At 32.6% G+C, this 136,754-nt stretch overlaps 9 protein-coding genes, 1 long non-coding RNA gene and 5 pseudogenes across 29 annotated transcripts; 5 read left to right on the forward strand and 10 right to left on the reverse strand.

Annotated features, from left to right (window-relative positions):
• The first annotated feature begins 13,763 nt into the window (after positions 1-13,763).
• On the forward strand, positions 13,764-16,797 carry LOC111277779 (uncharacterized). 3 transcript variants are annotated; one of them, XM_089763810.1, is made up of 4 exons: positions 13,764-15,024; positions 15,758-15,861; positions 15,958-16,100; positions 16,505-16,797. In XM_089763810.1, the coding sequence occupies exons 1-2, from the start codon at positions 14,653-14,655 to the stop codon at positions 15,824-15,826; spliced, it is 441 nt and encodes a 146-aa protein (XP_089619936.1). In that variant the 5' UTR covers positions 13,764-14,652; the 3' UTR covers positions 15,827-15,861; positions 15,958-16,100; positions 16,505-16,797. The 3 variants fall into 3 exon arrangements, with proteins under 3 accessions (XP_089619936.1, XP_089619935.1, XP_089619937.1); XM_089763811.1 differs by having other exon boundaries at positions 13,781-15,024; positions 15,752-15,861; positions 16,505-16,781; XM_089763809.1 differs by having other exon boundaries at positions 13,769-15,024; positions 15,758-16,100; positions 16,505-16,792.
• Positions 16,798-17,020: 223 nt separating this feature from the next.
• LOC111277469 (putative pentatricopeptide repeat-containing protein At3g23330 pseudogene) lies at positions 17,021-18,644 on the reverse strand (annotated as a pseudogene).
• LOC111277780 (protein PHLOEM PROTEIN 2-LIKE A1-like) lies at positions 18,592-23,598 on the reverse strand. 3 transcript variants are annotated; one of them, XM_089763808.1, is made up of 4 exons: positions 23,410-23,598; positions 23,150-23,265; positions 22,775-23,055; positions 18,592-21,000 (listed from the first exon to the last, which is right to left on the reverse strand). In XM_089763808.1, exons 1-4 carry the CDS (start codon positions 23,473-23,475, stop codon positions 20,975-20,977), a joined length of 489 nt encoding a protein of 162 aa, XP_089619934.1. In that variant the 5' UTR covers positions 23,476-23,598; the 3' UTR covers positions 18,592-20,974. The 3 variants fall into 3 exon arrangements, with proteins under 3 accessions (XP_089619934.1, XP_089619933.1, XP_022719932.2); XM_089763807.1 differs by having other exon boundaries at positions 18,592-21,016; XM_022864197.2 differs by lacking the exon at positions 18,592-21,000 and having other exon boundaries at positions 22,604-23,055.
• A 351-nt stretch (positions 23,599-23,949) lies between these two features.
• LOC111277473 (disease resistance protein RGA2-like) lies at positions 23,950-29,651 on the forward strand. Of its 2 annotated transcripts, XR_016343604.1 has the most exons (4): positions 23,950-24,428; positions 24,510-27,990; positions 28,765-29,110; positions 29,515-29,651. XR_016343604.1 is itself a non-coding variant. In XM_089763803.1 (3 exons), exons 1-3 carry the CDS (start codon positions 24,370-24,372, stop codon positions 29,572-29,574), a joined length of 3,600 nt encoding a protein of 1,199 aa, XP_089619929.1. In that variant the 5' UTR covers positions 23,950-24,369; the 3' UTR covers positions 29,575-29,643. The 2 variants fall into 2 exon arrangements, 1 of the variants encoding a protein (XP_089619929.1); XM_089763803.1 differs by lacking the exon at positions 28,765-29,110 and having other exon boundaries at positions 29,515-29,643.
• LOC111276973 (putative pentatricopeptide repeat-containing protein At3g23330) lies at positions 27,988-32,437 on the reverse strand. Of its 2 annotated transcripts, none has more exons than XR_016343611.1 (2): positions 29,913-32,437; positions 27,988-28,135 (listed from the first exon to the last, which is right to left on the reverse strand). XR_016343611.1 is itself a non-coding variant. In XM_089763806.1 (2 exons), exons 1-2 carry the CDS (start codon positions 32,195-32,197, stop codon positions 30,035-30,037), a joined length of 2,052 nt encoding a protein of 683 aa, XP_089619932.1. In that variant the 5' UTR covers positions 32,198-32,437; the 3' UTR covers positions 29,554-30,034. The 2 variants fall into 2 exon arrangements, 1 of the variants encoding a protein (XP_089619932.1); XM_089763806.1 differs by lacking the exon at positions 27,988-28,135 and having other exon boundaries at positions 29,554-31,233; positions 31,345-32,437.
• A 1,048-nt stretch (positions 32,438-33,485) lies between these two features.
• Positions 33,486-46,193, forward strand: LOC111276975 (protein PHLOEM PROTEIN 2-LIKE A1-like; annotated as a pseudogene). Its single transcript, XR_016343612.1, has 4 exons — positions 33,486-33,712; positions 42,599-42,709; positions 43,797-45,584; positions 45,679-46,193. The product of XR_016343612.1 is annotated as a protein PHLOEM PROTEIN 2-LIKE A1-like (transcript).
• On the reverse strand, positions 39,169-40,582 carry LOC149518140 (uncharacterized). The gene is made up of 2 exons (XR_016343613.1): positions 40,037-40,582; positions 39,169-39,597 (listed from the first exon to the last, which is right to left on the reverse strand). It is a non-coding gene; the product is annotated as an uncharacterized LOC149518140 (long non-coding RNA).
• LOC111277470 (putative disease resistance protein RGA3) lies at positions 42,595-44,182 on the reverse strand. Its single transcript, XM_089763428.1, has 5 exons — positions 44,079-44,182; positions 43,413-43,951; positions 43,041-43,363; positions 42,731-42,916; positions 42,595-42,684 (listed from the first exon to the last, which is right to left on the reverse strand). Exons 1-5 carry the CDS (start codon positions 44,180-44,182, stop codon positions 42,595-42,597), a joined length of 1,242 nt encoding a protein of 413 aa, XP_089619554.1.
• Positions 46,194-48,180: 1,987 nt separating the features above from the next.
• Positions 48,181-49,884, forward strand: LOC149518141 (putative pentatricopeptide repeat-containing protein At3g23330 pseudogene; annotated as a pseudogene).
• A 140-nt stretch (positions 49,885-50,024) lies between these two features.
• On the reverse strand, positions 50,025-57,887 carry LOC111276974 (putative disease resistance protein RGA3). 7 transcript variants are annotated; one of them, XR_016343606.1, is made up of 5 exons: positions 57,732-57,887; positions 53,988-57,487; positions 51,859-51,906; positions 50,706-50,867; positions 50,025-50,302 (listed from the first exon to the last, which is right to left on the reverse strand). XR_016343606.1 is itself a non-coding variant. In XM_089763804.1 (5 exons), the coding sequence occupies exons 2-4, from the start codon at positions 56,868-56,870 to the stop codon at positions 50,793-50,795; spliced, it is 3,006 nt and encodes a 1,001-aa protein (XP_089619930.1). In that variant the 5' UTR covers positions 56,871-57,487; positions 57,569-57,887; the 3' UTR covers positions 50,025-50,302; positions 50,786-50,792. The 7 variants fall into 7 exon arrangements, 1 of the variants encoding a protein (XP_089619930.1); XR_016343605.1 differs by having other exon boundaries at positions 57,569-57,887; XR_016343609.1 differs by lacking the exon at positions 57,732-57,887 and having other exon boundaries at positions 53,988-56,773; positions 57,165-57,296.
• A 1,224-nt stretch (positions 57,888-59,111) lies between these two features.
• Positions 59,112-60,127, forward strand: LOC111277781 (lectin-like). Its single transcript, XM_022864198.2, has 3 exons — positions 59,112-59,328; positions 59,477-59,592; positions 59,687-60,127. The coding sequence occupies exons 1-3, from the start codon at positions 59,263-59,265 to the stop codon at positions 60,054-60,056; spliced, it is 552 nt and encodes a 183-aa protein (XP_022719933.2). The 5' UTR covers positions 59,112-59,262; the 3' UTR covers positions 60,057-60,127.
• Positions 60,128-66,171: 6,044 nt separating this feature from the next.
• On the reverse strand, positions 66,172-68,518 carry LOC111276812 (large ribosomal subunit protein uL3c-like; annotated as a pseudogene). Its single transcript, XR_016343614.1, has 2 exons — positions 67,466-68,518; positions 66,172-66,862 (listed from the first exon to the last, which is right to left on the reverse strand). The product of XR_016343614.1 is annotated as a large ribosomal subunit protein uL3c-like (transcript).
• A 173-nt stretch (positions 68,519-68,691) lies between these two features.
• On the reverse strand, positions 68,692-78,494 carry LOC111277474 (uncharacterized; annotated as a pseudogene). Its single transcript, XR_016343430.1, has 18 exons — positions 78,488-78,494; positions 78,224-78,289; positions 78,105-78,134; positions 77,729-77,742; positions 77,505-77,558; positions 77,389-77,409; positions 76,779-76,859; positions 76,580-76,630; positions 76,431-76,500; positions 74,344-74,954; positions 72,638-72,720; positions 72,400-72,490; positions 71,737-71,797; positions 71,575-71,652; positions 70,382-70,454; positions 70,249-70,295; positions 68,975-69,046; positions 68,692-68,878 (listed from the first exon to the last, which is right to left on the reverse strand). The product of XR_016343430.1 is annotated as an uncharacterized LOC111277474 (transcript).
• A 1,075-nt stretch (positions 78,495-79,569) lies between these two features.
• Positions 79,570-86,381, reverse strand: LOC111277785 (MLO-like protein 1). Of its 2 annotated transcripts, XM_022864200.2 has the most exons (13): positions 85,940-86,381; positions 85,233-85,492; positions 84,824-84,940; positions 84,652-84,712; positions 84,162-84,256; positions 83,240-83,314; positions 83,048-83,136; positions 82,857-82,906; positions 82,612-82,652; positions 81,921-82,130; positions 81,766-81,833; positions 80,092-80,152; positions 79,570-80,010 (listed from the first exon to the last, which is right to left on the reverse strand). In XM_022864200.2, the coding sequence occupies exons 1-13, from the start codon at positions 86,121-86,123 to the stop codon at positions 79,813-79,815; spliced, it is 1,509 nt and encodes a 502-aa protein (XP_022719935.2). In that variant the 5' UTR covers positions 86,124-86,381; the 3' UTR covers positions 79,570-79,812. The 2 variants fall into 2 exon arrangements, with proteins under 2 accessions (XP_022719935.2, XP_089619938.1); XM_089763812.1 differs by lacking the exons at positions 79,570-80,010; positions 80,092-80,152 and having other exon boundaries at positions 81,762-81,833; positions 85,940-86,379.
• Positions 86,382-92,816: 6,435 nt separating this feature from the next.
• LOC111276976 (TATA-binding protein-associated factor BTAF1-like) lies at positions 92,817-114,151 on the reverse strand. 4 transcript variants are annotated; one of them, XM_022862988.2, is made up of 27 exons: positions 113,819-114,151; positions 113,605-113,699; positions 112,240-112,457; positions 112,008-112,062; positions 110,873-110,954; positions 109,105-109,448; positions 107,948-108,050; positions 107,248-107,857; positions 106,940-107,072; positions 106,757-106,825; positions 105,998-106,209; positions 104,637-104,877; positions 104,202-104,375; positions 102,801-103,226; positions 102,277-102,717; positions 102,069-102,188; positions 101,519-101,986; positions 99,924-100,462; positions 98,590-99,082; positions 98,436-98,504; positions 97,556-97,891; positions 97,192-97,455; positions 97,047-97,096; positions 94,628-94,737; positions 94,478-94,560; positions 93,718-93,930; positions 92,817-93,459 (listed from the first exon to the last, which is right to left on the reverse strand). In XM_022862988.2, the coding sequence occupies exons 1-27, from the start codon at positions 113,868-113,870 to the stop codon at positions 93,289-93,291; spliced, it is 6,171 nt and encodes a 2,056-aa protein (XP_022718723.2). In that variant the 5' UTR covers positions 113,871-114,151; the 3' UTR covers positions 92,817-93,288. The 4 variants fall into 4 exon arrangements, with proteins under 4 accessions (XP_022718723.2, XP_089619939.1, XP_022718725.2 ...); XM_089763813.1 differs by lacking the exon at positions 109,105-109,448; XM_022862990.2 differs by lacking the exon at positions 97,192-97,455.
• Positions 114,152-136,754: the final 22,603 nt, after the last annotated feature.

Consider the following 136,754-nt stretch of genomic DNA (forward strand, 5'->3'; position numbering starts at 1 on the left):
ACAGAAAAAATTTGGTTTCCAATTGAAAACTTAGTTTAATTGATTCATATAATTATTTTTAAAAAATGATATTGAGCAAGTTATGAGTTCAATTCTCGTTACCGACTCCCCTTTCAAAAAAAATAAAAAAATTTAGTTTCTATGCTTCCATTAAAAGTGGATGAGCAAGAGAAATGTAAAGAAAAACATGTATAAATTAATGTCAACTACGAAGAAGGAAGAAAAAGTTTCTATATATATATATTTATCCTTCTTTTTAACCGATGAACATAGTTTGCATGGACAAAGTTTGGAGCTTGATTTGCCCTTGATCTAAGCATTTATGGAGTCGGAGGATTCAAAACCAAGTTAAACTACATACAAAGCATTGATGTCCATCCAACTCAGCTAATTTATCCTGTTGATGTATGTTAAGAGAAGCATTTGAATTGGCAAACAAAGAATGCCTGTCGGTATCATGGCTTTGGCATTGATACAAGTCAAACAACTGAAGAATAAAATGGAAGAAATTAAGAACCTTGTTAGGAAAATGAGGTCTAGCCCCATGTAATTGATTTTGGACTAATTAAAAACCATGGGCCTTGGTCTTTCTTTTTTCATAGAGCCCTAGCTGCTTAATAAAAAGAGACAGGGTTGTTTTAGAGTGGTGTTGCAAACCAAGAAGGGAAAGAAAAAAGGCCAGGAAAAATAGAGAGAAAAAAGAGAAGGAAGAGTTAATTGAACAAAAATCGATCTGTGGTCCGATTAAGCTAAAACTTTATCAGTAGGTTTATGATTCAGAGTTCTACATTCTAACGGTGAAGATCGGGTTTGAAACTTTCTAGGAACAAATCCATCGTATATTTGTTAAGTTACCTATTTGATGAGATTTCTTCAATTATCTCTGTAGTTGTTGATTAGCTCTAGTTTTAGCTAGAGAAGGAACTTTGTATATCCATTATTTGATATTAAAGATTTTTCTAGTGGTCCGTAGTTTTTTTCTTCTACATTGGAGGGTTTTTCACGTAAATCTTGGTATGCTTTATTTTTTCTACGTTTTTTATTATTGATTGTTGTTTATTGCTGTGGGTTTATTGTGATATATTGCTTCTGCATTATTGTGATTATTGCTTCAGGCCCAATAAGTAGTATCAGAGTAATGATTATTTTTGAGATATCAATACAGAAGTAGCCCAAGACAGAAGTAAATTCTGTTTGAGATCATGGAGGGTTATACATGTTTCATGATAAAATTGACAACATCAAATTATTCAATTTGAAAGCCTATGATGAAAGATCATTTATACTGTAAAGATTTGAATGAACCGGTGTTGGATGATTTGACTAAACCAGCAAATATGAAAGATGAAAACTAAAAGAAGCTAGGCAAAAAGACGTTGGCTATAATAAAAAAATGGATTGATATCAGCATGTTTCATCATGTAGCGTAAGAGGCAAATGCCCACATTGTTTGAAAAAAATTGATAGAATTGTATGAGAAAAAAATATGTATGAATAAAGTTATGCTTGTTAAAAGGCTTGTAACTTTATAGTATATGGATGAACGATCTATTACAGAGCACTTGAGTGATTTTCAAGATATATTTAATCGGATGACTATTATGGAGCTTAAGATAGATGATGAAATAAAGGCGTTGTTTCTTTTGGGTTCATTATCAGACAGCTGAAATACTCTAGTTGTGACTGTTCTTAATTCAGCTTCTGATTACAAGGTGATATTAGAAATGGTAAATGACAGTATGCTTAATGAAGAAGCAAGGCGAAAAGATATAGACCTTGAGAATCAAGCTTTGGTCACAAAGAATAGGGGTAGAAACATCGACAGAAGTCAGAACTCAAAAGATCGTAGTAAGTCTAAACATAGATCCAAGTCTAGAGATAAGTGAAGTATTTCTATTGTGGTAAAGCAGGTCATATAAAATGACACTGTAAAATCTTGAAGCAAGAGCGAAAAGATAAAAAAAGGTAAGAGTTCAGATGATGGTAATATTATAGCAGTGAATTCAGATAATGATTTAATTACTTTGATTTGTATATATGGTGATTGTAATCATGTTGATGATCCCAACATTAAGTGGATAATTGATACAAGAGTGGCATATCATTGTGTTCCTAAGAGAGAGTTGTTTATAACTTACAAAGTATGAGACTTTGGTTGCACCAAGATGAAAAATAAAAGTGTGTCACAGATTGTTGGAAGTAATGATATTGTTGTATAAACTAGTACAGGCTATATGTTGACTTTGAAGGATGTCAGATACATTTCGGATATGAGAATGAACTTGCTTGCTATTAATATCTTTAATAAGGAGGGATATTAAAGTTGATAAAATAATGGGCAGTGAAAGCTTTTTAAAAGATCTATGATAGTTGTAAGGGAAAAACTATACTACACAATGTATAAGACATGGATGTAATTAAATGATAACCAGATAAATGCTATTGAGAATGATGCTTCAGTAAACTTGTGGCACAATAAGCTGGCACACATAAGTGAGAAAAGGTTATAGGTTTTGGCAAGATAGTCTCTTATTTTCTTGACCAAAGATATGCCTCTTGATTCATGTGATCATCGTTTATTTGGTAAGCATCATAGAGTTTCTTTTCGTAAGAGTTTTTTTAAAAAAAGAGTAAAATTGATTTATTTATTCTGACATATGTGATCCTATTGAGGTTTAGTCATTAGGTGGTAGCAGGTATTTTATTACTTTTATTGATGATGCTTCATGTAAGACTTGGGTGTATATATTGAAAAAAAAAAGCCAGGTATTGTAATATTTTCATAAATTTCATGCTATGGTGGAAAGGATGATAGGGTTACCCTTGAAGTGTATTCAGATTGATAATGGTGAGGAATACACATCCAAAAACTTTGAAGAGTACTATTTAAAGCATTAGATTAGGCATGAGATGACCGAACCTGAAACACCATAGCATAATGGTGTAGTTGAAAGGATAAACCGCACCATTATAGAAAAAATCAGATGCATGTTAAGAATGGCAAAATTACTAAAGCCATTTTAGGGTGAAACAATTAGCACGACTTGTTATTTGCTTAACAAATCACCATCAGTTCTTTTGAGCTTTGACATTCTAGAAATAGTGTAGACAGGGAAAGATGCTTCATACTCTCACTTGAAAGTTTTTGGATGTAAAGTATTTATGCAATGCCGAAAAAGCAGAGGTCAAAGCTTGATAGCAAAGCCACACAATGTGTGTTTGTAAGATATGGTGATGAAAAATTTTACTAAAGGATATGAGATCCAGTGAAGAGAAAGACAGTAAAAAATAGATATATGGTCTTTCATGAAAAAAAATATAACAGACCTTGAAAAAAATGAGATGATTACACGAGTTACTATTGAGTGTAATGTTTCAACACCTACAGGGGTTCCACAGGAAAAAGTCACAGATGATGAAAATAAGCAAGAAACAGAACTTTAGGATATAAGTGTATAAACCACAGTTAGTGATGAGCCAGATGCAATCAATTTTGAGCAGGAAGAGTAATATTTTCCATCAGATAAGTAAAAAGAGTTATCTTTGACATCAGATGATGTAGAGTCTCAGCCTAGAAGATCTATTAGAGAGCGTATACCATCTACCAAGTATCGAAGTTCAGATTTTATTTTAGTTATTAGCGAGAGAGAGCTAGAAAGCTTTAAGATGTGCAGACTATCTTGGATAGAGAGCACTGGTTAAAAGAAATGAAAGAAGAGATAGAGTCATTGTGAAAAAATGATACATATGATCTTATTAAACTTCTAAAAGGGAAAAGACCATTGAAGAATAAATGTGTGTTCAAGTTGAAAAAAGATGGTGACAAACTAGTGAGATACAAAACTCGATTTATGGTAAAAAGTTTTTTTTTCAGAAATCATGCATCGATTTTGATGAGATCTTTGCTCCAGTTATGAAGATAAGTTCTATTCAAGTGGTACTAGGATTAACAGCTAGTTTGAATCTTGAGCTTGAGCAACTGATGTTAAAACTGCACTCTTACATGCTAACTTGCAGAAGAACATTTATATGAATCAACATGAGGGTTTTGAAGTGAAAGAGAAAGAACACTTAGTTTGTAAACTGAAAAAAAGCTTGTATGGCTTGAAACAGGCTCCACGATAGTGATATAAGAAGTTTGATTCTTTTATGGTGAACCACAGCTATAAAAGAATGGCAATGGATCCTTGTGTATATATCAAAAAATTCTCTGATAATAATTTCATTATTCTTTTATTATATGTTGATGATATGTTGATTGTAGGATAAGATACTAATATGGTTCGTAGGTTGAAAAAATAATTATCTAAGTCCTTTGATATGAAGGATTTAGGTCCAGTAAAGCAAATTCTTGATATAAACATTATCCATGATAGGAGAGCTAAAAAGTTATGGTTGTCACAGGAAAAGTATGTTGAACGGGTGCTTAGTAGACTCAACATGAACATGCTAAATCAATTAGCAGTCCACTTGCCAACTAATTTTTTCTAAGTCTAAGGAAGAGCAACTAGCTATGTCTAGTATTCCTTATTTTTTTTACAGTCGATTCTTTAATGTATCTTATGATTTATAAGTGGCCTGATATTGCTCATGCAGTTGGTATAGTAAATAAATTTCTTTCTAATCCGAAAATGGTTCACTGAGAAGTAGTGAAATAAATTTTCAGATATTTGAAGGGCACCTTAAAAATGTGCTTGAGTTATAAAGTTTCACAATCAGTTCTAGAAGGCTTTACTGATGCTAACATGACAAGTGATCTTGATGGTAGAAAATCTACTTCAGGGTATTTATTCACTTTTGTAAGAGTAGTTATGTCTTGGTAATCTAAATTGTAGAAGTGTGTTGTTTTGTCAACTACAGAGGTTGAGTATATTACAGCAACTGAAGCAGGTAAAGAAATGCTTTAGATGAAACGTTTTCTTCTTGAATTTGGATTGAATCAAAAAAAGTATGTGATATTTTATGATAGCCAGAGTACTTTAGATTTGAGTAAGAATGTCATGTACTATGCTAAAATAAAGCATATTGATGTTAGATATCACTAGTTATGTTCAGTGATTGAGAAACAACAGATATTGCTGAAGAAAATTCATACTGATGAGAATGTAGCAGATATGTTGACTAAGATAGCTTGAGCTCTGCAATAACTTGGCTTGAATGAGTTCTTTGGCCAATGTAAGTTCCAAATGAAACTGCTATGGTGATGAATCTTTTTCTAATGGAACTGAAGGTGGAGATTGTTAGGAAAATGGGGTCTAGTCCCATGTAATTAGTTTTAGACCAATCAAAGGCCATGGGTCTTGGTTTTTCTTTTTACATAGAGCCCTAGTTGTTTAATAAAAAGATGTGGGACTGTTTTAAGGTGGTATCGCAAACCAAGAAGAGAAATAAGAATAGCTAAGAAAAATAGAGAGAAAAAAGAGAAGAGAGAGTTGGTAGAACAAAAGTCGATCCGTTGTTTGATTGAGCTGAAACTTTGTCAGTAAGTTTATGATTCAGAGTTCTATATTTTGAATGATGAAGGGTTTGAAGTTCTCTAGGAACAAATTTATGGTATATTTGTTGAGTTACCTATTTGGTGAGATTTCTCCAATTGTCTCTCTAATTGTTGATTAGCTTTAGTTTAGCTAGAGAAGAACTTTATATATTCATTATTTGATAGCGAAGATTTTTCTAGTGGTCCATGATTTTTTTCTTCTACACTGGAAGATTTTTTACGTAAAACTTGGTGTGCTTTATTTTTTTTGCATTTCTTATTATTGATTGTTATCTATTACTGCGGATTTATTGTGATATATTGCTTCTGTATTGTTGTGATTATTGCTTCAGGCCTAACAAACCTAACGAAAGATAGATTTCAAAACAGAAAGAAAAAGGTAACATCTGTCAAGGAAAAAATATATATATACAAGTAACTAAAAAGATAAAAAAGTAATGACTATACGAATTGTTTAGTAGTATCATAATCGATTTTAAAATTGATTGTTTTGATTTCAACTCTAATCGTAATTTTAAAAAACAAAGAATAGGGTGCCGTGGCTCAAGTGAGGGCAAATGTAACACCATGCATGAAAATAACACTCCATATACAAGTCCTTGAGTAAAAGGAGGCTCTTTGGCACCTAGAGACTTTAGAAGGGGGCATGAGCCAATCATCAGACACTCAAGTGCTGTTGGTAAACCTTCATCTGGCAATGATTCAAGCATTGGACAGCCTTGAATTGAGAGTAGTCGGAGAGAGGACAGGCTTTGCGACGATTCTTTTGCTTCAGACAGAGAAGTGAGGGATTTGCAATCATTGATGTACAAAGCCTTAAGACCCAGAAGATGGGGCAGTTTTGGGAAAAGATTAGGTCTGTGATGTTTGAAATGACAAGGGAGTGGAGAGAATTGGTATTGGGTAGTGCCCTCACTAGTGTTACACTAGAACATGTGTCTAGAGCTAAATACTGAAGACGCTGGGCGAACTATGGGACAGGAAAAACACTTAGGAGTTTACATCCACTTATCTCCAGTTTTTGTGGAGCACATTGTTGAGGCAGTAAATGGATCTTGGAGCAGTTTACCAGTTTCAATTGCAAAGGACCAACAAAAACAGGACTGGATTGGTCAACAAGGTTGCCTTGATCATATTGGGCGATGCACCTTCCTTCTTGCCAATCCTCCAGAACAAGGTTGTTAATAATTATTAAAAACAACAGAGAGGGAGCCATTGGAGGAGCCTTCAATGAGTCGCACTTCTTTCCCTTGAGAAATCTTAAATGGGACATGAAGTTCGGTACCTTCCTCAGCTTGGGGCAGTTTATAATATGTAGCGTACACAATGAAGTGTATAGATCTTCTGGCCATTCCTCAAGCTTCTGCATCCCTTTGATGTAGAGCACTTTAAGGCAAGGTAACTGACCAAGAGACAATATTTTGCACTTAGTACAATGATATAAGGAAAGTGTAACTAAATTTTGGAGCAGACCATCTGTCATCCAAGAAGGAGATTTCGTGCCTACAAAGTGATGAATTGCCAGATCTTCGAGATTTGAGTGACCTTTGAGGTCCTTAAGCTCCCTTTCTGCTTTGACTTCATCTTGTTCATTGAAATCTCTACCACTCCAGTCTAACACCTGCCTCTGAAGGCTCTCCTTCTCCTCTACCTTTCTGTTTGCTTCATTCACTGCATTTCCTAGCTTTAACGTGTGCAGAGCGGCAAGGTATGCAATGTCCTGCGGTTTTGCAATTCCATGTCCACTCGTGTCACTGACAACAAATGCATTCAATTTCTTTAGAGTGGTTAAGTTTCCCATTTTTGATGGCAGCATCCTGCAGCTGAACCAAAATATCTCATCTAGCTCAAGATAATGCAGGTTAACCAAAAAAAAAAAAAATGCAGGTTAACCAAGTCACCACGGTCCTTGGGCAATTCACAAAGCCAAAGGCACCCTAGAAGTTTAAGGGTCTGCAGATTGTAAAGGTTACAAATGGAGTTGGGAAGCGATTTGATTTGTGTTCTAGAGAGGTCCAGGTATCGTAGTAGCTTCAACACTTCAATAGAATTTGGCAATTCTACCACATTGCTGAAACTTAGGTCCAAGACACGAATGTATGGTAGAGAATGAAACATCTTTTCAAGAGTCTGCTCCAAGCCTTTCAAATATTGACCATGCAGCAGGAATGTGCGCATCTTTTTAGAATTTTCAACAAGCTGTAAGATAGAATTCTCTAAATCTGCAGAGTGAAGTGAAACATGTAATACCCGTAAAAAAAAAAAAATATATTTTACATATTTTTATAAGTGGAGGGATTCCTTAATAAAGAATGAAAAATGCATAGGATTTATTAATAAATAATTCAATTTTTAATAGGGTTAATATCTATCACTTGTTTGACCGATAATTAATCGAGAAAAAACAAAGGACTTATTTCTCCTCTCTTTCTTATAAAGAACATAAAACTTGAAGAATTTCAAGTAAATGATAAGAACAAAATTTATAAGGAAAGTTGTCTTTTAAAGGTGAGTAAATACTTTTCTTCAATTTTGGAGAAATAATATTGATTGTTAAGTCTTGAGGTTTAACTTGTAATCGAGAAACTCTAAAATTTTAGGAAATCCAATATTTCTCTTTAAAGATTGGTTTGATCTAATCATTTAGACTTTAATCAGTGTCTAATAAAGCGTTGAGAAAGTTTAGTAATGTGATTTTGTTGTTATAAAAATAGGAAACAAAAATTTGATAGTGCTAGAAAGAAAATTTTCGATTTCGTAGGAATCTTGGAGTTTGCAATAGTGGATTAAGATAATATTTTGTATTAAGAGATAAAATATTGCTATGATTATTATATACCGTTGGAAAGCTTGTTGAATTTAGTATCCAATAAAATAAATGGAATTCAATTATGAGTTTTCTATAAAGAGTAGTTTAATTTTTACTTAAGGATGTACATGTTACCTAATAATAGCAGTAGGGAGGAATTTCAAAATTTCTTTTAATTTTTATACAAGGAATTACATATTAAGCCATCTGTGTTTGGAAAGCTTATTGAGTTTACTTTGCAACAAAAAAGTAGAAGTGAATTTGGAGCTTCCTATGAATAAATGTGTAATTTTTATTAGAAGGTATACATGTTATCTGATAGTAGCATACGATGTGGATTTAAAAAATTATTATAATTAATCTACAAGGAATCATTAGATGGGCCATAGATAGTTAGAAAGCTTATCGAGTTTAGTTTCTAATCATTAAAAAGATCTTAATTCTGATTTGGATATTTTGAGATATAGTCATTTTAATGAAAAGTGGTTAGGCTGCCAAGATTAGTTAATTGAGTTAACTTTTGTATAACTCAGTTGTTTTAGTATATATGGTCTAAAAAAAAGTTGATTAATTTTTAATATGTTGAAATGATCTTGTATAAGCCATTCATTATTTTGGAAAAAAAATAACTAAATGATGGAATCGAAAATAGGTAAGTAGAATATCACACACTTTGTTTGTTTTGAACATATGTATATATGTATGTTTTTAAATAAGTAAATGTTTTATTTCATTATTTTCGATATATGAAAATATGATCAAGCATATGATTATTTTGTGTTTTTGCTATGTAAATGATGGATCATGCTTATGAATGAAATGAGAAAATAATTTATGTTTAAGGAACGATTTTATGATAGCTACGTTTTTACATACCTAAAAAGTAAGATCATCGACGCTAGAACTAATTCTACGACCCTGACTAATGAGTTATAACAGTTAGCATGTATATGATCATATAGCTCTGGCTAACGGGTTATAATAGTTAGCATTAGGCCTTGGCTAGTGGGTTATAATAGATAGCGATGATCATGATGATAAAATTATCGATACGGTCAATGTTACGAGTTATAATAGTAATCGTAGCTAACGATGAATTAATGATTTGTAATTATTTAAAGATTGATCCATGATTTGGTTTGATTACGATAATTGAATTTAGCATATTTTATAATGATTTATGAATTAATATGTTTTGACATTGATTTATGAATTTGTAAAATACTTGATAGAACGATAATTTTTGAAATGTTTTGACATTATGATTTAACGAATGTTTTGAATGATATATATGATATGTATGAAAAAGATGCTTGATCCGATAAGATATGTGAGCCTATACTTGCTGAGCTATGATTTGCTCGTTCTCTTTTTACTTTTTCTTTATAGATGAATAGGTAATAAGTTTGTTTAGTTATGTGAGAAGTTAGAAGATCAGATAGGAAATATTACTCGGACATTAGAGACATTGTTGGCTAATAAGCTCTTATGAAGTGGCTTAGTATTTTTATTAGTTTGCATTTAGGAATACAAAGATTTCTCATTGATTGAATTAAAGTTACGGTTTTTCTTAAATAGATTATTTTATTGAAGAATTTTAGAATGAAAAAGAAAGATAACTTCAAATTATTTTAGGGTTTTACTTCAAGGTAATATAGTTGTGTTATGTCTCAGTCTTGTGTCTCGGTCTCGGGATATGACATAAAATGGTATCAGAGCCAGGTTTGTGATTTTTGAAAATTTTCTAAAAGTTAAATTATAATCTTTAGATTATGATGAGATTTTTAAAAAGCCTAGGTTATTTTTCTTGGAGATTTTTTAAGAATTTCAGTTATGATCTTTCAACTATATGAGATGTTAAAGAGTTTATATTATGATTTTGAGGATTTTTTAAGAACTACGATTATGATTTTTTAGAGATTTTCTAAGAGGCTAAATTATGATAATTAAATTAATGGTGATTTTATAAGAATGAAAGTTATAATTCTTAGAATAAAAGAGACTTTCTAAGATCATAACTTATGATCCATATACTATGTGGAGATATTTAAAGACTTAGATGATAATCTTTGGATTATGTGATGATTTTTTAAGAGCTTAAGTTTGATCTATAGACTATATTCGTGAGTATGAGTGAATGATTCGATAAATTTTTGAAGTAATTAAAGTTTCAATGAATATTGAAGAATCAATGATTCAATGAATTCATGGAGTAATTATTTTGGCTAATAATTACATATTGCTTTTGAGATTTTTTAGTAGAGAAAGTTTAATTATTTTGATAAAGTGCGATTTTATAAGTTAAAAAATTTTTTGATACAACTTATGATGAGACATATCTTACGAGCTAAAAGATTATTTAAGAGAACGATTTGATCATTGGAGACCCTATGGGTTAGAGAAAAAGACATTTGATTTAACTAGATTTTGAAGTTATTTGTTGAGTGTTAAGTGAATCCTTTAATCATGGACTAAGATTGAACTAAGGCTGTGTATCATTGGAATTAAAAATATAAAATATTGGAGTTAGAATGAAATGATATTTTGAAATTTTGAAGTAATTATTTATGAATTATAATGTTTGAGAATTTATTTTGATGGGTTTAGTCTGAAATATTATAATTGTGGTAAATAGTTTTATATACATAAAGAAAGATATACACTTGATTTGGTTCTACATTTTTATTGAAAAAGTATTTAAGATTTGATCACACGAGTTAGATGTTTGTATAGTTAATTTGAAGTTCCTATTTGGAGTTTAAAGAATTTGCTCAATTGTCAAAGTGATTATTTGTGGTTATAGTTTATAATTGAAGTATAATATTAGATTTTTTTGAATTTTATATTTACGGTAAACATTGCCTATTATGGTACAAGGCTGTGTACTTAGCAAGGAATTAAATTCGAGGATAAAAATTAAAGTTGTGGTTATCTAGATGATTTAGTAAAGAAGTCGATTTTGAATGAGTAATCAATTTACAGAAAAATATATATGTTTTGGTTAATGATTGTTTGAAATCTTACAAGTGCAAATGATTGTTCATTTTATGATCAAGTCTTAATAATTGTGATGATTTTGTGTACTTAATTATGCTGAGCATGTATTTGATTTTAGAGAAATTTGAAAAAATTTCTTAAATAACATGATGCATTTAGTTATTGTTTATAACTATGCTTTCGGCATGAATTCAAGTATTTGGTGGTTTTATTATTTGAATTTTATAAGAGAATTTTATTTATGTGTTATGATACATAGGTTTTAACTTGGACTCAAACTTGATAGCAATATATTTGGTAAAATTTTTTTTTTTAAGACATTATGATATTGGTGAAGATTGTGAAGAATCAGTTGTTATATGATAATTGGTCTATTAAATTAGAAAGAATAATATTCAAAATTGGAGATAACTTGGGTAACCAAATATTTATGTTTAAATTTGTATAGTATAAATTTATGAATATGATTTATTATATCGATTTCATATGTTTTATAACGGTTAATTGATAGAAAATTTCATATTGTCAGTGAAGAAGAAAAAAAATTGAAGTACTATATGGTATCTTTTTGGTGACTAAAAGATTTGTTAATATTATTATTCAACTGTTAAAGTTATATATAGTTATGAATACCTGGCGTAAAGCAAATTACGTGAAATTTTGTAGACATACATTTTTCTTGTCATGAAACAATATTATGAAAGTTAATTTGTTATTTCAGAGTTTTATTGGAAGGAAATATCAAAGTATGCAACGAAAGCTTGATTTGGTTTAAGTTATAAATTTTTAGGCCATTATTGGTTGAGAAAGTGATGAATATTTTGGGTATCAATATTTTGGGTAAGAATATTTTGTGCTCCTTTTAGTTTTGGAGGTTTTATTGATGGTAGACATTGTTCTAAACAATACCTAAGTCATGACTTAAAGTGAAACTTTTTATTACAATAGTCATAAAACAAACATTCGATGATTCATTTTGAAGTTTTGCATGGAAGTAGATTTAAATCTCAAATTTATTGGGATAAGAACAAGTAAGAAGAAACTTTTATTTCTTAAATTTATGGATCAAATGGCTGATAAATTTTATTTCATTAAGGAATGGTTTGTGGCTAGAGTTTAAGCTTCACGAGGATGACACATTACACTTTGGGAACATGTTGTGTGCACCAAATGATTTTAAGCTGAAACTAGAGATCTTGGACGAAGTACATAGGTTTTGATTCATTATACATCCTGGAGACACTAAGTTGTATAAGGATTTAAAAGAAAATTTTTGGTGAAATAACATGGAACAAGAAATTGCTCAGTTTGTGTCCTAATATCTAATGTGTCAGCAAGTTAAGGCTAAACACCAAAAACCGTCACGGTTGTTGCAACCTTTGGAGATACTAGAATAGAAGTGGGAGCATATTTCTATGGATTTTATAATGAGTTTACCTAGGTCATCGAAAGGAAATAATGCAATGTGGGTAGTTGTTGATAGACTCATTAAATCAATTTTCTACCTATCAAGTCGACTACTCTACTTGATAAACTAGCACAATTGTATATGGACGAAATTGTCCAATTGCATGGAGTTTCAGCAAATATTGTGTCAAATAGAGATTCTAGATTTGCTTTTAAATTTTGGGCAAGCTTACAATGAACTATGGGGACAAATTTGAAATTAAGTGCGGCATTTCACCTTTAGACAGTTGGGCAAACAAAAGAAACGAATTAGATTTTGGAAGATATGCTTTGAGCATGTGTGATTGATCTAAAAGGTAGTTAGGATGATTACTTACTTTTAGCAGAGTTTGCTTATAATAACATTATCAATCCAGCATTGGGATGGCTCCTTTTGAAGCCTTATATGGTAAGAAATGTAGATCCCCTCTATGTTGGGATGATATTAGAGAGAGAAAACTTCTAGGACCAGAAATAGTGCAACTGACTATGGAAAAGATCAAGATGATTAGGGAAAGACTTAAAGTAGCATAAGATTGTCAAAAGAGTTGGGTAGACAATAAAAAAAAAGAGTTGGAATTTCAACAATGAGATTATGTCTTTTAAAGGTGTCACCCACCGAAGGTGTTATGTGGTCTGGGAAGTGAGGAAAGTTAAGCCCATGTTATATAGGACCATTTGAAATTCTTGATAAGGTGAGAAAAGTTGCATATAGAATAGTCTTGCTACCTCAGATATCTGGTATGCACAATGTGTTTCATGTGTCAATGTTAAGAAAATATATTTCTGACCCAAGCCATGTGGTAGAGTATAAATCTTTAGAGGTTCACGAGGATTTAACTTACTTGAAATATCTTATTTGAATAGTTAATCGAAAAGAATAGGTCTTGAGGCACATAACTATTTTTTTTATTAAAGTTCAATGCAATAATTATACACCAAGAGAAGTATCTTGGGAAATGGAAAATTATATGAAGAAATGACATCCTTCCAATGCTATTTTAGAAGACAATCCAAGCTATTTAGTTCATAGAAGTTACTAAGGAAAATAATAAGCCATTCCAAGCAAGTATACTGTCAAATTGAGAAGAAACTTTCTAGGAAACAAAGTCACAGGTGTAGTTGCATGCATTCAAAACTAAGTATGCAAAATAGGTTTATCTATGAGGAGAAAAATGACGGACAAATAGTGTTAACTCATTACCCAAGTAAGCTCCACCACACTATAAGATTAAACTAACTCACGTCAATGGTATGTGGACGATCATCTAATCATGCAGAGAGAGAGAGAGAGAGAGAGAGAGAAAGAAAGCTGTTGCTACAAAGGATGCCTGTATACATTGCTCTTGTGTTGTGGGAAACTGGAATCATCATGAATACTTGTTGAGAGATTAGGCTTACAATGTTATATTGAGCTATGTTTAGGGGTTCATATCAGTGACTGCAAAGGCCTCACTTCTTTGTCTGTAGAGCTTGTCCTCTCTCAAAATACTCTCTATCCGAGGCTGTTCAATGCTTGAATCATTGACAGATGAAGGACTGCCAACAGCAATTGGGGGTCTGGTGATTGCCTCAACAATGTGCTCCACAAAAACTGGAGATAAGTGGATGTGAACTCTTAAGTATCTTTCCTGTCCCACAGTTCGCCCAGCGTCTTCAGTATTTAGCTCTAGACACATGTTCTAGTCTAACTCTAGTGAAGGCAATACCAAATACCAATTCTCTCCACTCCCTTGTCATTTCAAACATCTCTGACCTAATCTTTTTCCCAAAACTGCCCCATCTTCTGGGTCTTAAGGCTTTATACATCAGTGATTGCAAATCCCTCACATCTCTGTCAGAAGCAAAAGAATCCTTGCAAAGCCTGTCCTCTCTCCAACTGCTCTCAATTCAAGGCTGTCCAATGCTTGAATCATTGCCAGATGAAGGTTTACCAACAGCACTTCAGTGTCTGATGATTGGCTCATGCCCCCTTCTAAAGTCTCTAGGTGCCAAAGAGACCTTAAAGAGCCTCCTTTTACTCAAGTACCTGTATATGGAGGATTGTCCCTTGATCCAGTGCTTTCCAGAGGAGGGGCTTCCTCCCTCTCTGCAACATTTGAAGATTCATGGGTGTCCCCTACTGATAGAAGCATGCCAAAAAGAGGGTGCAGGAGCTACAGAATGGTCAAAGATCATTCATATCCCAGACCTGGAAATTGATTCCACCAAGCTATCTTCCACCCAGATGCGCCAAAGAAAAAAGCAAGGATTCGTTGATTTGTTTGCTGTAAAGGTGAGTACGAAATTCCTTTCTAATATTTTTATGCCAAAAAATATTTAAAAATAATTGATTTCTTCTGTTCCTTGCAAACAAGACTTCGTTTATTTTCTCCTTCGTTCCATAATCGCATAAAAGTTTGAATTTCATTTGGTCAACACCTAAAGCAGTTAGTCAAAGTTGGCCATTAATCCAAGCAAAGATTCCTTTTATATGTATACATATATATAGTAGCTTAGAATGAAAAGATTCCTTCCAATGCTATTTTAGAAGACAATCCAAGCTATTTAGTTCATAGAAGCTACCAAGGAAAATAGTAAGCCATTCCAAGCAAGCATACTGGCAAATTGAGCAGAAACTTTATAGGAAACAAAGTCACAGGTGTGGTTGCATGCAATCAAAACTAAGTATGCAAAATAGGACGGACAAATAGTGTTAACTCATTACCCAAGTAAGCTCCACCACACTATAAGACAAAAGTTCAATATAAACTTTATATACTTCTAACCTTGCTAACATTAAATTAACACACATCAATGGCATGTGGATGATTATCTAATCATGCAGAGAGAGAGAGAGAGAGCTATTTCTACAAAGGATGCCTGTATACATTGTTCTTCTTGTTGTGGGAAATTGGAATCATCATGAATGCTTGTTGATAGATTAGGCTTACAATGTTATGTTGAGCTATGTTTAGGGGTTCATATCAGTGACTGCAAAGACCTCACTTCTTTGTCTGTAGAAATAGGGTCATCGAAGAACTTGTCCTCTCTCAAAATGCTCTCTATCCGAGGCTGTTCAAAGCTTGGGTCACTGACAGATGAAGGACTGCCAACAGCTATTGACGGTCTGGTGATTTCCTCATGCCCCATTCTAAAATTTTCAGATGCCAAAGAGACCTTAAAGAGCCTCTTTACTCAAGGTCTTATATTTCGATGATTGTCCCAGTCCTTTACTGAGGATGGGCTACCTACCTCTCTCGGCCAAAGATCATGCATGTTAGAGACCAGGTATTTGATTCAATCAAGTTACCTTCAGCTGCTGATTTGCAAAAGAAGAAGTCATAGATTCCTCTATTATTTTGAGTAAAGGTGAGTACTTTTTTAGTCCTTGCTCATATTTTGAACTTAAACAAATAAACAGTAAAAAACCATTTACAAACTTATTCTTCCTTTGCTAATTATTCTTGTTTATTTTGTTATAAATATAAGTTCTTTTAAGAGAAAAGAAAGGTAAGGATCTGAGAATATAAAAGTTCATATTCTTTGTTAGCTTAAAGCATTACTTCTTAATGTAGCTTAAATAAGAAAAGCAGATTCTCTAGTCTAAAGGATAAAAGCTTGTTAGTATTTTAATTTTTAAGCCAATAGTAATTGCCTCTAACATAAAGCTTTAACTTCTTTCCAAGGTTAGATGTTAAGTGAAGTCTGAAGAAAAAAAATTAATTGCTTTAAGCATAAAAATGGACCAACCGATGCATGTATGTGTTTTGCAGGGCTGTAAAGTTAATGGCAATTCAAGGAATTGCTTTCAAGATTCAAGGATGCAACAATAAACCATACTTGTCCAGAGGCAACAGAAGGATAGATAGGATTTCAAATCAAGGTCATGAATCATGATCAACAACTGCCATTCTGCCAATGATGAGAACAAATTTCTTTATCAGCTAGCATTTCACATGGAGGAAAAACATTATTGGTAAAACTCTTCCAAAGTGAGTTTCAATGTAATATGTACATAAATGTTTTAAATAAAATAATCATACAAAGTTAGCATGCAATTATTCCTACAACAGTCTGATGGAGATAAGGAGGAGAGAGGCTCCAGAAAAATGCACTTCAAAAGAACTTAGCTTTCATGAAGTTCTCTGGGGTGAAGCTCATGAATTCTTACCACATAGATTCTCATGGCAATTTTCTCCCACGCTCAAAGAGTGAAAACAGCATATCATATTGATCCCTCAGCCTGTAGATGATCAATGGTTTGGATCTCAACATCATTTCATATTCGGCCTGTTACCAATAATCTCTGCATGAACACTCTCCGTCTTTGAAATGGTGAAATCTGCTATTATCCCTCACGATTATCTCTCTTTGAGTAATCTTTGACAGGAACTTTATAGCTGTGTGGCAGTCCACACAAACACGAATGTTCTTGGTTATCCGAATTGTTGTCCCAGCAGGAGTGCTAATGATGCCAAAAGCTAAAGCTAATCTCTCAGTAAGGCTAAATAGCAAGTATTTCTTCTGCTCCTCCTCAGCATCATGGAAAACCTCATTTGTGTCAGGAATATACCCTTCTCGTTCAATCCTCTCCATAAGATCTTTCAATGCCTTAAATATTCTGTCATAAAGAGGATGTGATTTATCTCCTGAAATGAAAGTATGAACCCTGTTTTTAACTTCTATCCAACTGCAAGCTGGTTCCTTTCTTATGCCTCTTTTCTTCATAAAGATTCTCATCTTTGCTGCATCTTTCCATCTACGAGCAGCTGCATACATATTTGACATCAGAATATGAGCTCCCACATTCTCTGGATCAACTTTAAATATTTCATTGGCAACCTTTTCAGCCAGCTCAAGGTTATTCTGGACTCTACAAGCAGATAGCAGCGTTGACCAAATACTGCCTATAGGTGCAATATGCATGCTAGAGATGAATTCATAAGCTACCTTCAACTTTCCTGCACGACCAAGGTCTGCCATAGCAGCATAGTGTTCCAAGCCAGGTGTAATACCATGATTCTGGCTTATACTTTTGAAATGCATCCAAGCTTCATCTGTCAATCCAGCATGATTACAAGCAGTAAAGACAGCTACAAAAGATACATGGTTAGGTTTCACCGCATCCTTTTCCATCTGCTCGAATAATGAAAGGGCATCATAGGCATGTCCATGAAAAGCATGTCCCATGATTATCGCTTTCCATGAAACCATGTCATGGTGTTCCATTTGATCAAAAATCCACCTAGCTGGCGTTGATGTTTCCACATTTGGCATGCATATCAACAAGTGAGCTGGCTATAAACACATTACCATCAAATCTACCCCGAATTATGTAACCATGAAGTTGCTTTCCTAAATGCAGTGTTGTCAAGTAAGCACAAGCCGGCATAATACTAGAAAATGAAACTTCTCTTGGTGTTACTTTAGCCATTAACATTCGACGAAATAACTTCAGACCTTCATCAAACATACCATTCTGTACACACCCTGCAATAATCGAATTCCAAGAAATATCATCTCTTTGAGGCAACAGATTAAATACATGGCATGAATCTTCAATCTGAGCACATTTGGCATACATATCAATCAAACTACTACCTATATACAAATCAGAATCAAACCTATGTCTAATAGCATATCCATGAATCTCCTTTCCTTTCATGATATCCACAACTCCGCAAATATAGGAAGTACGCTCGATAAAGTAAATGAATCAGGTTTCACGTTGGCATTCCCCATCTCCCTAACCATCCTCAAAGCTTCTTCATACGTTCCATTTTGTGCATTCCCTGCAATTACCTTATTCCATGAAACGACATCCCTTTGTGGCATCATCTTAAAAACCTTTGTCACACTATCCAATTGAGAACATATTATGGTTATATGCAATTTGAAGTGATTTTTTTTTTTTGTTAATCATAGCTTCATCATGAATATCTGCTGGTTTCATAAACTTACAATTTCATGTTGATCAAATGGAAAAGTTCTGAATGGGTGTATCTTTTGTTCTCTTTTCTTGATGATATATAAATATATATAAGCTCCTTGTATATGTTGGTCGGTATCTTCTGTTCTAATTATATTATTTGGCTCATTTTATATTGTTTCTAGCATTTTAGTACGAAATGCTGGCTTTCTTTAAAGGTTTTGAACGTCCTTTTCCGAATGTGGGTCTTGTTGTTATGGCAATTCAAATTCCCCAGTGGTGGAATTTAATACGTAACATAATTTTTTCCCCCAATTTTTACGCAGGTGGAATAAAGTGCCATTATTTTAAAAGAGGTCAAATGACCCATGGTTCCAAGAGTCATAGAGCGTTGGGGTCTATTGGTGCTGGAACAACACCTGGCCGTGTACACTAGGGGAAGAATGCCTGGCAGCATGGGAGGAAGCAAAAGAAAGATCGAAAAGCTCAAGATTGTGAAAATTGACAATGTGCTTCGAGTTGTGATGATCAAAGGTGCCGTCCCCGGTAAGCCGGGAAATCTGCTACGTATAACTCCGGCTAAGATTGTTGGGAAGAACTTACCAAAGAACTAGTTTCACGTATTGTACTTTATTTGATTTTGGTTAGTCTTGCATCATTAAAAATGCCAAGTCCTGTAAAATTTTTTTGCTTTCTGCACTAGAAGTTTAGTATCTCAGTTGTGGAATCTTTTAATGCATTCTTTGGTGTACGGGCTTAAGTAGAAATCTACCATTTTTTGAGTTGATTCCTGAATTTGGGAGTGGCTTCTCAATTTGTGAAGTTCTTAAATTGATCAGTCAATTCTACTTCTCAATATTCTCAGCGCATGTGTCCCTGTGTTGAATTGTAGAACACATATCCTTATTTGCATCACCTGAAGTGCCTCAACTCCTACTAGAAGGGGCTGACAATAGATATGGTGTTCCTTCTTTTATTTCTTTCTATGTCGAATGCAACCATGTACTTCAACACTTAGTTAATTACATTTTGTTTTTATGTTAGCATTTCTACTTTTTTTTATGTTCACTCTATGCTAGCAAGGGAGTCAAAATTCATTAGAGCCACATATTTGTATTACTCCTTGCCCGTACTGTAAAAAACAAACTCAAAGTTGACTTCAGGGTAATGCATACTGGGTTAGTGAAATGAACTAGTAAGTGTAGCAGGATGGGGTGGAGCTGAAGTGATCAAATCCTACTAGAGAGAGAGAGAGAGAGAGAGAGAGAGCGCAGGTGCTTTGTCATCCTTTCATCAGAGTCACAGAGTAGCCTTTCATGTGAATTCTGGGGCCTGACCAGGTGGACGATAGTTTTGATACAAACTTTACTGGGATTTCTTGACAGATTTTAATCTGAAATTGGGTGTTCTTGGTGTCTTTGGGATCTCCTACTCTTGGGAAATTTTTTTAATTTCTGGGTTAAATCTCGTAATGAAATTCTATTGCCTTTCCAAAAAAAATCTGAAACTGGGTGTTGTTAATGACTGGTTTGTGTTTTGGGTAGTATTGCATGTATTTTGTCTTTCAAAAGTGTATTAGTCGCCTACCAGTGCAACCGTGAAAGTGCTTGCCGTACAGGAGGGATTGCCTGGATTTTCTTTGGCAGGATTTTCATATTTTTTGAAATCATATATGTCCTGCTATTGTAATGGCTTATATTTATTTGGTTTAATGACTATGAGATTGATTAACAGTAGATCAGTTGGTTGAATCGAATATTGCTGTCTTTGTGTGTGTCACACATACAGCTTGTTACCTATAATGGAGATTGTGTAATACTTCATCAGTGGTAGAGTGAGCTTACATAATTCAGTGACACTCCTGGTTTTGAACATGTGAAGGGGACTGCTGACTTTGTGCACATAAAGTGCATGTGAAGGCAGATGGTGTTTAGCTTATTCTGTCTCATAAGTGTTGTTAGTGTTATACTTGAGCGGTTCGTTGTTGTTTACTTACATGAGTTCTCTGTGGGTGGATTGTTGAACTAGGGCCATGGGTCAGGCAGGAAAAGGTAGAATACTACTTTCATCTATTTAAAAGTACTTATAATGTCTAATTAAAAAAAAAAAAAAAGGTACTTGTAATGTTGAGAAGGAATTGTAACTTGAATTGAACCAATTTGATTTTGCATACTAATATTTTCTCCTATTATACTTTGTGTATGATGCATTTTAACATCAAGTTAAAAGATTTTGGTCTAGAATAATATATATGAATGACACCTCAGGTCTTTACACAGAGAAAGTGCCTTTTAGGTAATCCAGTTGAAAGAAATCATCCAAAAGAAAAAACACGAACAGCTGCAACAAGCATGAACTGAAAGTATGAAAAGTAGTTAAAAGCTGCAACATGCTGAATAGAACAGGAATTTTCTTTTTCCTTTTATTAAGCAGCAAGGTTCCTGCATATTTTCTTTCCCTTGTATTCCTTTATACCATGTTTGAATTGAGGGGAGGAGAAGGAAAGAAAAGAAAAATAAAGGAAAATAATGAAACAAAATTTTTTTATTTAGATAAATTTTTAATTTAAAAGAAAAGAAAAAAAATAGAAATTTAATAATTTTTGGTTTTTTTTTTTTATAATCATCATTTTTTTAATACTCTATTTTAGGAAAAAAACTAAAGAAAGAAAAGTTGAAAAAAATTTTATTTTTATAAAAAATTATTATATTCATATTTTTATTATAACATTAGATTTGATTATATAACTAACAATTCTTATAAAAATAATTTTTTATTAGTATTTTATATAACATCATATTTTATAAATGTTTTATGATTTTTTAAGTTTTAACTACAAAACAAATCAAATTATTAATTATTTTCAGAATAAATTAAAATGTTAAATTAAACACAAAATTAAGAGTAAATTAAAAATAATCTAATACTTCTTACTGTATTAAACATACTTAATTTTGTTTAAAAAAATTATTTATACAAGCTAAGTAGTATAAAGATATATTTATATATTATATGTTATTTTATAAAAAAAAATTATAATTAAAAAAAATATTGTAACGAATTATTTCTTTTTTTTTTCATTATTTATCTAAACAATAGTTATTAGAATTCATTTCCTTTCCTTTATTTTATTAATTTTAAATATTCAAATAAAAGATACATGTATCTTTTCTTTTTAAAATTTTTTTTATTTCATTTCCTTTCCTTTCTTTTATTTATATGTATCTAAATATAACGTTAGATACAATTTAGTATTTTTTTGAAAGATCATCGTAATAAAGTAATTATCGAGATGATTTAATTATCAAAGTGATCTTAATACTCGTAATTTAAAATCACTTTATTTAATTGATAATGATTAATTCTTAGAAATTAAAGATTACAATGTTTGATATTATTAAAAATTAAATATTATTTTATTTAAAAATAAGAAAATATTCATACATATTATAATAGTTATATAAATTAATAATTTTAAGGTTGTTTAAGATAATAATTTGTAAAATATTAATAATATTTATTTATTTTATAATAAAATATAAATAAATTATTAAATTAATAAATACATTTATTGGTAGGTAAATTTATTTTTATAATATAAATTATGAAAAAAATATTTAAATTAGAAAATGAAACCAATCTATTAAATTTATAATAAAAGAAAAATAAAAAATTATATTAGATATAAAATATTAAAGAAGTAAAAAAATTATATATAAATTATTTTGAATTTGTTATAATGAATATGAGTTTGAAAATATAAAAATTTAGAATATAAAATAATTATAATTTTAAGATACAATAAAATTTTAATTCACATATTACATGAATAAAATTAATTATTATTAATTATTATATCACTCGATGATAAAAATTTTTTATCTTATAATTAAATTATTTTCTAAGATAATAATTTTATCACTCGATAATCCAAAATTATCACGACATAAAATCATTAAGTACTTATCAAATGATATAATGACCGCAATTTTTAAAATGATGACCCTATCCAAACACCAAGCGATTCAGTTGATCGGCCTTAGAACGGCACCCTTCAATATAAGTCCACTTTTCCAGTGGCCCCCAATTTCGTAGAGATCAAAGCAAACTTCACCTGTTTCACCATTCTCCCCTGTGCAGAAATGGCCAAGACCGAGCTCCATCCATTGCCCTCTAGGCTTCTGCAAGAGACTAACTTGACGCTCCTGAACTTTTCCATCAGGGAGAGATAATTTAAGCTTCACAGGAAGTTCCCAACCGGATGCCTCTTTCGTTAACATGACTACGTACACAACTTCATATACAGTTCCTGGCGAAAGGTCTGATATTTTGAATTTTCCTTTCACTTCCAGCCAACAAACAGTTCTTAGTCTTGCTACTTCAATTTTCTCATCACTGCATATCACGAAACAAATAACAAGCATGACCACATGGCAATTGACAAATAACAAAAACAATGATTCCCCTGAAAATATTCTCTGAATCTCACCTTGTTTCTTTAAAACTTTCCCACATCCAGTATTCATGGTGACTCCAAATGATGTGAAGTGACCTGGCAAACAGCAGGAAGCATTTGTGACCAGACTTTGCATCCTCCCACGCTTTCTGCATGATGAGTTGGAACAGAAAATAAAATAAAAAAAAAACTTTCTTCTCAGTTTGACATATTAAATTATCCACAGACTTTGTTCAATTAAACTTTTTGGCAAGTATTAATTTAGGAAACAAGAGAGGGAGAAGGAAACACACCTTCATGTTGTGCTGAGGGAAGGCCTCATTGGTGTCAGTTGCTACTGCCTCTCTCTTCAAATCCATGGTTAGGTTCACAACAAAAGCAAAGTTGTCCACACGCTTGAATATAAAAAACAATGTCAAAGGGACTTAAAACGTGGGAAGAAACACAGAGGAGAAACTGCAACATATAAGAAGTTACCAAGAAAGATACTTGGTCTTTTTGTCTTGTCAGCCTCTATTGTAGTCAATTCGTAGAAAAATTTACAGTTTAGGACGCGTGAAGACTGGACTTTAATGAAGTCATCAGTTTTGTCTGAAAGATTGCATTGAATGATCTTGACTTTTCATTCAAAGGTGAAAAGTTCTCAGAAGTAATCCTTTACTGAGTATTTTTCATTCACTATTCAAAGTTAGACTTGTGAGGGAAAAAAGGGTGGAAACATCCATCACAAAAGCACAATACTTACCGAAGAAAACAAATGAATCCTCTGCAAAGAGGCATGGATAAAACTCTGGAAGCCATCATTATCATCAGATTTTGTCTGATCCTAAGAACTTGTGGCAAAACTTTGAAATTACTTTCTTTTTGCAGCACTTTGTCCAGATATTTTCTGGGAAATTCACAGAAGCATTCAACTCATTTAGAATTGTGGAAGGTGATATAGTTTCTTGAACCGCAAGAAAAATATTAACAAATGGAGGCAATCGCCAATCAGTCAGGATGGCTTGCAATATTGCACCATCTGCCTACCAATAGAAGAAAAGACTAGTTTAGAGTCAATAGGATATAATAGTACCTTTGATGTCAAATTTAGCATATGTAAATAATTTATTTTACTTGGTCCATGCATCATCAGTACCGTGTGAGGTACTCAACTTTTGCAAGGAGGTGGAAATTTCGTAGTAAACCACCTACCATTCTAGGGTCTTTGCAGTGCCTGAATTTTTCTATATACAGCCAGAACAAGAAACTGAATGATATATCATCCTGTTCAACTGAGTTCCTATGCTGTCTTAAACATATTTTCTTGCTCGTGAGTTCTTGTGTTGTCTTTCCATACAGAGGATAATGAATGAAGCAAACCATATTGATCAATACTTTTTCTGTTTTGAAGGGTTCTGATTAATAAGCTATCAAGAGTTATGGGTGATCCAGCTTCAATTTTTGTGCAGCCTCTAGTTAGTAATATCATTGACGCTGCTGGATCCTTGATCAAGGAAGGGTTTCTTGCAATCCTGGGTGTCAAGAAGGAGGTAGAAAAGCTGTCAAGCAATCTAATCACTATCCAAGCTGTGCTTAAAGACGCAGAGGAGAGGCAACTGAATGAACCACCTGTCAAACAGTGGCTTTCAAAGCTAAAAAATGCAGCTTGTGACATAGAGGACATACTGGACACCTATGCAACAGAAACTTTTCTTTGGAAGAGAAAACAGCAGGTACGCAATTTCCGACCTCCATTCAGTCTAAGCGAGGTCCGCTTTAAATCCAAGATTGCGCATAAGATCATCGAAATTTCAGCAGAACTTGCTGCAATTGCTGAAGAGAAAAACAAATTCCATCTCAACATAATTAGTGATTATGGAAGGTTTCAAAACCTTCCGGACACAACTTTCTTTTTGAACACAATGAATGTCATTGGCAGAGAATCTGATAAACAAACATTAATAAATCTGATGCTATCAAATGAATTTGAAATGGAAGGTAATGTTTCTGTCATTCCTATTGTGGGGATGGGAGGCTTGGGCAAAACAACTCTAGCCCAACTTATCTTCCATGATGAGAGAGTAAACAATCATTTTGATTTTAGGATGTGGGTCTGTGTCACAGTTAAGTTCAATTATAGAAGGATTCTCAAGGAAATGATAAAATTTCTCACAGAAGTGGAGTATTCTAACGAGTTAGACACAAGCCGACTAGAGGCACACTTTCTAAAATTCTTGGCCCGGAAAAACTTTCTGCTTGTTTTAGATGATGTTTGGACTGAAGATTACCGAGAATGGGAGCCACTTCAAAACCTTTTAAAACAAGGTGGTAAGGGCAGTAGAGTTTTGGTCACCACTCGAATCACCAAAGTGTCAGACATTATGGGAACACAACCTCCCTACAGATTGGATTATTTCCCCGAGGATGAATGTTGGTCATTGTTTAAAAATATTGCTTTCAAAGACTATGGTTCATTGGGTGGCACACATGCAGAATTGGAAAACATTGGTAGGAAAATTGTATGGAAGTGTAACGGCTTGCCATTGGCAGTAAAGGCAATGGGAGGTCTCCTGCGTGGTAATGTTGATGTAAACAAATGGAAGAAAATCTTAAGACACAACATATTTGAGCTAGAGGAGGGGAATTTTGACAGGCCGAAAATTCTGCCTGCCTTGAAATTGAGTTATGACCACCTACCTTCTAATCTAAAGGAGTGTTTTGCATATTGCTCCTTATTTCCAAAGGCCTATGTTTTTGATAGAAAGGAGTTGGTCAAGCTTTGGCTGGCTGAAGCATTCATTCAATCAAATGCACAACAAAGTTTAGAGGAGGCTGGAATTGAATGTTTTGATGAATTGTTAACAAGGTCTTTCTTTCAAATTTTAAACATAAACAACAAGGTGGGATATACTATGCATGACCTTATTCATGACTTGGCTCTATCAGTTTCAACCCCCCAATGCTGCCAAGTTGAGTATGGCAAATCAGGCATTTTCTGTGAAGAAACTCGTCATGTCTCACTTCACTCTGCAGATTTAGAGAATTCCATCTTACAGATTGTTGAAAATTCTAAAAAGCTGCGCACATTCCTACTGCATGGTCAGTACTTGAAAGGCCTGGGGCAGACTCTTGAAAAGATGTTTCATTCTCTACCATATATTCGTGTCTTGGACCTAAGTTTCAGCAGTGTTGTAGAATTGCCAAATTCTATTGAAGAGTTGAAGCTACTACGATACCTGGACCTCTCTAGAACACAGATCAAATTGCTTCCCAACTCCATTTGTAACCTTTACAATCTGCAGACCCTTAAACTTCTAGGGTGCCTTTGGCTTTGTGAATTGCCCAAGGACCTTGGTGACTTGGTTAACCTGCATTATCTCGAGCTAGATGAGATATTTTGGTTCAACTGCAGGTTGCTGCCATCAAAAATGGTAAACTTAACAACTGTAAAGAGGTTGAATGCATTTCTTGTCAGTGACACAAGTGGACATGGAATTGCAAAACCGAAGGACATTGCATACCTTACCGCACTGCATACGTTAAAGCTAGGAAATGCAGTGAATGAAGCAGACACAAAGTTAAAGGCGAAGGAGAGCCTTCAGAAGCAGGTGTTAGACTGGAGAGGTAGAGATTTCAATGAACAAGATGAAGTCAAAGCAGAGAGGGAGCTTAAGGACCTCCAAGGTCACTCAAATCTCGAAGATCTTGCAATTCATCACTTTGTAGGCTCAAAATTTCCTTCTTGGATGACAGATGGTCTGCTCCAAAATTTGGTTACACTTTCCTTATATGATTGTACTAAGTGCAAAATATTGTCCCTTGGTCAGTTACCTTGCCTTAGAGAGCTCTACATCAAAGGGATGCAAAAGCTTGGGGAGTGGCCAGAAGATCAATACACTTCATTGTGTACGCTGCATATTATAAACTGCCCCAAGCTGAGGAAGGTACCGAACTTCATGTCCCATTTAAGATTTCTCAAGGTAAAGAAGTGCGACTCATTGAAGGCTCTTCCAATGGCTCCTTCTCTGTTGTTTTTAATACTTATTAACAACCTTGTTCTGGAGGATTGGCAAGAAGGAAGGTGCATCGCCCAATATGATCAAGGCAACCTTGTTGACCAATCCAGTTCTGTTTTTGCTGGTCCTTTGGAATTGAAGTTGGTAAACTGCCCCAAGATCCATTTACTGCCTCAGCAATGTGCTCCACAAAAACTGGAGATAAGTGGATGTGAACTCGTAAGTGTCTTTCCTGTCCCACAGTTCGCCCAGCGTCTTCAGTATTTAGCTCTAGACACATGTTCTAGTCTAACACTAGTGAGGGCAATACCAAATACCAATTCTCTCCACTCCCTTGTCATTTCAAACATCTCTGACCTAATCTTTTTCCCAAAACTGCCCCATCTTCTGGGTCTTAAGGCTTTATACATCAGTGATTGCAAATCCCTCACATCTCTGTCAGAAGCAAAAGAATCCTTGCAAAGCCTGTCCTCTCTCCAACTGCTCTCAATTCAAGGCTGTCCAATGCTCGAATCATTGCCAGATGAAGGTTTACCAACAGCACTTGAGTGTCTGATGATTGGCTCATGCCCCCTTCTAAAGTCTCTAGGTGCCAAAGAGACCTTAAAGAACCTCCTTTTACTCAAGGACCTGTATATGGAGGATTGTCCCTTGATCCAGTGCTTTCCAGAGGAGGGGCTTCCTCCCTCTCTGCAACATTTGAAGATTCATGGGTGTCCCCTACTGATAGAAGCATGCCAAAAAGAGGGTGCAGGAGCTACAGAATGGTCAAAGATCATTCATATCCCAGACCTGGAAATTGATTCCATCAAGCTATCTTCCACCCAGATGCACCAAAGAACAAAGCAAGGATTCGTTGATTTGTTTGCTGTAAAGGTGAGTACGACATTCCTTTCTAATATTTTATGCCAAAAAATATTTAAAAATAATCGATTTCTTCTGTTCCTTGCAAACAAGACTTCGTTTATTTTCTCCTTCGTTCCATAATCGCATAAAAATTTGAATTTCATTTGGTCAATACCTAAAGCAGTTAGTCAAAGTTGGTCATTAATCCAAGCAAAGATTCCTTTTATATGTATACATATATATAGTAGCTTAGAATGAAAAGATTCCTTCCGATGCTATTTTAGAAGACAATCCAAGCTATTTAGTTCATAGAAGCTACCAAGGAAAATAGTAAGCCATTCCAAGCAAGCATATTGGCAAATTGAGCAGAAACTTTCTAGGAAACAAAGTCACAGGTGTAGTTGCATGCATTCAAAGCTAAGTATGCAAAATAGGACGGACAAATAGTGTAAACTCATTACCCAAGTAAGCTCCACCACACCATAAGACAAAAGTTCAATATGAACTTTATATAATTCTAACCTTGCTAACATTAAATTAACACACATCAATGGCATGTGGATGATTATCTAATCATGCACAGAGAGAGAGAGAGAGAGAGAGAGAGAGAGAGAGAGAGAGAGAGAGAGAGACAGAGAGAGAGAGCTATTTCTACAAAGGATGCCTGTATACATTGTTCTTATTGTTGTGGGAAATTGGAATCATCATGAATGCTTGTTGATAGATTAGGCTTACAATGTTATGTTGAGCTATGTTTAGGGGTTCATATCAGTGACTGCAAAGACCTCACTTCTTTGTCTGTAGAAATAGGGTCATCGAAGAGCTTGTCCTCTCTCAAAATGCTCTCTATCTGAGGCTGTTCAAAGCTTGAGTCACTGACAGATGGACTGCCAACAGCTATTGACGGTCTGGTGATTACCTCATGCCCCATTCTAAAATTTTCAGATGCCAAAGAGACCTTAAAGAGCCTCTTTACTCAAGGTCTTATATTTCGATGATTGTCCCAGTCCTTTCCTGAGGATGGGCTACCTACCTCTCTCAGCCAAAGATCATGCATGTTAGAGACCAGGTATTTGATTCAATCAACTTACCTTCAGCTGCTGATTTGCAAAAGAAGAAGTCATAGATTCCTCTATTATTTTGAGTAAAGGTGAGTACTTTTTTAGTCCTTGCTCATATTTTGAACTTAAACAAATAAACAGTAAAAAACCATTTACAAACTTATTCTTCCTTTGCTAATTATTCTTGTTTATTTTGTTATAAATATAAGTTCTTTTAAGAGAAAAGAAAGATAAGGATCTGAGAATATAAAAGTTCATATTCTTTGTTAGCTTAAAGCATTACTCCTTTATGTAGCTTAAATAAGAAAAGCAGATTCTCTAGTCTACAGGATAAAAGCTTGTTAGTATTTTAATTTTTAAGCCAATAGTAATTGCCTCTAACATAAAGCTTTAACTTCTTTCCAAGGTTAGATGTTAAGTGAAGTCTGAAGAAAAAAAATTAATTGCTTTAAGCATAAAGATGGACCAACCGATGCATGTATGTGTTTTGCAGGGCTGTAAAGTTAATGGCAATTCAAGGAATTGCTTTCAAGATTCAAGGATGCAACAATAAACCATACTTGTCCGGAGGCAACAGGAGGATAGATAGGATTTCAAATCAAGGTCATGAATCATGATCAACAACTACCATTCTGCCAATGATGAGAACAAATTTCTTTATCAGCTAGAATTTCACATGGAGGAAAAACATTATTGGTAAAACTCTTCCAAAGTGAGTTTCAATGTAATATGTACATAAATGTTTTAAACAAAATAATCATACAAAGTTAGCATGCAATTATTCCAACAACAGTCTGATGGAGATAAGGAGGAGAGAGGCTCCAGAAAAATGCACTTCAAAAGAACTTAGCTTTCATGAAGTTTTCTGGGGGGAAGCTTATGAATTCTTACCACATAGATTCTCATGGCAATTTTCTCCCATGCTCAAAGAGTGAAAACAGCATATCATATTGATCCCTCAACCTGTAGATGATCAATGATTTGGATCTCAACATCATTTCATATTCGGCCTGTTACCAATAATCTCTGCATGAACACTCTCCGTCTTTGAAATGGTGAAATCTGCTATTATCCCTCACGATTATCTCTCTTTGAATAATCTTTGACATGAACTTTATAGCTGTGTGGCAGTCCACACAAACACGAATGTTCTTGGTTATTCGAATTGTTGTCCCAGCAGGAGTGCTAATGATGCCAAAAGCTAAAGCTAATCTCTCACTATGGCTAAACAGCAAGTATTTCTTCTGCTCCTCCTCAACATCATGGAAAACCTCATTTGTGTCAGGAATATACCCTTCTCGTTCAATCCTCTCCATAAGGTCTTTCAATGCCTTAAGTATTCTGTCATCAAGAGGATGTGATTTATCTCCTGATATGAAAGTATGAACCCTGTTTTTAACTTCTATCCAACTGCAAGCTGGTTCCTTTCTTACGCCTTTTCTCTTCATAATGATTCTCATCTTTGCTGCATCTTTCCATCTACGAGCAGCTGCATACATATTTGACATCAGAATATAAGCTCCCACATTCCCTGTATCAATTTTAAATATTTCTTTGGCAACCTTTTCAGCCAACTCAAGGTTCTTATGGACTCTACAAGCAGATAATAGCGTTGACCAAATACTGCCTGTAGGTGCAATATGCATGCTAGAGATGAATTCATAAGCTTCCTCCAACTTTCCTGCACGACCAAGAAGGTCTGCCATAGCAGCATAGTGTTCCAAGCCAGGTGTAATACCATGATTCTGGCTCATTCTTTTGAAATGCTTCCAAGCTTCATCTGTCAATCCAGCATGACTACAAGCAGTAAAAACAGCTATAAAAGATACATAGTTGGGTTTCACCCCATCCTTTTCCATCTGCTCGAATAATGAAAGGGCATCATAGGCATGTCCATGCAAAGCATGTCCCATGATTATCGCTGTCCATGAAACCATGTCATGGTGTTCCATTTGATCAAAAATCCACCTAGCTACCTTGATGTTTCCACATTTGGCATACATATCAACAAGTGAGCTGGCTATAAACACATTATCATCAAATCTACCCCGAATTATGTAACCGTGAAGTTGCTTTCCTAAATGCAGTGTTGTCAAGTAAGCACAAGCCGGCATAATACTAGAAAATGAAACTTCTCTTGGTGTTACTTTAGCCATTAACATTCGACGAAATAACTTCAGACCTTCATCAAACATACCATTCTGTACACACCCTGCAATAATTGAATTCCAAGAAATATCATCTCTTTGAGGCAACAGATTAAATACATGGCATGAATCTTCAATCTTAGCACAATTGGCATACATATCAATTAGACTACTACCTATATACAAATCAGAATCAAACCTATGTCTAATAGCATATCCATGAATCTCCTTTCCTTTCATGATATCCACATACTCCGCAAATATAGGAAGCACGCTGGACAAAGTAAATGAATCAGGTTTCACGTTAGCATTCCCCATCTCCCTAACCATCCTCAAAGCTTCTTCATACATTCCATTTTGAGCATTCCCTGCAATTACCGTATTCCATGAAACGACATCCCTTTGTGGCATCATCTTAAAAACCTTTGTCACACTATCCAATTGAATAACAGTTTTGCCCTTCTCTGGAGCCAATCTCTCACAATGTTCATCACTTTTTGGCATTCCATCAAGCATATTAAAGGTGAAAACTTTAAATCCTCCATTCACTTCTAAGCTTTGAAATTTTGCATACATATTCAAAAGGGCATTTCCTGTAAACAAATCAAAGTCCAAACCAAGCCTAATAATACAACCATGAATAGACTCACCCAGCCTCAAGTTCTTTAAAAAGGCACAAGCTTTAAGAACAAAAGGGAACATTTTATGATCTGGGTATATACCAAAACCACGCATTTGGATAAAACAAGTTAAGCAGTTTAGGAAAAGGCCAGAGTTTGCATAGCATTTGATGATGGATTTCCAAGCAAGAAGTGGAGGGGGGCTAATGGAGTTGAAGAGAAAGAGGGAGTCTTGTAGAAGGTTGAAATTTGTGTAGATGGAAACGAGGATGGAAGTTGAAGAGGGAGAGTGGGGTTGGGTTTTGAGGAATTGGGCATGGAGTTGCTTGGCTTGGAATTTGGTTTTCAGAGTTTGTGGGGTTTTCAGGAAGGTTTTGACCAGGGTTTTTGCGCTGGAACTTGACGTCATTGGGTTGTTTAGAGGGTTTCTGTAATGGGTTTTTGTTAAAATGTAGAATGGTGATATTGGTTTTCAGATAGTTGAAAGACGTTATAAGTTATGGAATTGGATCTGTTCTGGATTTCAAGCCCCGTCAAAGCAGAGACTCTGGGTTTTCTCGACACAAACCCTCCGCAAAGTGCCCACCCTGGTTCTTTGGACGTCGTGGGTTTGATAGCGTTTAGGCGCGTAATGATTCCTCCGATTAAGTATCTAGTAAGGTAGGAAGGATTTAAGGGTATACTAAAAATTAAAAAAAAAAAAAACAAAAAAGCCACCCGATTTTACTTGTTCTTTTGAAAAAAAAAAAAAAAAAAAAAAAAAAAAAAAAAAAAAAAACAAATGAAACGGACGGGGTGATTCGAACAAAATCATTATGCTTTTAGAAAGGCTAAACGGTTAAAATATCTCGTCTATCATTAAAAAATCATCTAAACTCTAGTTTTTGTTATAATTAGTCAATTCTTTTAACATCACTTACATCTAATTACGTTTTTTAATAAAAAATAAACATCATTAATTTTTTTATTAATTAAAATAAAATTTTCTATGATATTAATAGAATAAATTAAAATTTATCAATTAATATATTAAATAAAATAAAATTTTTTCTTCTCTATTCTCTGTTTAAGATCATTTAAGAATTTAATTTATTATAATTTAAAAATTGATTAATTCAATTTTGTAATGTGATTAGATTTTGTACATTTAATAAAAAAATTAAAAACTTAATTGATGGTAATAAAACATTAAAAATTTAAATTATTATTAAATTATAATTAAGAAAATCTTTTACCTGTTAGTTCTTTTTAAAAAAAAAAATCATATAAAAGCTACGTTAAAATACAGGTACGGTCATTCAGGTTTTGTGCATATGTATCAGCTCAAACAGGTTCGGTTCGGGTTTTATCATTTTAGATATAGTTAAGGCTAAGCCAAATTCAGGTATAATTGAAATATCCAACCAAAATCGAAAATTTTCAGCTCAAATAGGTCCAGTTCGGGTTTTGTCATTTTAGATATAGTTAGGGCTAAGCCAAGTTCAAGTATAATTGAAATACCTAACCAAAATCGAAAGTTTTAGTTAAATCGGTTGGTTAATTCGAGTTATATTGGTAAGTCAGTTTTTAGTGCAGTTTAAACGGTCAGTTCTCAGTTTTAGATTCTAACAACTGAATCGACCAAAAACTAATTTAAATAATTAAATAATTTTAAAATATTAGTAATATTTCCTTTATATTTTACCTACTTACACTTTCTCTCTCTCGACATTGCTAGTCGCTTCTCTCGACTCTTTATATCAGACTTCACTTAGCTTTTTCACTCCTCCCAAGTTGAGATCTCTTAAGCTTTCCTTTCAATCTCCCGCTCTATCACTCACTTAGGCTCTCACTCTTTAAAAATGTTTCAAGTCATAGTCACCACAAATGACTTGCTAGGCTTTTTGGGGCTCAATCTTGTGTGATCTGGTCCATTAACTCTAAGGTAAGGGTTTTGATATCTTGTCTTTCTATTTTGTTTCTGATTCCTTCAAATTTTGGTGTAATTCTGCTGGTTCATTCTTTTGTACTTAGTGTTTATTTTTCTTAGTTTTCTTGTCAAATCTCTCTGCTTCTCGTTTTTGTCATGCTAATATTCTTTCATTCTTCCTTTCATTAGCCCTGTACTTGCTTCGGTAATTCTCTCTTTTTTTTTTTTTTTTGCTTTTATGTCTTCCATTGCCTCAAAAGATTTGACTTTTTTTTTTTAATTGGTGAGGCTTGTTTTCTATATCTATTTTCTATTTTTAGCTAGTCACTTCGTAAAGACTTAGTTTTTAGCTGACCCGTATTGAAAAAAAATATGAAATTGTGATTCTTCACTCTTCCACCTTTACTAGCATTCTCTAAATTACTATTTTTAGATATGTATCAATTCTAATTCAAATCCGTAGTTAAAAAAATCTTTTTTTTTCTATTCTTGTTTTCTGGGTGTTTTTAATTTCTCGATGCTACAAATTTTGGATGAAAAGATTTCTTACTTTGAAGATTATGCACAATGGCATTGGAATTGTGTGCTTTTTCTTAATTGATTAATTGTTGTTCATGAGGTCAATGTATCTATTGATAATTCTGGTGAGAAAAAAAAATTGATTGGCCTACACTGACAATGAAATCTTTCAACTTTTTCTTTTATGTGAAGGAAATGATTATAAAACTACATGATATGTTTGTTTATTTATTTTACTTTTAATATTATTTCCTTTTTTCCTTTCCATGCTAGGTATGAAATCCATAACTTCTCTGTTGTCTTTTTTACTCAGTGAGAAATATTATAGCAATAGAAAATGAATGGGACCATGATAGGGCAATTAAGTTCAATATAAGCTAGGTGTGTGAAAGATATAAAGGCAAAGTTGGCTGCAATTTCTCCATATTCAGCCTTTTATTTATTCAATGACTTTACAACAATTTCTTCCTTTTCTAGCCTTTTATCAACTCAAAGCCTGCCATAATCTCTTCTAAATATTTCATCACCATGTATACCAGTAGTTTTTACTATTAAAATTTTAGAATTTGTGTAGTTTTCATTTATCAGAATATACATGTAAGATGCTATAGGTGAAAAAAATAAGCCTTTGGCATTTGTGTACGATTTATAGCATGCATCTTTCTCCTCCATTTATTACATTATAGAATGAGTTTCACATGCAATAATTGTATTTATTAGTAGTTAATTAGGATTCATATTATTCATTTCCTTGTGTTTATATATAACTTAAAATTTTTTTTCGTTAAAGATGTTGAACAAAATGAATGATAGAGATACTACACAAGTGGATACTCATTCAATCTGTCAAGGTGAATGAGACACAGATGTAATAAAAAGTGAAGTTGTAAGTACTCAACTGAAAAGGAAATGACCTAACACATTGTCGGCAGTATGGGACCACTTCACTAAATTTGTTAATGACAAAGGTGATCTTAAAGCTAGATGCAATTATTGTGATAGAAAATTTTATGCTCACTTAAAAAAAATGGAACCTTTGCATTAAAGAATCATAGGTGTTTATACTAAATATCTTCATGCTAGTGGTGATCATTCCCAAATGGAATTAGTTTTAAGCTTAAGAGGAGATGGGTCTTTAGGTACTTGAAAATTTATTCAAGATGCCATTAAGGAAAACTTGGCTGAGATGATTCTTATAGATGAATTGCCTTTTAGATTTGTGGAAGCTAAAGCATTTAGGCATTGCATGTCTATTACATGCCCTAGTTATCGATGATACAGTCTTAGTTACTAAAACAAATGATGATTTTAATGCGAAGTTAGAATTATGGAGGCATACACTAGAGTCTAGAGGCTTTAAATTGAATAGATCTAAAACTAAATATATGGAATGCAAGTTTAGTAGTCATAAAAAAGTGAGACTAGTGTGATTAAGTTAGATCGTGAGGTAGTACCAAATAGTAGTCATTTTCGATATTTGAGATCAATTGTTCAAAACAATGTTGAGATCGAAAGGGATGTAAATCATGGGATTCAAGTAGGATGGGTGAGGTGGTGAAATGCATCAATTGTGTTGTGTGATCGCAACATACCTTTAAAGTTAAATGTGAAATTGTATAAAATAACTGTAAGGCCTCTATTGTTATATGAGACTGAGTGTTAGGCCGCTAAGAAACAACATGAGGAAAAAATGAATGTAGCTGAGATGAGGGTGATTAGATGAATATGTGATAGGACTAAAAGAGACAAATCAAAAATGAAGAAATTTGAAAAAAAAAATTAAGGATAATCCAAATTTAAGAAAAGATAAGAGAGAATTATTTAAGATGTTTTGGATGTGTGAAATGTAAACTTATCTGTACATCAATTAGGAGAAATGAGTTTTTAAATTTAGAAGAGATCAAAACTTCTAGAGATAGACCACGAAATACGTGGATGTAAGTAATAAGATATGATACGAGAGTTAAGGAAGTAGATGAAAAGATTGTTTTTTATAGAAATAAATTACGCAAGAAGATTTAAAATTACGACCTAACATAATATTTTTTTTTAGCCTGTCACACAATTGACTCAAGAGTTATTGAATATAAAGCTTAGTTTATTGTTATTGTTATGTCTTTTGCATGTCCTAGATTTCGTATGCCATCATGATAGACAATTGCTGAAGATTGTTATCAAATTTAGATAGATGGAAAAAAATTCTACTAAAATAATTCTTAAAATTGTCTATATAAAAGTATCTTTTACTACTGACAGATGGACTTAATTGCAAAGAGTCAATTATATGTGTCTTACAACTTTTTTTGTAGACAATGATTGACAACTTAACAAAAGGATATTAAACTTTTGTCCTATTTTTAGTCATAAAAGTGAGGCTATTGGTAGAGCAATTGAGAAATGTTTGAATGATTAAGGGATTGATAAGATTTTCACTATCACAATTATTAATGCTAGTTCTAATGATGTTATAATCTCATACTTGAAGAAAAATTTAATAATGCAAAAACTTATATTCTAAAATTCATTGCTCATATTGTTAACCTTATTGTGAATCATGGGTTAAAAGAAATGATAGATTTAGTTGCTCGTGTTAGAGGAATGATTAGATATGTGAAACAATCGCCCTCTAGGTTAGCCAAGTTTAAATAATGTTGTCAATAATCTTATTCAAAGTAAGAACTTGTTGTGTTTGAATATTATTAGTAGGTGGAACTCTACTTACTTGATGTTGAAAAAACCTCAAAAGTTTAAAAAAGCTTTTGAGGCATTTGATGATATTGATACTTATTATAGAAGTGAGCTCTTATTGAAAAATGGGGTGCCTGATCAAAACAATTAGAAAAATGTTAGGAAATTATGTCTTTTCTTGTAGAAATTTTACAATATCAAAATTAAAGTTTCGGTTCTACATGTCACCACTAATAATTTTCTTGTAGATATTTTTGGTGTTTATATTATTTTATAAAATTGGCAATTAAATGTTGATGTTGAGTGTAATGGTTAAGAGAATAAAGGATAAGTATGACAAGTATTACGAGAATGTGGAGAAAATGAATATGTTACTTTATATTGCTTCTCTTTTTTATCCTAGGAAAAAACTTACATTTGTAGAGTTTTGCTTCATGAAAATGTATTCTCATGATCAAACTTCAATGATGATTAAGAAAGTGCAAGAAGTAACAGATGAGTTATTTTATAAATACAAAAGCATGTTGTAATCTCAATCTAAACAAGTTGGTAATAATAGCCATACAAGTCAAGCACCACCATCCACCAATAAACTTGGAATTGAGAATCTATATAACTCATAAGCTATTATGATTGAGTTTAGGAGGTTTAGGAAACAACAAAGTAGAGAAGAGAATAAATCAGAGTTTGATAAATATTTAAATAAAGAGTTTGATAATATTAAAGAGGGGTGAGTTTTGATGTCTTTCTTTAGTGGAAACTCAATAATCATAGGTTTCCTATCTTTTTTTATCTAGCTCATGATGTGTTAACAATTCTTATATTCACAGTTTCTTCTGAATCTATTTTTGGCACTGGTGATATTGTGCTTAATACATATAATAGTTCTTTAACTCCTAAACTTGTGCAAGCTATTATTTGTGTTCAATATTAGTTACATGAATCTTTATATTTCAATCCAAATGTCTTAGAGGATGAAATGGAACAACTTGACAAAACTAATTTGGATAATTATTTTATTAATACCAATATATTTTTCTCAATTCTCATTTCTTTAAATCTTTTAGTTAAAGCTGACTTTTTGTTATTTTTATGTATTTTTAGATTTATCCAAGATTAGATTGAACCCAATAATTGATTAATTAATAAAATGTATTGATCAATTGAGATAATATGAATAAAGTTTTTATTATTTTTTTATTTATATAATTTTTTAGTTTTCATGATCTTTTTTTGGAGCTAGTTATTTCATGTGTCAACTATTTTAATGTAATTTAATTATTCAAATGCATTTCCAATTACTATATTTGAACCTAAACTTGTGCTCTTTTTAGGTTTTAATTTTCCCTTATGTAAGTCTTTTTACCTTAAGTACTCTAATAAGTGGATTTTAAGGAGTTTGTTTAGTATTGCTGCATCATAATTTTAAGTTACATTAAACCACTTTTAATTATGCTATGTTGCATGGTCATTACCATAAAACAAATAAATCATGTATTTTTTATTTCACCCTTTTTTCCCCTTTCAGTATTTAAATCTAAAGTTTTTAGGACATGATTCAATCTTTTTCTTTGAAGGGTTCAATTTGCACCCCAAAAGCTATTCAATACACCCCAAAATTTTTATTACGAATTTAACCTTTAATGAAATAACTTAAATACCCATAAGTCAATTACCTTTTTATCCTGCACACATTTAGCTCTCTTCTCACCCTAAACTAAGTAAAAGGTCAATTTCTTTTCCTAATAGGTTTTACTGAAAATGAATTTTTGGAAGAATGCGAATGTAGGCAAACATACATATCCGAAATGTCAGTAAGTTTTGGGAATTAATTTTCAAAAAAGTAAGTTATATACCGGAAATTGATTTTCGGAAGTGAACAAAGATTATTGAAAATTCATTTCCTATAACTTTTTCAATGTATTGGAAATGCAGTTCCAAAAAACAATGCAATGATCTAGAAATGCATTTTCAAAATTAATTTTTTTTACAGAATTCTAATTTTGTTTGCTTTTCGAGAGTAAAATAGTTCTTGATTCAATTGCCAGTAGCGATTCTTCTTGGGAACTTATGAAGGTACTATTTGTTAGTCCATTTGGGTTTGTGTAGAATGAAATGGTTAGGTAGTGCTTAAGCATGTCATTTCTGTATAGCACTTTACCATTATTGATAGTGATTTTTTGTCACAGATTGGCTGTGATTTAAGAAGAATGAAAGAAGACTAGGAGAAAAAATAGAATTAAGAGAAGGAAGAGAGAGTAATAGAAGAGAGAAAATGTCTGTATTTTATTCATAATGATGACTTTTACATAGCATTTCCTAAATATATAGTACACTTGCTTCAATTGAGTAAAACTATAATTGTAAAATACGAATAAAACTTATTAACAACTGTTATAACAGAATACTTGACAGCATAGCATAGACTCAAATGGCTTAATAATTAGCTTCCAAGCCAACTTTAACCTTTGCACCCAATTCTTATTTGCATATTCATAGCCAACTTCCTTATCAGCTACTTTATCAGCTTTTTTTCGTAATTCAAGCTCAGCTTCCAATTCTATTTGCTACCTCCTTAGTGTCCTGGTTTCTTACTCTACCAAAACTCCCATTACTAGGTTAACATCACTTCCAGCAGTTACATCAACTTTCGTTATTCCAACCAGGTGTCAATTGCACTAACTTTTCTTTATCTGCATCGTATAGGGTTGCGATAAAAAAGCTACTCAGGAAATGCTAGTTCAGTCAACATCTGGTTGGGTTTCTTCAACTGTTATAGGTTGGACTAAGGATAAATCGCTTATAATAAATAGTTCTTGGGAACAACAAAAGTACTATTCATTGTAGGTGACTTTTGTTGGTCCTAAGAACATTTATTATATGTGACTTTTATTGGTACTCAGGAAAAGCTAGTTCATTAGGTTTTATTTCATGTTAAAATGTTTGGATGCAATTCAAAACTCTATTTTAGGAAGCTTTTAAAGGCTTCCAGACATCAATTTTTAGAAACTTTTAAAAACTTTCAAAAATCCATTTTCGTAAGTTTCAAATCACTTCCAAACCTTTCAACATGAAATCTTACAAAAGTAAACATGAAATTAAACATAAAAGCATAAAGAACAAACAATTTACCTTTGATTTTATGCTTTCTAACTTCAAATGGCTTGATTTAGGGATTCAAATCCTAGGGTTTACAGTTTAGGTTTGGGGTGTGAAGGAAAAGAGGTGGGGTGTTTGGATTTTAGGCAAATTTATGTTTTGAGTGTGGGGTATGATGAGTAAAAAATGGAGTGCTAAAAATAGAGGATATGTTGAATAAATGTTGAGGTGCAAATAGCAACCACCTTTTCTTTTAGACAGGCATAAATGGAATATTTTTCAGTGAATAGTGCGTTGCTGTTTTTTATTTATTGCAAAAAGTATAAAGAGTATTATTGTTACCTATTGCCTACTGCTTATTATCCTGATAGATAAATTAATATTGTTTGAAACTTGGATTTTATGGATTGTAACCTATTGGATAAATTAATATTTTAGACTTGAACTTTATGTATTGTAATTGGCTAATAGTATTTTTACTGCTTGCATGATAAATTAATGTTGTTTGAGACTTGGATTTTATGGACTGTAATTGGCTAATTGCATACAATTATTTAAGTTTGTATTATGTTGTATTGTATTTTTATTGTTTTATTTGAGTATTGCTCACTATTTTAAAATTGTTGTAAGAACTACCTCTATATGAATTATATTGAATCTCTAACACAAGAAACAATATACCAGAATTGATTAAATCAAGAAAATAAACCAAGATCAAATGGCTTAAGTCGATTCAGTTTTCTTGATCTTATCTTATACTTCGATCGGTTCCATTTTACCCTAAGACTAAATCAATTTTGCGATTTTTTCAATCAAATTAACCGAACTGACCATTGCTCAACCTTAAATATAGTCAATTCATTGGGCAAATCAGTTAAACTTTAATTAGGGTCTAATAAAATATTGAGAAAGTTTGGTAATTTGATTTTATTACTGTAAAAATAGAAAACAGAAATTTGATAAGGTTAAAAAGGAAAATTTCGATTTCGTATGAACCTTGGTGTTTGTAATGATGGATTAAGATAATATTCTATACTAAGAGATAAAATATTGCTATGATTATTATATACCATTGAAAAACTTGTTGAATTTACCATTCAATGAAATAAATGAAAGTCAATTCTGAGTTTTCTATAATGAGTAGTTTAATTTTTACTTAAGAATGTGCAGGCTGCCTAGTAGTAGCAGCAGCAGGGAATAATTTCGAAATTCCTCTTAATTTCTATACAAGGAATTACAGATTAAGCCATATATGTTGGAAAACTTATTGAGTCTACTTTCCAATGAAACAAACGGAAGTGAATTTGGACTTTCCTATGAATAAATGTGTAATTTTTATTGAAATGTATACATGCTATCTGACAACAGCATATGATGTGGATTGCAAAAATTATTATAATTAATCTATAAAGAATCACGATATGGATATATATGGTTAGAAATCTTATCAAGTCAAGTTTCTAACGCATTAAAAAAATCTTAATTTTGATTTGGATATATTGAGATAGGGTTATTTTAATAAAAGGAGGTCAAGCTACTAGTATTAGTTAATTGAGTTAACTTTTGTAGGTAAGCAAAATCTCATACACTTTGTTTGTTTTCGAACCTACGTATATATGTATGTTTCTAAATGAGTAAATATTTTATTTCATTATTTTCGATATATGAAAATAAGATCAAGTATATGATTATTTTATGTTTTTGCTATATAAATGATGGATCATGCTTATAAATGAAATGATAAAATTATTTATATTTAAAGAATGATTTTATGATAGTTACATTTTTACATCTCTAGAAAGTGGGATCATCGACACCAGAACTAATTCTATGGCTTTAGCTAACAAGTTATAGTAGTTAGCATGTATATGATCATACGGCCCTAGATAACGGGTTATTGTAGTGGGCATTAGGCTTTAGCTAACGGGTTATAATAGTTAACAATGATCATAATGATGAAATTGTCGATACAACCAACGTCATGGGTTATAGCAGTGATCGTAACTAACAATGAACTAATGATTTGTGATTATTTAAAGATTGATACATGATTTGGTTTGATTACAATAATTAATAATAGCATATTTTGCAATGATTTATGAATTGAGATGTTTTGACATTAATTTGTGAATTTGCAAAATATTTGACAGAACAATAATCTTTGAAATGTTTTGACATTATGATTTGAAGAATGTTTTGAATGATATATATACTATGTATGAAAACAATGCTTGATCCGATAAAATGTATGAGTCTATACTTGCTGACCTATAGTTTGCTAATTCTCTTTTTATTTTTTTTTTACAAATGAATAAGTGATAAGTTTGCTTAGTTATGTGAGAAGCTAGAAGATCATATGGGAAAGATTATTCAGACATTAGAGGCATTGTTGGCTGATCAAGTCTTATGAAACAGTTTAATATTTTTATTAGTTTGCATTTGAGAATATGAAGATTTTTCATTAGTTGAATTAAAGTTACAGATTTTCTTGAATAAATTATTTTATTAAAAAATTTTAGAATGAAAAAAAGAAAAAAAAATTTTATATTACTTTGGAGTTTTATTTTAATGTAATATGGTTATGTTATATCTCAGGCTTGGGCGTCACAAAACATGACGAGTTTCTTCACAGAAAATACATGATTTGCCATACTCGACTTGGCAGCATTGGGGGGTTGAAACTGATAGAGCCAAGTCATGAATAAGGTCATGCATAGTATATCCCACCTTGTTGTTTATGTTTAAAATTTGAAAGAAAGACCTTGTTAACAATTCATCCAAGCGTTCAATTCCAGCCCCCTCTAAACTTTGTTGTTCTTTTGATTGAATGAATGCTTCAGCCATCCAAAGCTTGATCAACTCCTTCCTATCAAAAACATAGGCCTTTGGAAATAACGAGCAATATGCAAAACACTGCTTTAGATTAGAAGGAAGGGTCATAATTCAATTTCAAGGCAGGCAGAATTTTAGGCCTGTCAAAATTCCCCTCCTCTAGCTCAAATATATTGTGTCTTAAGATTTTCTTCCATTTGCTTACATCAACATTACCACGCAGGAGACCTCCCACTGCCTTTACTGCCAATGGCAAGCCGTTACACTTCCATACAATTTTCCTACCAATGTTTTCCAATTCTGCATGTGTGCCAACCAATGAATTATAGTCTTTGAAAGCAATTTTTTTAAACAATGACCAACATTCATCCTCGGGCAAATATTCCAATCTGTAAGGAGGTTGTGTTCCCATAATGTCTGACACTTTGGTGATTCGAGTGGTGACCAAAACACTGCTGCCCTTACCTCCTTGTTTCAAAAGGTTTTGAAGTGGCTCCCATTCTCGGTAATCTTCAGTCCAAACATCATCTAAAACAAGCAGAAAGTTTTTCCCAGCCAAGAATTTTAGAAACTGCGCCTCTAGTCGGCTTGTGTCTTAACTCGTTAGAATACTCCACTTCTGTGAGAAATTTTATCATTTCCTTGAGTATCCTTCTATAATTGAACTCAACTGTGACACAGATCCACATCCTAAAATCAAAATGATTCTTTACTCTCTCATCATGGAAGATAAGTTGAGCTAGAATTGTTTTGCCTAAGCCTCCCATCCCCACAATAGGAATCACTGAAACATCACCTTCCATATCAAATTCATTTGATAGCATCAGATTTATTAATGTTTGTTTGTCAGATTCTCTGCGAATGACATTCATTGTGTTCAAAAAGAAAGTGGTGTCTGGAAGGTTTTGGGACCTTCCATAATCACTAATTATGTAGAGATGGAATTTGTTTTTCTCTTCAGGAATTGCAGCAAGTTCCGCTGAAATTTTGATGATCTTATGCGCAATCTTGGATTTAAAGTGGACCTCGCTTAGACTGAATGGAGGTCGGAAATTGCGTACCTGCTGCTTTCTCTTCCAAAGGAAAGTTTCTGTGCATAGGTGTCCGGTATGTCCTCTATGTCACAAGCTCCATTTTTTAGCTTTGAAAGCCAGTGTTTCACAGGTGGTTCATCCAGTTGCCTCTCCTCTGCGTCTTTAAGCACAGCTTGGATGGTGATTAGATTCCTTGACAGCTTTTCTACCTCCTTGACACCCCAGCAGGGTCAATGATATTACTCACTAGAGGCTGCACAAAAATTGACGCTGGATCACCCATAACTCTTGATAGCTTATTAATCAGAACCATTGATCAATATGGTTTGCTCCATTCATTATCTTCTGTATGGAAAGATGACACAAGAACTCACCAGCAAGAAAATATGTTTAACACAATATAGGAACTCAGTTGAACAGGATGATATATCATTCTGTTTCTTGTTCTGTCTGTATATAGACAAATTTAGACACTGCAGAGACCCTGGAAAAGTTGGCGGTTTACTACGAAATTTCCACCTCCTTGCACAAGTAGAGTACCTGACACGGTACTGCTGATGCATGGACCAAGTAAAATAAATTATTTGCATATGCTAAATTTGACATCAAAGGTAGTATTATATCCTATTGACTCTAGACTAGTCTTTTCTTCTATTGGTAGGCGGATGGTGCAATATTGCAAGCCATCCTGACTGATAGGCGATTGCCTCCATTTGTTAATATTTTTCTTGCAGTTCAAGAGACTAGATCACCTTCCACAATTCTAAATGAGTTGAATGCATCAGTGAATTTCCCAGAAAATATCTAGACAAAATGCTGGGAAAAGAAAGTAATTTCAAAGTTTTGCCACTAGTTCTTAGGATCAAACAAAATCTGATGACGATGTTGGCTTCTAGAAATGTTTCATCCACGCCTCTTTTATAGTATTATGCACATCATCTCATTATTTGCAGAGAATTCATTTGTTTTCTTCAGTTAGTATTGTGCTTTTATGATGGATGTTTCCACCCTTTTTTCCCTCACAAGTCTAACTTTGAATGGTAAATGATAAATACTCAGTAAAGGGTTACTTCTGATTACTTTTAACCTTTGAATGGAAAGTCAAGATCATTCAATGCAATCTTTCAGACAAAACTCATGACTTCATTAAAGTCCAGTCTTCACGCGTCCTAGAGTAAACTGTAAATTTTTCTACGAATTGACTACAATAGAGGCTGACTAGACAAAAAGACAAGTATCTTTCTTGGTACCTTTATGTGTTGCAGCCTCTCCTCTGTGTTTCTCCCCACGTTTTAAGTCCCTTTGACATTGTTTTTTATATTCAAGAGTGTGGACATCTTTGCTTTTGTTGTGAACATAACCATGAATTTGAAGAGAAAGGCAGTAGCAACTGACACTACCAATGAGTTCTTCCCATACCAATGAGTTCTTCCCACAGCACAAGATGAAGTTTTGTTTCCCTCTCCCTCTCTCTTGTTTCCTAAATTAGTGCTTGCCAAAAAGTTTAATTGAACAAAGTCTGTGGATAATTTAATGTGAAAAACTGAGAAGAAAATTTTATTATTATTATTGTTATTTTCTGTTCCAACTCTTCATGCAGAAAACTTGGGAGGATGCAAAGTCTGGTCACAAATGCTTCGTGCTGTATGCAAGGTCACTCATATCAGTTGGAGTGACCATGAATATTGGATGTGGGAAAGTTTTAAAGAAACAAGGTGAGATTCAGAGAATATTTTCAGGGGAATCATTGTTTTTGTCATTTGTCAATTGCCATGTGGTCATGCTTGTTATTTGTTTCGTGATATGCAGTGATGAGAAAATTGAAGTAGCCAGACTAAGAACTGTTTGTTGGCTGGCAGTGAAAGGAAGATACAAAATATCAGACCTTTCGCCAGGAACTGTATATGAAGTTGTGTACGTAGTCATGTTAACGAAAGAGGCTTCCGGTTGGGAACTTCCTGTGAAGCTTAAATTATCTCTCCCTGATGGAAAAGTTCAGGAGCGTCAAGTTAGTCTCTTGCAGAAGCCTATAGGGCAATGGATGGAGCTCGGTCTTGGCCATTCCTGCACAGGGGAGAATGGTGAAACAGGAGAAGTTTGCTTTCATCTCTACGAAATTGGGGGCCACTGGAAAAGTGGACTTGTAATAAAGCGTGCCATTCTAAGGCCGATAAACTGAATCGCTTGGTGTTTGGGATAGAGTGATTATTTTAAAAATTATAGTGATTATATTATTATATTTGATAAGTACTTGATGATTTTATATGATGATAATTTTGGATCATCAAAAATAATTATATCACTGCTTGAAAGAGAAAAAATTAGTATACAAAATCAAATTGGTTCAATTCAAGTTACAATTCCTGCTCAACATTACAAGTACCTTTTTTTTTTTAATTAGACATTATAAGTTCTTCTAAATAGATGAAAGTAGCATTTCACCTTTTCCTGCCTGACCCATGGCCCTAGTTCAACAATCCACCCTCAGAAAAATTCATGTAAGTAAACAACAACGAACCACTCAAGTATAACACTAACAACACTTACGAGACTGAATAAGTTGAACACCACCTGCCTCCACATGCGCATTATGTGCACAATGTCAGCAGTCCCCTTCACATGTTCAAAACCAGGAGTGCCATTGAATCATGTTAGCTCACTCTACCACTAAATATTACACAATCTCCATTATACAGTAACAAGCTATATGTGTGACACACACAAAGACAGCAAGATTCGATTCAACCAACTGATCTACTGTTAATCAATCTCACAGTCATTAAGCCAAATAAATATAAGCCATTACAATAGCAGGACATATATGATTTCAAAAAAAAAAAAAAAAAAAAAAGAAAATCCAGGCAATCCCTCCTGTACGACAAGCATTTGCACAGTTGCACTGGTAGGCGAGTAATACACTTTTGAAAGACAAAATGCATGCAATACTACCCAAAACTCAAACCAGTCATGAACAACACCCAATTTCAGATTTTTTTGGAAAGGCAATAGAATTTCATTTAGGGATTTAAGCCAGAAATTAAAAAAATTCCCAAGAGTAGGAGATCCCAAAGACACCAAGAACACCCAATTTCAGATTAAAATCTGTCCAGAAATCCAAGTAAAGTTTGTATCAAAACTATCGTCCAACTTGTCAGGCTCCGGAATTCACATGAAAGGCTAGTCTGTGACTCTGATGAAAGGATGACAAAGCACCTGCGCTCTCTCTCTCTCTCTCTCTCTCTCTCTCTCTCTCTCTCTCTCTTGTAGGATTTGATCACTTCAGCTCCACCCTATCCTGCTACACTTTTAGTTCATATCACTGACCCGGTAAGCATTACCCTATCATCTGAAATCAAGATTGAGTTTGTTTTTTACAGTACGGGCAAGGAGTAATACAAATATGTAGCTCTAATCAGAGGAATTCTGACTCCCTTGCTAGAATAGAGTGAACATAAAAAAATAGTAGAAATGCTCGCATAAAAACGGTAATTAAGTGTTGAAGTACATGGTTGCATTCGACATAGAAAGAAATAAAAGAAGGAACACCATATCTATTGTCAGCCCCTTATAGTAGGAGTTGAGGCTCTTCAGGTGATGCAAATAAGGATATGTATTCTACAATTCAACACAGGGACACATGCGCTAAGAATATTGAGAAGTAGAATTGACTGATCAATTTAAGAACTTCACAAATTGAGAAGTCATTCCCAAATTCAGGAATCAATTCAAAAAATGGTAGATTTCTACTTAAGCCCATGCACAAAAGAATGCATCAAAAGATTCCACAGCATAAATACTAAACTTCTAGTGCAGAAAGCAAAAACATTTTACAGGACTTAGCATTTTCAATGATGCAACACTAACCAAAATAAAAAAAAAGTACAATACGTGAAACTAGTTCTTTGGTATGTTCTTCCCAACAATCTTAGCCGGAGTTATACGTTGCAGATTTCCTGGCTTACCGGGGACAGCACCTTTGATCATCACAACTCGAAGGTCATTGTCAATTTCACAATCTTGAGCTTTCGGATCTTTCTTTTGCTTCCTCCCATGCTACCAGGCATTTTCTTCCCCTAGCGTACACGGTCAGGCGTTGTTCCAGCACCAATAGACCCCAACGCTCTCTGACTCTTGGAACCATGGGTCATTTGCACTCTTTTAAAATTATGGCACTTTATTCCACCTGCGTAAAAATTAGGGGAAAAAATTATGTTACGTATTAAATTCCATTTGTTCAACAGGAAATTGTAAGTCTATGAAACCAGCAGATATTCATGATGAAACTATGATTAACAAAAAAAAAAAACATATCACTTCAGATTGCATATAACCATAATATGTTCTCAATTGGATAGTGTGACAAAGGTTTTTAAGATGATGCCACAAAGGGATGTCGTTTCATTGAATACGGTAATTGCAGGGAATGCACAAAATGGAATGTATGAAGAAGCTTCGAGGATGGTTAGGGAGATGGGGAATGCTAACGTGAAACCTGATTCATTTACTTTCTCCAGCGTACTTCCTATATTTGCAGAGTACGTGGATATCATGAAAGGAAAGGAGATTCATGGATATGCTATTAGACATAGGTTTGATTCTGATTTGCATATAGGTAGCAGTGTGATTGATATGTATGCCAATTGTGCTGGGATTGAAGATTCATGCCATGTATTTAATCCGTTGCCTCAAATGGATGATATTTCTTGGAATTCGATTATTGCAGGGTGCGTACAAAATGGTATGTTTGATGAAGGTCTGAAGTTGTTTCGTCCAATGTTTATGGCTAAAGTAAAGCCAAGAGAAGTTTCATTTTCTAGTATTATGCCGGCTTGTGCTTACTTGACAACACTGCATTTAGGAAAGCAACTTTAGGGTAACATAATTCGAGGTAGATTCGATGATAATGTGTTTATAGCCAGCTCACTTGTTGATATGTATGCCAAATGTGGAAACATCAAGGCAGCTAGGTGGATTTTTTATCAAATGGAACACCATGACATGGTTTCATGGACAGCGATAATCATGGGACATGCATTGCATGGACATGCCTATGTTGCCCTTTCATTATTCGAGCAGATGGAAAAGGATGGGGTGAAACCCAACTATGTATCTTTTCTAGCTGTCTTTACTGCTTGTAGTCATGCTGGATTGACAGATGAAGCTTGGATGCATTTCAAAAGTATGAGCCAGAATCATGGTATTACACCTGGCTTGGAACACTGTGCTGCTATGGCAGACCTTCTTGGTCGTGCAGGAAAGTTGGAGGTAGCTTATGAATTCATCTCTATCATGCAAATTGCACCTACAGGCAGTATCAGGTCAACGCTATTATCTGCTTGTAGAGTCCAGAAGAACCTTGAGTTGGCGGAAAGGGTTGCCAAAGAAATATTTAACGTTGATCCAGAGAATGTGGGAGCTTATATTCTAATGTCAAATATGTATGCAGCTGCTCGTAGATGGAAAGATGCAGCAAAGACGAGAATCTTTACAAAGAAAAAATGCATAAGAAAGGAACCAGCTTGCAGTTGGATAGAAGTTAAAAGCAGGGTTCATACTTTCATGTCAGGAAATAAATAACATCCTCTTTATGACAGAATATTTGAGGCATTGAAAGATCTTATGGAGACGATTGAACGAGAAGGGTATATTCCTGACACAAACGAAGTTTTCCATAATGTTGAGGAGGAGCAGAACAAATGCTTGCAATTTAGCCATAGTGAGGGATTTAGCTTTAGCTTTTGGCATCATCAGCACTCCTGCTGGGACAACAATTCGAATAACCAAGAACATTCGCGTTTGTGTGGACGGCCTCACAGCTATAAAGTTCATGTCAAAGATTGTTCAAAGAGAGATAATCGTGAGGGCTAATAGCAGATTTCACCATTTCAAAGACGGAGACTGTTCAGGCAGAGATTATTGGTAACAGGCCGAACATGAAATGATGTTGAGATCCAAACCATTGATTATCTACAGGTTGAGGGATCAATATGATAAGCTGTTTTCACTCTTTAAGCGTGGGAGAAAATTGCAATGGGAATCTATGTGGTAAGAATTCATAAACTTTCCCCCAGAGAGCTTCATGATAGCTAAGTTCCTTTGAAGTGCATCTTCCCGGAGCTTCTCTCCTTATCTCCATCAGAATCTTGTGGGAATAATTGCATGCTAACTTTGTATGATTATTTTATTTAAAACATTTTTGTACATATCACATGAAAACTCACTTTGGAAGAGTTTTACCAATAATGGTTTTCCTCCATGTGAAATGCTAGCTGATAAAGAAATTTATTCTTATCATTGGCAGAATGGTAGTTGTTGATCATGACCTTGATTTGAAATGCTATCTATCCTTCTACTGCCTCTGGACAAGTATGGTTGATTGTTGCATCCTTGAATCTCTAAAGCAATTCCTTGAATCGCCATTAACTTTACAGCCCTGCAAAACACATACATGCATCGGTTGGTCCATCTTTATGCTTAAAGCAATTATTTTTTTTTTCTTCAGACTTCAATTAACATCTAACCTTGGAAAGAAGTTCAAGCTTTATGTTTGAGGCAATTACCATTGGCTTAAAAATTAAAATACTAACAAGTTTTAATCCTGTAGACTAGAATATCTGCTTTTCTTATTTAAGCTACATTAAGGAGTAATACTTTAAGCTAACAAAGAATATAAACTTTTATATTCTCAGATCCTTATCTTCCTTTTCTCTTAAAAGAACTTATATTTATAACAAAATAAACAATAATTAGCAGAGGAAGAATAAGTTTTGTAAATGGTTTTTTACTATTTATTTGTTTAAGTTCAAAATATGAGCAAGGACTAAAAAAGTACTCACCTTTACTCAAAATAATAGAGGAATCTATGATTTCTTCTTTTGCAAATAGCAGCTGAAGGTAGCTTGATTGAATCAATTACCTGGTCTCTAACATGCATGATCTTTGGCCGAGAGAGGTAGGTAGCCCATTCCTAGGAAAAGATTGGCACGATCTGTCATGCCCTGAGATCAAGAGGTAACACGATCATATTACCTTGAAGAAAATCTCAAAGTAATACGAAGCCTTCTTTCTTAAACATTATAAAATTCTTCAATAAAACAATCTACCACGTAAAATTCATATCTTTAATCCAACTGATGATATATCTTTATGTATCCAAATACAAACCATATAAAATACAAAACTGCCTCTTAAAATCTCATTGGCCAACGTATTCTCCGACGATTAAGTAATCTTACTCATTTCATCTTCTAGCTTCACACAAGATTAACCAAACTTATCACTTAGTCATTTGTAAAGAAAAAGTAAAAAATGAATGAGCAAACCACAACTCAGTAAGTATAGGCTCACACACCTTACCAGATCAAGCTATCGTTTTCTTACACATCATATAGATTATTCAAAACATTCATCAAATCATAATATCAAAACATTTCAAGATCATCGTTTTGTCAAATATTTCATAAATTCATAAATCAATGTCAAAATATGTCACTTCATAAATCATTGCAAAATATGCTATCATTCAAATATCATGATCAAACCAAATCATGAATCAATCATTAAAATCATCATAAATCATCATTATCATTCATTTATCGTTAGCTACGGTCACTGCTATAACCCGTGACATTGGCCGTATCGACAATTTCAATCTCATGATCATTACTAACTATTATAACCCGTTAGCCAGAGCTTACGCTAACTACTATTACCCGTTAGCCAGGGTCATAAAATTAGTTCTGGTGTCGATGATCTCACTTCCCAGGGATGTAAAAATGTAGCCACCACAAAATCGTTCTTTAAACATAAATCATTTTCTCATTTCATTCATAAGCATGATCCATCATTTATATAGAGAAACACAAAATAATCATATGCTTGATCCTATTTTCATACATTGAAAATAATGAAATAAAATATTCATTCATTTATAAACATACATATATACATAGATTCGAAAATAAGCAAAGTGTGTGAGATTCTACTTACCTCCATTTGATTCCACCACTTAGTTTTTCCCCCAAAATAATTGATGGCCTATCCAAGATCATTTCAACAAATCAGAATTTAATCAACCCTTTTTTAGACCATTTATACAAAAATCAACTAAGTTACACAAAGAGTTAACTTAACTAATTAATACCGGCAGCCTGACCTCTTTTCATTAAAATAGTCATATCTCAATATATCCAAATCGGAATTATGATCTCTTTAATGCGTTAGAAACTAGACTTGATAAGCTTTCTAACCATATATGACAAACCTTGTAATTCCTTGTAGATTAATTATAACAATTTTTGAAATCCACATCATATACTGCTGCCAAACAGCCTGTATACCTTCTAATAAAAATTATATATTTATTCACAGGAAACTCCAAATTCAATTCCGCTTGTTTCATTGGAAAGTAGACTCAATAAACTTTCCCAACATATATGGCTTAATCTGTAAATCCTTGTATACAAATTAAGAAGAATTTCGTAATTCAACCCTGATGCTGCTGTCTTACAGCCTGCATATCCTTAAGTTAAAATTAGACAACTCTTCATAAAAAACTCGAATTTGACTTTCGTTTGTTTCATTAGAAACTAGATTCAAAATGCTTTCCAATGATATATAATAATCACAGCAGCAATCTATCCATTAATACAAAATTCTATTTTAATTCATTATTACAGATCACAACATCTCATCCAAAAATAGAATTTCTCCTTCAATCTTTAAAAACTCAACTCATTACTTTCAGCCTTCAAACTCCATTCAATAATCATCAATAAATCTTAAGAACATGAAATAAACAAAGCCCAGTAATTTACCCAAATAGATCGTGAAGATTAATGAAAGATTTCATGATTTTTCTTGGTTTTGCTCTCAAAACTTCAACTCCAAATAATAGCAATCAACTTGATATTTCTTTTTAAAAAGAGGGCATGTACTCACCTTTAAGGGATTAACTTGATTGTAACCTCTGATTGTGAATCTCCAACTTGATTTTTCCTATTCTCTAACCCTAAGGAAGATGAGGAAGAAGAACTCTATTTCCTTTCTATTTCTCAATAGTTAGGTTTTCTTTCATCTAATACTTCAGCCCTTTTTCTTTTACTAAATAATGTCTTAATAAACTGATAGGTTTTAGTATTAGTCTAGCCCAATTATTATTTGGGCTGGGGTATTACACAATCATCCAAATATACGTTGAGTAAGAGGCCCTTTTAAGGTCTCTTTGGCATCTGGAGATTTTAGAATGGGGCATGAGGCAATCACCAGACCGTCAATTGCTGTTGGCAGTCCTTCATCTGTCAATGATTCAAGCTTTGAAAAGCCTCGGATGGAGAGCATTTTGTGAGAGGAAAAGCTTTTCAATGACCCTATTTCTACAGACAAAGAAGTAAGGCCTTTGCAGTCTCTGATATGAACCCTAAACATAGCTCAACATAACATTGTAAGCCTAATCTATCAACAAGTAATCATGATGATTCCAATTTACCGAACAACAAGAACAATGTTCATAGGCATCCTTTGTAGCAATGGCTCTCTCTCTCTCTCTCTGTGTGCATGATTAGATGATCATCCACATACCATTGATGTGAGTTAATTTAATGTTAGCAAGGTTAGAAGTATATAAAGTTCATATTGAACTTTTGTCTTATAGTGTGGTGGAGCTCACTTGGGTAATGAGTTAACACTATTTGTCTGCCATTTTTCTATAAACCTATTTTGCGGACTTATTTTTGAATGTAGGCAACTACACCTGTGACTTTGTTTCCTAGAAAGTTTCTGCTCAATTTGCCAGTATCCTTGCTTGGAATGGCTTACTATTTTCCTTAGTAACTTCTATGAAATAGCTAGGATTGTCTTCTAAAATAGCATTGGAAGGAATCTTTTCATTCTAAGCTACTACATATATATATATATATATGTATGTATACGTATAAAGGAATCTTTGCTTGGATTAATGGCCACCTTTGACAAACTGCTTTAGGTATTGACCAAATGAAATTCAAAATTTTATGCGATTATGGAGCAAAGGAGAAAATAAACTAAGTCTTGTTTGCAAGGAACAATTATTTTTAAATATTTTTTGGCGTAAAAATATTAGAAAGGAATATCGTACTCACCTTTACAGCAAACAAATCAACGAATCCTTGCTTTGTTCTTTGGCGCATCTGGGTGGAAGATAGCTTGATGGAATCAATTTCCAGGTCTGGGATATGATTGATCTTTGACCATTCTGTAGCTCCTGCACCCTCGTTTTGGCATTCTTCTATCAGTAGGGGACACCCATGAATCTTCAAATGTTGTAGAGAGGGAGGAAGCCCCTCCCCAGGAAAGCACTGGATCAAGGGACAATCCTCCATATACAAGTCCTTGAGTAAAAGGAGGCTCTTCAAGGTCCCTTTGGCACCTAGAGACCTTAGAAGAGGGCATGAGCCAATCATCAGACACTCAAGTGCTGTTGGTAAACCTTCATCTGGCAAAGATTCAAGCATTGGACAGCCTTGAATTGAGAGTAGCTGGAGAGAGGACAGGCTTTGCAAGGATTCTTTTGCTTCAGACATAGAAGTGAGGGATTCGCAATCACTGATGTATAAAGCCTTAAGACCCAGAAGATGGGGTAGTTTTGGGAAAAAGATTAGGTCTGAGATGTTTGAAATGACCAGAGAGTGGAGAGAATTGGTTTTGGGTATTGCCCTCACTAGTGTTACAGTAGAACAAGTGTCTAGAGCTAAATGCAGAAGACGCTGGGTAACCTGTGGGACAGGAAAGACACTTACTAGTTCACATCCACTTATCTCCAGTTTTTGTAGAGCACATAGTCGAGGCAGTGCTTGGATCTTGGGGCAGTTTACCAGTTTCAATTCCAAAGGACCAACAAAAGCAGGACTGGGTTGGCCAACAAGGTTGCCTTGATCACATTGGGCGATGCAACTTCCTCCTTGCCAATCCTCCAGAACAAGGTTGTTAATAAGTATTAAAAACAACAGAGAGGGAGCCATTGGAAGAGCCTTCAACGAGTCACACCTCTTTACCTTGAGAAATCTTAAATGGGACATGAAGTTCGGTACCTTCCTCAGCTTGAGGCAGTTTATAATATGCAGCGTACACAATGAGGTGTATTGATCTTCTGGCCATTCCTCAAGCTCCTGCATCCCTTTGATGTAGAGCTCTGTAAGACAGGGTAACTGACCAAGAGACAATATTTTGCACTTAGTGCAATGATATAAGGAAAGTGTAACCAAATTTTGGAGCAAACCATCTGTCATCCAAGAAGGAAATTTCGAGCCTACAAAGTGATGAATTGCAAGATCTTCGAGATTTGAGTGACTTTGGAGGTCCTTAAGCTCCCTCTCTGCTTTGACTTCATCTTGTTCATTGAAATCTCTACCACTCCAGTCTAGCACCTGCTTCTGAAGGCTCTCCTTCGCCTTTAACTTTGTGTCTGCTTTATTCACCGCATTTCCTGGCTTTAACGTAAGCAGTGCGGTAAGGTATGCCGCCTCAGTAAGGTATGCCGCCTCATTTGGTTTTGCAATTCCATGTCCACTCGTGCCACTTTCAAAAAATGCATTCAATTTCTTTAGAGTGGTTAAGTTTCCCATTTTTGATGGCAGCATCCTGCACTTGAACCAAAATATCTCATCTAGCTCAAGATAACGTAGGTTAACCAAGTCGCCAAGGTCCTTGGGCAATTCACAAAGCCAAAGGCACCCTAGAAGTTTAAGTGTCTGCAGATTGCAAAGGTTACAAATCGAGTTGGGAAGCAATTTGATCTGTGTTCTAGAGAGGTCCAGGTACCGTAGTAGCTTCAACTCTTCTATAGAACTTGGCAATTCTACAATATTGCTTAAACTTAGGTTCAAAACACGAATATATTTTTGAGAATGAAACATCTTATCAAGAGTCTGCCCCAGTTCTTTCACGTACTCACCATGCAGTAGGAATGTCCACAGCTTTTTAGAATGTTCAACAATCTGTAAGATAGAATTCTCTAAATATTTAGACTGAAATGAAACATGACGAGTTTCTTCACATAAAATTCCGGATTTGCCGTGCTCGACTTGGCAGCATTGGGGGGTTGAAACTGATAGAGCCAAGTCATGAATAAGGTCATGCATAGTATATACCACCTTGTTGTTTATGTTTAAAATTTGAAAGAAAGACCTTGTTAACAATTCATCAAAACATTCAATACCAGCCTCCTCTAAACTTTGTTGTGCATTTGATTGAATGAATGCTTCAGCCATCCAAAGCTTGACCAACTCCTTTCTATCAAAAACATAGGCCTTTGGAAATAAGGAGCAATATGCAAAACACTGCTTTAGATTAGAAGGTAGGTGGTCATAACTCAATTTTAAGGCAGGCAGAATTTTTGGCCTGTCAAAGTTCCCCTCCTCTAGCTCACAAATGTTATGTCTTAAGATTTTCTTCCATTTGTATACATCAACATTACCACGCAGGAGACCTCCCATTGCCTTTACTGCCAATGGCAAGCCGTTACACTTCCCTACAATTTTCCTACCAATGTTTTCCAATTCTGCATGGATGCCACCCAATGAACTATAGTCTTTGAAAGCAATTTTTTTAAACAATGACCAACATTCATTCTTGGGCAAATAATCCAATCTGTAGGGAGGTTGTGTTCCCATAATGTCTGACACTTTGGTGATTCGAGTGGTGACCAAAACTCTACTGCCCTTACCTCCTTGTTTCAAAAGGTTTTGAAGTGGCTCCCATTCTCGGTAATCTTCAGTCCAAACATCATCTAAAACAAGCAGAAAGTTTTTCCCAGCCAAGAATTTTATAATGCGTGCCTCTAGTCGGCTTGTGGCTAACTCGTTAGAATACTCCACTTCAGTGAGAAATTTTATCATTTCCTTGAGTATCCTTCCATAATTGAACTCAACTGTGACACAGACCCACATCCTAAAATCAAAATGATTCTTTACTCTCTCATCATGGAAGATAAGTTGAGCTAGAGTTGTTTTGCCTAGGCCTCCCATCCCCACAATAGGAATGACAGAAACATCACCTTCTATATGAAATTCATTTCATAGCATCAGATTTATTAATGTTTGTTTATCAGACTCTCTACCAAAGACATTTACCGTGTCCAAAAAGAAAGTGGTGTCTGGAAGGTTTTGGGACTTTCCACAATCACTAATTATGTTGAGATGGAATTTGTTTTTCTCCTCAGCAATTGCAGCAAGTTCTGCTGAAATTTCGATGATCTTATGTGCAACATTGGATTCAAAGCAAGCCTTGCTTAGACTGAATGGAGGTCGGAAAGTGCGTACCTGCTGCTTTCTCTTCCAAAGGAAAGTTTCTGTTGCATAGGTGTCCAATATGTCCTCTATGTCACAAGCTGCATTTTTAAGCTTTGAAAGCCAGTGTTTCACAGGTGGTTCATCTAGTTGCCTCTCCTCTGCATCTTTAAGCACAGATTGGATGGTGATTAGATTGCTTGACAGCTTTTCTACCTCCTTCTTGACACCCTGGACTGCAAGAAACCCTTCCTTGATCAAGGATCCAGCAGCGTCAATGATATTACTCACTAGAGGCTGCACAAATATTGAAGCTGGATCGTCCATAACTCTTGATAGCTTATTAATCAGAACCCCTGCAAAACAGAAAAAGTATTGATCAATATGCTTTGCTTCATTCATTATCTTCTGTATGGACAGATGACACAAGAACTCACCAGCAAGAAAATATGTTTTAAGACAAAATAGAAACTCAGTTGAACAGGAGGATAGATCATTCAGTTTCTTATTCAGTATGTATCTACAAAAATTCAGACACTGCAGAGACACTAGGACAGTAGGTGAATTTAGTACGAAATTTCCACCCCCTTGCATAAGTACCTCACACGGTGATGCTGATGCTTGGACCGCGTAAAATCGTAGCCAGGCCGGCGGCTGCTGCCCCCACTGAGTTCCTATTTTTTGTTAGGTTTATTGAAAAAAAAATCCTAAAAGTTCTGAAAATTTAAAATTTTGCCCCTACTAAAAATGAGTTGATCAAATTTCCCTCGCTAAATAAAAGCTCATACGAGAATTTCGTTATCATTTATCTAGTAATTAAACATTGATCTTTGGGTGCTAAACAATTTCGTTATAATATATTTATAAGTTTATAAAATAATGTAAATTACTTTTAGAGATTTTGAAACTATTAAATTTTAAATTTTTTCTAATAATTTATTTAGATTGATATAAGGTGATTTTATAAAAGTTTCGAAACCTAAAGGTTGCATGATTTTAATTACTTATTTAATAAGAAAAAAAGTAACATATAAAATGTAAATTAATTAAAATTTTTAAAAAATCATTTACATTTATATCTTTATTTTTCTTTTCATTGTATGTAAGAAAAGAGACCTTCTTATTCTTCAAATTATAATGAATAAGAAATAAAATACATTCATTTATTTTATGTAAATGATAAAATTAAGCGTATTAAAAGTGAATAATAAAACTAGATATATTAATTTTTATATTATTCTTTTACATTTATATCTATCTTTAAAAATTTTATAAGTAAAATTTTATTAAATTAATATATGTGTTTTTATATTGAAAATTGGTTTATCTAAATAATATTTTGACTATATTTGTTCATAATCATAAAATTAATTTTAACTATACAAAAAATATTTTTATGGAAAAAAAAATTTTCGTCTATAAAAAAATATGTTATATATTTTGATTTTATTTGTAATTTTTATATTAATTTGTATTTCAATAAAAAAAAATTAAATTAATTTAAAATATTTGTCTCTCCATTAATTATAAATCCGGAATCCGTTTCTGCATATGCTAAATTTAACATCAAAGGTAGTATTACATCCTATGTGACTCTAAACTAGTCTTTTCTTCTATTGGTAAGCAGATGGTGAAATATTGCAAGCCCTCCCGACTGATTGGCGATTGCCTCCATACCTCAGTGAATTTCCCAGAAAATCGGTATTATGCACATCATCTGATTATTTGCAGAGAATTCATTTGTTTTCTTAAGTAACTATTGTGCTTTTGTGATGCACGTTTCCACCCTTTTTTCCCTCATAAGTCTAACTTTGAATAGTGAATGATCAATCCTCGTTTAAGGGTTACTTATGCGAACTCGAATGAAAAGTCAAGATCATTCAGTGCAATCTTTAGACAAAACTCATGACGTCACTGAAGTCCAGTCTTCACGCGCTTAGAGTAAACTGTAAATTTTGCTACGAATTGACTACAATAGAGGCTGACTAGACAAAAAGACAAGTATCTTTCTTGATACCTTCTTATATGTTGCAGCTTCTCCTCTGTGTTTCTCCCCTTGTTTTAAGTCCCTTTGACATTGTTTTTTATATTCAAGAGTGTCGACATCTTTGCTTTTGTTGTGAACATAACCATGAATTTGAAGAGAAAGGCAGTAGCAACTGACACCAACGAGGTCTTCCCTCAGCACAAGATGAAGGTTTGTTTCCCTCTCCCTCTCTCTTGTTTTCTATATTAGTACTTGCCAAAAAGTTTAATTGAACAAAGTCTGTGGATAATTTAATGTGTGAAACCGAGAAGAAAGATTTTTTTATTGTTATTTTTTTCTGTTCCAACTCTTCATGCAGAAAACTTGGGAGGATGCAGAGTCTGGTCACAAATGCTTCGTGCTGTATGCAAGGTCACTCCACATCAGTTGGAGTGACCATGAGTATTGGATGTGGGAAAGTTTTAAAGAAACAACGTGAGATTCAGAGAATATTTTCAGGGGAATCATTGTTTTTGTCATTTGTCAATTGCCATGTGGTCATGCTTGTTATTTGTTTCGTGATATGCAGTGATGAGAAAATTGAAGTAGCCAGACTAAGAACTGTTTGTTGGCTGGAAGTGAAAGGATATTTCAAAATATCAGACCTTTCGCCAGGAACTATATATGAAGTTGCGTACGTAGTCATGTTAACGAAAGGGGCATCCGGTTGGGAACTCCCTATCAAGCTTAAATTATCTCTCCCTGATGGAAAAGTTCAGGAGCGTCAAGTTAGTCTCTTGCAGAAGCCTAGAGGGCAATGGATGGAGCTCAGTCTTGGCCACTTCTGCACAGGGGAGAATGGAGAACCAGGAGAAGTTAGCTTTAATCTCTACGAAATTGGGGGCCACTGGAAAAGTGGACTTGTAATCAAGGGTGCCGTTCTAAGGCCGATAAACTGAATCACTTCTTTAAAGGAATGCAAAGAAAGAAAAGAAAATATGCAGGAACCCTTGCTGCTTAATTAAAAAAAGGGTAAGAAAATAACTGTTCTATTCAGCATGTTGCAGCTTTTAACTACTTTTAATACTTTCCATTCATGCTTGTTGCAGGTGTCTTTTTTTTATGTATATGATGATTTGTTTCAACTGGATTACCTCATGGGTACTTTCTCTGTGTAAAGACCTGAGGTGTCATTCATACATACGATTCTATACCAAAATCTTTTAACTTCGGTGTTAAAATGCATCATGCGCAAAGTATAGTAAATTTGAATGAGAAAAAATTAGTATACAAAATCAAATTGGTTCAATTCAAGTTACAATGCCTACTCAACATTACAAGTACCAAGTAAACATTACAAGCATTTCATCTTCCCCGGCTTGACCCATTGCCCTAGTTCAACAACCCACTCTCGGAGAACTTGAAACCTTAAACCCTAGACATTATAAATGTACTTTAAATAGCTGAAAGTAGCATTTCACCTTTTCCTGCCTGACCCGTGGCCCTAGTTCAACAATCCACCCTAAGAGAACTCATGTGAGCAAACAACAACGAACCACTCAAGTATAACACTAACAACACTTGCGAGACAGTATAAGTTGAACACCACCTGCCTTCATATGCATGCACAATGTCAGCGGTCCCCTTCACATGTTCAAAACCAGGAGTGCCATTGAATAATGTAAGCTCACTCTACCACTAACAAAGTATTACACAATCTCCATTATAAAGTAACAAGCTATATGTCATGGTCAAGCCCCGGTGTGTGCCTTGGTTCTGCCATAACTGACCTTGAGCTAAGTAGTAGTTGAGTCCATGTTGGCAGGACAGTGGTCCTAGAACAGCGAGTGTGCAGTATGAGCCTAGAACATGAAGCTGATGGAGTGTGCGAATAGTGTGTGACTTAGTTCCCCAAGGTGCACGAGAAAGTTTGGGTGGGAACCCTCGAGTCGAGTAGCCATTCAGGCCCCAAAATCGTAAACAGGCACCCTCGAGTAGGTTGGTGGAGCAATGAATGAAATGCTGGAATTAAGGTGACCAAGAGGAATGTCACTATGCCCTAATTTGGCCAAAGAAAGGCCTTGAAGTGGCTAAGTAGCTGGGGAGAAAAGTGTCCCCATTTCAGACATTTTTACAGTTCTTGGCAAGAGGCCTAAAAAAGCTCTTACACTCTTTATAAGGAGACAATTGGTGTCAACTCTCTATCACCCCATTGGCTAGCAGGCAGGCGGGGGCTTGGCTAATTTGAAATGAGCTACTTTTAGGCACATGCGGTGTCTAGATGGGCGGGCATCGTCGGGTCACAAGTGTGGTAAGGTATCTTCTCGGATCATGGTAAACCTAGGAACGGTTAGGGCCAATGGGCCTCGTATCGCACCTTTATGTTGAACCATGAGGTTAGGCAGTAGCATTTACTATACCCCTCGATTTTCCTTCTTTAAGCCGAAAAGATCATGAGAAGGTGTTTGTGTAGGAGGGGCACTATCGAGCCTAAAGGATGAGCAAGCTAGCAGGCAGGCACGTTATCAGACCCTTGTGAGCAATCAGTAGAGGTGTGCTTCAATTGGGGTAGGACACCCAAGTCTCTGAGGAGGACAAGCATTATGTTAAGTGTCCATAATGCATGCGGACAACCTAAAATAAAGCTAAGGGCTGAAGCTCTAAGATATGAGTTTCGTGGGATAAGATGAGCCTAGTATGGCTCAAAGATGGCTGCTGTGTGTTGTGCCTTCAGGATATAGGCACAAGAGCTTGTATACGATGCGTGCGGGCATGGTGTTAAGTTCTCACCATGCCAGAAAGAGATATTATCATGAGAACTGAGGCTATGCACCCTTATGAGTAAGGCGAGTCAGTGCTCGGGACCTAGATGCTTATGAGCAAAAATGGGTGCTCAGGGTCACCTTGAGAATCATGGGCTGATAAGTTGAGGGGAGTTGGGTTCCTCCCTATTGAGTTTGAGAATGTGCGACCTTACGGGGTTAGAGCCAAGAAAGGCTCACCAGCATATGGCTTGAAGGATCACTATTGAGCTATCCATGGGAAAATAGACTCGTGAAAGGCTGACGTCGACTATAAGTAGTCTTGGTACAGCACAGACACATGGTTTTGGTACAAAGAACTCACGGCCTGTGATATGTGGTATTAGAGCCATGTTTGGCTTAGTAGTGGGACTAACTTGACCTCAAGTGTGGGCATAATAACATGAAATTGAGGTGGTGTTAAGCTCAAAAAGAGCTATCGAGACACGAATGTGGTTTTATGGCTATGAGGGCTCAAGAATGAGCTAACGATGTCTGCTGTGGGAAAAATTAGCTTAGGTGGAAAGCCTTCAAGTAGGCTCTTGGATACCAAACAAAAGGGCACACGAGTCTAGCCTCATCTAGCAAAAGGTGTTGGCACGTGCGGGCATGTAATGCCTTTACGGTGGGAAAATCATGATGAGACCAAAATACGAAAGGGGCATACACCATGAAATGGTGTTGAGTAAGGCCATGAGGTTCGAAGTGAGTTTTGTTCTAAAGGACACAAGTCATGTGTATTGAGATCAGTTACTAATGTGTGTACTTGTTGTATGGTACAGGTGCCCTAGCAAGGGTATAAACTGAGTATTTGGGTTCAAGTGTGGAGCCTTTTTGCAGAAGCAGACGAGTTTGAGTTAGTTTATGATTAAAGCCATAAGTTGACAATGGTCGATGAACCATGAGTTCTTATGGTTAGAAGATTACGAAAGTGTGTTGATCAGTGAATTGTGCTTTGTATTGGTCGAGAAAGAAGGCCTTATGAGATGTGGTGGTTAGCAAACCACGACAATATGCAATTCAATGAAACGAGCAAGCGAGAATTGGCCAGTTAACAAGGCCTTATGAGTTGTGCTGGTCAAAAAACTAATCGAGTTGAATAAGTTGATGGTATAAGCGCTTGGGTTATGTATTCGGTCAATGGATTGGATGAGTTTAAACAAGGCAAAGGATAAGCCAATTGGGATTTAGCAAGATGTCGACCTATGGGATGGCCTTGAGTCCAAGTGTGCCAGTGGACCTTGAGTATCAAGTGAGTTGGCAAACCCTTGAGTCAAGCAAGTCAGTAGACAATGTGATTGTTTGGATTGGTGGATCCAAGAGCATTAAGTGGGCTATGGGATGCCCTTTAAGTTGAGCTAAGTTTGGGTAAAAGTGGGGGAGAAGTGTGTTTCCCTGTGGAATTAAGCCAAATTAGTGGAGCTTAAGTCTATTGAGCACTGTGTTTGAGTTAGAAAATTAAGTTCAAGATAGAATAAATTAAGGTGTCGCTATGAAAGCGGTTAGCCAGAGGGCCACACCTAGAAAAGTGACCTTAGAGGGGCCGAAAAGACCTAAATTGTGAGATGGCCAAAGTGTTTGAATACCACCATGTTAAGGTCAATTGTGGGTGGTACCACATGAGTGCGATTAACTTAAGCACCACTTCCAGAGGGGCACATCGAAGAGTCGGTGCTACAAGCATACGATTGGTGTGATGGGTCACGTCAGCAGGGCATACCAATATGTAGCAAAGTAGGTAGTAATTCATTTTACTGAAGGTTATGATCAACAAAAATGCCTTAAGGTCACAACATTATAAGATCATGAAAGAAGACGTGTAGTGGCACATATTGAGCAACTGAGATAAAGTCTAATGGTCAGACAAAGGTGCATGGAGCTGGGATGAGATCCATTTACATCGGTAATGAATGAATACTGTGAGCATTGCCTCATGTGATGGGATCTCGACCCAATCCTTGAGGGTACTTATGTGAGACATATGAGAAAATGTTAACTATTTGCAACTAGAGAGTTGGGTGTGGTCTTGGCATCAATGAAGGCATCGACATAGTAAGTGAGGAGATTGTCATGGTTAGGCCCTAGTGTGCCTTGGTCCTACCATGATTGACCCTGAGTTGAGCAGTGGGCAAGGCTGTGTTGGCAAGACAGTGGTCCTAAGAACAGCGAGCGTACAGTATGAGCCCTAAAACATGATGCTAATGGAATGTTGGAAATGTGTGCCCTAGTTTCCTAAGGTGTATAGGGAAGTTCGAGCCAGTGGACGAGCACCTTCGAGTTGGGTAGCCAGTCGAATGCTATTGGTTAAAGTTGTGCGCAAGTACCCTTAAGTAAGTTAGTAGAACAACGAATGAAATACTGGAATTAGGGTGACCAAAAGGAAGGTCACTAGGCCCTGAGTTGGCTGAAGAAAGAACCTAAAGTGGCTAGAGAGAAAAGTGTTCCCATTTTAGATATTCTTACGGTTCTTGGTAGGAGGCCCGAAAAAACTCTTACATTTTTTATAGGGGGACGACTGGTGTCAGCTCTCCGTCACCCTTTTGGTAGAGAGGAATTGGAGATCTGGCTAGTCTAAAGTGAGCTACTCTTAGGCACATGTGGTGTCTAGGTAGGCAGATATCATCAGGTCATGAGTGTGACACGGTGTCTCCTCGGATCATAATAAATTCGAAGACAGTTGGGGCCGACAAGCCTCATATGACGCCTTTGTGTTGAACCATGGGGTTAGGTAGTAGCGTTTGCTATGCTTCTCGATCTTCCTTCCTTGAGCTAGAAAGATCATGATATGGTATTTACGTAGGAGGGACACCATCGAGCCTGAGGGATAAGTGCACTAGCAGGCAAGCATGCTGTTAGAGCCTTGTGGTTAATCGGTAAATGTGTGCTTTGGCTGGGGTAGCATACCTGAATCTTCGAGGTGGGACGAATATGATGTTGAGTGTCCATCATGCGTATGCACAGCCTAAATGAGGCTAATGGATGAGGCTTTGAGATATGAGTTTTATGGGATAAGATGAGCCTAGTGTGGTTCCGAGCTGACTGCTGACCAATATTTGTGTTGTGTCTTCGGGATGTAAGCACAAAAACTCGCATACGATCCGGGTGGGTATGATGTTATGTTCTCACCGTGCCAAAAAGGGATAATATCACGAGAATCGGGTTATACACCCTTATAAGTAAGGTGGGTCAATGCTTGAGATCTAAATGCCTACAGACAAAAATAAGTGCTTGAGGTCACCTCGAGAATCGTGAATTGAGAGAAATTGGATTCCTCTCTATTGAGTTTCAGAATATGTGACTTTACGAGATCAAAACCGGAAAAGGCTCACAAACATATGGCTTAAAGGATTGCTATTGAACTGCCCATAAAAAAATGTACTCACGAAAAGCTGACTTCGACTATGAAAAATCTTGGTGTCGCAACGGATGCGTAATTTCAATACAAGGAACTCACGGCCCGTGACACTATATATGTGACACACGCAAAGACAGCAAGATTCGATTCAACCGACTGATCTACTGTTAATCAATCTCACAGTCATTAAACCAAATAAATATAAGCCATTACAATAGCAGGACATATATGATTCCAAAAAAAAATGAAAATCCTGCCAAAGAAAATCCAGGCAATCCCTCCTGTACGACAAGCACTTGCACAGTTGCACTGGTATGCCAGTAATACACTTTTGAAAGACAAAATACATGCAATGGTACCCAAAACTCAAACCAGTCATGAACAACATCCAGTTTCAGATATTTTTGGAAAGGCAATAGAATTTCATTTAGAGATTTAACCCAGAAATTAAAAAAACTCTTAAGAGCAGGAGATCCCAAAGACACCAAGAACACCCACTTTCAGATCAAAATCTGTCAAGAAATCCAAGTAAAGTTTGTATAAAAAATATCATCGACCTTGTCAGGCCCCAAAATTCACATGAAAGGCTACCCTGCAACTCTGATGAAAGGATGACAGAGCACCTGCTCTCTCTCTCTCTCTCTCTCTCTCTCTCTCTCTCTCTCTCTCTCTCTCTCTCTCTCTAGTAGACTTTGATCGCTCCAGCTCCACCCTATCCTGCTCCGCTTTTAGCTCATATCACTAACCCAGTATCCATTACCCTATCATCTGAAGTCAAGTTTTACTTTGTTTTTTACAATACGGGCATGGAACAAGACAAATATGTAGCTCTAATAAGAGGAATTTTGACTCCCTTGCTAGAATAGAGTGAACATAAAAAAATAGTAGAAATGCTCACATAAAAAGAAAAAAGTAATTAAGTGTTGAAGTACGTGGTTGCATTCGACATAGAAAGAAATAAAAGGAACACCATATCTATTGTCAACCCCTTATAGTAGGAGTTGAGGCACTTCAGGTGATGCAAATAAGGATATTTAATTCTACAATTCAACAGAGGGAACACATGCGCTGAGAATATCGAGAAGTAGAATTGACTTATCAATTTAAGAACTTCATAAATTGAGAAGCCATCCCCAAATTCAGGAATCAACTCAAAAAATGGTAGATTTCCACTTAAACTCATACACCACAGAATGCATCAAAAGATTCCACAACTGAAATACTAAATTTCTAGTGCAGAAAGCAAAAAAATTATACAGGACTTCGCATTTTTAATGATACAAGACTAACCAAAATCAAATAAAGTACAAAACATGAAACTAGTTCTTTGGTATCTTCTTGCCAACAATCTTAGCTGGAGTTATACGTAGCAGATTTCCTGGCTTACCAGGGACAGCACCTTTGATCATCACAACTCGAAGCTCATTGTCAATTTTTACAATCTTAACCTTTCGGATCTTTCTTTTGCTTCCTCCCATCCTGCCAGGCATTTTCTTCCCCTTGTATACACGGCCAGGTGTTGTTCCAGCACCAATAGACCCCAACGGTCTATGACTCTTGGAACCATGGGTCATTTGACCTCTTTTAAAATTATGGGGCTTTATTCCACCTGTGTAAAATTGGGGGAAAATTATGTACGTATTACATTCCACCACTGGGGAATTTGAATTGCCATAACAACAGTCAACAAGACCCACATTACGGAAAAAGGAAGTTCAAAACCTTTAAAGAAAGTCAGCATTTCATACTAAAATGCTAAAAACAGTATAAAATGAGCCAACTAATATAATTAGAACATAAGATACTAACCAAAATATATAAAAAGTTTATATATATATATATATATATATATATATCATCAAGAAAAAAGAACAAAAGATAAACCCATTCTGAACTTTGCCAATTGATCAACAGGAAATTGCAAATTTATGAAACCAGCAGATATTCATGATGAAGCTATGATTCACCCAAAAAAAAAAAATCAATTCAAATCGCATATAAGCATAATATATTCTCATATAAAACACAGGATTTTAGATTTGAAATATCAAACTTTTGCTCATCCTCCAACATCTCCAATAAAACTAAAACCAAACACTTAGCATAAACACTAGTACACTACTTTCATTGCAATATCCCTAGAACCATAAAACAATACCATAAATAAATCATCACCTTCCAAATGCAACCAAGAAGAAAAAAAACATCTAACCTTGAAATCCTTTCCCAATGGTAGTCCCAGAGACATCAACAAAATCACCTTCCTTTAAAATCTCTTCAACCGCCAACTTCTGACCAATCTCAAACTCCTCGACAGTTTGCAACCTAAACTCTTGCAAATGCCTCATGGGAATAACACCACCTTTCTCCAAATGACCCAACTCAGGCTTTGTCAACTTCTTATCTCTAACTCTCCTATTCCCAACTTGAACAGCCTCATAGCCATCAGTAGCCGAGGTCTTAACTTGGGTCACTATATTTCCTTCTCTAAAACCAACAACAGTTACTGGAACAACTTGCCATCAGTTTCAAAGTAACTCATCATGCCAAGCTTTGTGCCCATTACTCCAATGCCTGCTTCCATGCTCATTGAGACTATATGGGAAAAGGTCCTTTTTTGGGTGGTTTTGAAGGCAAAATAGAACTGGGTTTTTGTGGGTTTTGAGAGTAAAGAAGATTTGAGGGAGAAAGGAGGAGACTTTTGGCAGTAATGGCCTAAGGAAGGGATAGATAAGGAAGCAATTGGCATGGTTTTTTTCTTCTTTTTTTTTTCTGGGCTTGGTTTGGATTTTGGAAGAAATAGAAGGAAAAAGAAAATTTGAGAGAAAATACGCAGAGAAATGGAGACTTTATGGTCTTATCCTCAGTTACTGGGGAGTGGGGAAGCATGGGATGGTTATGTTTTCCTTCTTTTTTTTTTTTTTTTCCTTTCAATCATTTCCTTCTTATCTTCATCAGGTCTTTACTGATTTTTATTTTTATTTTTTTTTATTTTGCTTGAGGAAAATTATGAGTTGAGTTCTTATATATCCTTTTTTATTTGTAATTAACTTGGCCAACTCAGATTTGGTTTTCTGGTCAACTTTTATTAAGCATCAAAAGTAATTTGAATACCTGAATCAGAACTAATTTTCATTGGATTATTACAATTTTCTTTTCCAAATTAATATTGTCTTAGAAGAGAATGAACTGTAGTTAGATTAAAATCTGGCAAATGCTGAAGCATAAAACTCATTCCAGCGTAATATAATGCTGTTGAGGAGAAAAGGTCTTGAATTTTTTTTTTTTTTCATAATGATAATTATATTTATCATACCATCTGCCACTTTCCCTCAATGCAAGAGAACCAGAAAAAAAAAAAAAATCAGTTCTCAGGTTTACAAGTTAGAGCCATCATTTCCCAGTAAGCCGATCTGAATGTGCATTCACTCAGCTCAATGCTCTTAACTATTATTTCCTCTTCCATTGACCAAGAATTTTGATTGAAACAAAATTTGAATACAATGATAATAATAATTACAAAATCTTCTAATACTAAATGTTGTGTTGCATCTTACGTTTAACAAATTCAGTAAAAATGGTAGAAATGATTCCATCCTTAAATGTCTCTGGGACCATTGATCTCCTGAACAAAACAAAAGGCAAAAAACATAGCAAATGAGTGTCAATACAGAGGCAACCAGAGTCTTCAAGCAGTACCGAGGATAATTTCAAGATTCACCTCATTCTTGAGCACAACTCCATCAGGAATTTGCAATCTCACTCCAGGTTTTGCAGCAATTATAACTCTCCCCTTCAGAAAACAACCATCCAAAGACAAACGGGTTACATATTTAACGTTCATGACTCGCTGTTTGTGTTAAACAGTAGCCAAATAAAACCACAAAGAAAGCAAACCCATCCATTTTTACCCAATCCCAACCTTCTAACATGCATGCATTTGTATCTTACTCTATACAACTCCAACCAATTGCCTCACATGCACCGGGAAGCATATCTCAATACACATAAAAGGATATTAGTATTGACTGTTCTCTTTGATTTGTTTAAAAAATAAGTCAACAATGCATACCAAACCTTGCAGATAATTTTATTTCAACCAAAAAAACAATTGCAAAGAGTCAAACAGAAAACTTGAAATTCTTAAATAAAGAATATAATCTCACTGTGTTGATGGGATTTCTTGCATCGAGGGGAAAAGGAAATTTTGGATAACATTGAACTTTTGAGATACATTATAGAAAGTTCCGTTTGACCATTTGACACAAGTTCCCTCTTGCATGTTTTAGCCATCAATAATTAACACATTATCAAATTATAGAGCAATTTAAAGATACTGACACCTAGCACGCATCTACAACTTCCAATACTGAAAAGATGTAGTACCAAGTTTAAACCTAATACAGAAGGAAGGAACAATATTTCAGCAAAGAAGCAAGATACAGATGCAGGAGTAATGATATGGATACCTTGAGAGTTATATCAGCTCCAAACCAAACATCACCAGTCACCTCCAAGCTATCCAGTCAATAATACTAGGAATGGTTTTAAAGCTACTTTTGAAATCGTTTATGTGAAGAGGAAAACAGAATAAACATATTAAAGAAATTAAATGCAGCCACAATAAAGGTCATGGCTTTGACCTCACTGTTTCAAATTCAGGTCCTAAATTAAAGGTTTAGTACGACTAGTCCTTGCATCGTTTTGAACTAAAACACCTTGGGTAGATGTGTAAAGGTGCGACTGCAGAACACAGAATTTTGATGTTAGAACCTTTTATGTCAAGATGAAATAGTATTTTCTTTACGTTGTAGCTTAAAATTATATTACCTAAATAAGAAACACCAAGAGAAGAAGTATGATGTTGAATTCAATGAAAGAAAACGAGATTAGGAATGCTAATGGAAGAAAAGGAGAAAAAGTAGTCTGATGTAGAATTCAATTGTCTAACTTTTAGCCAATTTAATAACATATATAGAAATCATTCTTGCATACCTCCATACAGTATTCGATACTGTTTTGAGCCAAATGGTCCAAGATTTCTACAATACCACTCAAGGGGCACAACTACAGAATCGAAGGTCACTAAAAATCACAAAATCAAACAGCAGAAACAATTCAAGGATACTTGGGTCCACAACAGCAGCCATGTTATCTGGGTTAACCAGAAGGCCATACTCCTTAACAAGGGCATCCTTACCCTGTAAGCAATGTGAAAACTATTAACAGTTTGCATCAGGATTCCTCCTCCCGGCAAACTCTTGCATTTTCTTTCTCATAGATATTTCTTTCTCTTACAGAGTGCAAACAAATGAGGAACAAAAAAGGAATATTTTCAAATCACAAAACAATTTCAGCTGGGAAAGTAATGCATCAAGAGTTCCACTATTCATGAGGGAAAGGAATTGAGCAGCATGATCAGAAGAAACCTTTGTGTATTAAAAATTAAAAGAACCAATGAGGAAACTTTCAGCAATTGGTCAGTGAAACTACAATGTAATCCTACAGAGCAAATAAGCAAAAAGAAAAAGAATCTATTGGCTATTGGGGGAATGATAAGAGCACCACATAAAAGTTTGGATAAATTGATTTTTCACATGGGAAAAAGATACCCTTAGATGGTACAAGCAAATACATCTCTAAGGTGGTCAATTAGACATCAAACTATGCATTTTCCAGTTCATCAATATGAAAGGTAACAGGATGCTAGCAGCAGTCTATGCATTTTCCTGTTCATCAAAATGAAAGATACTTCGATGCGGAAATCAGAAAAACATGCATCTAGAATAGAACAATATAAAAGGGTCCTAATTTCATGACAAACAATGAGAAAAAAAATGAATATGAGAAATAAATTCATGAAGTAGTAGCTGTGGAGCTACCCTTATTTCTACACAACTTTATGGTTGATTTCTAGAGCCTTACTATGAAGTTTACCAAAACTTTCCGAAGTTGCTAAATAATATTATCATAGTTTAGTCATCACTAGACAATATTTCTTTTGGAAAAAAGAACAGAATATGCTGCGCTGGAGGAAGGATAAAAAAATGGACGTACCATTCATCCTGACCTCCCTCACTGACAAATAATTCCTATTGAGTTTGTTCCCCCGACATGAATCCAATTTTTTTATCAAGAGGCGAATAAATCCTAGAACCAGTTAGACAACAAGAAATACTTGCTAGGTTCTCAAACATGTCTAAAAGGATGTATATCTGTCTTTGAGCAGGAATATTTCTCCAAAACCCACACATGACAGCTTGGATGAGTGCATTTGCTGAGATACAAGGTCATAATGCGGGAGTGGAAAAAGCAAATCACCTTTACGGTATCATAATGCATTCTGCTTGAGTTCATCAGACGCAGAGGAACATTGCTTCCGTACTTGGATTTCAGGACCTACAACGAATTGAAAATGTTGAACTAGTGAGCTCCAGTGCACTAGAACAACAGTTTATACAACAAAAAAACCCAGCAACCAACCTGAATTTGGTTAACAATTAAGTCCAGAAATGTTGAGCCGTTTTTAACTTCAATCAAAGAACTGTGTAAAGGAAAAAGGAATTGCACAAATTCAACCAAATTTCCAAATGTTTCTATGACAAGAATACCTTGTACATTATAGACCAAGGTAAAGAAAGCACATCTTTTCTCAAATTAAAACTGGACAATTCTTAAACTCTTCTAGAAGTGTCAAGTTCACTAGAGAGCTAAGTAGCAACCGGATCTGATCGCATGCCTGTTGAAGAATGAGCCAACGGGTAATAGGCAGTGGCTTGATCAAGGGAACCCACCAGACAGTAGCAAAAGGGATTCTATATTCGTTCAAAATGAGTATATTTCACATGCAAATGCCCAGTATAAAGACAAAAATGATGCATTCAAAAGGCTCCCAATACAAAATTTTGAAGGCAAGAAGGCACACCATGAAAATAGTAGAAGCAGATTAAACCTTTTATATCAGACAAAGGATTCTACCAAATCCATCTACACGAAACAGCAGAACATACATATATAACAGAAACTACATTCAATTAAGTAGAGGCATGTATTTGATATATAAATATGGAGTCATCAAGAAATCCTTTTTTTCTTGAAAAGAAAAATGAGTAATTGAGTATCAAATTTCCAGAAGATCTTGCTTACTTGGGACCACTGAAACCCATATTTTTTCCCAAAACTCCATTGCACTTCACCACAACAAGTTTGTCCAAAAGCTGCTTAGTTTCAGCAATACCTGCTTCAGGGCAGAAAGAACACACACAAATTGTACATGTTATACAAGCTGAAGATAGCAAACTCCAATGTCCTGTTATAATTTTTGTGGTTGTTATAGCTGGAATAAAATAAATTCACAAGTAAATGAATAAAGAATACATATTACCCCCAGAAATAGGTGCTAAGTTACCATAAGGAATGACAAACACTTCATCCTTTGCACTGCCCACCTAGCTCTCCACTTCTTCCCTTTAATCAAAATCAGATTTCATGTAAACCAAAAAATTGGAAATAATACCAATAATAGAAAAAAAGAACAGAAGAAATGGTGCAACGCCAAGCCATGAACACTTAACTCATATCAAATATACAAACTTCACAGCAAGAATTCCAAACTCACACTAGAAATTAGAAATAAACCTATCATTTTGCACAATTATCTGAAGTAAACCCAAACAGAACCGAGGACGAATATTCTCCCTATACCAAAATCCTCAACCAAGTTCCATTAAGCATGGAACTATATAGTAATAACTCATAATTCTGTCCTAGACATATGAGGTATGTATAACTCTTAATCCACAACTCAAAATCACTCTTAAATCCTTCATCATGCATATCCTATCTAAAAACAATCAGTCGATTACAACCAACAAACTTAGTTCGTTCCTCACTTCCCCTCTAGTTAAGTCAAGAAAATCAGTATCCAGTGGAGCATAATGCACTTCAAAATTCACTTTTTTCATCCACCAGATTTTTAAAATGTTCTAAATTCATCTATTCTATCAACCATTGTTAAAAATTTAACAGAATCTGTCTAGACCCATATAACATAAATTTTAACTCAAAAGCCAAAGGACTCACTTTTTTACCACATGGACATGCATGTGACTTTAAGAGAACAAGTTTTTTCAAATTTTAATAACGGTTGATGGAATGGATAAATTTGAAACATCTATAAAAGGTTGCGGAGAAAAAATTTGAGTTTAAATGCCATCGATGAAAATGAAATATTGCACAAAGGTCATGGATGTGTGGTGTAATTTACTAGTATCCAACGTACACCTTATAGGTTTAAACCCGATGAAACACAAATTTTTATACTCATTCTCAGATACAATATCCACATTTTAGTAACAAAACCCACTCAAAGCACCAAAATACCTCCATTTCCATCTTCAACCTAAACCACAATGCATTTGAAATCCAACATCCATTATACTCATTTCTGCAGAATTCACATTTCGGTAACAAATTCACTCAAATGCATAACATATCTCCATTAGGATTGGCAATCCAACCTATAACTAACGGATCCCGACCCAACCCTATAAGGTCAGATTTTTTGAAAAAATGTGGGAGTTAGGTTTTATGTAAATATGTCTTGCCTCGACCTGGTATATATATTATTTTTTTATTATTTATTAAATTTTATATTTATATATTTAAATTTAAAAATAATATTTTATATTAAAAAATAATATTTTATTAATTTCACATTGTGGTACGTAAGTTACGGATTTAAACATACATAGGCCGAGTGAGATTCGAATGTAAAAAAAATATATTTTAATATCTTATCAGGTTCAAATATTAAATTTATAAAGTCAAATCGGAAAACAAAAATCCGGCTGGACCCGTTTCCATCCATAATCTCTATCCACTGATCAAAAGCTAGGAAAGACAAAATCCGATCAAGGCCACCCTATCCCAAAAAGAAAAAAACATTTTCCACCTTATCCCAGCATTCAAATTTCAATACCTACTACATAAAATTACATTTAAAAGAAAAAGAAAACCCAAGTATCTATCTAAGCTCAAAGCATTCAAATTTCAATATCCAACAAGAAAATATTAGAAAAAAAATCATACCTACTTGTAGCCTTCCTCCCAATCCTGTTTTCCCCCTTCTTTTCCAGCATTAAACACATAGTAATCATATTACAAATCAAGTAAACAAACTGAACAGATTGATTAGCTGGTACCGGGTACGTAACCTTCTTATAATACTCCCACGGCATACTCGAATCAACTAACCCAACTGTGGGAATCCCCAACCTTTCTGCTTCCAAAAAAAACCGAACTTTTCCTCTCAGTATCAAAAACCATAACGCAATCCGGCAACCTAGTCGGCCCAAAAACCAATTTCTTGTTCCTAGACCGAAACTTCCTCGGACTAAACTGTTTGTCAAAAACTCACGCATTTTCCAAAGGTTGCTTGCCTTATTTTAGGGCTTCTGGTTGTCACTCTCGAGGTCATCTCGTCGATTATGGTGGAAAAGTGGATTGGTGTTGATGAAGAGGAAAAAGGAAGATGGGTAGGCGGGTGATGAAGTTGAGAGCATTGCGGAGATAGATTATGGTCTTGTCGGAGTCGATACTGGCTTATTTGCTTCGGAAGCCGAATTTTTTGTGTGATGAGTTTGTAAGAGCGGCATGAGTAAGACTATGGGAGAGATTATGGTCAAAAAAAGCAGGAATCGCTTAAAAATGCGCTTAAAGCTGACAATAAAACCGGTTAATATGAAAAATATAGACGATGATGTCATTTATTAATTTATTGGATAGGAATATTAATGATGATTTGAGTTATTAATTTATTAGTTAGAAATATTTTAAAATATTATATTTTGTGTATTTTTACATGATAGTTTTATAATAGTTATATTTAAATAATAGTTGTATTTATATAATTCATTAGTTATAATTTATTTTAAATATTTTTTAATTTTTTTGTTTTTTTTTTAATATGTTTATTCTTTAGAAACATAATTAAGTCACAATTGAGTCGTGATAAATTAGTATTAGATTACGTTGTCATCTCATATCAATATTGAAAAAAAATAAAAAATTAAACCCTGAAAAAAAATAAGAAATCATTTTTTATGGTTGAAGGACTCGATTGAATAACTTACACAAATAGGTCCAGAACATTTTGATGTAGTTAGAAGAATGAAGGCAATACAAATGAGCATGTTGGCAATTCTTATTTGGCATAAACCAAAAATGAGGGTGAGAATCTTATTAAGATAACTGTTATTGATGAATATAGTAACTTCAGGTATAGGCATGATAATTTTGGGTTACTATCAAAACTTCAACAGGACAATAACCTTAATAATATACATAATAACATGATGACAGACAAACATATTAAAGCTTTACCTGAACCTAATTACCCTTAGGCTTAAATGTTACACTCCGAGATCAAGACGCAATATGATCATATTATTTTAAAGTAAAACTCAAAAGTAATAGGAATCTTTTTTTTTTAACTATTCTAAAATTCTTCAATAAAATAATTTATCAAGTAAAATATATATCTTTAATCTAACTAATGATAAATTTCTATATATCCAAATGTAAATTAATAAAAATACAAAATCATTTTGTAAGATCTTACTAGCTAACAATGTCTCAAATGCCTAAGTAATCTTTATCTAGCTTATTTCAAGGCTAAGTAAACTTATCATTTTAATTATCTGTAAAAAAAAAGTAAAAGGAGAATAAGCAAATCATAGCTCAACAAGTATTGATTCACACACTTTATCGAATTAAATATTATTTTCATACATACATATAGATCTTTCAAAACATTTCTCAAATCATATGTCAAAATATTTCAAAAATTATCATTATGTCAAACATTTCATAGATCATAAATTAATATCAAAACATATCAATTCATAATTCATTGTAAAATATAATGTTGTTCAAATATTGTAATCAACGGAGATTTACATAGTATGAATTTTCTAATGATATTTACCAGAGATTTTATGACAAGACATGTTCGGATGTGATTGAAAAATTTAACAAGTTGACTCAAAAGACCATAGTGGAAGAATATTAAGAGAAATTTAAAGAGCTTAAGCCATTCATGCTTCAGAATTATCCTTATTTGGACAAGTAATATTTTGTATCCAATTTTATAAATGGCCTAAAGAAATATCTCAAACCAAGAGTTAAGGTTAATGAGCCTCTAACTTTTGCAACAACTTTTAAACAAATTAAGTTATTCCAATTAGCCTTAGAAGTTGAATACAAAAGAAATAGACTACTTACTAAACCCAGCTCAACTAATAGTTCCTATGCTTCATTCAAGAACCTTTGTAAACCCCGCTCCCAACCATAAAAAGTCACCGTAATACAACATCAACTACATAGAAGCAAACTCTCCTATAGCAGAGAAAATTGAAGAACCTATGTTTTAAATATGGTGAAAAATTTTTTCCCGATCACATTTATAAAAACAAACAGTTAAACTCTATCATGATGAAAAAAATTTCAAAAGAAAAAAAAATGACGAAGAACCAGTTGACATTGGTCAGGATATCCATAATGAAGTAAACTAAAGGGATGGTAATTTGGAAATCTCTATCAATGCTCTAATAGGTAGCATACATAACATACTAAGGATTAAAAAGAATGTGAAGGAAACCTTTGAATATACTTATAAACAAAGGGAGTACTCATAATTTTGTGACTCCTAAATTGGCCAAAGATGGGGTGGAGTTAACGTGTACTAATCTTTTAGTTATAACTATGGCCAATGGTGAAAGATTGTATAGTACAACCAAATATAAACAGCTTGAATAGATAATGCAAGGGTGTAAATTTACTCATTATCTAAGAGTTTTAGCATTAGGGGTAGTGACATGGTGCTTTAGTCAGTTTCAAAAAGAAAGGCAAAAAGTTACATCAAAAGATGTCCCAATAAAGCTAGCCTAAAACTTATTTCTAGAGATAAATTGTAGAAGCTAGCCTATAAGGATCTTGAGATGTTGGGTGAAATGTACATGATTAGTGAGGAGTATGATGATATGGAAACACCAATTGTGCATGAGCCAATAATAGCTTATATATTCATGGAGTCTATAGGATTACCACCAGAAAGAGTGCAAGATCATAGCATACCTTTGAGACCAAGCTCTTAACCTGTTAAAATTGAAACCCTACAGATTCAATCATTATTAGAAGAATGAGATCGAAAGGTAAATAGTAAAAATGATGTCTTCCTCTGTCATACAAACCAACAAGAACCCCTTTGCTTCTTCATGTTTGTTAGTGAAAAAAAAGGATGACACCTAAAAGATGTGTATCGACTACAAACAATTGAAGGTAATGACAACGAAAAATAAATTCTCTATACCTATAGTGGAAAACCTTCTGGATTAGCTGAAAAGAGTCCATTACTTATAAAAAATACACCTTAAATTAGGATATAAAAAAAGTCCACTACTTATCAAAAATAAACCTCAAAGTGAGATACTGATAGATAAGGGTGAAAAAAATAACATTCACAAGATAACCTTCAAAACTCATTATAACCATTACAAATTTAAGGTAATGCCATTTGGACTTACCAATGCACTGTAACCTTTCAGTCTCTCATGAATAATATATTTACTCCGTACTGAAATTTTTACTAGTATTTTTTATGATATTTTTATTTATAGTTCTAACTTGAGAAAACTATAAAACATTTAAACATTGTATTTGAAATATTGAGAAAGAAAAAACTATGTGCAAAAAAAAAAACAAGTGTTTCTTTGGTCAAAGGCAGGTTGAATATTTTAGGCATATTATATCATATCTTATTAAGTTAAAAGCAATGCAATTTTGGCCATAACCTAAAAGCCTAAAGTCCTTGAGATGATTGACTGGATGTCATAAGAAATTCATAAAAAGTTATGGGGAAATTAGTAAGCCACTCACAAATATGTTTAAAAAAATGGGTTCAAGTGGAAACTTATAGCAGTATCAGCTTTCAATCGACTTAAGGAGGCCATGTGTTCTACCCCTGTCCTAGCATTACCTGATTTTCATAAACCTTTTATATTAGAAATTGATGCTAACAACAATGGTATTGAGCTATTTTATCCCAAAATGGAAAGCTAATAGTTTACTAAGCAAGGCTCTAGGTACTAAACATAGATACTTTTCTATTTATGAAAATAAGTATCTAGCCATACTAATGGCAGTAACAAAATAAGACACTACTTGGAAGAAAAACCATTCATTATCAAGATAGATTAAGAAGCCTTAAAACATATGCTTGAGCAGAAGTTGACCACCACTATTCAAAAAAAAAAAAAAGATTAACCAAATTACTTAAGCCAAATTACTCTGTACAATATAGAAAAGGCAAGATAGTAGCAAATGCCCTATCCAGGTAGCATAAGGAGTAAACACAAAACTATAGCTTGCAATTAACTACATTTATACTAGAGTGGGTGAAGGAGATTGAGTATAGCTATAATGGTGATACAATGGCATAGGAGTAAATTAAGGTTTCTATCATCTATCCTTTTAATAATTTTTACTATTCATCCAGTAATGGAGTTTTGAGATTTAAAGGAAAAGTTTATATAGGTAATAGTGGACAATTAAAAGAGAAAATTTTGCAAACCTTCTATGATTCATCTCAAAAGGCATTCAAGAATTCAAGCCACCTCCCACAGAATCAAACTAAATTTTTATTGGCCTAGGATGGAAAAACAAGTCTATGAGTATATCCAACAGTGTGATACATATCAAAGGAAAAAATATGAGCATTTTCTTTATCTTAGTCTTTTACAGCTAATTCTTATACCACAACAAGTTTGGGATATAATCAGCATGGATTTTGTTGAAAGGTTACCCTTATCTAAAAAATTTAGCTGTATTATGTTGATAGTGGATAAATTTACTAAGTATAGTCACTTTCTTGCTTTGTCCCATCCTTTTACAACTAGCTAAAATATATCTCAGCCAAGTTTATAAACTACATGGGACATCAAGAATTGTTATTTCTAACAAGGATCCAGTCTTCACTTGTCTATTTTTTACAGGGATCCAATCTTCATTAGTTTCTTTTAGTAGAAGTTGATGAAATTATTAGGAATGTGTTTTCTCAACCCTAAGAGTTGGGTTTAATGGTTACCGTTAGACTAGACGATTCATTATTGTGTAAAATTTGAGCCTCCATGGTAGAACTGTGGGTTAAGGTTGCAGAATAAGTGCTGTTTACATACACTAACCAGTAAGCACTAACAGCAACTGAATGCTTCAGCTGGATCTTCAAACTCTTTACAGCCTTAACTTGTTGACTTGGCATTTTAGCAGAGAACATTTTTCTGTACTGAACCATTCATTTTGAATCCGAATTTCATGTCCAGAACATTCCCGTAAGAACATATACCACCCATGTGAATATAAATATAAATATGTAACCAATGCTGTCACCTAATAAAGAATTCTACAAAACCAGCATTCATTCACCATGAAGCAAGTAGCACAGCTCTTTTGATCCATCAGCACTGCTCATCTCGAGCCATCAGAATCATGCGTATGACGAATCTACTCTGGATCAGATGCATTGCGCGGTATTCTCCCCATCTGAATTGCTACAAAAGGAGCTTCCTCAGGGCTTGCTTGAGCAGCTGTACCCTCAGTAGCAGCTTTTAAGGCACTCTTTTTCTTTGCCTTCTGTGCCCAACCAACAAGACTTGCTTGCACATGCTCATCAAATATTGCCTTCTTGAATGAGCTTCCCATCTTTAATTCAGTAGAAAAGACATGTAAATTGGAGTTCCCGATAAGGAATTGAACTCTATTGTTATAAGAAACTCAACCAACCTGTGTGACAATAGCATAAAGTGGCAGGGTGCTATAACTACAGAGTACCTGAACGAAAACCCTGAAGTAACCAACAGAAGAAAAAAGTTGGCAACTAAGTGATACATACATATATATATATATATATATATATATATATTACAAATTATTTTTAATGACACATAAGATAATATTTATATTATTTTATTTATCAAATAATTTTTTTAATAAATTATTTAAATTGAATATTTTGGATAATTATTTAAATTGAAATCAAATTCTATGTAAGATTGAAATTTTTGCATAAAATTTGAATTCAAATATATTAAATCATAATGTATATTTTCATTTTAAATTTAATAACAGTTCCAAATATATATACTTAATAAAATTTTATTTTTTGTCAAATAATTTTATTTAATAAATTATTTAAATTTAATATTTTTAAAAAATTATTTAAATTCAAATCAAAATCTATCAAAAATTGGAAATTATTTAATAGATTCTATAAATTTAATACTTTTAACTAAGTTAATGAATTATTGACTAAAAAGCATATATTTTTAAAGTAATAAAAAGTTACATCTTTATATAAAAATATAAAACATTTGAATGTTAATAAAAAGTTAGATAAAAATATGTTTTTTTTTAAACAAATATAATGTTTTATTTATGTTCTAATTCAAATATTTTTATATTATATATTTGATTAATTTATTTGTTACTCTTTAGTCAATAAATTTTTTTAATTTTGCTTTAATTGATTATAATTAACGTTTTATATTATATTTTTTTTGTTTTATTCATTTTTTTAATGTTTTTATTTTTTGTTAATTTATTAACATATTTGCTCTTGTTATTGTATATCTTTAATCTTGACAAATTAATATATAAATTTATATTCTCTATTTCCTTTTGCTATACTTTTTATTATTGAATTTTTTTGTCTACAATAAATGGTATGAGAAACATAATGATTACTACCATATCTAACTTACAAAAAATACTATCAATTATGTTAAAAATAATTAAAAATAAAAAATATATATTTTTAAAAAATTTAAGCATAACATAAAGAATCATTGTTACTTTTTTGTCTAAAAAAATAGCTTATTTTGTTGACATATATAAAAATAATTGTTAGCCCAATATATTTGTGTAATAATTACTTAAAGTATGTCAAAAACAAGAATTAATAAAAAGCAAATGATTATGACTAAATTAATAATTGTGATTTATTATTCAATCAAATATATATATGAATACACCTAATCAACATTACGATAAAAACAATTATTAATCTTAACTATTTAAATATTGATTCTTGATTTTTTATCAAACAAGAAAAAAGTGATAGCAAATTTTTAGTATATAGCAAATGAATTGAAAAAAATAATTTTTTAATGAAAAAAAAGGATTTTTATAATTCTTGAAAATTTACAAAGGTTTAAACTTTTTTTAGATGAACAATATCATTTATAATAAATTATGTATAAATTATCATTTAATTGTAACTTATCATTTATAAATAAATGATTATATGTTAGATCAATAATTACAAAATAAATTTAAAATTATGAAAAATTTAATTAAAAATCCCGCACATTGTACGGATTAAAAATGCTAGAGCAATTATAAGAATCTTACCAACCAAAATCTCACAATAACATAAAGGTTATGGTCATTGGTTATTACCCTATTAGAAGCCTTGGAATGATATAACAAACTTCACCCATTATGCAGGAATCGAAGCCAAATTGAACCTACAGATGATGAAGAAAGTGTCATTATGTTATTCCAATTACTATGTGGTTCGTATGGCCAAAGAGTGACATAAAATATAAGCTTACCCATATCCAAAAGAAAAATGCAATCTCAAAAGCATTTTGGAAGAGGATAAAATGGATCAAGAAGAGAACAATGCGGGGCTTCTTGAACCAAAAGTGTTCATCTGATGGTTGAACCACCAATTCCCCTTCAATAGCTATATGTTTCTCAGCAACCTCATGAGCCAACTCGATAATCACATGCTCGAGCTTGGTGCCCACAGCAAGCAGAAGCTGGAAAACAAAATAAATAAGTGGAAAAAAACAGAATGGGCACATAAAAAGAAATTGGATATCATCTCATTAGTCAGTTTCTAAGAGTATCATTGTTGTCACTTGTCATTATTGATCTTCACGTGTAGAATCAAATTATATCATCTCATTGGTCAGTTTCTCAAACGATTTACCAAAATATGGATTGGATTATTGTGAAGACTTGCACCCAACCTGTAAAGTATTATTCACTTTGACCCGAAACTCTCACAGTTTTATCCTACAAAAAACACCTCACAAATTTGGGTTTAAATCTTTACATATATATCATTTTTAATCCACACATTCTTCTAATGTATTACATTAATTTTTAGTCTATGCAGTTATCTCTTCAATTTGGAACCGATTTGCAACAATTAGCTCTATTTTGTGTAGATATATAAGTGTTTATTTCTGTGCATGTGTAGATGTGTGTATAAGAAACTGTATTAAAACTACTCACAATGAAAGGGATGAAAGCAAGCCAGAAATATGTATGCCAGCCTGAAGAAGATTGAGAAAATGTCATCATTATACACCGAACATCACTGCTACGAAGTAATCTCAACAAAACAGTGATTTGTATTATAAGAAAATTTTTTGACAAGTTTGTGAACGTAATTGAACATCAAAACATGATAATACTAACAGCATAAGACATCAAGATGTAGTTAATTGCTAATAATAACAATCAATAGTATTACATACCATTAATATTCAGCAACAAGAAGATGACCACAAATAGCCAGAGATACCAACTGCAAACAAATGAATGAAACGATAAATCAAGATGAATCAGCAAGTGTGATTTAAAGTCCAAACATACCTACTTGATATGTGCAAGAAAAGAAACCATATGACAGTAAATCTTCACAAATATACTCTCAAATATCACTTGCCTTATACCAACAACTTGCTTAAAATCATCTTCCAAGGCCCGTATCATGTATTTGTGAAAATTAAACTTGGGATTCCCCCTGCAATGGGTCTGCAGTACAAATAATAGATATTGGTAATTGGCTATGACAAGGAATGACACCACAATCATAACAAAGTTCTACAAGACAACCAGTTTTCGACAGACAACTTACCATGATGAAACCTAGCCTTAGTGTCACGTAATCAGATTTGGTCACAGATGCATAAAATTGCTTAAAAAATGAATGCTGTAAGAAAACAAAGGGAAAATGAAGAAGATCAGAGTCGTGGTTAGCAAAAACATGCAGACTTATGCTTCCAAAAAAAATGTTTAAGGCTCAATTAAGATTGTTTCTCATTGGATGTCTTGTAGTGTTCAATGTTACGAAAGAAAAGTGAGACAGGGGAGATCAAGATAAGATACCTGACAGAACTAAAAACATTTATTCTTTGAAGGTAAGTAAACAAGGAAGGGGAGAAAGATATTCATTGTAAGCAGAAACAAACCCAATTTAACTATGGCCTTCACTGTTATTCCCCATCTTATGAGGCAAAGCATCACTTTTTATTACACTACAGTAATTTCTTCCATTTTGTCCAATACCAAGTTAGAAAAACTCTTTGTGCAAAAATAATCTTTCCCTTTACAATTGAAAAACAGATGATTGCAGGATCAAACGTAAATTTATTGACCACATGATGCAGAAATGATCGCAAGCATATGTAAAGACACATTTATCTAACAATTCAGACCAAATTCCCAACAATGGCAAACAAAAAAGCCAGCTTAGGCCCAATTGATATTTAACAAAAACATATGTCTTAAGACCATCAAGACTAAATTCCAACTCCACCCACAAATTCAAAACATAGGCCATAGACACAAATATGTATATTTCTCATATGTGAAGCAATTTCAAGGTCTACCTTTCTGTTACATGCATATTTCATGCCAATTCTGAGATATGACAGGCAGGGGGATGTGAAGGGGAAAAAGAGAAAGAACACTTTAGAACCCACCCCTTTTCATTAAGTTCGATCAATTATAGATGTGAAGGGAAAAAAGATTGTATCATAAATGAAATAACAGCTTACCAACCAACCTAGCAGAGTTGAATCTTTACCGAAACCCTTAAAATGCTCTTTGATAAAAGCATGCTGATGGACATGAGTGACTGTTTTCTTCAACACTGCACTAACACAGTACACAAATTAGAAGCACCAAAGACAAAAATGAACTAGCAGACCACCTTTGAGTGACTATAAGAAAGTAATTCATGCACTGATTTTCGTCCTTTCTGGCCGAGGGAAAGGGAATGGGGAGAAGTCACTCAGCCATATCACTTTCCTACTTATGTCAATTTCTCAACTACACAGAATTTTATTACTGGAAGAGACATATACTGCATAGTCTATTGATTTTGAGATAAGGCTTCATTCAGTCTGCAGTCCCACTAACAATAACCTAGGGCAATACTTCTATCAGCAGTGACCAAGATTCTGAATGAATGTGTCCATGTGTGCACCGGACAATGAAAAGATATCAAGGAAAATAGTAAGCATTTAGATTGGCATTAATCCTTACCTTGCTCTGCATCATAATTCTCTTTTTCAATTGAATCTTCCCAACGTTTCCATTGACGTATCTACATCAAGAAACAATATCTTTTTTATGAGAAGCTAAGAACAAACAAATAACTGCTCCACAAACAGAAAAAGTTGAAGAATAAGCAAATCAAGCATATTAAACTGCTTACCCTTAGCCCTCCAAAAGAAACTGTGAGAACACAGAATGTCACGTGGACAATGGCCAGGACAAAGATAAAAATATGCAGATGATGTAGGGCTTGAACAGACAACAAAGGTACCATACCCTGAAGCACAAAGATATGGAAATAATAAGAGTACTATAATCAAAGTCTGTATTTTTTTAATTGAAAAAATGAGCCAGAACCTGCAGAACTGTATTAAGTAAGATAAATGGGATCCTTGAGGAATCCTAGATGCATTTGCTACATTGTTAGTGTCTCAGTTTTAACCATCAAAACCATATTATTAGTCTAATCAGGAATTCCTTTCTAACCATGACAAATTTAATTCCTTGTTTTTCCTTATAGCACAAATAACAGTAACAACCATTGATTTGGTGGTGAGTAATTATGTTACCTTCTTACCACAGTAACCCATCTGGGACGAGGTAGATGCTTCAGCCAGTAGGCGCCTGGTGCCACCGGACAGGGTAAAAGCAAAGTACTTTTGAAAATGTGATGTTGTAGGAGTAACATGGAAGCCCTCAACTGGTTCTTTATTGTCTTCAATTTTACAAGGGAGCATGCTTGTTAATACTTCCCTTGATATGCAGATTTTAGAAATTGCACTCTGAAATACTGTCAACAACAGTGATATAAACCCCAACAGCATCAACTCTGCCAAAAAAATCCTCCATTTCAAACTAACAATTTGGAAAATAGCAAAAGAATTTGTCAACGGCAACACATAAAAACCCATTCTTTCCTCATAAATTTCAAAAACTTAAGCAATTTTCCCATCCTTAAACATCCAATCATGAAAAAGTAATATTTAACTTTTTTTTTCCTTAACATGTTCAAAAGATCATCTTTTCTGCAGTCTTAACTCCTACAAGAGAGATAGAGAAAAAGAACTTCCTCTATAAATCACAAAATGCAACTTACCCTTTTTAACTTTCCCTTTTAGGAAACTGAAGATAGATAGACATAGAAAAAATACTGTTCTTTTGAAAATGCAGAATGTGAAAAAAAAAAAAAAAAAAAAAGCTTTCCCTTTAACACTTCCAAACAAATTTAACATCAAAAAATGAAAAAAAAAATAGTGATAAAAAAGAAATGGGTTACCTTCTTTAACTTTCAAAAGAGCCTCAAAGAGTGGTTTCTGTTGCTTCTTCTTCAAAATATTCCCAACATAATGAAGCAAACGTTCCATAGCCAAAGAAATGGCAACAATCACTGTGCAAACTGCTGCTACGACCCATGTTGGTGTATACTCCAATGTTGCCCCTTCTCCTCCTCCTCCAGCCATTTCTCTCCAAAGCTTCTTCCTTTACTTTTCTTCACTTTCCTTCTCAAAGTGTCACTGTTATTGGTTTGGTTCTCAGTTCTCAGGAAAAGATACCCAACCCAAAGGCCAATCCAATCTTCTTGCTTACCAATGTCTATCAGTTTTTTTTAACATGCATGCAACGAAAACATTTGGTCTTTTTTTAGTGAGAAACAAAGGGAAAGAAAGTTCTCTTTTGTAGGGTCATGTAATAACAATGTAATGTAATGAAATGTTTATGTGAATGTGGTTTCATTTTGAGTTGTTATAGGGAAGTTGTTGTGTTGTTATCATGATCTTGAATTTAGGAAGGGAGTAAGAACAGGACAATAGGTGGGGAATTTCTCTTTTTGGCAACTTTATAATACTAGTTTTGAGAATTTGCAGTCTTTTTTTTTGTTTATTTTATTACAAAGATAACCACAAAGAAAATCAAAGATGTTACAAGAAACCCATTATATAGGACAGATGGGGCCATGGATTTGATTCGCTTAGATAGAGGGTTATAGACCGAGGGCTATTCTTTCTTTGTGGAGGAGGTTATAGTAGATCTTGAAAAGATAATAAAAGTTTGGTTTGTGAAATTTTAAATTTTGAAAGAAAGTTTGATTCTCATAAAAGTGTAATATTTAAATTTTTTATTTTTAAAGTATTTTGTATTTAAATTCAATTATTTAGTTGAAGAAAATTTATATATTTTAATTTTTAAATAATTACCATAATCTTTTTAACATATATGATGATAATTTTTTATTAATTTTTATTAATGATAAATACCCAAACGACAAACTTTTAATAGCAAAAAAATATATATTTTATTTGATTGTTACTTTTATTTATAAAATATCATCAATAAAAAAATTAAGAATTATTTAAAACATTTCTAATTAGAAAATATTTTAAATAATCTTTAATATTTTTTTAAAGAGGATTATTTAAGATATTTTTTATTCAAAAATGCCTTAATAATCCCTTTTTAAAATGTATAAAGGGATAATTTAAAGTATTTTTTATCTAAAAATGTTTTAAATAATGCCTTTTAAAAAATATGAAAGAATTATTTTAGGCTTTTTTTATCAAAAAAATATTAAATAATACCTTTCAATTTTTTGAAGGGTATTATTTAAGACACTTTTTACTAAAAATACATTAAAAAATCCCTTTCATTACTTATAATATTTAAGAGATAAAAAAATAAAAGATATTGAAGTAATTCAATTGGTTAGAACATATAGTTATTAATCATAAGATTGTAGATTTAATCTCTCTTTTAACATTTTAATGTTTTTTGAAGGATATATAATTTAGGAAATTTTTTATCAAAAATACCTTAAATAATCTCTTTTATTACTTGTAAAATTTAAAAGATAAAATATAAAAAAAATTAGAGTAGCTTAATTGGTTAAAGCATATGGTTATTAACTATAACCTTTTTTTTGGATTATTTATAAGATTTTTACTATTATTATTTAAGGCATTTTTGACTAGAAAACATCTTAAATAAAACTGATCAATTTTTTTGAAGGATTATTTAAGACGTTTTTTTTCAGAAAATACTTTAAATAATCATTTCTCATTTAATTTTTTATAGAGGATTATTTAAGATATTTTTTAGATAAAAATACCTTAAATAATCTTAGTAAAATTTTTATGGGTGATTATTTAATTAATTTTTTGCTAAAAATACCTTATATAATCTCTTAAAAAAATGTAACATAATCATTTAAGGCTTTTTTTATGCCAAAGACAGCATTTTTTATGCCAGAGACCATTAATTGCAATATTAAAAAAAAATTAGCAGCAGAAATTTATAACTGACTTGCTATCACTTCCATATATAATTTTAAAAATGGTAATGTCTATTTTATAATTTTTTATTCATGTCAAATTTAAAAATAACATAATTTTTCTCTCGAAATCTTGAAATACTACAAGCAGATGTGAGTTTTTTATTCTGAAACTTTGAATACTGTTAGAAATCTGTCACTTTTTTCTGAAATCAGATTACTTGAACTAAACCGTTAAAATTAAATACTTATCAGTAAGATTTCAAAAATAGAATGCATTGATTCTTTCGAATCAAACAGCTCCTAAATGAGGTTGGGGTTTTTATTCTCAATAATTTTAAAAAAAAAAATTGTTACTTTCTTGGTTTTGAGATTCCATTTTATGGTGAAATTATATTCAGTGTTTTTCTATTATTAGTAGTTTTTTTATATTGCTAGTTTATCCAAATGGAACAATTAAAATAAACACAAGTTAATAATAATATTTTTCATAAATAAATACAAGTAGTAAAAGATAAATGAAAATGACTCAATAATGTGAACTGTATATTTTTAAAAAAATATGATTGAAATTTTTAATTTTTAATATTAAAATCAATTCAAATATCATTAAACTAATAGTAATAATTGTACCTTTTCTTCATCTAAAAAAAATGAAAGAAAAAAGAAGTTTATAAAATATTTATAATATGAAAAAAGAAAGAATCAATTTTTTTATTTAATGGAACCAGATATTTCACCTGTGATTTCTCACAATTGTTTTTAGTTTATTGAAATGGTGGGACCTTGATCAGACAACATTCCTAGGAAGTTAGTTAAGCCTTGGAAACATGATGATACAATAAACATTAAACATAAGTTTTTTTACTATGATATCTTGCTTTTATATTTTCTCTTTACTTTAATTAAGATTGGCAATTCAATTCGATTTCGTTGAGCTTTAATTTGATTTGATCTCGTAAAGTTAATTTTTTTTGTTAAATCAAGTTTTAAATTGGATCGGATAAGATAATGTTTAAAAAAAATAGAGGTCAAGTCAGGTCATATTCAAATTTTAAATAAACTCGACCCAACTAGATATTATATAAAATTATTCTTTTAATTTTTTATTTATATATATTTATATATTTATATTTAAAAAATAATATTTTATATTTAAAAATAATATTTTATTAATTTCAGATCAAATCGAGTCAGGTACGATTTATACAATATTGAATTAGGTCGAATTCGAATATAAAAAATAAAAAAAATTGAGTTAGATCGAATTCAAATTTGATGAATATAAAATCAGATCAAATTCGATACGAACAAAAATTCATCTCAATCCGATCCGTTGTCAACCTTTAACTTTTATCATTAAATTTGAACTCACGAATCACGAGGACTTTCAATGATATATTAATGATACCAAATCTTTATTTACAAATTTACTTATTTATTTTCATATCAATAACAATATAATATACATAATACATTTATTTATTCAATTGGAAAAAGAATTTATACTTAAGTTACTGCTGTAAAAAAGATATTGTATACAGTGTTGCCTCAATATAAAGTACGAGTAAATTTCATATCTGATCTTTACTTTTTTTGTTATTATAATTTTATTTTAATCTTTAGCTTCTGAATTGTTTTTTTTTTTTAAATCTTTATTTTTTTATTTTTTATATTATTATGTTAACAATTCAAAAAAAAATTTCAGGTAAAATGTCAAGAAAATGTCCACGTTCATTATGTCAAATTTAATGAAACAATTTGATGAAGTAAAGATTAAAGATTATAGATGGATTTTACCTATTCAAGTGTACTACAGTTGATAGTCAATTAATCATCCATAGATTAATTTTGGCTTTCATTCAACCATCATTTATATTTTTCTTAAGTAAGAAGTTTCATCTATATTAATTTCCAAACCAAGTCAACTTCTATTTGTTTGTTTATTGTATCAAGTAATCTCTAATCCTAATCATAGTATTCTTGTCAATATTGGAGTTCTTTCATATTTTAAGTCAACTTTTTATTATTATTTTTATGGTGGAACATTGATAATCTATTGTATCCACCATAAAATCCAAATCATCCTTGAACTTCTCAAAGTCTTTATTTCATTCACATATTATCATAAAAGTAAGTTTTTCTTTATTAATTCCTTTAAATTTTTTAAAAACCATGCATAAAATACTAACCAATCACAAAAAACCAAGGTTTATATACATAACATGTTCACCATACTTATGATAAAATAGTACTTGTTTTATTCTTTTTATTTGAAATAATCAGTATCTGATATTTAATTATTAAAATTAAAAATTTAATATTTTATCGATTGATCATATAATGTTAGTGTTTCATACATCAAATCTCAATTATATACTTGTGATTAAAATTTAAAAAATTAGGTTTGAGAATATCAAATTTGTAATAAACTAGGGTTTTGCATATGAAAAATAAATAAAAAAAAAAAAGTTGGCTACCATCCAATAATATATATCATTAGCACATTTCCACCACTATGAAAAATAAATTCGTGACCTCTCGATGTGGGCAGAGTCAATGTTTGAAATGAAATTGAACTCTTATACTTCATTATTAACAAGATAAAGAAATGATTAGGAAGTGAAGCTTTTTCTTTGTTTTTTTTTTCCCTATTCTTTAAAGGCAAACAATGATAACCAAATTGGCTTTAAAGTACAACTGAATTTCAAAAACAATTAGATAGAACCTACTAAGAGAGCAAGTGGCCATGTAGGGCATTTATATATATATATATATATATATATTTGAAATTATCATATATTGAATCTTCACTATTAACAATGCACTATAACCACTAACAAGTTTTCCACATTGAAAGGTTTGTTACTAATTAGATAATTATTTGATTAATAACCCATGAACTCTTGAATTTTATGTATGAAAACAAAAGTTCAATTTTTTTTATATGGGGTTGGTAGAAAAAAATTATTATAGATTTTTATTTGCAAAAAATAATTATTAAAATCTCGACTTAACATTATCTCAATCACAAATTATTATCTTTAATAAATTTTAAAATTAAAAATTATATATAGAAATCATAAAAAAAAAAGCATAGAAAATATATATAGGAAAAATCAATTTATATCAATGTAAATAAAATTTTTTAAGTTTATATTTTTTTAATCATTAATTTCAACAGATTTAAGATATGAGATTATACTTTTTAATTGAATCAAAATTATTAAATTTTAAAAATATTAATATGATTCAAATAAATTATAGATTTAATATATATATATATATATATTTATTTATAGATTTTAAGCAAAGCTTACTCCAATCCTGCCTAACAGCAAGATGAAGAAATCTTAGTCTACTATAGATGAAATATTCAACCAGGTAGTAGCTTAACCTGATTTAGTTTGGTCTAATATTGAATTGACCCATTCACTTTAAATCTTCACGATTGAATAAAAAATAACTTACTATGATTTCGAGCAAACTATTATAGTGAAGTTGTTAGACACTCTATTCTTATATAGCAGTGCTATAGCATTTTGGTTCGAATATGAATGGTGGAATAATTTCTTCTAAAAGAGATAAAATAAATCCTCTAAGGAATTTAATTCTGATTTCACACGCATCACTTAGAAGAATTTTAGAGACTCACGTAAAAGGGATTGAAAAATGGACTATAAAAGCAAATATAAAAGAAAATAAATGAAAGGTGATCTCATTCTATTTGTACTTTAGCTAAATTGAGTTTTGATTATTTCTATTCTTCATCTCTTCTAGACATGACTTAGTTGAGATTTTAAATCAACTATTTTAATATTTTTATTAAATATGTATGAAGTATTAAATTTTTTTTTTTTTTTGAATGTTAGAAACCGCAATGTGGATAGCTACCTCTCGAGCATAAATTTAAATTCAACCTTAAGAAGAAAATAAAATAAAGCATATCTTCACATATTAAAAGCTCCAAGATCTCCCTTTCATTCTAGGGTGACGGAATGATTATGGCGCTTTTATTTCTTTTGTTTTTTTATTTTGTTTTTAATTTAGAAGGTTGTTATTTGTACCCTAATATTTACTTAATACACTTCATTATTTTTAATATTTCATTTTTTAACTCAAAAACTAAAACTTAGAAAGCTTCCCATCTCTTCTACCTCTCACCCTTCTACTCACCCTTTCTCTCTTCCCAACACCATTTGATGTTAGAAAGCTTCTAATCATAAGTAAAATCATTTTTTTATATTTTTTTCATTTGATTTCGTTTTTAATTTCATAAAATTTAAGATTTAAATATTTCTATGCAATTCAAAGGTTCTAGAAATAATTTTGTTCGATTAACATGTAAAATAATTTGAAAAATATAATGATAGAATAAAATAAATCATTAGAGAATTTGAATACTAAATACTGTTGTAGTTCTTCATTTACTATTAAAAAAGTAATATTATGAGTTTCACAATCATCTATCAGCTCTTGAAAGATAATGATTTTTCATTCACTTGAATTAACCGTTTATAAAAGGAACTCTTTCTTTTAGTAATGGTTTTATAGAAAACGAACTCTTTAAAAAATATTTTCTCCGTAAAATCACATAAACAAAGTAGGAGCAGAAACTTGGAAGGTAAAACCTACAATAACTAATAAAACTACCAAAACCAAATTAAAACATCATAGTAGAAATCAACGTACCACAAAATGATCCGGTCCGATCCCTCCCTGGAAACTTCGTCCCAACATCTTCCCCAACCTGCATAACTGAAAGAACAGCATCACACATGATTAAGCAAGAGCCAGTCAAATCAAGTGCACCCAAATAACCAGTAGACACAGGCATGCTCAGGTTCGCACGCATGCATGCACACACGGAAAGAAAGAAAAAGAGAGGTTTCCGCAATCTTTTTAGTTTCGCAATATGATTTTCTTTGGATTTAAAAAAAAAAAGTATATACATTATTCGGCTTTACAGTTCTCTTCCTGTTTCATTTTCGACCAACATGAACCCTGTCATGTTTGAGACCTGGGACCAACCCTCTAAAAACAGCTTCTTTCCCAGCCTCCCTACATCAAGTGACAGGATAGATAAAATTCTGGGAAGAACATCCCCAAAAACGGAAAAGGGTGTAAAAATATAGTAAAAAAATGAAGCTACACCTAAAATTTGCCAAAACTGGGGTCCTAAATTAGATATATACACTTTGTACAGATGAGCAGCTGGCTTCAATCGGTTAGCTTCAATACAAACTGGCCTTGATCGAACTCTGGCACACAATGATCCCAAAACACGACTGGTGGCCCAGGAATAATCTTTCAACCCACTACCGCACCCACTAAAGTTCAGGTCTTTGCGCAGCTTGAGTTTAGCCATTAAGTTTTGCTAAAAACTGGCTCAAATTGTATTCCTCTGTATACTGTGATTGATCCCAAAGCTCCTCCAATCCACCAAGGATGGCTTTTAACCCCTTCCCTGTACCCATTAATTTCGGGTCTCCATCTATGCTGCTCTCTGAACGTTTCGAAGCTGTGGCTCCCTGCAAGTCAAATACATTTGTATCTGTCACCCCAAAAGAACTTAAGGGAAGAGCATGAAAATTCAGTAGATTCGGTTTATTCTATATCTTGTTTAGAAGAACTGATCTGCACCATACGAAAAGCTTCAAAATCTAATTCCCCTGAGGCCTATATATTCAGAGAAGCATACTAAAGCATGGAAGAAATAGGGAAAACAAAGACCTATAAAAGAACCAAAAAACCCTTGCAAATTTATCTTGCCTATCATACAAAAATACCTTTTTAGCCGTATCTGCTGAGGCAAATAGATCAAGCAACTGATCAGTGTTCATGGTTCTCAAACTAGCATTCTCAGCATTGATAACAGCATTGGCAACTGATACTTTAAACCGTTGGAGGCTCATAACTTTTTCTTCCAGGGTGCCACGCATGATGAGACGGTGGACATTCACAACTTTCCGTTGGCCTAATCTGTGTGCTCTGTCCATTGCCTGAAAGTGCATACAAGATATAAGTCATTAAATGTCATTAATGAACATAAAAAATAACTCTGAAAATCAAATATAAAAAAGCACATTTCCTTTCAACGAAGACAGTTTGCTGCAAGCTTAAGTAAAAGGTTAAAACAATTTAAGACAATAAATATGCAGGAGAGGGTGCATTGGTTCATTGCCAATAATTATATTGACAACAGATTATATGAACAAAGGAAAAAAGCTATCATTAAAGAAGAGGCCAAAAGCAAACAATTTCAAAACCAGAATGTCTCGTCTTTTGATTACTCTTGAAAGTGCACTCATGCCATTACAGTTTTGTGCATAATCCACCATTTTTTCAGGCCATTACTAAGACCAAGAGATGGATGAATGTCAAGAAACCTAATGCAGATACATGTGCTGGAATTTCATCCAAAAGTTACCGAACTAAAGAAGATAATTAGAAAAAAAGTTATGATAGAACACTAGTGGAGAAAATTAATATCTTTGAATCATCAACACATGCATTGCAGATTCTGTACAAATATATGTAAACTTTTACCTGATGATCACGCATAGGATTCCAATCGTGTTCCATAAAAATGAGGGTATCAGCAGATGTCAAGTTCAGACCAAGCCCGCCAACTGCAAAACAGAGCTACTAAGGAAAACATCATAAAAGAAATTCGCTCAGCAACAAGAAAAGTCTTACCATGTGTTGTAAGCAGCAGGGCATCTATAGTTGGATCAGAATTGAAAGCTTTCACAACGTCAAATCGTTTTTCTGATTCAACTGATCCATCCAGTCTTAGATATGTGACACTGTGATGCAAAATTTAAAAATTGATGAAAATTTCTAGAATTAGGGCAGAATTAGCACTAGATAATAGGAAGGTAAAATAAGCTTCAAGGCAGATTCAAGAGCTCAGAACAGATACATCAAAACGAAGAAGAAAATGAAAACATCTTGACATTTGTTTATTTTCATAGCATACTTTATAAGCCTCTTACAAAGGCTAGTAAAACTTCAATAATTCGTTTGCTATCCTGCAGTTGTCAATTTAAACCTTGGCAAAGCAAAGAACCATGATTTTCCAACTCGTTCTAAAGATCAAAGAAGCAATGACTAAACAATTACCCTATGAGAGTCCAAAACTTGTTTGAACATTCAGGATATATCCTTAATTGACTTGATTTTTAATAGAGAATTCTTACAATACAAGAGGTAAAAAGAACTAAATGATAAATGATAAACATCAACCTGAAAAGAGAAGGGGGAAAATAATGGAGGACAAGCAGGTTTGAAGGACAAGAGATTAAAATAAAAACCATATTTAACCAACAGATAGTTAACTCACAACAGGTACAGAGATCAATTATCTCTCCACATATGCAACAAATGGCTATTGTTAAGCATCCAACGTAAAACCAATTGAAAATAAGTGGAAGGATCCAACTTGAATATAAAACCATAAGAAACCCAAGACTTAACAAATGTGGGATAGCACCACTTAACACTCCTCAAGTGTAGCTCAACAAGAGCCTACACGTGAACGACCTCATAAGGGCAGGACAACCGTGGACTCTGGTACAATTTTAAACTTCTAACCTAAAACCAATTAGCAAAACATGCAGAGGACCAACTTAATTATAAGACTACAAGTAAACCCAAGAATTAACAGAAGTGAGATATCATCACTTAACGGCTATAAATAGGGGTGAGAAAAAAAACCGAGAAAATCGAAAACCGATTCAAAACTATAGTGTTTGGTTCGGATCAATTTTTTTCTTAATCGGTTTAGATTAAGTTTACATATTAAATGAATATATTGGGTTTGGATTGGATTTCGGATCAAAAGTAAAAAAACCTAACCAAACCAAATTATATATTTTTATTAGTGTTTATATTTTTTAAAATTTTTATAAAATAAAAATAATAATTTTATATCAAAATTTATTTAAATAAATTAAAAATTTATATTAAAATAATATATAAAAAACAAAAAAATTTATATTTTCAAAATCGATAAACCGAACCAAAATGGTAAAATTCAGTTTGGTTTAGATCGTATGAAGGGTCGATCGATTTCAGATTGGATTTTAAAAACTCATAATATTATACAATATCTGAAAAACCAAACCGAATCCGATCTAATTTGAACCATTATCACCTCTAACTATAAAATCGATTATAACCATAAAAGACAGGAAAAATATTGTTCTACTACATTTCTTCAAATTTCTAATTGTTAGCACTCTCTAACACAGAAAGGCAATAAATTTGGAAAGTGCTATTAAGGCCAAAATTTCTCCACCCTATGAAATGATGACTAGCTAAAAGATGAAAGAAGGAATAAGCAATTGCCTTCTAGAATTACAACATATAATTGAAATACCCATACACCTGACTACAGCACGGGATAAGATAACCCAGGTAAAAATCTCCCTTTCGTGTCAGTTAAACCAATCAGACCTAACCAGAAGGATAACAGTCAAAGCAGTGCGAAGCCGTTTTATAAAATTTTAACAGCTCACACAAATCTAACTGTTGTCACATCATAAACAAAGAGAAACAGGTCTATGAATGTTCAGATGACGGGACACAGGACAAAATTGTCTTTTTATTTGGCAAGGATAATATGGGTCTTGACAGTTCTATAATTCTTTCCATAATTTCATCAATCAAACAGAGGGCGAAAATGCAAGCGTTAGGATCTTTAAGTACAAAAAAAGAGCTAAAATTGGATAAAAACAATCAAGTACAATATCAAATCTAGACGACCAAATAAAAGTTATATCATTAACCACCAATAAAATTATTATCCCAATATGGTATTTTAAGGAGTAAGGACACAAGGAACAAACCAAAAGAGATAGGTCCAGATAGTGGAAAATTATACAATCCGTTTATAACTAAATACTGTACATTTTGCAAGTGCAAGCCAAACAAAATGAAACACAGAAAAAGAGCCAACCTTTAAGGCCTTAAGTTCTTCATGATGATTGGCCAAAATAAATTACTTTGAAAAAGATTTCTTCACTATGCTAAATTAATTAAAAAAAAAAAAAGGAATATTTTCCCACAATCAACAATTCTAACATTCAGCTAAAAAAAGTATTAGAAGACTCACTTCTTCATGTGGGTGTGAAACAAGTCTCTTTCAATGATATCCAGTAAGGCCTGCAAGGAAAAATTGTTAAAAGTGGTAATTCTGGAAAGTAGCATACAAGCTCAACTTAGCAAGCAATGGGCCAGAGAAATAGGGTGATCATTACTTTATGTTGAGCAAATATCAGAACTCTGTGCTGTCCAACTGTGACAGAGCCATCAGAAGCAGAAGTATCCACACCAATTCCACACTCTTCCAGAATCTCCTGAAGAGCAACTAGTTTGGGAGAGTGGTGGATTTTATGAAGCTCAGAAATGATATCTGAACTTAAAGGGAAAAGCTCCGACAACTGCAATGTTAGTGATTCGGGAACCTTTTCACCAATGACAAGCAAGGGATGGCTACAAAGTTTTAGCAAGTATTGCAGTGCCTAAACATAATGAAAAGGGACATTTGTTCAGTCCATACAAACTCGATGCACTGGGAGAACAAGAAAATAAAGAGGAATGCAAGGAAAAGAATTACTTCACCTGAAATACATGTGTAGATGCTTTTGGTGAAGTAATCTTTCCCCCTCCTGCAACTGCCGACTCATCAATCTTTACGATGCCGGAAATTTCTTGTTTTACATGTGAACCAGAAAACTGCTCATAAAGTTTTAATTGGACAGGGCCAAGGTCACAGTATCTGTCCTGAATGATTTTCTCTGGCAGGTCCGACAAAACCTCATCTTTTGTTCGGCGAAGTAGGAAGGGCATGACCTGCTTGTGCAGTGCTTCCATTGCAAGTGCCCCAGCTTCAGCATCCTTAGCAGAACATTTTGGATCTCTAGCAGCCAGCAGTGGCTTCCCGTAAGTGGCTTGGAACTGCCAAAATGGCATAAAATCAACAGTGTTTGACACCAAGAAGACAATAAGAGAAAATAGTTTTGTAGCTAAAAGCAACACAAAAAATCAACTTGTTAAAAGTATAAATCAGACAAACAGGATTCTCGACAAAACTCAATGATCAATCTGCCAAGATATATAAGATACAGCAAATCAAGAAATTGGTGATATGGTCACCTTGGATGAGATGAGGTGGGAATCAACATGCATCACTATGTTTAACAAAGGTGTCGCTCAAACTCTGGTAATTACCAACATTCACCACTTCATAACGACTGGGGCAGTTTGGTTTAGGGAACGTTTGATGTCCTCAGTAATCTATGATTCTATGCAACATCAAGGGATTCCCATACTTGGTTTGGAAACCCATCACCAGAAAAACTCATGCCAGATTATCAGCCTTTATTTTTTTCCAAATAACCCAACAATAGCCCTTTGAATTTTGACAAAGCAAACTGATATACATAAATAACATGCAACATTTCTTATGAGAATCCAAAACAAGAAATCAAAAAATTGATACCTGTCTCTCTGTTCCAAGAAATCCTGGCATTAGAAAGTCAAAAAGGGACCACAGGTCCATGACGTTGTTCTGAAAAAAAATACAAAAAAAAAGGAAACTTTCTCAGGAGAACTGCAAATTCCAATATATACAAGTACATAGACTTCAACCTTACCTGGATCGGTGTTCCACTTAATATTAACCGGTGCTGGGCTTTCAGCTGCTTTACTGCCAATGTTATTTTAGATTTTGCATTTTTGATGATATGTCCTTCATCTAAAATACAATAGTTCCAGAGAAACTGTGCAAGATAATCAGAGTCCTTACGCACCACATCATATGATGTTATGATTACATTATGCTTATCAAACTGTTCTCTCAAAGAAACACGGTCCTGAACAGAACCAACATATTGGAGCGTGGATATTAGAGAAGCATCAATGTATTTTTCTATTTCAAAAGCCCAGTGTCCAACAAGGGTTGATGGACAAACAATTAAGGATGAATGAGGATCCGCATTGTTATTTGAAGCACGACACTCTGCTATCTCAGATGCCACAATTGCTGATGCTTGAAGTGTCTTCCCAAGCCCCATATCATCACACAAGATTCCATGAAGCTTGAAACGTTTTAAAAAGGCCAACCAGTTTATACCTTCTTGTTGATACCTGAAGGCATGCAAGCAATGGGAAGACTTTAGGGGAGCAAAAAACTACTCTAGAGCTGACTACTGAAACAATAAAATCTTTTTCATGCTGCAATCAATTTGCAAGCCAATATTTGGTGGACAGTGACTAAAGCTTTAAGACCTTCTAGATTATCTGATTTAAAAGTTGCCTCCCCATAAGAAGAAAAATAATACATCTCAGGTCATTGAAGGAGCATTGACCAAAAGATACATTGCCAGTTTACAGAAGAAAACAAGCGAAGGTAAAACATATAACCATCTGCAAGATCTGCATACACAAATAATTGGCACAGGTAAAATGCCAGTTATGTCAATCCCAAACCTCAATCTACATCTCAATGGAGAAACAACCAAACGTGGTCAAATATTGTTCACAATTCTTCCAGAGATATGTCATGTGAAATCATTAAAGAGAATTTTAGGCCCCCAAGAAGATATCATCTATGAGGCTAGTTTTGAGCTTCCCCAACATAGATTCGACCTACAGTTTGTTTTCAAAAAAGACGGGAAAGGAGGGGCAACTGATAGGCCCCAGTGCATTAACTTAAGACCAACTTCACAATCACTTCACACTTCAAAACAAAACTATAAACATGAATTATTTAAATGCAATTATTCCCCAGCATAGCATGCAGTAGTAGGCAGGTGCAGGAAAGGGTATCCTGAAGTGAATTTTCCTATTGAAATGTCAGAGAACATATAGAAGCCAAAACAACACAGTACTAAACAATAATGCATTTTTACTCAACTAGGAAAGCTAAGGTAGGGAAAAAGAATATAGAAGAAAGTAGCAAAGTTTGTATATGTACAAACAAAAGTACCTCCTCAATGTCACTTTCAATTCAGTGAAGAGTTTGTAATCGTCAATATGGGAATTATCAAGCAGTTGCTCCAAAAATTGTGCATCTTCTGCATTTTTAGATAAACCTTCACTCAGTCCAGCAGGTGGAGGAATACCTCTTGCTAATGGTAGAAGAGGTACCAGGGCAGCAAAACTGCGTGTCACACTCTGTCTGACAGAATGATCACTATCACTCATACACCTAAGAAGAGGGACAACTAACAAAGGTGCATATGGAACCAGCTCCACACCCAATCCCTGAACAAGCAAACTAATAAGCATGCCAGCGCCTTGTCTGGCACAGACAGACGTCACATCCCCCAACATAGGAATGGCATTTTCAATCACACCCCTCATTACATCCAGAGTCATAGACTTGGCCATTGTAGTGATACACCTGGAAGCAGCCAATCTAACCGCCACATGGGAATGACTAACACATTTGAATATGCAAGGAAGAAGCATAAGCAATTTAGGCTTTAGGGTTTCATCCAGCATTGGAGCAATAGAGCGTACAACCTGCCAAAATAAAACAATAGATACAAGAAAAATAATTTAATTATAGATACTCCAGGCACCATCAGATTTCAATGAGCAGACATACCAGAAACAATTATCATTTTCCATCATTCGGTACCAGTCAATAGGATATTAACAGAGAGCCACAATTTACCTACAACATTCTGTATGGAAAGAGTGATGGTTCCAAGTTATTACGATGGTTAAACTGTTTTTCCACAATCAACATTAGCCCGTTAAAAAGAAGTCAATAACACTAAAGTCACTAATTTCAGAGCAATGGAAGCCTAGAGCTCTGATCTATCCTTCTTTTCTTGATGCTATAATTCATGTTACCTTGGAATAAACAATGCAAAACAGCTGATTGTCATTACATCTAGAGATTGATTGATTATGACCATGTCTGCTGCCAACACTTAGGTTGCTCTAACCCAGATGTATTTCACACATTAAAGCACTTGTTTTGGTTGCTTTTTTTTTTTTTTTTGTTAAAACTAAAGCTCCAACAGAATGCAATAAAAATTTAAGAGTAAATTAGATTTTACGTCCAAAAGTTAAAAAGGTAGACAAATTAAATGACAAAAGAGAATTGAGCAACAGAACCAAAAATCCTGTGTCGTGGAGAACTATCATAAAAGAATGCTTAGCTTATGAACTTCAGGATTCAACATACTTTGAGCCAATCATACCATCAATTTCCACCATAATGAGTTAAATAATCCTAGATATAGCAAGATTGCTACAAAACAGCAAGGTACAAAAACCCAATCAGTCAGTTATGGAATGTCATGGCAGAATGATAGTATACTGAATTTAATAATTGGTCCAGCAACCCGCTTGTAATGGTATATCATCAGCCATATGTCGTGATTCCCAAAATGAACTTTTTACTATGACCAGATATTGCACATTGGCGTGTGAGACTAAACATTTTGTAATACTCTCGGAAGGTTTATAACAATCATAATTCTAATAGGACATATTGACATTGCCAACCATCATAACAGGGAGAAAAATTCAGAACAAGAAAATAAGAAGACCAAGGAAGATAATGACCTGGATATTATTAATCAAGACCTGAGTATCTTTGACAGATTCAACAGCCTGCATAATTTTCTGTTCATCTGCAGGACCGCCAGGTATAAGAACTTCAGTAATGCAATCCCAGAGTTTGGGAAGCTTTTCAAATAATGTAGGACCAAACTTCTCACACAAATGCCTCAATGCTAGTTCTGACCCTCTTCTGCTGATAAAACCTTCCACTCTTGATCGGTCCTCACCACCAGAAAGCATGTGAACCTTTGATTTTGGTTTTCCTGTGCTACCCCCAAAGGAGAGGAAATCCTGGTCATCAATAATCTCCATGGAATTGATAATTGCAGCTTGAGGAGTCTCAGAAGGATCCGTACAAGTCAAACTACAAATATTCTTGATTAACTTATCATTTGGGCTAGGCTTACGAGCAATGCAATGATAAATAAGCTCCGCAAGCGCCTCAGCCGCCTTCTGTTGCAGTATTTCCTCCTAAACAATGTATGAGAAATGAATCAGAACCAAATCAATTTGAGTTGTTTGTCACACAAAGAATTCATCTTGAAAACACTACCTGTTCTCTTCTAATTGAAGCCATTAAGGGCAAAATTATAGGATTAAGTCGTGCAGGAAGCTCTGACATCCAGACAACAGCAGCAGCAACTAAGGATGACACTGTAATATGCAAATTACTCTGCAAGAAAAAAAATTTGACAACTGTCAAACAAATATCAAAGAATAGAGTACCATATCACACATACAAAATTGAATCACAAACAAACCTGAACACATTTTAAATAGCCTGAAGTTGTTATAAGCCGTTGTTTTGCTGACTCTATATCATCAATAATCCTTCCCATTGATTCATTCCCATCATTATTATTAGATAATAATGGCACTTTTGAAGCAACACTGATTGCATCATCTACAGTTATGCTTTCCACATTAATTTTCATAGTTGACAATATGTCCACAAACATGCCAGATGACTCAACAGCATGTAATAATTGACTCGCTTCATTGCGCATCTTAGCAAATGTCCTTGACAGCTCAGCATAAGGTAGAAGTGAATCTTTTGTAGGGAATGCAGGGTCAGAACATGCTAGCAAATCCAACAAACATTTTCTAAGATGATCTGGAAAAGATTGCATAACTTCCTGATTCCCTGATGGCTCCCTACTTTTTATCTCTTTAAACCAAGAAATAAGAACCATGGACGCCACCTGATAAAAAGGAAAAACTAATTGAAAAAGAGAAAAAAGATGTCACACAGCAATGTTATCTGTTGAACATAGTTAGAAGTTACCTGTCTTTGAACTCCTGAGAAGGAGGTAAGTGCATTCCACAGTGGATCAACTACATACTGCAAAGCATTTGACTGCAACTTGGATGCAAATATCCCCAATGCAGAAGCTGTAACGACTCTAGTATTAGTTACTGACATTTCTGCATCAGCCCCAACAATTATCTTCACTAAGTTGGTAGAAGCATCCCCATTCTTTTCCTGAGAAACAGCTCCTCTCACAGAATCCAAACCAACAGTTCCACAAGATTCATTCTCAAGCTTCACAGCTTTCATTTTAGCTGCTGCTCTATAGTGACTCTTTCGAGGAAGAGCAACTGGCCAAAACATTTTTGTAGCATCTAATGTTGAACCATAAGAAGTAGTTGCAAGTTCAATCCAAGATGACATAAAGGATGCGGCAGCTACTTCCAAGTCCCCAACTGGGCACTAGAATCATTCAGACAAAGTGTTTTTAGAACAAGACAGATGTGAAGCAAGTATAGAAAGTAAAACATGAAGATAGAAATAGAAGGATATGCCCTAGTAAATAGGATGTAGATAGCAGGGCACCAGGAAAGAAAGACAATAGTCTACATACAGACAGACTTAAAAAAGAAAAGCAAAAACAAAACAAAAAATTAGGAAGGTTAACTCCTTAAAGTCAAATGCTAAGCCCATTAGTGAAAGCATGAAACATTTACATCAGCACTAAGTGCCGAAAAGCAAGCATTTTCTCTAATTCCACAATCCCCACAGTAGGAGGTTAGCACTCTCCATGTGATCTAACTCATTGGCATAACTAAGCACCCTTCTAAATTGCAAATATTTATTACTTTCAATATCAAACTACTGCTCCAGGTTATTAACAGCCTGGTCATGCTTCTTGAACATTCAACACCAGAAGGAACAAATTTTATTCAACTTTTCTAATCTTGACTGAAAACGATTGTGAGCAGAGAGAGGGTTCAACAACCTTTTTTTGGATAAATAAAGGGGCAGGGAAGGGGGAGAGGGGATTAACTTCAAATCTTAGTATACATGGATAAAATATGAGATCTAACACAAGAAAATTAAGCAAAATTCAGACATAAGTAGAATATTAGCTCTGTTGTTTTGACAATAGAGCATAACTTCGAAAGTATAAAAGCAACAGGACAAAAAATTCTGAAAATTATTGTTGATGGCTGCTAGAGTATAGCGAAGAACCAGGCATAAGCTGTTTGGAATATGCTTGGAATCTAAAGGGTATAAATATATTTTACTTATGATGTCCTTTCTTTTCTGATCAGCATACTATAACCATTGAAACTGGCCATAACTTATTCACATTTTCGTATGATCGTTGAATCATTATAGGATAAGAACTGAGTAAACAAAAAGAAAGCATGAAATTGCAACTTCTGATAAATTCATGCGAGATACCTGCACAAGCAACCTCCATACCCTCTCAGAACACTGCAGAATTTCCTCATTGGATTCTAGGAGCAGGTTCTGGAATACTATCCTCAGGGTATCACCCAGAATAAAAGATGGCCAAAAAGAACTACCAGATGGCTCAGAAATGTTCCTTTTATATCCAGCTTCAAGAAGTCTCTCCTGCAAGAAATTTTCAAAAGAATAATCCCTCAAAAAGACTTGCTAATATCATATTATATGTATGAAAAGAACCTTGCAAGCAAATATACATACTTCAATTAGAGACATACTCATGAGTGTCCAAACTAGATAATCCTGATAACCCAAATATGCAGCTAGTTTGCCAAAAAATAATAATAATAATTTTGTATTTTTGACAAAATTTATAAGTGACTGATACTTGTTACACAAAAACTAAAACATTGTAGATAAGCAGTTTACCAAAGTACGGATAGCTGAATGTCGAACAGATGAAATATTGTGCCTCATAAAGGGCCATAATCGGGGTGCCAACATAGACAACATATAAGGATTTTCCTGCAAATCTTTCCCTTCTCCAACCTCATCAACATGAACTACTTCATTCAGATCAAAATTCTGCTTCTCCCTTGCTGTTGATGTCCCAAACATCTTAGGCATCATATCTTCTTGGGAGTACATTTCCGCCAACAGGTTCATAACACTGCAAATAACAATATTCATGATGAGGATTAAAACAGGGTTCCACAATATCCTTAACATTTACTGATTGATCTAAACTACTATATAGCTCCACTGAAAGAATAATATCCAAATGAGTAAGATCAGTTCAAAGATTGTAGTTATTATTCATACCATGTATTAAACAAAGTATTTTGTTAAAACTTTTAAAAGGAGATAACAATAGGGGAGAGGCAGGGGCAGTGAATAGCAACAGAAGCTACAAGTTCTTTTGCTAGACACGTTAAATTGTACATGCTAGTTGCCAGACATCTTTGGAATACACATAAATTCATATGGAGTTAAGAATGAATGCACCATTCAATTTGCCATGTGCAATGAGTGTCAAGATGATCTTTAAATTTTTATTTTTTTTTATCATTCTCTTTCTTGACCCTGCATAATACTATCTTATTAGGAACTGTTGGACAAATTATAGAGGTTTGGAAATTTGTTTGGAAAATTTGAGAGGGTCTGCTTATTTAGTTGCAAAATACATTAAGTCAATAGTCAAACGAATAAGGTAGTATTTTAGAGTGTAGATAAGTCATATCAGCCAAAATCACTTTGCTTGGTCAATTGACAGTCTCACATGCAGAATTTAGTCAAGATATTTCATTTAGTTTAGAATCCTAGTTCTTTTTTCTTATAGCAAAAAGTTTTTCAGCTGTTTTCTAATGACAAATCCAGTCATACCTTACAAGCCCTATACAAGTTCAATACAAAAACATCAGCAGTTGCAATAATTAGAAAAAATGCGCATCTGTTGCCAGGCAATGCATAGCAAAGATGCCTTCCAAACGATTACAATGATAAATGTTAACACAGGCAATACACTAGAAACATATTCTATATATGAGAATTGAATCCTAAGAAAAATAAGTTACAAAGTACTCAAGAAATTCAAAATTTTTGCAATGTGTCATTTCTAACTTGTATCAAAATTGTCATCAGCAAGAGCAAAATTAGAAACGCATATAGAATTGGGATTTTCAAAACATGAAACTCTATAATAAACAAAATTTAAGAGTAATAATTTGAACAAAAACAGAGCAAAGTAATCCCAACAAGGGGTAGAATACAAGGAATTGTAAATAGATTACCTGCTAGTGGATGGACTAAGGTCATCCAAATCAAGTAGTATATCCCAAAGCAGCATAACAACTGAATGAAGAGATTGACCTTTTAAAGCAACAATAGCAGCTGCAGCAGGTATCAGAGCATCTGCAGCCACAGCTCGCACATCATCATCAGGGTCCTCCAATCCAGCCTTACAAGCAGGGAGAACATGGCCAAGCAAATCTTGAAGCATCTCCTAGAATGCAGAACAGAATTGTGATGGCATGGTTCAATAAAGGCAAACCAAAAATCCTACTAAATGCGTCTCTCACACATTGCATGTATGCACAGTATATCAAAAGAGAGTGTGCAGGTGGATGGGGAATGAATTAACAGAAAATCCTACTAAAATAGTCTAAAATGAAAACTAATCATAAGTCATGAACACTGAGATACAAACTACACAAAATTCAAGAGTTGAAAATATTAAGTACAAATTACCATTTCATCAATATTTTTCCCCAATCTCCAGTACTATATATATAAGACAGGATTTTGTTACTTCATCTGAAACACATTGATAATTTAAGACTTTGCAACTTCATTAATTAACAGATCAGAGACCACTGCTTCCAAAGGCTAATTCTGATAGAGAGATAGTTATGACCTTTCATTTATTAAAAGATCAGAAAACATTGATTCCAAAGGCTAATTTTGATAGATAAATAGTAATTAGCCAGAAAACCTAAAATTTCCATACTTAGAACATGCAAAAAAAGTACTGAAGACAACAAAACCCTTACCTGTCGAACAGCAACCAAGTACTTGATACCCAAAAGGCTTCCATGACGAATTTCCCACTCTGGCCTACACTGAACAAAGAAGGGAAGACAGAACAAAAACCACCATACCAACAGTAAGAATGGGGCACCAACTAGCCTTCATTGTAATTGAGGATTTTGAGCACGAGTTTATAAGGTCTTTACCTGCATTTGCAGCAAGACATTCAATGTTTCATGAACTAATGAAGGGTGCATGTACTTAAAAGTAGCACCTAATGCTTGGGCACAGGTTTCTCGTACTGGAGCAACAACCTGATCGGATACATAGTCTCCAAAACTGCAGAATAGAGATATAAAACAATTAATATAAGGACATAATTTTAAACAAACACCCATTTCTTATCCAATAATACTGGAAAAAAAAGTATTAAATAAATAGCAATTTCTCATCGAACAAAACTAATTAGAAGTTTCCACAATATAACTAGCACCGAAAAGGAAACAAGGCATACCGGTCTAGTGATAGTACACACAAGAAACGAATTGCACAATCCTGAAGAAATTCACAATTCTTAAGCCAAGAATGCCTGGCTAGCTTAACTAAGTTTGTAAGCTCGCAATTTTCAGGGAGATCTTTTAGTACATCGGAATTTGCAAATGCACCCTTATCTTCATAGTAACTCTTAGGCTCTTCCACTTCAGCAGCTTCTTTAGACTGGTACATCAAGTCATCATGATAAAATTCAGTCTCTATCTTCATAGAACTAATATCATGTTGGCCATTAAACTGCCCTAAGGGCAAGCTCCGTGCAGCATCCTCCATCTTCACTGCAACATCGAAGCCACCATGCTGGCCAGCAGAGTTCATATTTTCCATCATAAGGAATGATCCATCTTCAAGCTTAGGCATCTTCAGATTAGGCTCCGATTCATCTGGTGAAACTTGCATATTCAAATCAATTTCTCTCTCCCTTTTAATTTTACTTGAATAATCTATATCTTTTACTTCAAGAAACAATGCATCATCTGAGTTCAAGTCAGGCAAATATACTCCGGCAGAAGAACCATGATGCGTTAAAATTTCTCTCAAAGCCATAACACTACCATGGCGAATCTCCCAAACTGATAACACATAACAAAAGGAAACTATCATCAGATCAGAAAAAGGAAAAAATGAATGATCTAAGTCCTGAAGTTTATATAAAAGCTTACCAGAATCAAACATATCAAGAATGAGTTGTTCAACAAAGCTACGGAAAGGCCACTGGCCATCTCCATCATGATCAGAACCGTCTTCATCAATAACAGCATCTAACTGCATAAGAAGTCAACATCATTTGCTACACCCGATAGCTTAAAATGGAAGTAAAATAGAAGAAGAAATAATTCTTCTCTTTGAAAAGCAAATCATGAGAGTACCTCCTGAATCGTATTTGTAACCTTACAAACTCAATTTCCAACCTTTTAACAGGTAAATTCCAATTTTATACCCAAAACAATGATGGCTTGTAACATCAACTATCTGATAGTTTTCTGGTTTTAGTTGAGATAGTTAAGGTTTTTTATCTTCATAAACATTTTATCTTGGTAGCTGCAACAGGGTGCAGCATTTTACCCCAATCCACCCTGTTACGTTTCTCCAAAGTACAAATATCAGCATGTTCAACTATTCATCAACTCCATCAATCAAGAACACCATTTTGACTTGATTCAAAACAGTGCAACACCCACCACTTTTACTTTAAACGAATTTCCAGGACATTCTCAAGAATATACAGATATGTTGGTTGCACAAAGTAAGTATTATGAGTAAAATACATCACCAAAGGAAGCATAAATTATCTGGCACATAGTTTATTTAAAGCATGTAAAAGGCTGAAGACCATGAAAAAAGAGACAAATGCACAAGAGAAATATGCACGCAGAAGTTATAGAACAGTGAGATAAAAAAAATGGATGAGTATTAGTGCTGGTGAGATCAGAGAGAAGGATAAGCATTTAAGTATTCCGGTGTAAGATCATGCTCATTGCAGGGCTAAGCTTCAAAACTTTGAAATTCACTCTAAAAGCAGTTTAAAGTTAAAACTATTAATTTAAGTAAATGATTTATTTGTTCTATAACTTCTGATTAAGTAAAAAAAAAAAAAAGTAAATTTGCAAATATCTGTTCATAAAATTTTACTTACAGAGGCTGTAATCAAAGCAAAGAAAAAGACTTCCATAATATTTATTAAACAAAAAGGTGTAGCACACAATTGACATGAAGTTTGGCATTCAACACACATAAAAAAATTAGATCTAACGGTTAGGGATTCTAAAACCAAAATTATGAACTTATACGTTAATTATGAAGTGAGATATTCTAATACCTTACTCGAACCTAATGGATCAGGACATGTTCCCCTTGGAGTTGATACACTATGAGCTGGTGATAACTCTGTATCTCCATCATCAGACCAGCCTTTTGCTTGATCTTTCGAATTTATTTTAGCTTTTCTCTTTAACATATTCAACTCTCTAGCGCTTGGCCTTCTTTTAGACATAACATTAGGTACCATACGTGAAACAAATTGCTGGATGTTATGTACTGATGGTGATGTGTAAAATCTATTATTATGTAACCCATTTGCATGGTGGTGTAATTTGTGAACTATAAGGTCCTCATCTCTAATCATATCACTGACATCCATGAACTGCTCACACATATCCAAACCTGCCCATAACAACCAAGTCTGGTGTAAGGAAATCATGCGAATGGAAAGTATAACAAATCAAACTCAGTAGCCACTCATAAACTCAATAAGGGACACAACTGAAGATAAAGAAATCATACAATTGACCATTTCGGAAGTAAAATATAACTCTATAACAAAGGGAAAACTCCTGCGAATTACTAAAACGAAGAAACTAAACAAATAAAAATGCATGTAAAATTATCGAACTCTACAGCAGAAAGTCCCACTCCTTACACCAACCTTCCTTAATCATTTATCTTGCTGGAATGGGAATATAGTTATAGCAAAGGCTCCATTATGCTCATAAAAACTGAACTCTTTCAAAATGTTTTGGACATAAAACGTTTATTTACCTTTGGATTGTTTGCCACGTGGAAAATGAATGAATTGAAGCCATTCTTACAGCTGATGGCAACCTTCAGTGGAAAAATGACCCCCCTCCCTTATTTTGACTTATGTTAGATTTAGAATATGGGAGTATCAAGACCCACCCACAAATTTCAGCTAATATGTTAATATCACTTTTAAAATTTTAAAAAGGTTAAGCACATCACCAATCTTAAAGGGAAAAATTAAACTAAAATATCACAAAACCAACAATGTTTTCAATGATAAAATCAAACATTACTTGAGAAAATGAATATTCCATACAATTAGTTTTAAAACCAGTAATTTATTTTACATTCTACCAAAAGGCACTAACTTGATAACAGGAACATACAATGCAGCAACCCATCAATGGTACCCAGTGTCTTAGTTAATATTAAGCAGTTTCGATAACTTCAGGCTGAGGACCAAGTGAAACAGCTTCACCTAAATGGAACCTAATTAACAATTTCCTACGTTAAAGAACACATTTCACATGCTCCAAGTTCTGAATGTAGGATAATCACCACTTCCTGCTTAGATTACAGAAATGCCTAGAACGACTGGCCATATATAGAAATTATATCCATGATACATAATAGAGATATGTATGTATATCTGTCATACATCGACACCATACCACTAAAGAACTATCAGCCAAGATTGTTTCAATTCAAAACCATATATATATCAACCCTAGAGGGCATAAAAAAGGAAAACAGAAATGATAATCCACTAGTGCTTCATAAAACCCTCACCAATGAATAGATGAATAGAGACAACAAAAAATCAAATTGTCTCAACCTAACAGACTTGCCAGAAATTTTGAACTCCCAACAACATTGCCAGCTCTTCCCCTGATAATAGAATCATCTCAATAGAAACTTCTTTCCCTTTCTTTTTTTTTTTTTTTGTGATAAAATATACACACTTCCTTCTATTACCATATAGTAATAAACCAAATGCCAAACACAATAAAAATCTGAAAGTATCAGTAGCTCATAACAAACCCATAAAAGAAAAAAAAAGTACTAACCTAAACGTCGTTTTAGATTCTGTTTCTGGCGAGCCAATCTCTCTTTAGGATTCTTTGAGTTATCATTTGCAATATCATACTCCTGCATTGAAAATGGATTCCAATGTTTTCTTTAGCACAGAAAATATTATAAATTAAAATAAACACCTCAAACTAACAACATTGCAACAAATCAAACAAAACGATTAAAAGGCATGCATTACAAATCAAAGTAAAATATACTAATGCCAGAGCGGAAAGACAAGGGATGTGGAGAAGTTAGAAATCACTATTAATATCTAGGGCCCATAAGCTTCTAGAGGCCAGAAGTGGAAGCTTGAATTAGAGCTTAAAAATAATGCATTGAGATCTGTTATTCCAAATAATTTTCATCTAACAGCATTTTTCAAATAGTTGCACCTTCAATCAACCAAACAAGCTACTTACACAGACTAAAAAATCTAAATAATTATTTTTTGAAAGGCAAATCTAAACAACTATTACAATAAGAAGAAGACAAAAGTCAAGATAACATATATTGCAAGCACCACAATCATGCTAGTTGTCATAATTGAAATAACTACTATTCAAAATATATAAAAAGAGGCAATGCAAAGAAAAGCAAAGCAATAGCAATTCTCTCTAATTCTTTTCAGCTCTATTAGTATAAAACCATCGGAATACATGCCATATTACATACCTCAAATTTACACACTTTTCTATATTCAAAGAAAACATCCACATGAAAACTGATAAGTGGGAGGTGGGAAAATGGTTGTTGATCTTGTTTACAAAATGCAAAGCCATTTTACAACACCATGCATGGAAGAATAAAAATTAAAAATACAATGAGAACCTACTTTGCAAGAACATTAAAGAAAGAGTGTGAAAGAAAACCTATGATGGAAAAAGAAAATAAAAATGTAACATCTACCACAACAAAGCCAGAAGATTCTAACCCTTGACCGCTTATCACTAGAAATAACAAGAATGGAAAGAAAGGTGCTGTAAATTTACCGAGAAATTAACAAATGGAATTAAATATAAAATTTCATTATAGCAAGTGGAATTCTTTCCAAGGGTATTAATTAATCCTAATAAAGAATACAAAATGATACTTAGATTAAATCCTTCAAATAACATGGGGATCATTTACCTGTCCACCTGAGGCCAATAAAGCTCCAAATTCCAGCACCTTGTTGATGTCAAAGCTGTTAAAAAAATTTTATCAAAGAAATATATGTCAGTAGAGAAGACAGCTAGATATTGTTTGGAGAATCACATACTTTGATATGAACTGAAATCCATGACATGTAAAATATTTTTCCCATCCATAGAGTAAAGATTCGGTACAATAGAAAGTGTTAAAATAAAATCTCATAAACAACCTTCTAAATGAAACACCTGCTACAATTTTAGAATGTAAGTCAGGTGATGCCACCATATCTTCAACAGTAGCAGATATCCCAGCCCCAGTCATCTTTGCTCCAACAGAAGACAATAAATCACCCAGTGAAGTGTGCTTAACATTTTGAGCAATAGCCCCTATTGCATGAGCAGCGGCAACCCTTGTGTCCCAATTTTTACTACGAAGATAATGAGAAACCTAATTGCACAAAAAATGGCACTTAGGTAGACAATAAAATACAAAACATAACACTAACAAGTAACTGACAAGCCCACCCAAGAAGGGCAGCTAATAGTAAAAAGAAATCATAACAACAATGCAAAGAAAAAAAAAAGGCAGAAACTCATAATTAGAAAATGTAAATTTCACACAAGAATTGATTAAAATAATCCTAACCATCGGTTAGATCAATCCCTCTACTAGGTATTAAAACACAAAAAACTTGAGCAAGACTCAAAATTTAACTCAATCATACTGCATTTGAATGCACAAGTCCGAGAAAAATACTTTCAAGCTAAACTTTGAAGAGGTATCTTAAATTACAGCCTCAATGATTTTCTAGGTAGAGAAAATGAATAATTTCATATATCTTGCAAGACAGCAATTTGAAATGTCTAATTTTTAAAAATTCACAGTTTAAAAAGAGCAATTACTGAAGTGGCCCAATGTGCAGGTGCTAAACGAGACAAAACATACAGAGAGAAGTATAAAATCTATGGCACTCAAAAATAATATTCTTATTTATTTTCCTTAGAACAACAAGAACATCCAAGCATTTTTCCCACAACAAGGGTCAATTCCACCATTAAACCCTATAGATACAAACCCATATCCAAAGTAAGGCCGTTCAGAACTTAGAGAAAGAAAAACACTTAGAATAAATTCCTCACTATCCCAATTTAGCAAGGTTCACTACTGCAACCCTAACGAACTTAACACTCATAAACTTCAATATGTTCGCTCCCACCTAAAAGTCTTTAATATAAACAGCAATGCAATTCAAATCTTCCTGACAATTTGCATTATTCAAAAAAAAAAAAAAAAGCCAAAACTCAATCTTGGCAATGTAATATAAAATGTATAGATTTTCTTTCCTTCCTCCAAATAACATAAATTCTAAAAACTTCCAAAAGTGGCAAATAAACAATCATTAAAAGAATTCCATTCAATTAATAGGTTACCAAAAAAAAGGGAAATGTAGCTTCTTTTTGTTCCTCAAAATAACATAAATTCCAACAAGTTGTCAAATTTAACAATAAAAACACACTTATTAGACTAAATTAATAGCTAAGAATGCATAAAAAAATTTAAAATAATAAAAAATAAGAAATTTTGAAATCAATACCTTCTTGAGAAGAGAATTTAAGTCCTGCGGATGCGATTTGGCAATATCTCCAATCTGTCGCGCCGCAGTGAATCTCGTCGCTTGCGTTGAACCAGCTTTTTAAAACAAAATTAGTCAAAGAAACAAAAAAAAAAAAGCTTCTTGAATATCGCAAAATTTCAATCAGATCCAAACTAAAAAAATAAATTTAAATTGTTTTTCAAAAAAAGGATACTGTCCAACAAAGTGAGTAAGCGATTGAGACGCGAAGATTGTTGCTGAGCCATATAGCTGAGACGGCGTCGGATTACAATTCGTCAGTAATTCTTCGGCATCGTCTCGGATCATTCAATTTTGAAAAAAAATCGATAAATCCTCGCTTCTCGAAAATAATAAACGTTGAAAGAAGGGAAAGTGTTGGATTCGCCGTCGTTTTTTCTTAGTGGAATCTGTTTGGCTTTCGTTTTCTGTTACTGGTTTTTTCTATTGTGTGTATTTTGGCGATAAACGAAACGAGAATGGAAATACCAAGAGCAAGAGGGATAGATGGGGAAAGTTAGGGTTACCTGCGAAGCGGCGGTGACGTTTTGGTGATTTTAAGCGGACGAGGTGCCGCTTTTTCCTTTTTATTTTCTTTTTCTTTTCTCTTTTTATTTTTTATGAAAATATATATCATGATTTTAAATTAAAAGTGCTTTTTTATTTTATTATTATTATTATCATTTTTATGGGTTTTTTATTTTTGATGTTTATGGTTTATTCAAAATTCTATTTTATAATAATGATTTTGTTTTATTTGCGCGGTTTTTGACTTTTTATTTTTATTGCTTTTATGTTTGCAAAGGGTTTTGATTTTATTATTATTGTTCTTAAATCTTTTAAAAAAAAAAAAGCTTGCCTTTTTTCTCTTGAATTTTGATTATTTTTTTTTAATTTAATATTTAGTTTCAATATTCTAATTTTAATTTCTTTTTTTAAATGGTTGTGGAAATATTTTTTAAGTTGGCGGGCCAAGGGCCCTGTTAGTTTGGGCTTGAAAGTACAAACCCAATGTAATGGATCCAGAGAAAGAGAAGATGACAATTTGGCGCCCATTCAGGCCCACAAAGCTAAGCTCCACGCTGCTCTAGGCTAGGATTTAAAAACCCAAGCTCAAATTTGCCTCCGTCTACCACCTACCTTCCACTTTATAGATTTTTATTTTTTTTTCCTTCTACGACAATCCATGGTCCATACGATAAAAGTTGTAAATTTTGGAGGCAACAGAGGTTATCTATGTATCATTAAACTTTTGCTTTTTTTTCTTTTTATATAAAAGACATTATTTTGGGTATTGTTAATTAAAGGTGTATATGAACAAAACTTTTGATGAATTATCTATGAATATTTACCATTTTTATTCATTTATATTTATTTATTAAATTTAATAAATAATATTGAATAATATTATTATATTTATTTACTAAATGAATAAAACACGAACAAAAATCTATTTAGATTGTTTATTTTCGTAAATAAATTTGTTAATATTTATGAATAAATTTAATTATAAATCATTTAAACTTTTAAAAGTTGACAATTTTAACCTTTAATATCTTTTAACATTTTATAAATTATCATCTAAATTTTATATCATTGAGAATTATACATAAGATAGAATAAGAATTATATTTAACTTTTTAAAAATATTATTATGAAATAATTTTTACGTGTTAAAAAATAAATGTTTAACTAAGTTTAAATGTAAAAATTTGAAAAATAAAAAGCTTACCTAAACATTTATCCCACATCGGTATAACAATCAAGATAAGAGGAAGAATGAATCTATAACCTTTGCCAAGCCAAAGTGAGTTAATTTGAAAAGCAAGCGACTGATGGTCCTCTTAACAATAGGCTTATAATTCCCTCATATTAGGATTAGAACTTTCTTATTAATGTAAAATGGGTATAATTTTTTTTTTTTGGCTATTGTCACCGGTACAAGTAAAAGCTGGTTATGAGATCAAGTTCAGTCTCGATACGAGTTTGTGTTCAACCCAAAGCTCAATAAATAAAAATAAACCAAATCTGAACACACAATCTTATGTTTAATTAAAAACTTGTTTATGTTTGAACTTGTTGAAGATTAACAAACTAAATTTGAACTTCATTTACAACCTTATTGTTAATTAAAAAAAAATCGAGAGAGGGGATGCAAAAAATAAGTCACTTTTCATTTTCCCTTTTTTATATTCTATATTTTATTTTTTATTTATAAGAAAATTAAAATACCTAATATATATTGATTTTTAAGTTAGGTTTGATTCAGAGTGCATGTTTCTACAAAGGATTAGGTGAATATTTTGTCAAATCCTTTCTATATAGATGGCCTTTTTAGTGGTTTATCTCTACACCTTTTTCCTTTTATGATTTTTTTCCTTGCCTTTTTTTTCATTAGGTTTTTCAGTTTGATGTTGTTTATCTTTATATAGCATGAGTTTCAAATTCTATCTATTTTTATTGCTTGGGTTTTTTCCAGTTTGACGTTTTTTCTCTTTCTCTAACTTTGGTTTCAAATTTTATTTATTTCTATTACTTGGGATTTTTTTTATTTGGGTATTATTCTTTTAAGGCTTACCCTTGTATTTTGAGTCTCTATAAATTGATTCATCGAAATTTTTAAAGTTTATTGCTCTGTTTTGAAATAAATATAATTTTTTGCTTATTCTAATGAATTATTTAAAAGATATTGATGATAGGATTCAATTGATTTTCTACCCTATATCTCCATTAACAAGCTATGCTTTCATAGGCCTTCTTGGCTTTTGAAGTGAAAACCATTGAGTGTTGATTTTTTTGTACCATATCATCGACCGTTTGGCCAGTTTCTACCATTTTTTGGCAATTGGGATACTGGAAACCAGAACTTCCTCGGACCAACAACATCAAATACTTTGCTCAAGCCCCTTAATGAGATAACATAGTCTTCAATGATAATGATAACAATTTTTTATAGGTTCACTTTAGAACACTATAAGAAAATGAAAGATTAGTGACAGCTTTATAGCGACCATTCACTTACAAATACCGCTAGCTTTCTTGTTTTTATAAAACTCAAGGCATTTATCATCAAAATGTCACTAAATATTTAAATAGCGATATTGTTACTTATAAACACCACCCAAAACTTGATATTAGCAGTGTTTCTCGATTAAAACGCATTGAATAATCATGCTTTAAATTTTTTAGTAAATACTAAAGGCATTTTTGACAAAAAATTCCTTGAATAATCCAGTTAAAAAAATTTATAAAAAATTACTAAATGCGTTTTTGGCAGACAATGCCTTCAATAATCCCCTCATAAAAAATATATGCAATTATTGAAGGCATTTTTACAAGAAACGCCTTTAATAATTTGACCAAAAAATTTCATAAGCTTATTGAAGGCGTTTTTAATAAAAAAATACCTTCAATAAATATCTTATCAAAATTCTAGGATCGTACGAATGTTAATCATAAGGTGACAGGTTCGATCCTTCCCTTTTAGCCTTTTTTGGATTTGTGTAAAGATTATTTGTAATTGATTATGCTAGGCGTGTTCTTGGCAAAAACGCCTTCACCAATTGCTTTAAAAAATTTTGGAGAGAATATTGAAGGCATTTTTTGTAGAAAAATGCCCTTAATAATCCATTGAAAAAATATGAAACCGATTCTTAAATACATTTTTGGTCAAAATCACATTCTATAATTCAATCAATAAATTTTTAATTAGGATTATTAAAGGCGATTTTTGCCAAAAATGCTTTTAATAATCTATAGACAAAAGTTAAAATGAATTATTGAAGGCATTTTTGGCTCAAAACGCCTTTAATATATTCAAATGATAATTTTGAATGGTCGGATTATTAAAGGCAGTTTTTTCCAAAAACGTCTTCAATAATATTTTGTTAGGGATTATCCAATGTGTTATTGGTAGGAAAGCACCCTTAATAATCCATTCAATTAATTTTAGTTGGTATTATTGAAGGTAATTTTTTTTAAAATGCTTTCAATAATTCATACAAAAAAGTTGAAACGGATTCTTGAAGGCGTGTTTTGCCCAAAATGCCTTTAATATTTCACACAATAAATTTTCTGGTAAGATTATTGAAGGCAGTTTTGGTAAAAATACCTTCGATAATATTTTGTTATTGATGATTCAAGGCATCTTTTTGCTAAAAACGCCTTCATTAATCCCATCAATTTATATATATTTGATATTGTATATGTCAAATCAGTTGTAAGTTTATGCCCATAAATCGTTTGAAGTCAGTTATATATTTATGCCCATAAAACGTTTGGTTTATATATGTGATACTATGAATTACATTTTGGAATTTACATAATGAACATTGTTGTATTTCAATAAATTGACCATACATCCGAAATTAAAACTGATAATGTTGTCATATTAATATACTTTTTTGAAATAATTATACTCAATAATATATTAAGTACACATAGTGTATTCATATTAAGTATATCAATAATATTAAACCAATATCCCAATGTCTAAACTTAAAGTTTTCATTTAACAGAACATGTTAAAAATATTATAACAATTTGTTCTTCATATATTTACATTCAATGAACAATGTCTAACCTCAAGGTTTATCAACATTGATAAAATGATAATACATACTCATTCTTTTCTTTATGGACTTCATCCATCCGTGAAGCTTTCTTTACTCTCTCACTAAAAAAAATATCAGAAGTAAATGTTAATAAATGAAAACATAATGTACTTTTTATTTTTTAAAGATATAACGAGTTATGAAATTTATACTAACCTTGAATGGTGTGGTCATAAAATCATTTAATACTATCTCTCGCATAAAATGAAGGACATAATATCCACATTCAATATTACCTGATTGACAAAGTACTTGAAAATTAAATTAAGTGGGTTTAAGAAACATTTATCTACACAAATTCAGCTTAAAAAAATAAATTTCATATTTATCGATAATGACACATATTTCAGTTTCTTTGTCTTCCTATCGAATGCAAATATTACCCTAAATTAAAAAGAAAAAATTATTTAATACATAATAAAATTACTTATGAAGAAATATAAGATATATAATATAATAAAATGTAATACCTCTTTATAAAAGTTTGAATATCGGGGTTAGGCATCATCGTTTGATCAACTAAATTAAGTAAGTATAGTGTTAAAGATTTGGTATCAATCACAATAAGCACCCAATGATGACTGCAAAATAATAACAATGGTATATTCATATTACACATCATATCAGATTTGGGTAAAGTTAGAATATAACTTACTATGCATTATACGGGGGCAAATAAAAATCGACCGATCTTTTCATGCATTGGATCACATGATTAGCATGATAAGCGACTATACCACTCTACTCACTAATGAAATAGGGTCAATGAATCTAAATCTGTTAGTTAACTGTCTCTCATTTAGCTCTCTATATAAGAAGCTACATGATAACAATCAACACTATTAATAATAACAATGACGACTGCAAAATAATAATAATGATATACTCAGATTACGCATTAGATCAGATTTGGGTAAAGTTAAAATATAACTTACTACGCATTATATGAGAGCAAATAATAATCAACCAGTCTTTTCATGCACTGGATCATATGATTAGTACGATAAGCGACTGTGCCACTCTGCTCACTAATGAAGTTGAGGTCAATGAATCTAAATCTATTAGTCAACTGTCTCCCCTTGAGCTCTTTATATAAGAAGCTGCACGATAACAATCAACATTGCTAGTTAATATTACACCTTAATATAGATTATTATATATTGAATATGCATATTTATATTTATAAGCTAACCTTATATAAGCAATGATATCAACAACTGATAATTCATCCAGTTCACAAAATTCTTTAACCTCTTTTACACCAATGAAAGAAAATGATGGCTTATCAAATAATCTTTTCTCAAACTCAATGGTTATAAAGTTTTTTCCAGATGAATGCTCTAGTGAATATTTGGATAACTCATCCATGGTAGCCTAAGCAAGGGTCATACTATGAGTCCAAACATCCTGCTACAATATTTAATGAAATATAAGTATTAAAACCAAATTAATAAATATAATAAACAAATTAATATTAAAATTATAAATAAAATCATACTTCTTGAGTGGTAACGGAGGATGGGTTCACTTCCTTGCTTGCAACGAAAGCTTTTCCAATAGGGATGATACTATCAAACCGATCTACTAGCATGTTATGCTGCATTGCTGTCAACATGAATTTCAAAGCAGCGAGTTTTTGCTATTGCTCATTGAGACATTGCTCTTGGTCATCAATTCATTGCTATTATTCTTAATGATTACTTCATATTATGCATTTTCATTCATAAGGTTTTGTGTTAATTATTAAAAAACTTTGATGGCAAGATAAATTTACCAATCCCACGAACCCGACCAGGTCTTTCTTTAGCGCCTAATGCTAAAGACAAAAGATTTTTACCATACTGGGTTGCCAGTTCACTAGATTTAACTTTGACAGCATAATCATCCTGAAATATAATAATAAAATAGGCTATAATAACAAATCTATACAAGCTAGTATACTGTCATGCATATAACCACAATATCAATCATACATTATATTAAAAAAATAGTTATACATATAATCTTTTTTGCCATTTTTTTGATTGCTTCATCTGTAAAGAATTTATCCTTTCGTAGATGTTCTTGTTTTCAGACGTCTCATTTGAAAACTTCAGTACTAGAACTCACTGATTCCTATTAAATTATCGTAATCAGAATATGTAAAATAAATGTTCATAAATATTCATTAATAAGTATAAAATAAGGGTACGAATACATATAATCTTATATTTCATATTTGCATATCCCTTTCTTGCTGTTCGATGGTGATATTGTTGTTTAACCCAAATGTTTCGTTGGTTTTTTTTTATTATCTATAAAAGAAAAAAATTATGTCAATCACATATGAAGATTAAAGGCTATATTGCATAAAAACTTATAAACAATATTTTTAGCAATGGATTTGCATACTGAAAAATCTTTTAAAAGCCAATATCGAACAAAATTTATCCAATCTTCAACATTTATCACATCTGCATATGCTATAGGGGGAACAGCTAATACATCACCTTGATCAGCCAGCAATAAAATATATTAGGTTTTCAATCTGATTTTAAAGTCTTTAAATGTTTTTTCAACAAATTACAACACAATCTTTTTACAGTCAATAGGAACGTTGAACCATTCTTAAATTATTTAACACAATTAGTAAAAACACATTGAATTTCAATTAAATGATCATTTAATAAATTTTACGAAATAGTTGAATAAACATACCATAATCGACTGTTATATATCATCCTTAAGATCATCAGAAACTCATTGCCAATTGGTGTACATAATTGAAATCCTACGACGAACAACGGTTCCAATATGAGTAGCCATCCTAATAGCTTCTTCAGAGACAAGCTGCCCACTTTGATTGAAGTCAACATGAATTTTTGTGTTACTAACTTTAATTTGTTTATTTAGGCCTTTTTCTTTCTTTTTTGGCCTATAAATTTGTCTTTTGCATGTTCAATAGAAGGAGACTACTATTGTTTAGAGTCCATAATATCTGCGATTTTGGTCATAATTATATGAATTACACAAAATGATCGTCCAAATTAAAAACTGTACTTAGTTAAATACAACCAATACCATATTACGTACATAAACCCATTTAGTAAACCAATCAGCAATGTGCTCATACACACCTTTCAGTAAACTACTTAGAAACACCATTCAGCAAACCATTCAAAAACATCATTAAGCAAACTATTCAAAAACATCATTCAGCAAACCATTTAGAAATACTATTTAAAAACACCATTCAGCATACGATTCAACAAAATAATATTACACAACAAGGTTCAACAAACCACATTATTAACAAAAAACTACACAGAAATAACATACATGCAATGATAAGTGCTTGAATGACTATGCTTATGGTGAAATTAATAAAAATATATATCCATATGTAAATAGTAATGAATCGAAAAAAAATAGCTCTATCAAATAATATAAATAATACAGTAAACAAAAATTATAAAGACATATCGATAAATAAAAAGGTGCTCACCACTGATTTATTAAAGGTTGGTGGCGACAATAGGGATAAAGAAACCAAAAGTCTAATAGAAATGTGTTTGTGGGTTTGGTTTGATTGATTCATACAGCTTTTAATCATTTTGTGTACTAATAGTTTGTGATTCTGATGTCCAAGACATGGCATGAATATAAAATTTATTAATGATAATCCCCTCAAAATTTTACGTGAAGATTATTGAAGGCATTTTTTACTAAAAGACTCCTTTAGTAATCTAAAAAATAAACTTCAAAGAAAATTATTAAAGGCATTTGTTATAAAAAAAATACCTTTACTAATTATGTACGTAAATTAGTGAATGCATTTATTTAGAATAAATGTCTTCACTAACAGTGTTAAATTTGGGTTGTGAAAAATTGAAGGTGTTTTTCACTGGAAGACGCCTTTAATAATCTTAAAAAGTTTAAGAGAAAATTATTAAAGGTGTTTGTTCTAAAAAAATGCCCTTACTTATTATGTATGTAAATTATAGGCAATTAGTGAAGGCATTTTTCTAGAATAAACAATTTCACTAAACGTCTTAAAATTTGAGCTGTGAAAAATTAAAGATATTTTTCACTGGAAGATGCCTTTAATAATATCAAAAATTTTAAGAGAAAATTATTGAAGGTGTTTGTGCTCAAAAAACACATTCAATTATTAGTGAAGGCGTTGTGCTATAATAAATACCTTCACTAAATACACCATAAAAATTGGATGAAAATTTTGAACGCGTTTTTGAGGCGTAAACGCATTTAATAATCGTAAATAATTCTATACGACTCTATTAATGGCACCTATAATATATTTAAAAAATATATAAAAGGAAATTATTGAAGGTATTTTTCTTAGTACACGTCTTCAATAATCCAGTCCAATAAATTTGTCCTTAAACTTAGCATATCCAATCACCAACTTGAAACTTGATCTTTATTATTTTGCTATTTTTTTTCTAAATCAACTACAATTTACTTTTTCTTTTCTTCAGCTTATATTATTCGAGCATTTTCTTTTAGAATCCTATTTCGACTATTCATTAGTTATTTACTGATATTTTTACTTAATTCGACTATTCCTTCAGCTTTTGCAATTGGTGATTTTTTTTTTGTTTAAATAATTTTCTCCAAAACTCACATTTCTCAAATACCCATTTTTAACCCATTATCTGCTTTCCTTTCCCTTTCATTTTCTTTCTTTTCTAGGCTTCATCTGTACCTATTTTATCTTATTTTAATCTCAACTACAAAAACTCTTAGGTATTGTCTACGTTAGCAGCGAATTTTAACATTCATAATATTAGGTACCTGATAAAATACTTCACAATAAGGAATTTTCATTTTCTGTAAGTACTGGTCTTGTTATTATTTTTTATTTAAAATATAGTAAACTTAAGTATTTGACATGTTCATTTTCATATAAATTATTTATATACATTTGGTCTGATAATGTAACAAATACTAAATGGATAAAAGTTGGATGCAAAAGTCAAGATTAAGTCAAGAGTATAAAGATAGAGTGAAAAAATTTCTTAATTTTGCATTTGAGAATACAAATGAAAATAATAAATATTATGCCCATGTGTGAGTGTGCTAATATAGATTGGCAAATGCGTTAAGTTATTTTTGAACATATAATTTATATTGAATTTCCCTTGGGATATATTGATTGGTATTTTCATGGAGAGTCTATAATGTCAAGATCTTTCATTATAGTTCTTTTAACTTCAAGGATTTTCCAACACCAACATGATCATTTTATAGCAGATGACATTGAAGGCATGTTACGATATGCTTTTAACATTCATAACCAATATTTTTGTAATTTTTCTCCCCAAAATGATGGATTTAATCATTCTAATGTTGAAATGAATGAATTTAGTGAACCTAGGATAGGTGTAATTGACTAACAACCTAGAGGAGAAATATCAAAGTTTTATAGGTTGCTCGAAGATATGAATGAATAACTTTATGAGGGCTCGAAGCATTCAATGTTATCTTTCTGTGTTTATCTTTTTCACTTGAAATGCTTATGTGGATGGACGAAAAACTTTTTGATTTTATTATTAGAGTTTATAAAAGAAATATTTCTTTTTGTAAAATTTTTTGAATCTTATAAGAAATCAAAAAAGATGATCAAGGGTTTAGGTTTCATATATGAAAAAATCCATAGTTGTCATAATGATTGCATGTTGTATTGGGGTGATAAAATAATCAAGAATCTTGTCATGTGTGTGATATTTCTCATTAGGTGGATAAAAATCTCGATAAAAGTTGAATAAAGATAGTGATGGGGTCAATATAAAAAAAAGTCTATTAAGATTTTACACTATTTTTCTTTAATATCAAGACTTCAATGACTCTTTATGTCTTTCAAAACTGTAAATTCAATGAGGTGGCATTATGAGAAGAGGACAGATGATGGATCATTGAAGCATTCTATAGATTATTTAGCATGAAAATTATTTCATTCTAGGTTTTTAGACTTTGTATCTGATCCTTGAAATGTTATGCTTGAACTAGCATCTGATGGATTCAACTCATTTAAAATGATAAGTAATTCTTATAGTACTTGACCAGTTGTATTAATTTCTTACAATTTGTCACCATGAATTGTTATGAAGCAACATACATTTATATTGTCTATAATAATTCTTGAAGAAAAAAGTTCGGGTAATGATATAAACATCTACTTACAACCTCTTATTAAAGAGTTAAAGTAATTATAAGAAAAGAGTTAAGACCTATGATGCATCAAAAAAAGAGAACTTCAATATGCGTGATGCTTTATTATAGACTATCAATGACTTTTTTACTTATGTAAATTTATCTAGTTAAAGTACAAAAGATCGTTATAGTTATATATGTTGTGCTATACAGATACGTTTGAAGTGGTTACTTAATGGTAGAAAGTTTTATTATATGGGACATCATCGATGGTTAGATGATAATCATCGATTTAGATTCTAAAAACATCTATTTGATAAAACTGAAAAGTTGAAGAGATCACATTTACCAATTAGTGGGTCTAATATCTTGTCAAATTAAAAGATATCAATTTCACTTATGAAAAATGACTCCATCAAGAAAAAGAGTAAGGGATATCTTTGAAGGTGTACGACTTTATATTACGTAAATTGGTGATACTAATACTGATGTTGGTGATCTTGATATTCAAAGTGATGAAAATGATGATGAAAATGATGATGAAAAAGATAACCCGAATGAGTCTGAGTTGTGAAAAAAACTATCTTTTTTTAGTTACCTTATTAGGAATATAATTTATTATGCCATAACCTTGATTTGATGCACATAAAGAATAATATTTAAAAAAAATTTATCGGGACAATTCTTAATGTGAATAAAAGATCAAATAATGACTTAAAGAGTTGGCTTAACCTAGTTGATATGGGATTCGCCTTGACCTTCATCTAAAATTACTTTTTAATGGTAAATATCGATTGCCTGTTGTTTATTTTGGGATTTCTAAATCTGAAAAAGATGTGTTTTACAAGGTTTTAAAAAATGTCAAAGTTTCAGATGACTATGCGTCAAATATATCGAGATGTGTGAATCTAAAGGAATGAAAACTTTCTTTATTAAAGTCACATGATTATTATATTTTGATGTAAGACTTACTTTCAATTGCTTTACATTCATCAATATCAAAGTAAATCACTTCTGTAATAATTGAATTGAGTAACATATTTAAATCTCTATGTGAAAAATATATGAATGTGAAAGAGCTTAACAAACGTTAGCATCGATCCACGATTACTTTATACCATTTAGAAAAGATTTTTCCTCCAAACTTCTTTATTATTATGATGTATTTGGTTATTCACCTTTCATATAAAGTAAAAGTCGGTGGGTCAGTTTATTAACGATGGATGTATCCTATCAAAAGGTATTATTGTTTAATTAATTGATTAAGGTTTTATTGATGATCATTCCACTCTAGTTAAAAAGATATATGACTAATATTTTATGCAAGAATTTTTTGTGGAGGTTAAAGTCTTATTATCGCAACAAACGTTATCTGAAAGATTTTATTGTTGAAAGATATTTAGCAGAATAGTGTATGACATTTTGTTCTCGTATTTGGAAGATATTGAAACGAGATTTAATAGACCATCGAAAAATATTGGTATGCAGCAACATAACTCTGCGTACAGTTATCTTTTTTAAAGTTTTGGACAACCAATAGGTAAAGCTGAAATGGTAGACTTAGATGATAAATCTTTGACATAAGCACATCGATATATTTTTTTCATCATGACTTTATTGAATCGTATCGCACGTAAGTTTTTTTCGTAAGAAAATTATTCATTACATTAAGCAAAATCTATTATATTTTTTTATTATTAATACTTTATCATGATGCTTTATAGTGAGTATAAAAATAATTTGAGAGCTCTCACATATTATCGACGATTAAACTCTCGAGAGCTTGATAAGTTGTGTAGACACCCAATTGGGTTCAGGCCCAGATCAATTGGGCCTGACCCAAAAGGGTAAGCCCAATTGAATTTCTATCTGGTATTATTTTTATTTTTTTTTTCTTTCTTTTGTATTTTATGTATTTTATTATTTATTATTATTATTATTGTGTATTAATATATATATTTATTTTTTTTCTGTTAATATTTATATGTATTTTATTTATATAGTTATATTTGTTATTATTATGTTATCATTATTATTATATTATTATTATCATTATCATTTTTTTTCTCTGGTAAATATTTTTGGATTTATCTTATTTTATATTTTAATTATCTGTTAATTTTATTTTATTCATCCATCTGATTTTGTTTGATTAGCTGATAGTATTATTATTTTTTTTTCTTTTTTGATGGCTAAGATTAATTGTTAAAGAATCCTACTAGGAGTGGGGATTCAATCAAAAGAGTCCAATTGGATTCAAAGATTGAATCCCTGTCCAAAGAGGAATTGGGATTGATCAGAAACTCCTGATCAACCTCTATAAAAGGTACCCTCCTGGAACAGATGAAGAACACACAGAAAACAGAAGCCAGAGCTACTGATTTGAGAGGAAAAGGCGTAGAGAAGAGTATAGAAGGCTAAGAAAAGGGTTAGGAGAGTTTTAGGAATCATCAAAAATTTTTTGGAATTTTTTTCAAATTTTTTTTCTGGGAATTTCTGGAAAATTCCAGTTTTCGGTTGAATTTTTTGGTGAAGCTTGAATTTTTCGATGAAAATTCCAGCCAAACTTGAAGTTTCCGGTGACCTGTCCAGTTTTCGACGAAGAATCCCAGAAACCGGTGATCATCCGACCAACTTCCGATGAAATTTCCAGATTCCGGTGACTTTTTCCAGAATCCGATGAATTTCCATCGGAGTTCTTCAGCTTTTAGAGAGAAGGCAGAGAAAAAGAGAAGAAGAGAGAGAGAGAGGAGGAGCGTTCTGTCGAAAAACAGAGGGAAGTGCCCTTTATACCCTCTCAAAACGACGTCGTTTTGGCCTTAAGTAACCCAGAGGATCCGCGCGTTTTGCCGAACCCGACCCGACCCGCGCGTCGACCCGCTTCCTAACCCGCGCGTGCCAGTCCCCCTCTGAGCCAAGTCGAGCCGAGCCGAGCTTCCCAAGCCACTCCCCCGAGCCGTTTCTCTTCCTTGAGCCGAGCCGAGCCGCGATCCGAGTCGCTCCAGGTTTTTTTTTTTTTTTTTGAAATTTTTTATTTATTTGTTTTATCTTTATTTATTTTTATTTATTATATTAGATTTATTTAATATTTTTTCTTTATCTTATTTTAATTTTTGTTTTACTTTTTTTAAATTTTTTTTATTTTTATTTATTTTCACCTTTTTTATTATTCTATTTTCTTTAAAGAAAAATCAAAATTTTCAAAAAATATTTTTAGGGAAAAGTTAAAAGTATCAATTTTTCTTAAAAATAAATTTTCAAAAAAAAAAAGATTTTTGAGGAAAAGTTGAAAGTATCAATTTTCCTTGAAAATCAAAATTTTCAAAAAAATATTTTTAGGAAAAAGTTGAAAGTATCAATTTTCCTTGAAAATCAAAATTTTCAAAAAAATATTTTTTGGAAAAAGTTTAAAGTATCAATTTTTCTTAAAAATAAATTTTCAAAAAAAAAGGATTTTTGAGAAAAAGTTGAAAGTATCAATTTTCCTTGAAAATCAAAATTTTCAAAAAAATATTTTTAGGAAAAAGTTGAAAGTATCAATTTTTCTTAAAAATAAAATTTCAAAAAAAGGGATTTTTGAGGAAAAGTTGATATCAATTTTCCTTGAAAATCGAAATTTTCAAAAAATATTTTTGTGGAAAAGTTGAAAGTATCAATTTTTCCTACACAAGAACAATCATCGTTTCCTTCCTTTCTATTTTGATTTTGATTTTCAGCCAAACTTGAAATTTTCGACGACCTGCCCAGTTTTCGACGAAGAATCCCAGAAATCGGTGATCATCCTACCAATTTTCGACCAACTTTCGGTGAAATTTCCAAATTTCGATGACTTTTTTCAGAATTCGATGAAATTTCCACTGGAGTTCTTCAGCTTTAGAGAGAAGACAGAGAAAAAGGGAAAAAGAGAGAGAGAGGGGATGAGCGTTCTGTCGAAAAACAGAGGGAAGTGGCCTTTATACTCTCTCAAAACGACGTCGTTTTGGCCTTAAGTAACCCAGAGGATCCGCGCGTTTTGCCGAACCCGACCTGACCCGGGCGTCGACCCGCTTCCTGACCCGTGCGTGCCAGCCCCCCTCCGAGCCAAGTCGAGCCGAGCCGAGCTTCCCAAGCCGCTCCCCCGAGCCGTTTCTCTTCCTTGAGTCGAGCGCAGCCGAGCCGCAATCTGAGCCGCTCCAGGTTTTTTTTTTTTTGAAATTTTTTATTTATTTGTTTTATCTTTATTTATTTTTATTTATTAGATTAAATTTATTTAATATTTTTTCTTTATCTTATTTTTATTTTTGTTTTACTTTTCTTTAATTTTTTTATTTTTATTTATTTTCACCTTTTTTATTATTCTATTTTCTTTAAAGAAAAATCAAAATTTTCAAAAAATATTTTTAGGGAAAAGTTGAAAGTATCAATTTTCCTTAAAAATAAATTTTCAAAAAAAAAAGATTTTTGAGGAAAAGTTGAAAGTATCAATTTTCCTTGAAAATCAAAATTTCCAAAAAAATATTTTTAGGGAAAAGTTGAAAGTATCAATTTTCCTTAAAAATAAATTTTCAAAAAAAAAAAGATTTTTGAGGAAAAGTTGAAAGTATCAATTTTCCTTAAAAATAAATTTTCAAAAAAAGGGATTTTTGAGGAAAAGTTGAAAGTATCAATTTTCCTTGAAAATCAAAATTTTCAAAAAATATTTTTGGGAAAAAGTTGAAAGTATCAATTTTTCCTACACAAGAACAATCATCATTTCCTTCATTTCTATTTTGATTTTGATTTTCAGCCAAACTTGAAGTTTCCGACGACCTGCCCAGTTTTCGACGAAGAATCCCAGAAACCGGTGATCATCCGACCAACTTTCGACCAACTTTCAGTGAAATTTCCAAATTTCGGTGACTTTTTCCAGAATCTGGTGAAATTTCCACCGGAGTTCTTCAGCTTTTAGAGAGAAGACAGAGAAAAAGGGAAAAAGAGAGAGAGAGGAGAGGAGCGTTCTGTCAAAAAACAGAGGGACGTGCCCTTTATACCCTCTCAAAACGACGTCGTTTTGGCCTTAAGTAACCCAGAGGATCTGCGCGTTTTGTCGAACCCGATCCGACCCGGACGTCAACCCGCTTCCTGACCCGCGCGTGCCAGCCCCCCTCCGAGCCAAGTCGAGCCGAGCCGAGCTTCCCAAGCCGCTCCTCCGAGCCGTTTCTCTTCCTTGAGCCGAGCCGCGATCCGAGCCGCTCCAGGTTTTTTTTTTTTAATTTTTTATTTATTTGTTTTATCTTTATTTATTTTTATTTATTAGATTAGATTTATTTAATATTTTTTCTTTATCTTATTTTTATTTTTGTTTTACTTTTCTTTAATTTTTTTATTTTTATTTATTTTCACCTTTTTTATTATTCTATTTTCTTTAAAGAAAAATCAAAATTTTCAAAAAATATTTTTAGGGAAAAGTTGAAAGTATCAATTTTCCTTAAAAATAAATTTTCAAAAAAAAAGGATTTTTGAGAAAAAGTTGAAAGTATCAATTTTCCTTAAAAATAAATTTTCAAAAAAAAAAGATTTTTAAGGAAAAGTTGAAAGTATAAATTTTCCTTGAAAATCAAAATTTCCAAAAAAATATTTTTAGGGAAAAGTTGAAAGTATCAATTTTCCTTAAAAATAAATTTTCAAAAAAAAAAGATTTTTGAGGAAAAGTTGAAAGTATCAATTTTCCTTGAAAATCAAAATTTCCAAAAAAATATTTTTAGGGAAAAGTTGAATGTATCAATTTTTCTTAAAAATAAAATTTCAAAAAAAGGGATTTTTGAGGAAAAGTTTAAAGTATCAATTTTCCTTGAAAATCGAAATTTCCAAAAAATATTTTTGGGAAAAAGTTGAAAGTATCAATTTTCCCTACACAAGAACAATCATTGTTTCCTTCATTTCTATTTTGATTTTGATTTTGATTTTTTTTTAATTAATTTGACGACGGAGCCTCTGCAAGTGAAACAGTAGTTTTTCTTGCATACTCCTGAGGTGAGGGAATTTTCACAATTTTCTGCTAAAAGTATTAGAGTCAATTGAGAATAATTTTTAATAATTAATTACTTGGTAAAATTTTAAGGCTTTTGGATAACACAAATTTAAGTTGGTACCATCTTTTGATGGGCGTTGTGAGGGTGCTATAACTTTCCTCACACGTAACCGAACTCCCGAACTCTGTTCTGGTTAGCAGACCTGAACCTATTCTTTTAGAGACCCTTAAGCTTAAGTGTTCCCTGAAAGGACAGATTCTTTAGGTGGCCAATCGCACCTAGATAAAAAAGATTGGTGGCGACTCCCTTAAGTCAATGTCTAGCGATAGATCCCCGGATCTAGACGTTATGACAAGTTGTTTGCTGAAAACTTTCATGAATGGTTAAGAACAACTGTAAGTAATGTCATACTTCCCTTATGAGAAATCTACATAGAATGCTTACAGTATATTTAACATTATTAACATACATCTATATTTATTCCACTTTTATAGGTTTGGAGTGGAAAGCTTGTTAGTGAAAAGGTGAAGTATCTTTTACAAGGTCCGAACAAGATTGTGAAATGATACAAAGGTTTCATCATCAATGGATTTAAATTTCACACTAAATCCCATGAGAGATTTAGCAGCACATAAAATTTAGAAATTGTTGTTACTTTATCAATGACTAGCTATATTAGTGCTAGGGACACAAATCCTTTAGAGAGAAATATTGACTATTATAGCATAATTAATGATATCATTGAGTTGAATTATTATGACAAGTAAAAAGTTATCTTATTTCGGGGTGATTGGGCTATGTGAATAGTACGTGAGGCATTAAGAAAGATAAGTATAGATTTACACTTGTGAATTTTTCTCGATTAATTCACACTGGACAACAACTCATCGATGAATCTTATATTTTTTTATCTCAAGTCAAACAAGTTTTTTGTTTTGAAAATCTCAAAGAATTGGGTTGGTTTGTTGTTTTCCAAAACACACCTAGAGACTTATTTGATATGGGGTTAGATACAAGACATGATGTTGAACATGAAACTAAATGTTGTCATTTTGCTGAACAAAATTTGGATGAAAATATTTTTAGTACCTACGCTCAATAGGTTCACGATGATGTTAATGAGAACATTTATGAACCATGATGGATCATATATATTTTATAATTCGAGTGTTTAAGACATAATATAGTAAATGATTTTATGTAATTAATATCACATTCGCTATTGTATATTTATTTATTGTAAATCATGCATTATCTTTTGATTTAATTAAATCGATATGTTTTTTTTATATCGTAGGTTATGATTTTTTAACTTCTCAATGTCTTTATATTTGTTCTAAACTAATATCTTTTATATATTCATTTTTATAATGCAGATAAGCTATAATATGGAGAAGTAGATTAAAAAAAATACATACAAGAGATATTAGTTCTAAACTATCTGCGGCACCTATTGATATTGGCGATGGTTTGAATCCTTTGAAAGGGAATGAATGTATTATCAGATCTAACTTAACACTTTTAACCCTTCAACTGATATTAGATCTAGCAATACGGGGGGTCTAGGTTTAGATAGTATCCCATAAGTTGATTATGCTTTAAATTTAAATGCAGGTATCATATATCCTATATTTACAAATCGATTATAATGATAAAAGTATTACCATTTTACAAATTTATTTTTTAATTTTTGTAATTGAAAACAATAGTTAACGGAGGACTAGATGCCAAACAACTTTGAAAGAATTATTTGCACTACCTCTAAACAAACATATTGTAGTGTCTGCAAATTCTAATAGACAACCAATTGGTGAAGAGGCTCAACTATTGACTGGATTTCTAGGCATGTTTGCCCGCAATAGAATGAAATTGCCTATTCATTATGAAACATGGCATAAAGTTTCAGCAGAAGTAAATATTGATGCTTTAAACTTTATTAAGGTCTAATTATAATTAATTACATATAAAAAATTTAATTATTTTAAATTTGATTTATTGATTAAAACTTTTTTTTTGTATTATTACAGTCAATATTTGTACTTGAAATACCAACTTTATTTGTGTTTAAGTCATTAAGAAATAAATGAAAATATTATAAGCATAATTTGAAGAATAAGTATTTCAATAGAAATACAATTGTAGAGGCGACGATGGAAAATCTACCCCGTAATGTGATTAGGTGGCAATATGAATAATTAATTAGATTTTGGTTCTCAAGAAAATGAGAGCTACTAATTTATAACTTTATATGATATAATGAAATAATGAAAGTGTTTTATGCTTTAAGTTAGTAATATTTGTATTTCTATGATATACCCAATTATTTTTTATGAAAGGAAATAGAACAGAATGGGATTGGTAGCAGAAAACAACAGAAATATAACCACACAAGTTGATCAAAAAGTTTTGCAAGAAAGTAAAAAGAAATATTAAGTTTATGATTCTAAACTTATTCCAATGAATGAACTTTTTGTGCTGTTAAAAAGTAAATATGCAAACTAATAGTTATTGTATTGTTTTAATAGTTTTGATAGTTTCAATACATGATATTAAACTTATCGAAAGTTTTGAACTTAGTTAAGACAGATGATATGTATGAAAAAGTTATTGTTTACGTCTATTTAGGTAAAATTACAAATTTTTTGTTATCGTTCAATTTAAACAGTTTGGATAGCTTTAATACTTGATATTAAACTTGTCCGATTGATTGAATTTTGTTTCTACGATTGATATGGGTGAAAAAGTTGTCATTTATATCTATTTGGGACTATTTTTACCTTTAAAAGGCAAAAATACAAATTAAACTTTTGGATGGCTTTAAAGTTTTGAATGGCTTCAATCCATGATATTAAACTTATCCAAATAATTGAATTTGGTTGCCATGATCGATATGTGTGACAGACCAAAATGTTTTTTAAATAGTTAAGCTTCGAAGTTGTATGTGATTAAATTGGTGTTTTTCACTTTTGTTAGTAAAATAGTTCTTATGTGAAAAAAGGTCATGACAATAATTATTGAGGTTTTGAATAGTTTTATATATATATATATATATATATATAACTCATCCATTAAAATCATGGCAAAAACCAAGTTCATATAAAATAAATGAGAACTTACAAGATACAAAATTTTGATACTAAAATATATTACATGTATTTTGAGAGCTTTTTAGCTTAATTGAAATTAGTTACTTTGCTTTTTCTTTTGTTTAAGAATAGTTAGACTTCGAAGTTGTATATAGCTAAATTAGTGCTTTTCACTTTTGTTAGTAAAGGAGTTCTTACATGAAAAAAGGCCATGACAGTAATTATTGAGGTTTTGAATAGCAACTTGCGGCACCAATTAATGGGAAAAAAGTATATTTTTATTTTTTTAAATAATTTATATTGTTGCAAGAATTGCAAAAGAGATTAAAAGTTGTGGTAAGCTGACTATAATCTTTTAGTTGTTTTGTTAAAAAAAAAAAGTCACATTCAACTACATGTGAATGAAATTTTAAATTTTGTATTTAATTTAGACCTATTAATTTAATTTGAATGACATTATAACACAAACTGTTTTTGAAGACAAGTAATTTGGGACAATAGGCTTATTTACCTCTAAATTAAAATTATCGAAAACAGATGTCATATAGATCACTATATTTAATGATATTTGTCTCTAATTAATATATTATTTTTAATTAAAAATATAATTAATATAATAATTTATAATAGCTTTTTTATGTGCCTTTTTATCTTTAAAAATATTGATTACAAAATGAATGGAAAAAATTACAACTGGTATGATGTCTTTAATATTTTATTTTTACATACTAATCTATTAGCTTTTAGAGATACAATTTTAACCCTTTAATTAAGGATTTTTAAAGGCAAAAAACAAATAGGTCACACGTATCAAAATGCAATAGGATTTTCATTCATCTTCTTCCTCCACTTTCATTATTTTTTTTCAGCATAACTGCAGCCTAATTATTTCATTTAGGAGGGAATAGTAGATTGGTAGAACTATGATATTTTGAAACCACTTTGTCTTAAAAAAAAAAAAAAAACTTTCATTGGTGATTTATCTACTTGTCTTTTAGTACTCTCTAATAAAAGCTATTAAAGATATGGCGTAATCAAGAGAAGAATGAAGATTTCTTGAGAATATTGCAGCAAAAAAAAAAAAGAATTAGAAGATTTTTTTTTCATCTCAAAAAAGTAATTTTATTAATAAAATCTTAAAGGTTGTATACAATTTTGTTTAAATAGAAGATGAATTGCATATTTTCTATATTTTATCTTAAAAATTATAAATTTATTATGTATTATCAATATAAAGTTTCTTTGTAATATAATAGGATTATGCCCAAACATTAAAAAAATATATTTTAAGTAATAAATTTATCATGTTATATTAATTTATTAAATTCTCTTTATTACATTATTAGGTATTAATTTAAACAAATATTAACACAAATCTAAATATACTTTCTCACCTTTTTAATGAAATTTTATATACATTTAAAATTGAAAATTTTATCGGTTAGTCCATTACTTGTCAGTGCAATGGGTGCTTTTTTTTTTTGTCTTTCATCTTGAAATCAATCTTGCTCTTTTAAAGTAAGTCGATGGATAAGTTTCCAAAAATACTCTATGAAATACTTACTTGAGTTGATATTTGATTGCACTAGTTTTTTCAACATCATGATGTGGGTTCATAAGAGTACATAAGAAATGCTGATATTAACCTTTTTTTTTTTTTTACGGAAATAAAAATAGGATAGGTCTGGCCAGGGGAACAGTGGTTTTAGAATTATGAGGATTCTAAAGATCAAATTGTCATAGATATTACATATTATATTTGACCTTTTTAAATTGCTTGTTAGGAGCTTCAATGCTTGAAGTCATCTAATATTACCTCTTCCTAAAAAAGTGTAAAAGAAAAATGAATAAAGAATTTATATGATAAACCACATGAGCTAGCTGTAAAGAGAGCCGAGGTTGTATTAGATATATTTTCTAAGTATTCAGTGCGCACCAAAACCAGCATACTTTTTCCTTCCTCATTTTCTTAATTTTAAGAATTGATTATATATATGGCGTTATAATAAATAAGTATAATTTGACTTATACTAGTTTTATTTGTTTGTGCTTTTGAAAATAGGTGATTGAAATTGACAAATAACTTTTGTAATCATGAAATCAAGTTGAATGCTTGAAAATATATAGTTATGTTAATGTTATGGAGCATTTGCTATGTGTAAAAAGGTAGAATTTTTTAATAATCAATATGTTGAAACTTTTTATTTATTTTTTTTAGTATTAGACATTAGAATTTAAGTATCATGTACCCATAATGATAGTTTTTTTAATTAATTAAAATTTTTTTACTTGTTCACTTTCTGTATATGATTCTTTTTGTTTGGTTAAATTTTATTTTGTTAGTGTTTGCTATATATATGTGAGTGTGTACAAGTCATGTAATACTTTTTATATGGTCAATAATAATTAAAAAATAATAATATATTTAGAGACAAATGCAAAAGTCTCAAAATTATTTGTACAATAATATTTTAATTATTGATAATTTTTTTTTTGCCTTAACATCCTAATCTAGGTTAAATTTTAATTGCTTCTAAATTTAAAACTAAAGTCATTAGTATGTGTCTCTAAAAGTAATAATAAAATACCAATAAATTTGCTTCTAAATAATTATATTAGAAACAAATAGATAGACGCTATAAATAATTTTTAAAAACATATATATATATATATTTGTTCAATTAAAGGCATGTTTTTATTTGTTTTTAATAAGTTGCTAAATATATTTAACGACTAGAATATCCAAGACAGAGAAATTGACTGCCTCTATATCCTTTAGAGACAAGTAGTTAAGGTTTTGAAACTAGTATGTATGCCTTTATATGCCATTTGTGTTATAGTGTGAATTTTTTTTCTTTTATGACATTTTTTATAGTTATTTATGTAAAATTTTATGTTACTATTCTATTATTGCTTTAGGATTTTACAATATTTCTTTTATGCTTAAAAGAGTATAATTAGATTAGGTTTTTTTCTAAATTAAACAATTTCTTTAATAGTTCTCGATTGTTTTGCATTTATAATAATGCAGTAAGGCTATCATTTTCTTTGTTGTTTATTCATGCAAAACATTGGTAGTAGTTTGTAAACATGTATGGGTAGATGTGCATGCATACAAATGCTTGCATGTTGCCATTATTTAGAGTACTTTATTTATAATACCTTTCTTTCAATATCTTTCAATAATATATTTTGATCTTTTAGAATCTAATCTAATTAAGTGATATATATTTAGGAAATTCTTTGTTCTAAATATTGATACATATAAATTTGTTTTAGACTATCAGTTT

The sequence above is a fragment of the Durio zibethinus genome, chromosome 7 (genome assembly GCF_047325235.1).
Source record: "Durio zibethinus cultivar Kanyao isolate XHJ-2024 chromosome 7, ASM4732523v1, whole genome shotgun sequence".
Taxonomy (NCBI): Eukaryota; Viridiplantae; Streptophyta; class Magnoliopsida; order Malvales; family Malvaceae; genus Durio; species Durio zibethinus.

Coding starts and splice junctions, on each gene's coding strand:
- LOC111276973 (XM_089763806.1), bottom strand. CDS start 32,197: ATGACGTCAAGTTCCAGCGCAAAAACCCTGGTCAAAACCTTCCTGAAA. Junction 31,234..31,344: donor TGATTCTGATTTGTATATAG/GTAGTAGTCTAA, acceptor CAATTATTGCAG/GGTGTGTACAGAATGGTATG.
- LOC111277779 (XM_089763810.1), top strand. CDS start 14,653: ATGCTTGAATCATTGCCAGATGAAGGTTTACCAACAGCACTTCAGTGT. Junction 15,025..15,757: donor TTGATTTGTTTGCTGTAAAG/GTGAGTACGAAA, acceptor CTGTAGAAATAG/GGTCATCGAAGAACTTGTCC.
- LOC111277780 (XM_022864197.2), bottom strand. CDS start 23,475: ATGGATTTGAAGAGAGAGGCAGTAGCAACTGACACCAATGAGGCCTTC. Junction 23,266..23,409: donor TCCCTCAGCACAACATGAAG/GTGTGTTTCCTT, acceptor CTCATCATGCAG/AAAGCGTGGGAGGATGCAAA. Junction 23,056..23,149: donor GAAAGTTTTAAAGAAACAAG/GTGAGATTCAGA, acceptor CGTGATATGCAG/TGATGAGAAAATTGAAGTAG.
- LOC111276974 (XM_089763804.1), bottom strand. CDS start 56,870: ATGGGAGGCCTAGGCAAAACAACTCTAGCTCAACTTATCTTCCATGAT. Junction 51,907..53,987: donor TTGATTTGTTTGCTGTAAAG/GTGAGTACGATA, acceptor GATCTTGGATAG/GCCATCAATTATTTTGGGGG. Junction 50,868..51,858: donor AGTGGTGGAATCAAATGGAG/GTAAGTAGAATC, acceptor TCTTGATCTCAG/GGCATGACAGATCGTGCCAA.
- LOC111277473 (XM_089763803.1), top strand. CDS start 24,370: ATGATATATCATCCTGTTCAACTGAGTTCCTATGCTGTCTTAAACATA. Junction 24,429..24,509: donor TTAAACATATTTTCTTGCTC/GTGAGTTCTTGT, acceptor TCTGTTTTGAAG/GGTTCTGATTAATAAGCTAT. Junction 27,991..29,514: donor TTGATTTGTTTGCTGTAAAG/GTGAGTACGACA, acceptor TGTGTTTTGCAG/GGCTGTAAAGTTAATGGCAA.
- LOC111277781 (XM_022864198.2), top strand. CDS start 59,263: ATGAATTTGAAGAGAAAGGCAGTAGCAACTGACACCAACGAGGTCTTC. Junction 59,329..59,476: donor TCCCTCAGCACAAGATGAAG/GTTTGTTTCCCT, acceptor CTCTTCATGCAG/AAAACTTGGGAGGATGCAGA. Junction 59,593..59,686: donor GAAAGTTTTAAAGAAACAAC/GTGAGATTCAGA, acceptor CGTGATATGCAG/TGATGAGAAAATTGAAGTAG.
- LOC111276976 (XM_022862988.2), bottom strand. CDS start 113,870: ATGGCTCAGCAACAATCTTCGCGTCTCAATCGCTTACTCACTTTGTTG. Junction 94,561..94,627: donor CCTGCTGCTTACAACACATG/GTAAGACTTTTC, acceptor TCTGTTTTGCAG/TTGGCGGGCTTGGTCTGAAC. Junction 93,931..94,477: donor ATCCTATGCGTGATCATCAG/GTAAAAGTTTAC, acceptor ATGCACTTTCAG/GCAATGGACAGAGCACACAG.
- LOC111277470 (XM_089763428.1), bottom strand. CDS start 44,182: ATGGTTCTGATTAATAAGCTATCAAGAGTTATGGGTGATCCAGCGTCA. Junction 43,952..44,078: donor CCTGCTGGGGTGTCAAGGAG/GTAGAAAAGCTG, acceptor CTTGTGACATAG/AGGACATACCGGACACCTAT. Junction 42,917..43,040: donor TCCTGCGTGGTAATGTTGAT/GTAAGCAAATGG, acceptor AATCTAAAGCAG/TGTTTTGCATATTGCTCGTT.
- LOC111277785 (XM_022864200.2), bottom strand. CDS start 86,123: ATGGCTGGAGGAGGAGGAGAAGGGGCAACATTGGAGTATACACCAACA. Junction 82,907..83,047: donor AAGCAAGTTGTTGGTATAAG/GCAAGTGATATT, acceptor ATTTGTTTGCAG/TTGGTATCTCTGGCTATTTG. Junction 80,011..80,091: donor TTTATGCTATTGTCACACAG/GTTGGTTGAGTT, acceptor ACTGAATTAAAG/ATGGGAAGCTCATTCAAGAA.